Here is a 144,179-nt window from a genome sequence, read left to right as displayed (position 1 = left end):
GAGAGATGGCGGGTGGGGAGAGATGACAGGGGGAGAGATGGCGGGCGGGGGAGAGATGACAGGGGGGGACAGATGGCGGGTGGGGGAGAAATGTCGGGGGGGTGATGATGAGGGCGGGAGAATGGTGGGGATAGAGACAGCGTGAGCGAAATACAACACAGAGCCTGAGTGCTGTGGTGAGTGTGACTGCATGCATACCAATTCGTTTGGCTGCTCTTGCTCCAATGTGAAGTGAGCAAAAACAAGAGCATGACAAGGTCGAGCCAGCAGGGTCGCCATAGTGGTATAGGGAGCATGGGTGGTACACTAGGATGGCAAAAAAAGGGAGCAAAATCAAAATGCAGAACCAAATCAGATGGCTATAAAGATGGCCTTTCTAACAATAATGCTTGCTTTTCTGTGATGATCTTTTTGAAGGGCAAGCATGTGGCATTGTTGTTCTAAAATGTCCACTTCCCAAAACACTTGGTGAAAACAAACATTTTCATTTGATCCGTTATGCTCCTTTTCCATTACACTCTTTGTCCCCCATCCAGCATCACAAATCCAAACACATCACATGACATCTCACCTGCTCATGCTCCATTGGAAACTCCTCATCTTCTGCAGCCATAATTGACTGTCGATCAACCTAAATCATGAGGACATGGAAGGAGGAAGCCAAAGCCAAAAGCAATGAACAACAACAAAAACAGAAAGATATTTTATCAAGGGTCATGTGATGGCAAGCATGAAAAGGAGGACCTTGGTAATGTCATAATGGCAGGAGCGGAACGAGGATATGAATAAAACCATCTGCCTTTCAATACCTCAGGTTCTTGAGTGCCGAAAGGAGTCGTCTCCAATGATCCTTCACCATCCGCTTGACTTTGAGGTTCGCCCAAATCTAAAAAGGCCTGAGTGCAAAATTGGCAGATGAGCACAAACCTTGCTCAAAATATCTTTTGTGCAACTTGTATCATACTTATTTCATTATTACTATTTAATGTTTCCACTGTTGGCTGAGTTTACATGCCAGCAAGTTATATTCTGACCTTTTCCTTTGACTTCGAGGAGTCTGCCTCACTTTCCAGAGTCGACTGTGTCACAGAACCTTCCCCACACACAGTCAGGGCCACATGTGAACCAGCTGGTGAATGGATGTGGGGGTGGAGGGGAATGAATGAATTAAAAGAAATAAATGGAGGTTAAAAACAAGTCATGGGAGAGAGAGGAATAAGTGAGAAAAATCTGTTAATTGGGTACAAAAAGATTCTTATTGCACAAAGAAATGAAAATTAAGAACGAAAATTTTGGGGAAGTGCATGCAACACAGAAGCACCACCCTAAGCAAAGGTGCCAAAAGCACTTTCATGAAGAGTTTGTTTGTGAAATGATATACAGAGATGAGCACAACACTCACCTTTGATAAGATCAACAACCTCAGTGTGGCTTTTATCAGTAGCATCGACGCTGTTCACCTGAAACAGAAAATGCCTTTGAGTTCCGAGTGCGTCTAATATCCTCCACCCTTTTCAAATGCCAACCCCCCCCCAAAAAAAAAATCACTGCTCATGACGATCAATATTGTGATAAATCGTGTCAAAAATAGGATTCATAAAAACATCATGCCTCTGACGACTTCGTCTGACCAGTTTGTGATTTCATCGACCTCCTTTCGCCTTTGTGACATCCTGCCACACAAGTCTTTGACTAGTTTGTGATTTGTTCAAGATTTAAAGAGAGGGAAGATGCTGCTGCCTATCTTTCTGAAAGATGAGGAATGTCGTGGCAGAGGGTGGGGTAATCAGCAAAGAGATAAAGAGGATTTTCCAGAGAGTCAGAGTGATCATTGAGGAAGATCAGGAATAGGATGGGACCGAGAACACTGCCTTGGGGCACTCCAGCCTTGACAAGGAGAGGAGATGAAAGGATTCCGTTGAGAGCCACACGTTGGCTATGAGAGTGCAGGAAGTCAACAATCCAAAAGTGGAGTTGGCCTTGGATGCCATAAGGCATGAGCAGAAAGTTTGCAGAGCAAGGCAGGATACCAGACTGGATTGCGAAAGCTTGAGATATGTCGAGAGAGACAGCCCCGATCTCATGTCTGACACTGAGGGCCTCCATCCATTGCTGGGAGAGTAGAAGAAGCATGTGCAAGGTAAGCCTTGTGTTGTCTTAACGGTCCGGGTGACTGGCTTAAAATGTTAGGGTCTCGAGTTCAAGCCCCGTTCCATTGAATCAACACCAGGTGGGCCGACTCATCCTGTCATCCTTCCGAGGTCGGCAAAATGAGTACCAGCTTACTGGTAACGGGAGCGTTGCACTAGCGGCACAGGCACACCCTCAGAAAAAATGATGCAGCCAAGCTGAACGAGGAAGGGATGATCACGAGATTGACGGTTGGAGGTCACGTGCAGCGATGTGCCAATGGGCAAGGTGGATTTGGCTGAAGTCTGCTTGAGGCTCTGCCCACACTGATCGCCAATAAAAAGGACGGGAGGACCGCTTTCCAGTCATTTGGTGACAGTTCGTGACAGCTGGTGACGGTTCCTTACAGCTCCTGACCATTGGTGACAGTTCGTGACAGCTGGTGACGGTTCCTTACAGCTTCTGACCATTAGTGACAGCTGCTGGTGACGTTTCCTTACAGATTCTGACCATTGGTGATATCTGGTGATGGTTCCTGGCAGCTGGTGATGGTTCTTTACAGTTCCAGACCATTGCTGACAGCTCCTTATGGTTCCAGCCTATTGCTCACAGGTCCTTACGGTTCCAGACTGTTGGTGACAGCGACTTACAGTTCCTGACCGTTGCTGACAGCTCCTGACGGTTCTGTTCAGATTCATTGTTAAGTAAGGTACAGTGATACGTTTCTGCTCTTCATCTATTTTTCTATCAATGCCTATTTAATTCTTTATTTGTTTGAGATTATTTTGATTGATTTGAATTCATCTACACCACAAGGAAATAAAAACTTTTCCAGTTTATTATATTTTTCTGAATAATAAATTCCTTGTTGACATTTCAACCTGTCCATGCTTATCCTTTTCTTCATTTGATCCAGCATTGTCCAAACCTAGATAGACTGAGAGGAAATTCCCAAACGAATTAACCCGTCATCGTCAGCGTGCACCAGCAGTAAATGCTCGGCTGCCCTAATTAAGCTCGAATCAAGATAAGATTGGTGCATCACCGAAGGCACGTACCCTGGCCAGGAAGCCATGTGACCTTCAGTTAAATGGCAAATTAGATGGTGGACACTGGAACTCGAGGTTAGCTGATTGGCGTTCGTGGTTGCAATGCAACCCACCAGACCACGAAGTTAATTGTGAGCGGTGGCCCCAGGTCCTGATCTTCCGAGGAGAAATGAGGATTAACCCTCCATAATACTCTCGGTACCTGTGGCCGTAACAATATATTTATCTCATAAGGAACGGTTCACCTCGTGTTTCTGCAACAGGTTCATTTGGAATTCCTGGAGGGATAAATTTAAAGCAACCCAATTTCATAACTGGAGTGGTAATACTGTTTGTTGTGGGCCGGGGCTTGGTGGCGATAAACGACCACTAGGTGGAGCAGTGGAGTCGTCTCCCACCGAACACCCGGAATTTAGGTCGTGACTCTCGGATAAGTCCGAGAGTTCACGGGTCCCTTAGCGGACCGTGGTCGCCAATATTTTGACGGCGTGAGATAGGGTCCACTTATCTAATTCCAATTTACCTAAGTACTCACGCCGTCCAACTACCGAGGGAACCACACCCTCGGCAGACTTTGTCCGAATCGAGTCGCTATCATCGACTCAGATCTGGCGTAACCGAGCGGAAGTTACGATTGCCGCGCCGGACCAAATGAACAATTTACGGCACGAACGGCTTTCCTATTTCTCAATATGCACCTTGCTAGGCCAATGAGAGAAAGCACAGAAAACGAGCTGGTACATTTAACAGGGGTTTTATTTTACACTAATTGGGAGACACAGAGCAGAGTTATCACGAATAAAGAAAATTTAACTTACAAGGAAAGGAAAACACTTATACAATTCTACTAACAGACGGGGCACACGGACACGGACACGGACACGGACACGCGCACACACACACACACACACACACACACACACACACACACACACACACACACACACACACACACACACACACACACACACACACACACACACACACACGAAATTGGACCACGTGGGTCTATTCGGTAGAGCCGGGCCAGGGTACCTGTCCCATCTCGTGCGGTCACACCTACCCCGAACCACCACGGTGGGACTCAAACCCACGACCTTGGCGTTGTCAGCACCAAGACGGCAGACCGCTCAACAATGACCACAGACCGTGCCACAAAAACCACCAGGACTGCAGACCGCTCAACAACGATCACAGACCACGCCGCAATCACCACGAACACTCCTGTCTGCCGTACTCTCGTCTCTTTTTCTCTCTTGAGGTGGGAGGGGTTTCTTTTCTCGCCACTCGCCTCCTGATTGGACGAGGGGCTGTCAGACGACTCGTGGTCAGCCTCCCGATTGGCTGGGGCACGCGTGTGGTGCTCGCCCTTCACTCATTAGCTGGAGGAAACGGTCCATGCCCTTCCTTGGAGCGGAGCCTCGATCCGAAGCGACGGAGGCTCCGCCCACACCCTCAGCCAAAAACACGTGGGCAATGGCGACTGGGTCGAGTGAGGGAGGGTGAGTGACTAACATTACACTGACCCCGGGGTCCCTTGGGTGGGATTCACTCCTCCCCCCAATCATTCATTCGCACCATGCATTCCCAATTCACTCCAGTCCCACACTCGGGCCTGCTGACCCATATGCATTCATTGGATCTTTCACTTTTTTTCTTCCAATTCACTCACACTCAACACAGCCATTCTGCAAACTAAATTCCCCTAACTAACTCGTGCTCCCCGTCATTCCTTACACTAATGCACATTCCATTTAACTCTACGTAGCTCATCTAAGTCCCCACTACACATTCCATGTCGGTCCGTGTCTCCCAAAATCCATTTTCCATTCTAAATCTAACCTAACATTCTCACTATTTCATTCCACGGGCCCCCTGGAGAATTACTCATACCCCATGAGGCCGGTCTATCGACGCTAACCCCATCCCACGAACTAGTGCTCCTATGCCCAAGCAGGATGTTTACCACATCCTGGCCGGGGCCGTGTATTTGGAGTAGGCCTTTTTTTTTCCTTGCACCGCCAGGACGGCGGTCTACGGCAGGCCCGTTCGTCCCTTCCGTCGGACGATACCTGGGGCCATGTCGTTGCCCTGCGCATCAAAACAAGCGCTCACCTTCGCAGGGTCTGCCATGCGAGCCAACGCGGGCCGCTCGCACGAAACACGCCGCGAGGTCCCCAGTGACGTCACCCACGCACCGAACCTGCGCAGTTTCCCGTGCAGGCCCGCACGAGCGCATCGTCCCGGGAACCCGTTCTGCATGTCTCGCAAACGCCTCTCACGCCGTGAGGTCCCCAGTGACATCACTCGCACACTAAACCTGCGCGGTTTCCCGTGCAGGCCAGCCGGAACGTATCGTCCCGTGGACCTGCTCCGAGCGTTCCGCGAACAGAACACGCGGCATGCAGCACGTGATGCCCCGCACACGCGCCCACATGGGAACCCGCGTGTTCCAAATTCATCCAACCTTCCTTTTAACCATGCACGTGCCGGTTTTGTACCATGCACGAGACGTTCTGGCGCCGGCTTCCGATCGCGCAAACGTGCGCGCTTGGGCCGTTCGCAAAACACGGAAGGGACCTCGCACGCAGCGTCTGGTGGAGCCGGCGCGGTCATCCAAACAACTTTGTGCGGCCTACCAGGATCGCCATTCAAGTCTCCCATCTGGATCGGTCCGAGTACCAATTCCATGCACGCACTCGCGCATGCCATGTTACTCACACCACTCATACACTTTACCACACACACTGGGACATTTACATCGGGGATTCGTGTTAACTCAAGCGGTTCCGGGATCTCTACCCCCCACAAACTCCGCGTGCACTCATTCGCACCATACACCGGGTCTACCTCGCACGGCTCGACCGGACCTACCTGGTCGCAATCTGCTTCGAGGGAGCCTACCATCTCCCTCTGTTCCTGAGGGAGGCTATCCTGATGCTCGCACCGGGCCCGATACATTCCACCAGCTCAACCCCATTGTCCCTCGCTAACTCTACTTGTGTGTGTCCTGCTCAGTTTCATGCAATTCATCCCCCTCTTTTGATTTCTGCGTCTCCGTCACCTCATTTATTATTTCCATTAATTCCTGGCTTTTCGTCTTTTATTTTCTGCGTCTCCGTCATCTCCTTTAATTCTTCCGTCGTCCCCTCGTGTACGAGTTTTTTTAGTTTCCCCGATAATTGTGGTGGCGTCTCTCATCATCCCGACCTCACCCGTCTCAATTGCGGGCCGAACACATTCCACACTCCTCCTCGGTTCGGTCGTTCCACCACGTACCGTGCCGATCTCATCTGCCATTTTGCCTTTCACCTCTTTCATACTCGCCTGCAGGTTCAACCCCATACTCTGCATTTCACCCCGCTGTGTTTGCATATCATCCCTCATTCGGTTTTCCATGCTTTCCATGCTTGCATCCCATCTTTGCATACTCGCCTCCATTCTTCGCGCATCCGCATCCATCATTTGTATCATTCTTTGCATGAGCTCCATAACCTGCTGCACTGTCACCTGCCCTGGCTGCTCCCACTGACTACATTTAGTGGTGCGGTTATGATAATAAAAAGAACCAGATGAACGGCATTGCCACTTTTCACAACCCTGGGGTAAGGGTGCTTATTCCTCACAGACTGTTTTCCTGAGCCACGGATTCCTTTAACATTACCTCTAAACACACCTGCTCCAGCTCCAGCTCCAGCTCCAGCTCATTTTGACCCGCCATGGTGCATATTTGAGAACAATTTTGATGCTCGTAATTTGGAGGGAACAGGGGTTTTTGCTCCGTACACCCCTGATCCAAATCCCGTGAATTTCTCTATGGAGACGGAAGGTCCGAATCGCACTCCTGATCACCAATTTGTATGGATTCGAACCCCACAAATTTTCTATGGAGATGGAGGGGTTCGTACCCCACTCCGGACACCAATTTGTTGTGGGCCAGGGTTCGGTGGCAATAAACAACCAGGGGATGGAGCAGTGGAGTCGTCTCCCACCGAACACCTGGAATTTAGGTCGTGACTCTCGGATAAGTCCGAGAGTTCACGGGTCCCTTAGCGGACCGTGGTCGCCAATATTTCGACGTGTGAAGTAGGGTCCCGTTTGTCTAATTCCAATTTACCTAAGTACTGACGCCGTCCAACTACCAGGAAAACCACACCCTTGGCCGACTTTGTCCGAATCGAGTCGCTATCACCGACTCGGATCCGGCGTAACCAAGCGGAAGTTACCAAAGCCGCGCCGGACCAAATGAACAATTTACGGCACGAACGGCTTTACTATTTCTCAATACGCACCTTGCTAGGCCAATGAGAGAAAGCACAGAAAACAAGCTGGTACATTTAACAGGGATTTTATTTGACATTAATCGGGAGGGAGACACAGAGCAGAGTTATCACGAATAAAGAAAATGTAATTTACAAGGAAAGGAAAACACTTATACAATTCTACTTACAGACGGGGCCCATGGAGAGACACACACACACACACACACACACACACACACACACACACACACACACACACACACACACACACACACACACACACACACACACACACACACACACACACACGAAACTTGACCCCATGGGTCTATTCGGTAGAGCCAGGCCAGTGTACTGTCCTGCCTCGTGCGGTCACAACGACCCTGAACCACTACGGTGGGACGACAAACCAAGACCTTGGCGTTGTCAACACCAAGACTGCAGACCGCTCAACAACGACCACAGACCGAGCCACAATCACCACCAGGACTGCAGACCGCTGAAGAACGACCACAGACCGCTCCGCAATCGCCACGAACACTCCTGTCAGCCGTCCTCTCGTCTCTTTTTCTCTCTTGAGGTGGGAGGGGTTTCTTTTCTCTCCACTCGCCTCCTGATTGGACGGGGGGCTGTCAGATGACCTGTGGTCAGCCTCCCGATTGGCTGGGGCACGCGTGTGGTTCTCACCCTTCACTCATTGGCTAGAGGAAACGGTCCATGCCCTTCCTTGGAGCGGAGCCTCGATCCAAAGCGACGGAGGCTCCGCCCACGCCCTCAGCCAAAAACACGTGGGCAATGGCGACTGGGTCGATTGAGGGACGGTGACGTTGTTGTTGTTGTTGTCAAAACCTAACTAAAAATAACTCTCAGCACACACACGAAATTCCCATTAGACAGAAGGAGGGATTCTAACTATAAACACATACTTATAGAAATAATTGAACTACGGGGACTCTGGCTGTTTGTATGCACAAGGTTTCCAAATCCGTAACAATACATCCCGCAGGATCACAGGTGGCAACGACTACTCAGTTTATGCATAACAGCCATAGTATGGCTATCCTGAAGTCTCGACTTCAGCATTCAATGCTAACCACCTCAGGTGTGGTTGCATCTTGTCAGTAGGTTGCAGTCTGGTCAACAATACTCAGTTGTAGTGGGGCAACTTAGCTAAATATAGCATAACAATTGCGCATTTTGTGAGGAAAGCACCAAATTTGGCACACTAGTAGCCTACCATATTATGAACAGATTTGGATATTGGGCCATCTCAAATTTTTGATGGCAGTGGAAAATGGCTGTCACAGCCATCAGCAGCTGAATTTGAGATGGCCCAATATCCAAATCTGTTCATAATGTTGTTACGAATTTGGAATTCGATTGCACACAACATACAGGTTCCTTTAGTCAGCTATGTCGATAAGTGCTTGTTCCCTAGATATCTCACCTTCCATTGTTTAAATGTTCAGAAATCGATTAGATGCACTGTGGATCGATTTAATAGTTTGGAACGAACAATGGAGACATCCCTCCCCCTCTTCTGCGAAGAGCAAGAAGAACCCTGTCGTCCCGTGACTCATGATGTCAACAACTCCCTCCCACCTATGGCTGAGCGGGGGATGGAGCACGAGGGCATGAGCCATGAGTCACGCTGGGGAGGGGGGGGCGGAGAAGGATAAGGACGAGATCTTTTCTTTTGTTCGTGGGCAGAGTTGGAGAAGGGAGTTGAGAGTAGTCGATCAGCAAACCGTCGGGTCCTGCTTGGCTTGCGTTAGGGTTGAGGCCTTCGGAAGCTTTTTGCTTCGGCTGGCTCAGTGAGTTTCGGCTGAGGCCTGGCTCGGGAGGAGGCTTCTTGGAGGCTCTTTGCTTTGATGGTTCCGTGAGCTTCGGGAGAGCTTTTTGCTTCAAGCTGCCCTGTTTGGAAGGAAGTTAAGCCGGTCGCTCGGCTCGAGCTGCGAGTGGTGGCTTCTTGTTCTTGGTTCGTGGAGCTCTTTGTTCTCCATTTTGGTTCCCGGCTTGGTGCGACTCATCGACCTCTTCGTGGAGGTGGTTCCTCGGGGAAGCGACGCATCGAAGGAAGGATCGGCGCCTCGTCTCACCATACCAGCACGTGTTGAGAAGCGCGGGAGGATTCGCGGGAGCTCGGGAAGGATCGCGGCTCTTGGCGATTGGATCCAGCTCGCTCTCGCTGGAGCCCGGGTCCGAACAACTTGAAGACCACACGAGGTGGAGAGGTTTGAGATAGGTTCTGGTTTTCAGCTCACCTGTCCTCCGAGCTGGAGCTCGTTATTAAAGGCCTCTGCCACCATTTATTGGGTCTGTGTGTGTGTGTGTGTGTGCGTACGTGTGTCCGTGGGCCCGTCTAATAAGTAGGAACTGCTGTTAAGTGCAAGTGACTGTACATAATAAGTAGACGGTTGTAGTTCTTTTTTCGTGCTTTTGTTGCTTGTATAATTGCATATGTGTTTTGCCTTGTTTAATTGCATACGTGCTTTATTATAATAAATGTCCTTGTGTGAATGTAAACCTGTTCGTTGCGTCCATTCCCTCATTGAACTGCCCCATCTTGCACTCGGAATATAGTTGGTTTTTAAATAGCCGGTAAAGTGATCGGGTCCAACGGGACTGCGCGATAATACCTTGCTCGATTATCCCAAAAGGAAGTGAGCTGCTTAAGCGGCTCGTTTCCAAGCGGTCCCGTTGAGGTACAATCTCTTGGTAACCTTCCCGCGCGAATAATTAGGTAAATCGAAGATTTGGCGATCGGACACTGCAGCGCGGGTAGAGTGCGGACAAGGTTGTGGTGTGGTTAAAAACACACCCGTGGCTGGTTTCTGGCGTTGATCCGGAAAGCCGCGACTGGATTGTCCGTTCGATGGGTGAAGCGACCGCTATTGGTTCGACGCGTTCGTTCGCACGCCGGCGGGCGGAAATCTACAACAATATGTTAGGCTACTAGTGTGCCAAATTTGGTGCTTTCATCACAAAATGCACAATTGTTATGCTATATCTAGCTAAGTTGCCCCACTAGTGGGGCAACTTAGCTAAATATAGCATAACAATTGTGCATTTTGTGAGGAAAGCACCAAATGTGGCACACTAGTAGCCTAACATATTATGAACAGATTTGGATATTGGGCCATCTCAAATTCAGCCGCTGATGGCTGTGGCAGCCATTTTCCACTGCCATCAAAAATTTGAGATGGCCCAATATCCAAATCTGTTCATAATATGATATGCTACTAGTGTGCCAAATTTGGTGCTTTCCTCACAAAATGCACAATTGTTATGCTAAGTTGCCCCACTATAGGTATTATGATTATGTAAAAAAAAAATAGTTGCAATGATGGTGGTCAAGTGGTCAGTACACAAGTTGTGCCGATTCAAATTGCACTTTATAAAAATTAGTCCTCAATATTACACAAGTTCCAATATTATTCCAGCGAAAACATTTTAGAAGCGGGGAATGACATTTCACACATCGATTTTACCTTCAGAATACGATCTCCTTGACGAATTCCAGCTCTCATTGCAGCACCATCTATAACACAAAGGAAAATGTTCATCTGGTTACAGTCTGCACAAGGAGACAGTTGGATTACAATCCGCACAGTTGAATCACAATCTGCACAAGGTGGTTACAGCCTGCACGAGGCATCGCAACCCGACCCGAAGCCTGCACGAGGTGTCGCAACCCTCACCGCAGCCTGTATGAGGCATCGCAACACTAACCGCAGCCTGTACACGAGGCGGCACAACCCTAACCGCAGCCTGTACACGAGGCGGTACAACCCTAACCGCAGCCTGTACACGAGACGTCGCAACCCGAACTGCAGCCTGTACACAAGGCGTTGCAACCCTAATCACAGCCTGTACACGAGGCATTGCAACCCTTTCCGCAGCCTGTACACGAGGCATCGCAACACAACCACAGCCTGTACGAGGGATCGCAACACAACCGCAGCCTGTACGACGCAACGTTACTGCAGCCTGTACGAGACATCGCAACCCTAACCACAGCCTGTACGAGGCGTCACAACACAACCGCAGCCTGTATGAGGAATCGCAACACAACCGCAGCCTGTACGAGGCGTCACAACACAACCGCAGCCTGTATGAGGCATCGCAACACAACCGCAGCCTGTACGAGGTGACGCAAACCAAACGCAGCCTGAACGAGGTGTTGCAGCCCAGCCACAGCTGCAGCCTGCACAAGGCATCGCAGCCCAGCCATAGCCGCAGCCTGCATGAGGCGTCACAGCCCAGTCTCAGCCTGCATGAGGAATTGCAGCCCAGCCTCAAACGCAGCCTGCGTGAAGCATCGCGGCTCAGTTGCGGCCCGTGCGGGGCATCGCCAGCCCAGTTGCACCCTGCACTGGGGCATCGCCGGCCCAGTTGCAGCCCTCGCGGGGGTGTCACCGGCCCAGGCGCGGCTCACATGGGGTGTTGCCAAAGAGGCCGCGGCCCGAGCTGGGCGGTGCCAGGCCTCTGTAGCCCGCGCTGGGCGCCACCGGCCTCCGCGGCCCACTCTGGGCACTGTCGGCCCTCCGTGGCCCGCTCTGGGCACTGTCGGTCCTCCGTGGCCCGCGCTGGGCACTGTCGGTCCTCCGTGGCCCGCGCTGGGCACTGTCGGTCCTCCGTGGCCCGCGCTGGGCACTGTCGGTCCTCCGTGGCCCGCGCTGGGCACTGTCGGTCCTCCGTGGCCCGCGCTGGGCACTGTCGGTCCTCCGTGGCCCGCGCTGGGCACTGTCGGTCCTCCGTGGCCCGCGCTGGGCACTGTCGGTCCTCCGTGGCCCGCGCTGGGCACTGTCGGTCCTCCGTGGCCTGTGTCTGCCTTCGCCGAGACTCCGCGGCCCACCGCAGCCTACACAATGGCATCGTTGTCTCGTTGCAGTGCACACTTGTAAGAGCATCACGGTCTCATTGGAGTAGGATAAGGTGCGGCAGTAAAAACAAGTTGTTAGTTTGAAGAACGCATAATATTTCTTCTCATAAGTCAGAAACATGAAGCAAAACAGTTTTAAAGCTCTGGATTTGATTTCAAGTTTCGGTAAATGCTGTAGATTGCACAAGTGTATTTTGGAGCTTTGACTTCTATTCTAAGTGTTTCATTCTGGGTTTTGTTCTTGCGCAAATTTCAATCATATGGGCAATGTACCGGGGCGCACAGACAGGATGAAGGAAGGGCCATCTCCACTGACAGTGAACCCAAATCCTGCACCATCTCTTGGTACCACCAGACAACGACAAAATGAACCTGGAATACACAGGCAAAAATGCAATCACAACCTTTGGCCACTCTTCGAAAAAGGGTTAGATACAAGATAGCATGTTATTATTATAATCATTGTCATTATCAAAGTGCATTATCAATGCAGCACCTTCTAATGACGCAATGTCGTTGTATCATAATATTCTCATCCAAATCCTGCCGTCACTGATTAAAGTAAACGTGGATGTTTAATAAGGCATTGATACTATAATAAATAAGGCACAGCGGAAGATTATCTTATGTGGACCTGGTTTGTGATGCAATTACTCATTTTCCAGGATCCAGTAAGCAATCGAGCTTACACCTTCAGCCAATATAATTGAATACAACTCAACAGATGGCTTGCATGGTGAGTATACTACTGGAACTACAAAACATGATTGTGTATTTGCAGCTTATATTTCAAACTGTTTCATGTATCAGATGTGTGCATGTGCACACACATGCACAGATTTATTGCTTGCATTGCGATGTTTTATTTCATTTAAACATGTAATTTAAGAAAAGCCAACATTTTCCTACCAGCATCTTGATCAATTTCTTTCCTTTCCTCCTTTGCAGAAAGCCTGTTGAGAGGGTTAAAGAACAGGAAGTTAAAAAAACAAGGACGAATGTGTCCAAGAGCCGCGTCCTAAAGGCAATAACAACAACTACTTCCAATATTTCGTCACGTGCCTTGATGGAGCCAATAGCGAGACCAGTCATGGAGGCTCCTGTTCATGACGAGAAAATCGTGTGTTTACGAAATTACAACACATTAAATGGAATAATCTTTAAATAGTAACGTGAACTTTTCGAAACTTTAAAGCAAATGTCCGAATATATTTAAAAGTTCATGATAGACGCTCTCAAAAGGCACCCTCAATGTGAGGATGTGTACAAGTGTTTAGTATTTAAGGAGATCCGGATCCTGTATATAAAAGAGCCGAGTCCTAAAGGTTTTGTCTTCACAAGAAGAGGAAGAAGAACAACAAGAAGAACAAGAACAAGAAGAAGAAGAACAACGCGGTGGCTCTCTTCGAGCCAGCATTCGCTACGTGAGACGCGGCTAAAAATTGAACAGGCTTAAACTAGAACGACACTTGGTATAGCGCATACCTCCAACAGGCTGGACAGTTTACGCTTTGTATCCCACTGACGGGCCACATCAGCATCCGGGCCTGAACCAAAATCGAATCGGCTTGTTCTTCTCAACTACCCAACACATCCACCACGTTTTGTCATCATCTGTGCACAACTTTTTGAGATATTGTGCTACATACATACATATCGTTTTTACCCGCATCTCTCAATTGTGAAAATCACTTTGAACATTCTAGCTCCTAGATCTCCCCCAAAATCTTATGAGCTCTTCCTTCTCACACACCCAACATCTCCACCAAGTTTCATCCAAATCCATCTATAAATTTTTGAGATATCCAGCACAGACAGACAGACAGACAGACAGACAGACAGACGTGAAAACATAACTTCCATCCACCTTTGGTGGCAGAGGTAATAAGGGGGGGGTGGGGGTGGAAGCACTGGGAGAAGTCGACAAAGGACGAGAGAGAAAGTAAAAGGAGAGGTTCTACAGATAGTAAAAAAGGGGGGAAGGGAGAAAGGGTAAATAAATAATAGCACTTAGGAGGGAAAATGAAAGATCCTATCCTTAAAATTAAGAAAACCAACCACCTCAAAAAGGAAGTGTGCGAGTCAGCATTTTCGCTATAATCTTATACGTGAACGGTTCTGCTGAAAAACTTCATCAACTTGACAAATTCAACATAGAATGTAGGACGAAGCAGAATGAGAAGAGAAGATGGAAAGAAGGAAGGTTGAGGGATTATGAGAGCTTCGGGGTTACTTGCCTTGCATCAAAAAGGCAGAAAGAAAGGCAGTTTGGGATGAGACTTCAAAGAGAAATCAAAGTAATAATTGTTATGAAAACACCAACGTACTCAAAACAACCAGGCATTCTTAAGAAACACATTTAACGGATGCTGCCTTAAAATATACAGTGCAGCCCGATGCGTTTTAGTGGCTGCCAAGCGAGGTGTCTGGTGGCATTGCGCTGACAGGAAGTCAGATAAGACTATTTTCGAAACCTAATTGAAAATATCCAAACACCAAGAGTCAAGCTTGGAGAACGGCAGTTTCCCACTGCAGAGCGAAAGGCAGACGGTCAAGAATGCAGTTGCTAATTTCACGAACGATACCTTGAATGTGACTCGCACAATGAAAGATTTGACGGCACGATGTTTCAAGGAAATACAAGCATCTTCAAAGGAAGAATGACAGGGAAAAAATAATCATAATAAAGCGATAAAAGAGGAAGTTCAGCAAAGTGGTGCCATTGCGATGCAGGACAATAACCTTGAGGAAAACCAAAGTACAGTGCTGTACATCTGTGTGGGGGGTGGGGGGGGGCTCAACACGGCAACTGCAGGAAACTATCAACACAAGTTAGTTACAGAGCAAAAGGGATATTAATATCTCTGTTTGCATCCTACCAGCCTCGGTGGCGGCATGGTTAGAGTGTCTGATCTGAATCTTGGATGTCAGTGGTTCATACTCCGACTACTTGACTCTCAGCATTTTCAAAGGATCAAGCATTGACAACCAACCATAAGTTGCTCATAATAGTGCAGGCTTTAATGGTTCTAATGGCCTTCCACTGTGTCGAAGTTCTCTGCAAGGAAACTCATATTATTATCACCTCCACTACCGAAGGTGAAGGAGGTTATGTTTTCACCCCTTTCTGCCTGTTTGTCTGTGCGCACGATATCTCAAAACGTTGTGGACAAGTTGGGTGTGGGACAAGGACGAACTAATTCGATTTTGGTGAAGATCTGGATCTGGATCCGACTTCTAGAATTTTTAAAGTAATTCTTCACCATTGTGAGATACAGCCAAAAAACAATATTTTTACACGATATCTCAAAAACGTGTTCAGATTCAGATGAAACTTGGTGGACATGTTGGGTGTGTTGCAAGGATGAATTGATTCGGTTTTGGTGATCTCAATCCGGATCCAGATACGAGGATTATTTAATTTTAAAAGTGATTATTTACCATTGAAAGGGCCAAAAACGATAAAGTACTGTATCGCATGATATTTCAAAAATGTATTGGTCCCGATATGTTGTCGTGGATCAGGCATTATGTGGCGGATGTATGCGCTCTACCGAGTGCTCTTCTCATTATTAATGTTATTATTAAAAATAAGTTGTAGAAAACATGACTGGGTCTGAGTATTTGCATTATGAGGCTCTGACCCAAGGTTTAAATCCCATGTAGGAGTTGAAGTTAAAAGGTTTTTCAATCAAAATGTTTTATCTCTGACCGTGTAACACAACATGCCACAGTACATTTTCTATATACGAGGGTAGTTCAAGGATAAAGTGGATTTTTTTTTTTACTGTGGAAAGAAATCAAAATGTTCAGGGTGATTGATGAAGCCACCTATTTCTCAAGGTATCCCCCTGCTACGAACAAACTTTATTGAATCAATGTTGTCATGCCTTGATGCCATCTGCGTGGAAATATTTGGGACAAGTACATGGAAGTTTCAGGCTGCGATTCGGCATCTTCATCATCATTCGTAAACTTAATAGAGTTTAATGCCACCGAGATCTTGTCTTTGAGTTTGAGTGGACTCGGAATATGACAAGCACAAGGTGACAAGTCTGGACTACATTTGGGGGATTACTCCGCATTCTAAAGTCCAACAGAAAGAAAAATGTTTGTCGATTCGATGTCATGCAAATACGGAGGTTGAACATCATATGCTCCTTGTTCCTTCTTCCTTGTTCCTTGCTTTTTCAAACAAAACAACCAAAAACACAAGGAGCAACGAGACATTATTTTCAAACTCGATAGGCTTGTACCAAATGGAACAGTGTATTTTCGTCCTTTAATATCGACTTCATGTTTTTTTTTTCCTCGTCTTTTCTCTGTCTCCACCTTTTGTTTATCTTTTCCTTCCATTCAGTCGTCTTTCCTTCCCTTTTTAATCCTCAAATTGCATACTGTCCTTTTATCTCATTCGTTCCTTTCCCCAAGCTTTTCCTTTTCTCTATTTCCATTTTATTTTTATGGGATATTTCAGTTCGTTTGCAACTTTCAATTATAAGAATAATTTTCAAAAAAATTATTTTCTGGTGATTTTTTTTTTTTTTAATGCTGCTGGCACTTGACCCTTGATCTCATTCTCCAAACGTTTGATCCTCCCCCCCCCCTCCTGCCTCTACAAGAATGAGTCATGAAAGAGCCTCTGACATCCTCACCATTCCATCAACTACTGCATCATTACCCTCTCCCTTTGACCCATGAACCTGGACATCCCCACCACTCCCTCTCCCACCATCCATCCATCCCTGTTAATCCCAAGCCCTTACCCTCCATCTACAAGTACCTTCTCTCAATCCTCAGTTCTCCATCTTGTTTTGAAGAAGGGCTCACACCCAAGCATCACTTCACTCATCTTTCCCACATTGGTTAGCATACCTCTCTCTGTCTCTCAACATTTGGTTGAGAAAATTAATTGTTTAAGCAGTCTCCTATGAATAGCAGTTTCCTACAACTGTCTACACTTTCCCACAGCAGTGGGTGATTCTCCTAATGCCGTTACAATTGAAATCAGGTTATTGGATCAGAAAAATCTTCATGGGGAAAACTTTTTGACTCCCCTTTCAAATGTGATCCAACTCTTATGGAGAGAAGCTTGTACATTTATAAACACCGAGAACAAAGACATGATTATACAAGTGTGCTTTGACATGAATTTAACAATTAGGACATTAACATACAATCAAGTGAAAATTTAACGTGGAAACACAGTATCATGAGCGCCAAACAGGCCACTGCTAATGAATACATCGTGTTGAAATACTGACTACAAGCGAGGCTTTTATAAAATAAAATAAGAAATAAAAATTATCCGTGAGTTGAAAGTAAAGCAAGTCAAAAAATAAGTAAGTTCAAGAAATAAGCAAGATCAGATGTGATTACAAAGAGCAATTATATGTATTGCAATACCTCCGGAGTCGGAGGATGCAATACGTACCAAAAGGCAGCTGAGCAGCATAAACCACAGCCAAAAGGTGGGGTTCAGAAATGTGAAGCAAACATTGCAAGCTAGCCACAGCCAGACGCAGTGCCTCACATTGCTTAGAGAAACTAATTCCAGAGGTAAAAATTAAATATATATATATACAAATAAATATTTATATATAAATAAATATATATATATATATATATATATATATATATATATATATATATATATATATATATATAATTGCATGACTACATGCACACAATGAAGAGGAAATCTAACCGAGGCACAAAATAAAACTACCACCGTTGGCATAGCATCACTCATAGCAACATAAGTAGGAATTTGGAGTTTTCAGACACACAACAAGCAGCACACAATGAACATCTTTACAGGCTCACGCATTATCTCTTCGAGCTCTGTCGTTCTGCGTTCCATTGCATGCAAGAGATTACGAATGGACATGAAGTTGAACTCCATCTGGTCGTGGGTAAAGCCATTTTTAACATCTTTGGAGAAGAGAAAAAAAAAAAAAAAGAACTGGCCAATTTTTGTTTTGGTTTTTTTAATGTACAAATAGTTGCCGCACACGAAGAAAGAAAGAGAAAAACGAAAAACAATCTTTGGATTTAATATACAGAACACTGCTGAAGACCAGAAAAATGATGCAACTGTCCTGCTTTTTCCTGCCTCGTGATTACTTTGTTGTTCGTTTCAAGAAAAGGAAAAAAAGGATCTGCAGAAGTTCCTGAAGTACGTGAGTAAGGAAAGGAAATTTTGCAGTCATAATCTTAACAGACAACATGTGCAGTCAGCATAACAGTTGATGATACACAAATGTCGTCCTCGGTGATGGACGGATTAAGAAACACTGGGTTGGAGCAACGTTTTGTTTTGTTTTTTCCCACCAAGACGAATCAAGGAGGAATTTCAAAGGTAAATGACATTGACAGTTGTTGACTCCATGGTGAAACACACGCCGAGCATGAGAAGGAATAACGAGTAAAACCACTTCTGGAAAGAGTAATCTCGATCGGGATCCTTGACTTCTGCACAAGACATCACCATGATGACACTGACAATACTTCCATCGGGCACTCAAAGTCAAACCCAGATTGAACATAATCCCTCGGTCCAGGACTTTTCCTCAATGCTCAACATCGCAATCGTAGTTCACAAAGCATTTGTGGACACTGCAATGGAGTGTTACGGTTCTTTTGTAACTGTGGACAAGGGCTCATGCCTGTATCCAACCTTGTGAATCTTGGAAGTGGTGGAAGCGAAAGTTCCGTACATCATTGGCCTTACCGGTACAAAATGCACGGCCTGATCCAAATCCACCGAAAGCGTGTCAGTGGTTTTTCGGTCAAACAACGCATACAAGTCTCCCCAAGCCAAACAGGCCACAAGTGTCAACAAATCCATTATCTGTCAAATTAACCAACACCAAGAATCTTGCTCAACGCCATTTGTTTTGCTCTATCCAGTCCCCATCAAACTAGATGCTAATCAACATCTCAAGGCATCTCCATTCCCACCAATGATCTTCATCCTCTTAAAATTACATGAGATCCATAAATGAATCTCATGTCAAAATTTCCCACCTGTCCACATCCACTGGTATGTTAACCGGTTCAATACCCTCATTTTGCTTTGATATAAACAAAGAAAAAGTCGAATTTCACAACAAATCTCGTGTACTAATTTCTAGAATACTTCGACGACATACAGCAAAGTAAATAAAATACACGAGCACAAGAATCGTCACGTAGTTGAGGATGTTGCCCCACAAACTATTAATCCATCCATCCATCCATCCATCCATTGTGACCATTCTCTGTGCAGAGCGTTGGTGCTGCCTAAGCAGTGTCCTTGGCTGTTGGACACAATCCTGGACAGGTCACCACTCCAACACAGGATACCAGCATGCTGACCTCAGAAGGATGACAGGCAGAGTCAACCCCACCTGGTATGAATTCAATGGAAGTTGGATTTTAACTCAGGACCCTAGGATCCCAAGCCCACCAGCCTAACCATGAAGCCAACACCAGGCATACAAACTATTCGTGCAAGAAGAGTATTCAGTCGAGGGTGGCGTGGGGATCTAAAAGGTGGATGTATGTACAGGTGGTAAGACTTCTTTTGATCACATTTTGAATGTATATTTAAAGACTCATAATATAAATAATTATTCTTTCTTCCCATAAACTATCTCCTCCCTTTTCTTCCTCCTACCATATGTGCCTTGTTACTTTTCGTTTGGCAAACATTTTGCAAGAACATCTGCATATATCACTGTACAAGGTTGAGCAATATGCCAATATCCTTATCATGTTTGGGAATTTTTTTTTTTAAAGAACTCTTACTGACTTTGAGAGATACCACCGCAACCAAAAGTTTGAAAGCTTTCAAAATTGGTTGAAGCTGTGTTGCTATGAGCACAGTTTTTGGCATGTCTGAGCAGGACACAGAAAACAAAATTGATATGGGAAGAGAATCGATGCGTTTCCAAGACCACAATCGTATAATCATGTAAATACACCCGTTCCCTTGTTTGCTTCACGTAGTGATCTTGGATCCGTGCAGGAGCTCATAACAATACAAGTGGAATAGGTAAACTGTTACATGGATTACAACACCACACTGGATCTCGCTGATCATCTTGGTCGAACTGGTCGTCATCGTTCTCTGGACCGTTAATTGTCCATTCCAGTCTTGCAACGAATCCGTTCCAGTCTTGTCCGCATTTACTTGACAGTCTTGTTTAGAGTTTGTATTTGTCGAGGCCACGGCTCTGCCGCCTGCTTCTGAGTCTCAAGCTTTACATGTTACCTCTTTCCTTCTTTCTTGCAATTTCTTCTCTCAGTTATCCTTTATCGTCTTTGTCCCATTTTCAAACTCATAAATGGAAAATAAAATACTCCACAAATGGATTCAATCATTCTACACTCTTACTCTATCCATCGCTCATTCTTTATTATCCTTTCACTCACAACTTTCCTTCTTCTCCCTCTCCTCTCCCCACTACTTAGACTTGTTTCTTCCTCTTCTTTAACAGCCACAATTATTCCCATGTTCTTGTGGGGTTGGAAGCTTGGCCAAAGTCTTTTATGAACCGGCTGGCCAGGCCTGACGCTCAACGAAGATTAGGGCACAAATCTGGAATTTGGTCATGGTGCTGGCGATGACTCGCCTAATCTTCACGAAAGGCACTGTAAGATCATTAACGTCCACCGACTAATGCAGGCAGGTGGGTCACCCAGTTAAACGTCCATCTGAGGGACAGCACTCCTACTGATAAATCACCCTGCCTTTGAAACACCGATGTGACAGTTTATAGCTGGTTCGGGATTATCACATAGTTGAGGATAGTTCCCAGGCTAGACAGGCCTAGAGGCGAGTGTGCATACCTCGAGGTCGAGGCCATCCTTCCAGCCCACTGAGACTCCTTTCTTACTTTATACTGTTGAAATATTTGACATTATAATGATTCATATCCCTTTATAATCCTTCTCAAGAACCTCCCTCAAAGACGATTTATTTTTCTTCCCACCCTTTCCGTTTCCTTCCTTGTTCATTATCAGCCACTCTTCATGCTATCAGCCACTCTTCCAATCACCCTGGTCATCGTGTCTTCATTTTGCTGAAATTGGAATTAAATAAATAAACACAGTTTGCAAGTGCAGGCTCAAGGCCATTAACTGTTTCATGTCCCATATCTTCTCCCCCACCCCCAACCTCCAACCCTCATTCTGCCTTTCCTGCCCCCACCCCAACAGGTTCTATACCCTCCACCTCCCAAACAGTGTGGACCACCAATATGTGAGGTCTCTGTTTTAATGAATTGTTACTAATCTCTTCATTCTGAGAAAAACTTTCGGTCACTCCGTCAAGCTCGCAACAAGTGCATGTCGATCCTTGGGAATGTCAGAAAACATCTCGTCTCAAAACTGAACTCATGAAAACGGTCTCCTTCTTCAAAACCGTTGTGGCACCGTGTCACTCTTGTATATGCTTTCCCTCCATCCCCTCAGTCACCTCAAACAGCCTCCAAGTAAACTGTGCTTGAGACAAGGCAGAATGCCTCAACGCAGCATTTGGTTCCAAATATCTTGTACGCAAGTCATCCCACTCAGTCCTCATCTTATCCCATCATACCAACTGCGTACTGGACTTTGTCTTTCTCACACGAGAAGGTAAAGAAAGTTCTGTCCAGCCTCAACCCTTCCTTGTTGGCACGCTGTCAGTTTTGATTGCCCGGGTCACTTAACTATGGATGTGCAACTGCTTCTCTCTCAGCAATGGTTAGGGGCCCCAAATCTCAAACAAAAGGTCATGGCCATCTCCCGGGCCATGACTCAGGCATTCAACGCAGTCTACCACACCTGCCCTGCCTATAAAGTTCGCCGCTTATGACATATGACTTCCTCCACTCACTCAGACACAATGTGTTGCGATCAATGTAATCTTCTCCTCTCCAGTGGAGGCTGGAATGCCCCAAGACAATGTCTTGTGTCCACTCTGGTTCCTCATGAACATACACAACTCTCCGAGGGTCATGAAATCATCTATTCTTTTTTGCAGAGGACTCCACATAATACCATCCAGTCCGCCATCCCACTAACAGGAAGAAAGCAGATGAAACGAGTTCTGCTGATCTAGAATTATCTGCTGGTCTGACAAATAGAACAGGTCTTTCAATGCTGACACATGTCAGTCTCATCATGTTGCTGTAGAAAGTTCATCAACTGAATCCAGCAACCTATTTCCATAATCATCGTTCAGGAACTGGTGGTTTCAGTTTCTTTAACTTCGAAGCCTCACCATCAGCCATAACCTCTCCTGTGATGAACATAAAGCAAAGTTGCCCTCCAATGTCACGCGTAGACTCGACATCCTCCACCGTTACAAATGATTCCTTGAAGAAGAAGAAAATAAAAATCAGTACTCGCAGCCTACAAGGTCTTTATCCATGGCTCAACGGAATACTTTTGCTGTCCCATCTGGAATGGGGACCCCACTTCACATCCAACTCTCTTGTGAACCGAAAGCTCTCAACATTATCTCCTGCAAGAGGCGAGAAGGACAAAGCACGATTGCTCTCACATTGCAGAAAGATCAGTGGTTTCTCTTTTCACTCTCCACCCTCCACTATGAATCCTTCAGCTGATTATGGGATTTTCACGTGCAATCTTACGAGCTGAGGCGACACCAAAAATAAAAATAAAATAAACAAGAGCTCAAGTGAGCACAATATTACGCCCGAACGAGAAGGTATATACAGAATTGTGCTACTACATGGAAAAACAGCATCCTGGTTGCCATGGCAACCACTTTAGATGACGAACGTATGTCGCGACACACCGGCTCCACAGTCTGTACCTATGTACCAAATATGAAATGTGAAAGTTGAAAACTTTGGGAGTTAGAGTACTGACAAGAACAGACGTACGGACGGAGAGGACAGACAGAGACAGACAGACGGACGGACGGACGGACGGACGGACGACCAGTATCACATAATACGCCCCGATATATACATATCAGGCATATAAAAATGACAAGCACACAACCCCGATGTTAAACTAACTCTCCGATAAAATGACTAAATTACATAGATGTAGTTAATAAGAAAAATGAAATCACTATTCGTTAATGACGCTTCATTAATGACAAGTAAAAAAAAATGGCACACGCGCACAACACCGATTTAAAACTGACTTCGATAAACTGACTAAATTACATAAAACTGGTGAATAAGAAAAATAAAATAACACTTCGTAAATGACACAATAAAATATTCGTTCATAAAAATAACTTCATTAATAAAAATAATAATAATAATGGCACACGCGCACAACACCGATTTCAAAGTGATTCTTCGATAAAGTGACTATTACATAAAACTGGTTAATAAGAAAAATAAAATAACACTTCGTTAATGACACTTTGTTAATGACACAATAAATATTCGTTCATAAAAATAACTTCATTAATAACAAAACAAACAAAAAAAATAATGGCACACGCACACAACACCGATTTAAAACTGACTCTTCGATAAACTGACTAAATTACATAAAACTGGTTAATAAGAAAAATAAAAAAACTATTCATCAATGACACTTAGTTAATGACACAATAAATATCTTCATTAATGACAAAAATAAAATAATAATAATGGCACACGCGAACACCGATTTAAAAGTGACTATTACATAAAACTGGTTAATAAGAAAAATAAAACAAGCCGGTAGGTGACGAGGGATTCGCTAGGTTTGAAGCGCTGGATACGATGCTTTTCATTCTGACTGATCCACTGACGAAGATTCATTGCCAAGACGTATTGGTTCACATACAATTGTTCCTCTGCCTGGCAAGATTTTTCCTATTGCGTATTTTGCCAACTGGCACTCCTCATAAAAAATGACGGTAAATAGACACCCTATTTTTGAAAGACTACCATTTGAAAAATAATCGGTTTGCTGGTTTGTGCTGTGGAGCCTCGCGTTGCGTTGCGCGCGCGCGCACGCACGCACGCACGCATGGAAAACCCGATAAACTTCTCTCAATGCTCTTGTTTGACCACACCTCCTGAGCCACACAATATTTTTCATAAGCCACACCCACTTTCCTACACCACTCCCACTTTAAATAATAAATAATTGGAGGTGGTGTGTGGATCGTGGAATCGTTTTCGGTAAATAAATAAATAACTAGAGTTGGTGTGTGGGACTTAATCGTTTTCGGTAAATAAATAAATAATTGAAGGTGGTGTGTGGATCGTGGAATCGTTTACTGTAAATAAATAAATAAATAAGGTGGTGTGTGGGTGGGGAATCTTTTTTGGTAAATAAATAATTAAAGGTGGTGTGTGGATCGTGGAATCGTTTTCGGTAAATAAGTAAATAATTGAAGGTGGGTGTGGATCGTGGAATCGTTTTCGGTAAATAAATAAATAAATAATTGAAGGCGGTGTGTGGATCGTGGAATCGTTTTCGGTAAATAAATAAATAACTAGAGTTGGTGTGTGGGACTTAATCGTTTTCGGTAAATAAATAAATAAGGTGGTGTGTGGGTAGTGGAATCGTTTTCGGGAAATAAATAAATAATTGAAGGCGGTGTGTGGATCGTGGAATCGTTTTCGGTAAATAAATAAATAGTTGGAGGTGTTGTGTGGGTCGTGGAATCGTTTTTGGTAAATAAATAAATAAGGTGGTGTGTAGGTCATGGAATCGTTTACGGTAAATAAATAAGTAATTGAAGGTGGTGTGTGGGTTGTGGAATCGTTTTCGGTAAATAAATAAATAATTGGAGGCAGAGTGTGGATCGTGGAATCGTTTTTCGGTAAATAAATAAATAAGGTGGTGTGTGGGTCGTGGAATCGTTTTCGGTAAATAAATAAATAATTGGAGGTGGTGTGTGGGTGGGGAATCGTTTGCGGTAAATAAATAAATAATTGAAGGCGGTGTGTGGATCGTGGAATCGTTTTCGGTAAATAAATAAATAAGGTGGTGTGTGGGTCGTGGAATCGTTTTCGGTAAATAAATAAATAATTGAAGGTGGTGTGTGGATCGTGGAATAGTTTTCGGGAAATAAATAAATAATTGGAGGTGGTGTGTGGGTGGGGAATCGTTTGCGGTAAATAAATAAATAATTGAACGTGGTGTGTGGATCGTGGTACGTTTTCAGTAAATAAATAAATAATTGAAGGTGGTGTGTGGATCGTGGAATTGTTTTCGGTAAATAAATAAAAAAAACATACACTCTAATTAGAAATCCACCAAGACAGAAATGCCGGTGATTCCATTTATTTTGGATCCTTTTCACTTTGGTCAATAACGTTTGGATCGAGGAGATCGAAGGTGGAACGACGGTGTAGTTCCTTACAAACACTGTATACACACCTTAAATGACGGTAAATAGACACCCGATTTTTGAAGGACTACCATTTGAAAAATAAAACCTCAATCAAAAATCGGCTCGAGTAAAATTTTCTAAATATCTCGAAGTGTTTAATTCCGAAGTCTCATTTCTCTACATTCAAAACTGAAGGACAAGTATTGAAAATACTGTACGTGGTTTTTCGGCCGCTGCACAGCAACGGGTGGTTGCTAGGCAACGAAATTCAAACGTGCACATTCCCAGTACATATTCCACATGTTGGCAAAGTTTCATCGAAATCGGTTTGCTGGTTCGTGCTGTGGAGCCTCGCGTTGCAGACACACACACACACACACACACACACACACACACACACACACACACACACACAAAACCCGACAATAAGGGATATCTCATATATAGCGAATCAAACAACTATTCGTTAATGACACAATAAATATTCGTTCATAAAAAAAACTTCATCAATAACAAAACAAAAAAAAATAATGGCACACGCGCACAACACCGATTTAAAACTGACTAAATTACATAAAACTGGTCAATCAGAAAAATAAAATAACTATTCATCAATGACACAATAAATATTCGTTCATAAAAATAACTTCATTAATAACAAAAAATAATAATAATAATAATGGCACACGCACACAACACCGATTGAAAACTGACTAAATTACATAAAACTGGTTAATAAGAAAAATAAAATAACTAAACCAAAGTTACAACACAGATAATAGCCTTCGTTACAACACTGTATAAACAACGCGTTACTGCGGGCGACACCCAGGCTGTCCACACAGTATCGAAGAACCGAAGAAGCCAAACAGTCTTCCAGCGAACAGTCCGTAAAGTTTCCAGTCGTGCAGACAAACATGTAACCAGGCAGACAGGTCCACGACAAACTGGATCATTTCAAGTCGAACAACCACTTACTCTCGCCGCCGCATGTCCGACTCTAACGTCCCCGGGATGCTCTCATGACACTGAAACCCGAGCACACCGTCTCGGTGGACACCATACCGCTCGCAGTTCGCTCGCTCCCTCCCACCGGTCTAACTCGATCGCGTTCCGTCACGTTTGCTATGTTCCTTTTTCTCTCTCCGACTCACTCTCCCATGTTTTTTTCTTTCCCAATCGAGAGTGAGAGGAAGTGCAGTTGAAACGGGTAAAGCCGCTGAATACGTGCAAAAGTGCTGAAACGTGTTTTCTAAGGTACTTAGGAAACATAATGACGGTTAAAAAAAATTTATGTGAAAAGCTTTTTCATTTTTATCAAACTTCCGGTTTATTCGGAATCTTATTACTTTTCTTCAGTCCCCGTGGCACTCTCGTCGCAATCTATCTGTACGAATCGATCCTTACGCAACGCGTAATCACATTTTAATACTCGCATGACGTGTTATAATTGGAGAGACAACATAATGTGAGGTTTTAAAGTTTATTTAAAAAAAATATTCGCCGTTGGATTTGCCACCCGCCAACAATTTTTTCAATGGAGAATCTTCTTCTTCCTCTTCTTCTTCTTCATTTCCTGCTTCCGATGACGTCCAGTCGTGGACAAACATATTGGCACCTTTGCACTTTTTTCAAATAACTCACAACTTTCTCCAAAAATAAGTTGAAATTGACAAAAGTATTCGGTCTCCACAATTCTTTATTTTGCTGTTAACATGACAGAACCTTTGTTTTTCCTTCAGGACTTAATATATATCCTCATAAAATACAATAAATTCAGAAAAAATAAAAAGAAATGGCATTGACAAAATTATTGACACCCTCGACTTGATATTTGGTAGCACAGCCTTTGGACAAAATAACTGCAGTCCAACACTTCATATAGCCATGAATGAGATTCCCACACCACCCCCCCCCCCCCCTACTGGCAGTTTGACCCACTCTTCTTGTGCAAACTGTTCCAGTTCTCCCAGGTTGGAAGGGTCCCTTCTCTCAACTGATGTTTTCAGATCTCCCCCAGGTGTAGATCTGGACTCATTGCTGGCCATTTCAGAAGAGTCCACCATTTTGTCTTTAACCATTCCTGGGTGTTTTTGGAAGTGTGTTTGGGGTCATTGTCCTGCTGCAAGACCCATGAACTTTGACGGAGACCCAACTTTCTGACACTGGGTTCACCAAATTGTGCTCCAAAATGCCTTGGTAATCTCATGATTTAATGATGCCATGCACACATTCAAGGCACCCAGTGCCAGAGCCAGCACATCAACCCCAAAACATCGCTGAACCTCCTCCATGTTTGACTGTAGGGAAGCTGTTAATTTCTGTAAACATGGAGATGATGTGCTTTCCCAAAAAAATCTCTAGTGTGGTGTCATCTGTCCACAGGACATTCTCCCAGGATGATTTTGGCTTATTCAGGTGTGTTTTCGCAAACTCCAGTCAGGCTTTCTCATGTCTCTCTCTCAGCAGTGAGGTCCTCCTGGGTCTCCCACTATAGAACCCCCTTTCAATGAGTTTGCAACAGATGGTGTGACTTGAAACTGTCGTACCTTGTGTCTGAAGGTCAGCTTGAATCTGTTTGGTGGTTGATCAAGGTGCTTTCTCTACCATTCGAACAATCCTTCACTGCAATCTTCGATCAAGTTTTTTTTCTTGCGGCCACGTCCAGGGAGGTTGGCAACAGTGCCATGGGTCTCAAACTTCCTGATAACATTGCGTACAGTAGACACAGGAACATCAAGGTCTCTGGAAATGGGCCTGTAGCCTTGAGATTGTCCATGCTTGGCAACAATCTTCTGTCTAACCTCCTCAGACAATTCTCTGGTTTTCTTTCTTTTCTCCATGCTCATTGCGGTAAACACAGTGACACAAAACAGCAGAATGACTCCTTTTCTCTATTCAAACTGGTTGAACGAGTGATTTTTATATTGCAGACACCTGCAACTCACCACAGGTTAGTTCAGTTCCAAAGTGAAGGAGAATTACCTGTTTGAAATGTAATTATTTCTAACAACTTCGTAAAGGTGCTAATAATATTGTCCTGGCCATTTTAGGATTTCTGTGTGGAATAAGCTGAGATTTAATAATTTTTCAGCTTTTTTTGTTTTGTTCCACTGCAAACCAAATAAATACATATGTGGATACCAAAAGATTTTTTAATTTCAACAATATTCTGGAAGAAATGGTGCATTATTTGAAAAAAGTGCAAGGGTGCCAATATTTTTGGCCACTAGTACGGGCCCGTAGGTGCGTGCCAGTATCTGCAGCCCTCTCTCGCCCCCTCTCTCTCGCTCCCCTCTCTCACCCTCCTTCTCTCGCCCCTCTCTTTCTCGCCCTCCTCTCTCGCCACCCCACTCTCATCCCCCCTCTCTCGCCCCTCTCTCTCACCCCCTCTCTCGCCCCTCCTTTCTCCCCCTCTCTTGAATTGTGATGCCCCCTCTCTCACCCCCTCTCTCCCCCTCTCTCCCTCTCCTCTCTTGCCCCCCTCTCTTGCCCCCCTCTCTCCCCCCTCTTTCCTCCTCCTCTCTCCCCCCTCCTCTCTCAACCCTCTCTCTGTAAATGTATTCACAAATGTATTCACAAAAAAAACAAATAAATAAATAAATAAACATTAATTGTGACGTCATTGGTGATGTCATAGCACCGTGTCTTGTCATTGGTTGACAGATAAATGGCCGTAACTTGGGAACCGCTTATCCGATTAATATCAAACCTTGAAAAGGCACATCCGCGGGTCCCCAGCAATATTCCTGGCAAGTGTCAATCAGATCGGACCGTCAATCGTGCAAAAATAAATAAATAAATAAATAAATAAACATTAATTGTGACGTCATTGGTGATGTCATAGCACCGTGTCTTGTCATTGGTTGACAGATAAATGGCCGTAACTTGGGAACCGCTCGTCCGATTGACATCAAACCTCGAAAAGGCACATCTGCAGGGCCCCGGCAATATTCCTGGCAAGTTTCAATCCGATCGGACCGGCGGTCGTCGAGAAACGGCGGGCGCAGACAAACAGACAGACACACACACACACAGACACACACACACCGACACACACACACACACACACACACACACACACACACACACACACATACATAGATTGCTGGAATTATAGATAGATGCTGTTATCATTATTCTGAGAAAAAATGGCATGATAAGGTGATAAGGTGGAACAACACTTCAGCTGTCATATATACACCAAGAAAAAAAAAGGAAGCATTGTGACATCATTCGTGATGTCATAGCACCGCATCCTGTCTGGTTGACAGACAATATATAGGTCGTTATTGGTTGACAGACAATATATAGGTCGTTATTGGTTGACAGACATTGGTCATTGTATCACGTTATTCTTTTTATTACTGCCAATTATTGTGCTATTATTATTATTAATATGCTGTTATCATTATTCTGAGAAAAAATGGCATGATAAGGTGATAAGGTGGAACGACACTTCAGCTGCCATATATACACGAAGAAAAAAAAAAGAGGAAGCATTGTGACGTCATTCATGTATCATAGCACCGTGTCCTGTCTGGTTGACAGACAATAAATATATAGGTCGTTATTGGTTGACAGACATTGGTCATTGTATCACGTTATTCTTTTTATTCAATTATTGTGCTATTATTGTGTACTGCCCATTATTGTGCTATTATTATTATCATTATTAATATGCTGTTATCATTATTCTGAGAAAAAAATGGCATGATAAGGTGATAAGGTGGAAGGACACTTCAGCTGCCATATATACACCTTGTCAACACTGAAAAAAGCAATAAAATGGCCGTAACTTGGGAACCGCTCGTCCGATTGACATCAAACTCGAAAAGGCACATCTGCGGGGCCCCGGCAATATTCCTGGGCAGTTTCAATCAGATCGGACTGGCGGTCGTCGAGAAACGGCGGTCGCAGACAAACAGACACACACACACACACACACACACACACACACACACACACACACACACGCACGCACGCACGCACACACACACACACACACACACACACACACACACACACAGATTGCTGGAATTATAGAGACATGACAGTACTGAAATGAGGACGAGAGAAGAACCTTCAGAGTTTAGGCTTTATTCCATTTGATTGAAGCCGCTTCTACGGGCACACATGGAAATACAAACGCAGAATGGAGTACAAGCAGTAAGGTACACACGCGCAACTAATCACCGCAAAATAAATCAGTATTATATATCAATCAGTATTCTCACCATTCAATGAGCACCAAGTGAGCCGCCGACATAAAACGACAATGCCCCAGGGACAATCCGCGCGGTCGAGCCGAACCTCAGCTTTATCTCTTCTGTGCTCGAGCCGGGCAACATGTGATCTCACGTCACGACCTTCAATTCACCACAAGTACTTCACAATCCTTCAAAACTCAAGAATGAAATTACAGCACAACTAAAACGTGTGTGTGTGTGTGTGTGTGTGTGTGTGTGTGTGTGTGTGTGTGTGTGTGTGTGTGTGTGTGTGTGTGTGTGTGTGTGTGTGTGTGTGTGTGTGTGTGTGTGTGTGTGTGTGTGTGTGTGTGTGTGTGTCCTCCATAACTCCAACACCATGAAACCTAGCGGCCTGAAACTTTGCATGCATACTAAGGGAAATCCAAGGAAGTGCACGAGTGAAAATTGGTGTTTGGGTTAATTAAAACACCCTTCTGAAGATAATTAAAGACCTTATTTAATTATATCCTTGATCCAGGGTCAGCCTTGGTCAGCTCTATCAGCTTGCAGTAGTCTTAATTCACCTTTCTGTTCCTATTCAAACATGCCTTGATTTGGAAACACAATCTACTCTCACAGACTAATCTCAATATATCGTCGAATTTTTGTGTGTGATTTGAGAATCGGATCTGGTGGACAAGATAAGTGTTGAAATCTGAAGTGAAATCTGAATTTTTTTTTTACAAATTAGTGATTTTAATAACTAAGTGTATAAATTTATGCAAAGCATAAAGCTTAATTTTTTTTCCTACTGTTCGAACAATTACATCTAGTGAATAAAATATAAAGAAATGTGCAGAAATTGGAACTTCATTTGGAGCAATGCCATGCTCTTATAATCCATGACGGCAGTCGACAGTGGTCCTTTTTTTTCAACAATTACGTACGCATTCTGCCTTTTACCATTTTGTGCGATCTGCTTTCATGACAAAATATTAATATAAATATACTAATAATTCCTGTAATATATCAATAGTCGGCAGTGGCTGAAAATGAAGAGGAACAGTATGAAGACAGCACAGACGGAGGTTGGACATCGTGGGATTTGTGCGTGCCTGCATGGGAGCAGGTTGGAGCATTGCATATGGGTTGGGACATGCATGTAGGCAGGTCTTTGCTGGGTAGATAATACGGGTTTTCATTTTTAAATGGTCCCGCCCAGTTTACATCGGGAGGAACACAGTAGTTAAAAATAAAACGTTGCTGTTGGGCGCATTTTATTGCCCTGGCAATGCCCTGCTATGCTGCCTTCCATTCCCTTCTCCTCCACTCCCACTGCTTTCCCTTCTCCTCCACTCACGTTGCTTTCCCTTCTCCTCCCCTAAAGCTGCTTTCCCTTCTCCTCCCCTCACGCTGCTTTCCCTTCTCCTCCACTCACGCTACTTTCCCTTCTCCTCCCCTCACGCTGCTTTCCCTTCTCCTCCACTCACGCTGCTTTCCCTTCTCCTCCCCTCACGCTGCTTTCCCTTCTCCTCCCCTCACGCTGCTTTCCCTTCTCCTCCACTCACGCTGCTTTCCCTTCTGCTCCCCTCAGGCTGCTTTCCCTTCTCCTCCACTCACGCTGCTTTGCCTTCTCCTCCCCTCACGCTGCTTTCCCTTCTCCTCCACTCACGCTACTTTCCCTTCTGCTCAGCTCACGCTGCGTTCCCTTCTCCTCCACTCACGCTGCTTTCCCTTCTCCTCCCCTAACGCTGCTTTCCCTTCTCCTCCCCTCACGCTGCTTTCCCTTCTCCTCCACTCATGCTGCTTTCCCTTCTCCTCCCCTCACTCTGCTTTCCCTTCTCCTCCACTCACGCTGCTTTCCCTTCTCCTCCACTCACGCTGCTTTCCCTTCTCCTCCACTCACGCTACTTTCCCTTCTCCTCCCCTCACGCTGCTTTCCCTTCTCCTCCACTCACGCTGCTTTCCCTTCTCCTCCCCTCACGCTGCTTTCCCTTCTCCTCCCCTCACGCTGCTTTCCCTTCTCCTCCACTCACGCTGCTTTCCCTTCTCCTCCCCTCACGCTGCTTTCCCTTCTCCTCCACTCACGCTACGTTCCCTTCTCCTCCCCTCACGCTGCTTTCCCTTCTCCTCCACTCACGCTGCTTTCCCTTCTCCTCCACTCACGCTGCTTTCCCTTCTCCTCCACTCACGCTGCTTTCCCTTCTCCTCCCCTAACGCTGCTTTCCCTTCTCCTCCCCTCACGCTGCTTTACCTTCTCCTCCACTCACGCTGCTTTCCCTTCTCCTCCCCTCACGCTGCTTTACCTTCTCCTCCACTCACGCTGCTTTCCCTTCTCCTCCACTCGCGCTGCTTTCCTTTTTCCTCCCCTAACGCTGCTTTCCCTTCTCCTCCACTCACGCTGTTTTCCCTTCTCCTCCATTCGCGCTGCTTTCCCTTCTCCCCTAACGCTGCTTTCCCTTCTCCTCCACTCACGCTGCTTTCCCTTCTCCTCCACTCACGCTGCTTTCCCTTCTCCTCCACTCGCACTGCTTTCCCTTCTCCTCCCCTAACGCTGCTTTCCCTTCTCCTCCACTTACGTTGTTTTCCCTTCTCCTCCACTCACGCTGCTTTCCCTTCTCCTGCACTCGTGCTGCTTTCCCTTCTCCGGCCCTAACGCTGCTTTCCCTTCTCCTCCCCTCGCGCTGCTTTCCCTTCTCCTCCCCTCGCGCTGCTTTCCCTTCTCCTCCACTCACCCTGCCTTCCATTCCCTTCTCCTCCCCTCACGCTGCTTTCCCTTCTCCTCCACTCATGCTGCTTTCCCTTCTCCTCCACTCACGCTGCTTTCCCTTCTCCACTCGCGCTGCTTTCCCTTCTCCTCCACTCACGCTGCTTTCCCTTCTCCTCCACTCGCGCTGCTTTCCCTTCTCCTCCACTCGCGCTGCTTTCCCTTCTCCTCCACTCGCACTGCTTTCCCTTCTCCTCCACTCACGCTGCTTTCCTTTCTCCTCCCCTCACGCTGCTTTCCCTTCTCCTCCCCTCACACTGCCTTCCCCCTTTCGGCCCACCTTTCTCACCATTCTCCTGTGGTGTGCAATATCAAGTTTCGTTCAAATCGGGCAACAAAAATATTATTTTAAAAATCAATTCCCGATTCAGTCAAGTTCTCTTCGGGAGAATTTGATCAAAGCAAACAACCTCAGCGGTCTTGCTGGTGCTATCTTTTTTTTTTTCTTGAAATGATTTTTTTTTTTTTTAATCTCAAATATTTAGTCTCGAAAAAGAATGATTTATTTTAAGCATATAATAAACATCGCCATTTTGATGTCATACTTCCGTTTTTATTAATAAATAAAATTGTGTTTTGACGCGTGCTTCGTTGAACAATGACTCCTGAGGTAAATGATCAAATTTTCTTCAACTTAAAGTTTGACCACTAAATAATATTAAAATTTTGTGGATTTTTTTTTTCATCGACCGCTGTCATAACGGAACCCACTGGGTTCACGGGTCATCCAGTACATGATTTAAAAAAAAAACTCCTCGGACACAAATTATGTCAGACAAATGGTGTTGATCTCTTTGTGAACTGCTTCAAAAAAGACATGTGCCCTGTGTTTGTTTCAGCAAATTGTGAAATTTTCTGCCAAGCGCTTGGTGATCAGGTGCTTAAATTTGCTGAACATTGATCATTCCCATCCTGGGGTTCATCAAATGGTGGACATCTTTGGTCTCACCACAAGAAGAACTCACAAGACATTTGCAAGGGCTCCAGTTGAGAATCAATGCAGATGTTGCATCCCAAGTCGTGGGTCTACTGATTCAGAATTTGTGATGACAAGACCAGAGCAAAAGCGCCCTTAAAACTTCACACAAGGACCGACATCGAAGAAGTTTTTTGCTGATAGAATGGCAGTGACAGTTATGTGGAAATGCTGCAGAAAAAGTAGCTTTTCATCGGGTTGAGGCTGTCGTTTTGAAGTTAAAGAGGGATCTGTGGAGAGGTGTGCCATTCCTGACCTAGCAAGTCAACATGAAGAGGCTGACACATGCGTTGTCTGGCATCTTCGTCATATTTGTGAGTCACAAGACAATTCAAATGCTAATATTATTGTAAGATCATCTGACATGAGCATCATGATGACAATACTGTATCATGTGAGTAACATTCTGCAAACGTTTGGATGGATCTGCGATCCGGCGTGAACAATACTTGGAGGTACGTACTGTATGTCCATATTTCTACCTTTGCTGATTCTCTGGGACCTAAACTGTGTTCTGCCCTTCTAGCCATACATGCTTTTTCAAGGTGTGATTACACTGCATATTTTGCTTGAAAATTAAAAATACCTGCCCTGGAAGCACTGGAAGCCACATTTCTTGGAAGTACAGCTCTGTCACTGATGCTGTGCCCCTATACCAGTGCACTGGTACTCATTTCGCCGACCTCGGAAGGATGTCAGGCTGAGTCAACCCCACCTAGTGTTAATTCAGCGGCCGATAGGGCACAAACTCAGGACCCTAGGATCCTAAGCCAGCCACCGAAGCCTCAAAGCCAACACCAGGTTTAAGAATTAAAGTACTTAGAATAAGTGTTTTAAATACCTTCTCATGATTTAATGACCATAACGTGTGAAAAAAAACACATGAAAATATTTAAGATATTTAAATGATTACTTAATAAATATTATCTACGAGCAACTACAACCCGTTGCTTCACTGATGGGAATATTAGGGGGAGGGGAGGGGGAGAAACATGGAGAGAGGAGGGAGGGGAAGGATAGGGGAGGGATGGAAGGGAGGGAGAGTAGACTGAGAAGAGAAAAAGAGGGGTGGGAGGCAGCGTGAGGGGGAGGGAATGGGATGGAAGTGTGAGGGAAAGGGAAGGCAGCTTGAGGGCAGGAAATGGGAAAGCAGCATACCAGGGCATGACCGGGGTGATAAAATGTGCCCAAACAGCAGCCTTTCCTTTATAACCACCGTGTTCTATATAAAACCGGGCAGGGGCATTTAAAATTCAAAACTACTGATATCTATTCGGTAAAGGCCTGCCTGAATGCAGTCCCCCCGCCTCCCATCCCAATCCTCCACGCATTCATCCAACCTCCTCGCGGTCCTTGCTGAACGTGCACGCGCACCGGCGATATACTCAACCTTTCACTCACACACATACGCACGGATTTCCCCATACCCACACTGCAAGGTGGCATGCCCTGCATGGCTTCGATGCCGCAGCATGTCCGCTCCCCACGAGGCTTCGGCACTGCAGAAGCACATTGTTCACGAGACGGCCGCATAACCTCCTCCACAGCAGCAAGCACCATGGGCCAAGTTTGAGTTCAGATCGCGCGCTCGCGAAACCCACGCACCACACACACGTTACCAAGAACAGGCACGCACACACCCCACAGAGAGTCATTTGTTCCCATATCTACCACTTCCATGTGTGCTGTCTACGTACCTCTCCGCTTGCAGAAACTACCGATTATTAATACATTGCAGTAAATGTTAGTGTATTTATATTAATATTTTGTCATGAAAGCTCGCACATCAAAGGTCAACTCAAGGTCAAACGTGTAAAATCATCAATTTTCATCCTATTAACTTGAAAAATTAAACAGCAACTGTATCGTACATCACTGAATTGGACAAAAACAACTGTTTTTGAGTTCAAAAGGTCAAAGGTCAACTCAAGGTCAATCTTCTAAAATCATCAAATTTTATCTGAACAAATCGTCAACTTTCATCCGATTAACCTGAAAATTGAGCAGCAATTCCATAGTACATCACTGAATTTGGAAACCAACTATTTTTGAGGTTCCAGGTCAACTCAAGGTCAAACTTGTAAAATCATCAATTTCAATCTGACAAACTAATCAATTTTCATCCGATTAACCTGAGCTTTGATTAAGATTGTCAATTTTTATCTTAAATGAAATGGACAATTTGATGTATCCATGACAACCTTTGGAGAGGGGGGTAGATTTTGCAAGTATCGTGTTCTGGACGACGTCTTTTTCTTGTTTAAAATTTGATGACAAAAGCTCAAATGGTAAAAAAGTTATGGCCTGGACAAACATACACACACACACACACACACACACACACACACACACACACACACACACACACACACACACACACACACACACCTGAAAAACCCCATCTCCGGCTTTGTGGTGGATGGGCTAGTAATGAATGAATCCTGTCCCTCGATGTTGAGGATGATATTGGCTATCAATGACGTTGGTTGTGTGTCCTCGAGTGGGTCCACAGTCCAATGTGAGCCTGAAACCGTCTGTCACAATGAGGACATCACCAGTCGGCATGCTTCCTCCAGGTGTTCTCTCATCCTTTTCAAACTTCCTTACACAACTTCTGATCAAGTGTCACCATGTAGATTGTTCATTTGCATCAGTCTAAAAGGATTCAACACATATGTTTGTCTTTTGAGATTGTCCTTCAGAGTATCCTTGTAGCACTTCATTTGGCCTCCTCGTTTGCATTTGCCAGATGAAAGCTCACGATACAATACCTTCTTAGGTGTGCATTCATCTGGCATTCGGATAACGTGTCCAACCTATCTTAGCAGGGCTCGGAACAGAGGTGATTCAATGCTTTCACAGACGTTGCTCTTTCAAGGTGCCATCTCACATGTATAAGTTGTCCTTTCTCGGTGTTGATGAAACTTTTCTAGTTTTGTAATTTGTCTTTGGTAGCAGATTCGCATTTCACAGCCATAGTGAAGTATTGTTAGCACAGGATATCATGGTGTTTCCAGAACCATTGGTAGAGTGGGCCATATGCAGCACAAGCTTCTTTGTTGTCGCATCCACCTCCTGATCAATTGTTGCTGCATTGTTGATGATGCTACCAAGGTAAGTGAATTGCTTGGCAGATTAAAGAGGTAACCGTCAAAAGTTATTGAATGCTCCTTATCAGGTTGGTATGGAGTTGGTTAACAAGGGGCCTCTATTTTACCATGGCTGACAACAAGGCAAAAATTTATTGCAGCTCTGGTAAAATTGTCAAAAAGCTTTTGGAACTTTGCTTTCAAATGGGCCATCAGTACACAACAGGTCCTGAATACATGCTTCTGCTATTTTTGGTGTTTGCTCACAGCCATGCAAGTTTATCTGTCCAGAATTGAATGGAAACTCCTTCAATGCAGTCTTGCAAGGCCTCTTGTAGCATGACTGTGAATAACAGTCCAAACAGGCTTTGTGTCAGTACACAGCCTTGCTTCACCCCACCCATCTGTAATAGGGAAGGCCTTTGATGGTTCTCCAACCATGCTAACTCTTCTAACTGTGCCATCATGGAACTGGCATACTATACTATATTGTATAGTACTGACAACTCTTTCAGGACAGCCAAATTTGCTGAGGACTTTCCAGGGTGCAGACCAGTTGACAGTGATAAATGCTTTGGTTAAGTCAACAAATGCTGTGTGCAATGGCTGATGATGTTCCCTGAATTTTTACCACCATCACTGAAGGTGGATGGAGGTCATGTTTTCACCTCTGTCTGTCTGTTTGTTTGTCTGTCTGTCTGCCTGTGAGCAAGATATCTCAAAATGTTATGGATGGATTCGGACGAAATTTGCTCGACAGGTTGGGTGGGCGATAAGGACAAACTCATTCGATTTTGATTAAGTTCTGGACATGGATACTATATTTTTTCAGTGATTATTCGCAATTGAGAGATAGGGCCAAAAACTATATGTAACACGATATCTCAAAAAGTTGTGGACAGATTCGGACGAAACTTGGTGGATGAGTTGGGTAGGTAATAAAAACAAGCTAATTAGATTGTGTTTCAGGTCCGAATGCAGGTCTGGCCTATCATTACCATTGGGATAGAAAACGTAAACTGTTCAGCTTGACGGCGGTGAATAATAGTAGTATTAGTAGTAGTAGTAGTAGTAGTAGTAGTAGTAGTAGTAGTAGTAGTAGTAGTAGTAGTAGTAGTCGTCATAGTAGTTGTTGTTGTTGTATAGCTCCAGACAGTTTTCTCAAACAAGCCCACAGCATGGAGACAGCCGATCTATCTCCAAGGAGTGACCCAGAGGTCCCCGACATCCAGGATGGTGTACCCCCACCTTCACAAAGTCAGGACCACAACAGAGTTAGCGAGAGAAGAGACAATAGGGAAAGGGCCGGTCCATGGGGACCAGTCGGCACTCTGACTCTGACCACGCTGCCCTGACAAATTCGGGCAGCAGAGAAGAATGGGGAAGGTTTGGCCCCCGACTTGCATTGTAGGGTACAACCACCACGAAGAGGCACGTCCTGGATAGTTGCTCGTTGTAGTAATTATTGTATTTAATGAGCAACGATTATCATGTCTGTACTTCTCTGAGGATGAAAACCACACTGTGCTGCAAGAAGTACATTATCCCTAATTTGAGAAAGAAGTCTGGTTATGAGGATTTGGGCAAGGATCTTCCCGGTGATTGAGAGCAGACTAAATCCTTGGCAACCGCCACAGTCACTCCTCGATTCTTTCCATTTGTAGATCTTGGCATCTTTGAGCTGCTGCTTGATTGTCTCCTGTGCCCAGATGTGTTGAAATAGCAGGTTCAAGTTATTAATAAGGAGCATTTCCACCACTTCTTTAATAACCTCAGCAGGTATCTCATATGGACCAAATGATTTGTTCTTTTTCATATAATCAACTGCTTTAAAAAATATTGTTGCGGGCCGGGGTCCGGTGGCGAGAATGACCACTAGGTGGGGGAATTTACGTCGTCTCCCACCAGACTCCCGGAATTGTAGGCCGTCGCTCACAGATAATTCCGTGACGCGGTGGGTCGCTTAACCGACCGTGGCCGCCAATACCTCAACCGTATAGCGTAGGGTCTTCCTGCCAGGTGTAATCAGTTTACTTAATTAACCATGCGGTTTCGATGACCGGGGAACCACGCCCTCGGTACGCCTTGCCCGATCCGGATCACTCTACTAACTACGGAAGAGTACCAACTACCAACTCCGGATCAGATGCAGCCGAGCGGAACTGCCAAGAACGTACCGGCTAGAATGAACAGATTATCGGGGATAAAGACCCGGCTAAACTCAGATCCGAACCATGCTGGACCAATGAAGAAAAAGACAAGAACGAACTGGGAACATTTCTACCATCATTTATTTCATCCTATTAACTTGAAAAATTATCTTGCTGGTACCTATCTATAAAGGGTGCGGCACTAAGTCATCGGTGCGTCTGTCTTAACTCTTTATGGGAATGGGATGGAAGTGTGAGGGAAAGGGAAGGCAGCTTGAGGGCAGGAAATGGGAAAGCAGCGTACCAGGGCATGACCGGGGTGATAAAATGTGCGCAAACAGCAGCCTTTTCTTTCTAACCACCGTGTTCTATATAAAACCGGGCAGGGGCATTTAAAATTCAAAACTACTGATATCTATTCGGTAAAGGCCTGCCTGAATGCAGTCCCCCCCCCCTCCCATCCCAATCCTCCACGCATTCATCCAACCTCCTCGCGGTCCATGCTGAACGTGCACGCGCACCGGCGATATACTCAACCTTTTACTCACACACATACGCACGGATTTCCCCACACCCACACTGCAAGGTGGCATGCCCTGCATGGCTTCGATGCCGCAGCATGTCCGCTCCCCACGAGGCTTCGGCACTGCAGAAGCACATTGTTCACGAGACGGCCGCATAAGCTCCTCCACAGCAGCAAGCACCACGGGCCAAGTTTGAGTTCAGATCGCGCGCTCGCGAAACCCATGCACCGCACACACGTTACCAAGAACAGGCACGCACACACCCCACAGAGAGTCATTTGTTCCCATATCTACCACTTCCATGTGTGCTGTCTACGTCCCTCTCCGCTTGCAGAAACTACCGACTATTAATATATTGCAGTAAATGTTAGTGTATTTATATTAATATTTTGTAATGAAAGCTCGCACATCAAAGGTCAACTCAAGGTCAAACGTGTAAAATCATCAATTTTCATCCTATTAACTTGAAAAATTAAACAGCAACTGTATCGTACATCACTGAATTGGACAAAAACAACTGTTTTTGAGTTCAAAAGGTCAAAGGTCAACTCAAGGTCAATCTTCTAAAATCATCAAATTTTATCTGAACAAATCGTCAACTTTCATCCGATTAACCTGAAAATTGAGCAGCAATTCCATAGTACATCACTGAATTTGGAAACCAACTATTTTTGAGGTTCCAGGTCAACTCAAGGTCAAACTTGTAAAATCATCAATTTCAATCTGACAAACTAATCAATTTTCATCCGATTAACCTGAGCTTTGATTAAGATTGTCAATTTTTATCTTAAATGAAATGGACAATTTGATGTATCCATGACAACCTTTGGAGAGGGGGGTAGATTTTGCAAGTATCGTGTTCTGGACGACGTCTTTTTCTTGTTTAAAATTTGATGACAAAAGCTCAAATGGTAAAAAAGTTATGGCCTGGACAAACATACACACACACACACACACACACACACACACACACACACACACACACACACACACACACACACACACACACACACACACACCTGAAAAACCCCATCTCCGGCTTTGTGGTGGATGGGCTAGTAATGAATGAATCCTGTCCCTCGATGTTGAGGATGATATTGGCTATCAATGACGTTGGTTGTGTGTCCTCGAGTGGGTCCACAGTCCAATGTGAGCCTGAAACCGTCTGTCACAATGAGGACATCACCAGTCGGCATGCTTCCTCCAGGTGTTCTCTCATCCTTTTCAAACTTCCTTACACAACTTCTGATCAAGTGTCACCATGTAGATTGTTCATTTGCATCAGTCTAAAAGGATTCAACACATATGTTTGTCTTTTGAGATTGTCCTTCAGAGTATCCTTGTAGCACTTCATTTGGCCTCCTCGTTTGCATTTGCCAGATGAAAGCTCACGATACAATACCTTCTTAGGTGTGCATTCATCTGGCATTCGGATAACGTGTCCAACCTATCTTAGCAGGGCTCGGAACAGAGGTGATTCAATGCTTTCACAGACGTTGCTCTTTCAAGGTGCCATCTCACATGTATAAGTTGTCCTTTCTCGGTGTTGATGAAACTTTTCTAGTTTTGTAATTTGTCTTTGGTAGCAGATTCGCATTTCACAGCCATAGTGAAGTATTGTTAGCACAGGATATCATGGTGTTTCCAGAACCATTGGTAGAGTGGGCCATATGCAGCACAAGCTTCTTTGTTGTCGCATCCACCTCCTGATCAATTGTTGCTGCATTGTTGATGATGCTACCAAGGTAAGTGAATTGCTTGGCAGATTAAAGAGGTAACCGTCAAAAGTTATTGAATGCTCCTTATCAGGTTGGTATGGAGTTGGTTAACAAGGGGCCTCTATTTTACCATGGCTGACAACAAGGCAAAAATTTATTGCAGCTCTGGTAAAATTGTCAAAAAGCTTTTGGAACTTTGCTTTCAAATGGGCCATCAGTACACAACAGGTCCTGAATACATGCTTCTGCTATTTTTGGTGTTTGCTCACAGCCATGCAAGTTTATCTGTCCAGAATCGAATGGAAACTCCTTCAATGCAGTCTTGCAAGGCCTCTTGTAGCATGACTGTGAATAACAGTCCAAACAGGCTTTGTGTCAGTACACAGCCTTGCTTCACCCCACCCATCTGTAATAGGGAAGGCCTTTGATGGTTCTCCAACCATGCTAACTCTTCTAACTGTGCCATCATGGAACTGGCATACTATACTATATTGTATAGTACTGACAACTCTTTCAGGACAGCCAAATTTGCTGAGGACTTTCCAGGGTGCAGACCAGTTGACAGTGATAAATGCTTTGGTTAAGTCAACAAATGCTGTGTGCAATGGCTGATGATGTTCCCTGAATTTTTACCACCATCACTGAAGGTGGATGGAGGTCATGTTTTCACCTCTGTCTGTCTGTTTGTTTGTCTGTCTGTCTGCCTGTGAGCAAGATATCTCAAAAAGTTATGGATGGATTCGGACGAAATTTGCTCGACAGGTTGGGTGGGCGATAAGGACAAACTCATTCGATTTGGATTAAGTTCTGGACACGGATACTATATTTTTTCAGTGATTATTCGCAATTGAGAGATAGGGCCAAAAACTATATGTAACACGATATCTCAAAAAGTTGTGGACAGATTCGGACGAAACTTGGTGGTTGAGTTGGGTAGGTAATAAAAACAAGCTAATTAGATTGTGTTTCAGGTCCGAATGCAGGTCTGGCCTATCATTACCATTGGGATAGAAAACGTAAACTGTTCAGCCTGACAGCGGTGAATAATAGTAGTAGTAGTAGTAGTAGTAGTAGTAGTAGTAGTAGTAGTAGTTGTTGTTGTTGTATAGCTCCAGACAGTTTTCTCAAACAAGCCCACAGCATGGAGACAGCCGATCTATCTCCAAGGAGTGACCCAGAGGTCCCCGACATCCAGGATGGTGTACCCCCGCCTTCACAAAGTCAGGACCACAACAGAGTTAGCGAGAGAAGAGACAATAGGGAAAGGGCCGGTCCATGGGGACCAGTCGGCACTCTGACTCTGACCACGCTGCCCTGACAAATTCGGGCAGCAGAGAAGAATGGTGAACGTTTGGCCCCCGACTTGCATTGTAGGGTACAACCACCACGAAGAGGCACGTCCTGGATAGTTGCTCGTTGTAGTAATTATTGTATTTAATGAGCAACGATTATCATGTCTGTACTTCTCTGAGGATGAAAACCACACTGTGCTTCAAGAAGTACATTATCCCTAATTTGAGAAAGAAGTCTGGTTATGAGGATTTGGGCAAGGATCTTCCCAGTGATTGAGAGCAGATTAAATCCTTGGCAACCGCCACAGTCACTCCTCGATTCTTTCCATTTGTAGATCTTGGCATCTTTGAGCTGCTGCTTGATTGTCTCCTGTGCCCAGATGTGTTGAAATAGCAGGTTCAAGTTATTAATAAGGAGCATTTCCACCACTTCTTTAATAACCTCAGCAGGTATCTCATATGGACCAAATGATTTGTTCTTTTTCATATAATCAACTGCTTTAAAAAATATTGTTGCGGGCCGGGATCCGGTGGCGAGAATGACCACTAGGTGGGGGAATTTACGTCGTCTCCCACCAGACTCCCGGAATTGTAGGCCGTCGCTCACAGATAATTCCGTGATGCGGTGGGTCGCTTAACCGACCGTGGCCGCCAATACCTCAACCGTATAGCGTAGGGTCTTCCTGCCAGGTGTAATCAGTTTACTTAATTAACCACGCGGTTTCGATGACCGGGGAACCACGCCCTCGGTACGCCTTGCCCGATCCGGATCACTCTACTAACTACGGTAGAGTACCAACTACCAACTCCGGATCAGATGCAGCCGAGCGGAACTGCCAAGGACGTACCGGCTAGAATGAACAGATTATCGGGTATAAAGACCCGGCTAAACTCATATCCGAACCATGCTGGACCAATGAAGGAAAAGACAAGAATGAACTGGGAACATTTCTACCATCATTTATTTACACTAAGGCGAGGAAGGTCATGTGGCACAGGAACAAGTTTATTGGTGTATTATGCAGGGGAAAGGAGAGAGAGATGTAGTGTGACAATTTTTACAGCAACTTACAAAAGTGGACACAGAGCAGACTTAACGTGAGAATAATAAAAGAAAGAATTCCAATAATCGAAGAACTTATACAGTTTACTTATAAGACAGGCACCACACACTCAGACACACACTCAGACAAAATAAACCCAATTAAAAGAAAAGGGGACCTTTTGCAGCCAGGAAAGGTGGGAGCTGAGCTCGCAGTTCTCGGTACCTGAGAGTTTCGGGGGAAGGGATGCTCCGTGGTGTGGCACCTGACAAAGGTTGAGTTGTTCAGCCACAACAGTACGTGTGGAGTTCGTGTCCGTGAAGGAGCTTGAGTGGAGAGCACAGGCCGCCGAGGCGAGACGTGGGTAGATACTTCGCAACAATGCCAACGAACCCACCGAACTCTCCGACCACCAAAGAACCAACGACCTTCCTTCTTTCTTACTCAAGACCATTCCACCAACTCAACCATCCAACTACTCTCTGAGGATCGCTTCGCACTTTATAGATTTCCCTGGGCGGGGAGGGGCCTTGGCGAAGCTGACGTCATCGTCCATCCCGATTGGACAGGGCCTTCATGGGGTCCGCCCTTTCTGGGCGGGATTTCAGCCAGGACTGCAAGCCCGCCCACTCCACACGTGTCTGGACCCACCAAGAAGGAACTACTGCAAGATTTTGCCTCTAAAAACGAGTCCCCGGTTCGGTGAGTCGGCGGTGAAGCGCTTGTCCAGCCCAAACGAGAGTAGCAAGCGAGAGGAAGGAACTGCGGCTCCAACAACAGGGGAAATAAAATAAAAGGGGAGAAAATTATTTATTAATCTCACTAAAAAAAGATTGCAATGCACCCCTTTTGCTTTCCCCCTACACACAAGGGGGGGGGGGTGATCTATCTGCACATTTACTAATGGAATAACTAACTTTGGGACAACTGTATGTTTTTATTCATACGGTTCCTAGAACCGCAACAATATTTTTGAGTGCGAGGATCACTAAAGTCACAGAGAGGAACTTAACTGGGGTATCTGGGCGAGTGATGCTTCAGGAAGAGGAGATGGTCTGTTCAGTAGATGAAAGAAGTGTTCCTTCCATAGGTTGTGGATTGCTACTTCTCTGAGATGAGAATGCTTCCATCTTCACCACTTACAGGTATGGCTGTACATCATGTTGGACTGTAAAATGCTCTTGTCGCTTCATGGTAGAAGCACTCGGTGTCTTGCTGGTCAGCTAACGCCTGCAATTCATCTTATTTTTGAGAAAACCAGTCATTTTTCATTTGACAAATTATCTGCTGAACCTCATGACACTGCTTTATAGTTAACCCTCTTCGAGAGACAAATGGAGTTAGCCAGATAAATATTCCATGTTTATTGTTTGATCCCTTGGAAGTTTGAGGTTTTTGTGTCATTTTCATCAAACCTTTCTGTGTGTCATTGTATTGTGTTGTCTGTGCATTAAACTGGAGTTGTAGATCACATCATGAAGTGATTTACACTCTGCAGGGACATCACCTGTCATGTTAAAGAGTGTCTGAAGTTGGACTGACAGATGAGTGGAGAACTGTTCTGCGATCTTTTTGATTTTCCAGATCTCCAACATTAAGTCGCAACGAGATTTGTATTTTGTGCATCTTTAGTTGAACAATAAGGTGTATCTTTGATCTTTTCAGCAATCAGCTCCATGAAGAACACGTGCTTTATGAACATCTTGCAAGTCTCTCCGATGAACCAGTACATAATCAATCATGTACAAGTGGCGATAAAATAGATGCATCCACATGGTCTTGTGCTTGTCTGGAACACAAGACTGTGTTGGTGATTAATGGTTGACTTTCCACACACATAGAAGTAACTAAAGTCCATTTGACTTCATCTTTACAATGCCATGTTTTCTGATTATACCATGCCAAGTGGTGCAATCCTGGCCGATACACTGAAGTCTCTTCGGATGATCAACTTGTCCTCTCTTGAAGTTTGTTGCATCAAGCTACCGAGCTCTGAGTAGAACATTTCCTTCTCCTCCTCTGAATTCGTCATGGTTTGAGAATAAGCACTTATCAGAGTAAAATATTTGTTGTCACAAAGTGGAAAGCATAGCTTCATCAACCTGTCCGCTGATAGCTGCAGGAAGGCTTTCAAGGTAAGAGGCAAATTATTTCTTGATCGCGAATCTAGTGCTGAAAACGAGTGGATCTTTTTGGGGTCGACCTTTCCAGAAGAAAGTATAGTCTGATTTTGCCTCTGTCAGCTGACCCTTGATTGCAAAACTTGTCTCACCCAGAGCTGCTGCATCAATATTGTATCACCTCAACTCATGAGCTACTAATGCTGGTCACCTTTCTGGACAGTTACTTCAGTTTGGTCTGCTTGTAAAGTGTGAGCTTTCCATGTTGCAATGTCTACAGTGGTCTTCTTCTGTGGCTTCTTTGTGTTTCATTCATACGTGGGACAGTTGCCAGCCGCGGACTGCTGTTGAGGCTGCAGGTCGGATAAACTTTGTTTTGGGTGACCTTTTCTAGCCCTCCGCAGATTTAGGGTTGCTGTGCTATCCCTAAAAATGGCAGCTGAGTCAATAGAAGATGCTACCGAACTGTGATGTCATCTATCATCAGTTCAGAGCGACCAATATATTGATCCTCCTGTGTGTAGATTCATGTCTGTGATTCCTCACGGTCCAATGACTGTTACTTCACCCATTTCTCATCGCCACAAGGCTTCTGGTGGTGCATACAGTATATCATTGCTGCCACATCATATAAATTGGTAGTCAGATGGAGAGACTGGAGTATCTGATTTATAAAGGCTGTGCTGGACTTCATTTTAAGGGGACGAGAAGATGCACTGCACTGGCACCTCCTTCGGCCAAACAGGCCAGGTTTCCAATGGAGGGTGTGCGTGTGTGACTACCACATTTGCATCCGCCATCTTGGAGTACAAGCAAACAAAGTGAAACGGTATGTTTCGAAACTACATGAAACTACACATCATTGTGCTTACATTTGTTAAAATAGCAGTTAAAACAGTGAATTTTTGCGCTATATTTTGTTGTGGCAATTATGCCGATAGGGAGGATTGGTTGCATATAGACTGCCTACAAGTCGTACAAGCAACAATATAAGGATTTTGATATGGATGCTTATAGTTTGACTTTGACTGATGAGGGGCATTCAAGGGGGATTCGGAATGAGATTCTCACAGTCGGCCAAGAAATGGCAAACTTGTCTTTTATTTCTCAATATCTCATTATGTACATTAAGAAAGGGTGTTATTCACCTTCTGTGTGGACAAACACAAAGACAAATCGACAAACAAACGAACCCAAATGCAATCCCCTCAACTCCTCTGGCGAGGGTACAGCCACATCGCTGATCACATCAACTGGTTGTCGGCATCCAAACTTTCCCATGTCTTCCAGGCTGTAAAAGCCTTTAATAATATGAGATAATTCACTTTATCTGGATATTACGGTGTTGGAAAGTTTGTCTCACTTTTGGACCATGCTGTATTGGTTAAGTCATCCGGGCTGTGTTGCATATATATATATATATATATATATATATATATATATATATATATATATATATATATATATAGACACATATATATATATATACATACATATATACATATATACATATATACATATATACATATATACATATATATATATATACATATATATATATATATACATATATATATATATACATATATACATATATACATATATAGATATATATATATATATATATATATATATATATATATATATATATATATATATATATATATATATATATTGTTGCAAATTCGCGCCCACCGGCGTGCGAGCGGCCACGTAACTCGAATCGCGGCACGTCGCCCACCGGACGGACAATTCTGTCATGACCCTCTCGGACTAACGCCGGGAACAAGTCACGGGTGGGCCTTTCGGCCTCACCACGATCGTGCCAATCGGCCCCCCACGTGGGATAGGGTTGTTTGCCAAATTCGACCGACCTAAGTACCCACACGGAGGGTAGACCGGGCGATCGCACCTCGCCGCAGGTCGACTCCGGACACGGGCCACTTAAGCGACCCGTTCCGTACGTTCCGTATCGGGATAACCGAGCGGTGTTATCATCGACCTTGATGGTTCCGATTAATTATCGGGCGTATTAAGCCCACTACCAACCCTTTCCGTGAAGCAAGATGGAGATTCAATTAAAGAAAAGACGAAGCGAAACGGGAAAAACAGTTCAACATAATTCACATTTATTCCGCGGCACACGGAAAGCACACATATACAATTACAACAATTATGCACCAAAAGCAGATGTTACAAAAGAAACACAACAATGCAGATCTACTCCCGACTACGCGAGCACACGGCAACACTTACACAGTTTTACTTTACAGACGGCGCCGACAACACATATACTCAAAAGCAAAAGAAAAGGGCCACCCTCAAAGACAAGGGGGCAGACGGGGCCTGTGGGCCGCGAGACCAGGTGGAGCCTACCCGTGTTTTGTGATGAGCCGCAAATGTGGCGGCGGTGCCCCGACTCCGCGCTCCTTCGCGGGTTTCGTTGGCACTGCTTGGAGTGGGGTGGGAATGGGGCCCCCTTTTCACACTATCTCAGCGCGGGGGGGGGGGAGGGGGGGAATTGTTGATGCTCTGGGGAAAGAGGATAGCTGGCTTGCTTGGGTCCCGCGACGAGCGACTCCGCTGCGACCTCGTCGCCGACCGCCGTCTTCCTTGCCTCGGACTCGAGGTATTCGGTCCCCTCGGCAATTCTCCTCAGCCGATTGCCTCCAACCCTTCTCCAACTCAAACTCCAACTCCTCTCCAACTCCGACTGCCTCCAACTGCTTCCGACCCAAAACTCTCAACTCTTCTCCAATTCACCTTGACTGAAAAACCTGCTAAATTCGCCCTGCGCTCGGCGCTTTATAGTACGGCAGGAGAACCCATATGCAAATTTCTGGATCAGAACGAGCTCGGGGGTGGAGCCACGCTCGCCCATTGGATGGAGAAAAAGGGGCGTGAATCTCACCTGATCCTCGAATTTGCATATATCGATTCTACTCCGGCACGCCTGGAGGCGGGGCCAAATCGCCCCACGCTTGCTGATTGGACGGATCAGAAGTGGGCGTGTATCATTCCTGATCCGACTTCTCCTCGGAAAGGCCGCACTTTGTACCCGCGGCTCGGCGCGCGCCCTGTACGAGTCCAGGACAGCCTGACGCTCGGTGCCCACAAGCGGTGCGGGAATGGCCGCAGAAGGAGAGGCGAAGGTGGTGGAGGGTTTAAAGTGGTGGTCCATGGCCATGGTGACGTTTGGAATGGCAGTGATGCGATGTTTGCGGGAGCGAGTTGTGAAGGTAAAGGTCATGGCTGTTGGCGTTGTTGTTGTGAAGCGGCGTTGTGGTTGGTGGTTGAGACGTGGTTGGTTCAAAATAAATATAGAACAGAAAAACGGCTATCTTAAAGGATCGCAGCCCGAATGAATCACATTTATTCCCTCTAAACAACGGGTTTGGGGCTAACTACACATGTACTTACAGAGATATCTCACCTACGGGACCTGAATGGTGGTTTGCGAATTTCCTCAACCGCAACAATATTATAAACCTGCATTTTGTTAGTACATCCCTCCCTAAACAAAGTGGTCAACGTATCGACACACCCAAGCTTCGGGACAAGCTTTGATCCTGACAATTCCTTTGTGCTCCACTTGTTCTCCAATATGGCCGCGGGGTTACGTGCGCGCACAAATCGCTGACATCACTCAACAACATTCATGGCAAGGCAGTGCCGAGTGACGACTGGATTGCTTGGAGGCAACTTCAAAATGTGGATGCCATTGATTAAGTATGTCTTGAGTTCTGATGGCATTTCCTCCATGAAGGATTCCACTCCACCACTCCACTCTATTCTCTCCTCTTCTCCTCTCTCCTGGGGTACTCATCCATTAGAAACCTTGGAAGGAGGGGGGTGCAGAGTAATTTAAGCACCGCTCAACACTCGGTGGTGCTTTGGTAAGATGAGATGAGAAGAAGCAGGATCACCACGAGCAGGTTTCAGAGCACCAATCCCGAGGTCAGGTAAAGTCAGGTCAGGTATGGGAGCATGCGCCAGAGCAGTGTGTCGCTGCGTCCACTTTTCGCCGGTACTCCAGGGTCCTCCGTCTGGCCATCTCCCAGGCAGATGCCTCGCCCGTCCCCATCTCCTTGAGATGCCGATCAACCTGCTGCAACCACGAGGCACGTGGTCGGCCCACTGGCCTCCTTCACTCACGAGACTCCCTCGCTGAGAGAATCTGGTGAGCAGGATCAGCGTCAGGAAAACGAGCCACATGTCCATACAGCCGCAGCTGACGCTCACGGACCATGCAGGTAACAAATCTCATCCGAGTCTCTCTCAGCAACCGCTCGTTGGACACAAAATCCGACCAGCGATAGCCAAGGATTCTCCGAAGAGACCTGGTACCAAAGGAATTAAATCTCCATCTCAGTTCCTTGGTCAGAGTCCAAGTCTCGCATCCATTGAGCAAGACTGGAAGTACCAAGGACCTGAAGACTCGGACTTTCGTCTTCCCGCACAGGTACCGGCAGCGCCACACCCCATGATCCAGTGAATCCATGACTCCCCAGGCCTCACCCAGACGTCTATTGACCTCTGACTCACAGCCAGCAGAGACATGAATATCACTGCCAAGGTAAGTGAATCTCTCCACGACCTCAACATCCTCACCACAAACAGGCACAGACAGGACAGCAGCATCCAAGATGTCAATGAAAGCCTGGACCTTAGTTTTGACCCAGGAAACCCGTAATCCCAGCAGCTCCGACTCCTCATTCAGCACCTCGAGGGCCCCCAAAAGGATATCTAAAGTCTCCGCAAAGATGACTGCATCATCTGCAAAATCAAGGTCCGAGATCTTGACATTCCCAAACGATGCACCGCAGCTTGATCTTTCCGACATCCTCCCCAGAATATAGTCCATACAATTATTGAAAAGTGTGGGGTCCAGTACACACCCCCGACGAACTCCAGTAACAACTGGAAATAAGTCAGAGATGGTACCACCACATCTCACAGCACTCTCAGTACCAGAGTGTCCATATCCAAACACCCTACTCACCAAAAAAACCTGCTAGGGGAGACGGTTCAGTCGCCGACAACCCGACCATGGAACAGGTTAGTACAGGTTTACATGATACCTGTAGCAGGTCACAGATCTAATCTGGCTTGACCTGACATTAAATCCCGAGGACGAGCATGAAAAGTCATATTTTGAAGTGGTTTTTTTTCTGCGCTATTTGTCGGCCCACGCAGTGTTGTTTGGAGCAGCTCCAATCACGATTTTTTTTCGTTTCGTCACTTCCCACATTTTTTTTTTTATTCCTTCAAAAATTATTACGAGGCGTATTATTCACATTTGTAATTATTATTGAGCATATATACACAGATTGTTGATCAGAGCAGGTTTAATTTTTATAATAATTTTAATTTGTTTATTTTCTTCTTCCGAGAAACAATAATCTGGTGTTCGGTGTTGTTATAAATGGTGGAAGTTTGCTTGCGGTCTTTGCGCAACTTTAACAAGCAATTGATGTGCATGATGGTTACCAGTCGAGGTTGATGCAAGAAATTATATTTTGATTGTGAGCGTACATGGTCGGCTCGGCTTGCTTGGCTGGTGAAGTCGGATTCCTTTGCTCCTGAGTTGGTGAGACCGGTGATTCATCCCCATATTTTGACAACCCCCTCCCTCCCTCAGAGACCTTCTTTGGACCTCGAATTTTTTTAATGTCGTGAACAAACTTTGGTACATCATGGCCATGGGCGATGAAGGTTGTGGTCAAGTTTCATCAAAATTGTGTGTGTAGTTTCGGAGAAGAAAGCCAATACATATTGTGGGGGGCAACCCCCCCCTACACCCCCTTAGACCCCGATTTTTCTAATGTCATGAAGGAGCTTTGTAACAACACGGATGATGAAGGTGGTGGTGAAGTGTCATCAAAATTGTGTGTGTAGTTTCTGAGGAAAAAAGGAAATTCCTCTTTTGGGGGGCAACCCCCTCCCCCACCGACACCCTTAGACCCCGATTTTTTTTTTTTTTTTTTTTTTTTTTTGTCATGGTGTGAACAATCTTTGGTACATCACGGATGATGAAGGTCTTGATGAAGTTTCATTTGAATTGCGTGTGTAGTTTCTGAGAAGAAAGGAAATTCCTCTTTTGTGGGGCAATCGCCCCCCCCCGACACCCTTGGACCCCGATTTTTGTTGTTTTGTTTTTTTTGTCTTGGTGTGAACAATCTTTGGTACATCATGGATGATTAAGGTCTTGGTGAAGTTTCATTTGAATTGGGTGTGTAGTTTCTGAGAAGAAAGGAAATTCCTCTTTTGGGGTGCAATCCCCCCGACCCCCAACACCCTTAGACCCTGATTTATGTATTTTTTTGTCATGGTGTGAACAATCTTTGGTACATCACGGATGATGCAGGTTGTGGCGAAGTTTCATCGGTATTGCACATGTAGTTTCTGAGAAGAAAGCAAATACCTATTTTGGAAGGCAACCCCCGGAGACCCCCATAGGGCACGATTTTACATATATATTTATATTATATATATATATATATATGTATATGTATATGTATATGTATATGTATATGTATATATGTATATGTATATATATATATATATGTATATATATATATGTATATATATATGTATATATATATATATATATATATATGTGTTTTTTTTTTTCATGCCATGAACAAATTTTGGGACATACTCTGTGAGGAATGTTATGATAAAGTTTCATCGAAATCCTTTGTGGTTTCAGAGAAGAAGTTGAAAGTATTTGTGGACAGACGACACGCCATCCCATAAGCTCCCTGGAGCTATGTTCCAGGTGAGATAAAAATCGCAGACAAAGTGGAGTGCATGGGGTGGGGGGGGGGGTTGCGCTCTAAAATATGTATTTGTTTTTTTTCTCCGAAACTAAAACTCACAATTTTGATAAAACTTCACCACAACCTTCATCACCCATAATGTATGAAAATTTGTTCACGCCATTTAAATAAATTGGGGTCGAAGGGGATTTACAGACCGGTGGGTGGTTGTCCCCCCAAAATCGGTATTTGTTATAACATAGGTTCACTGGTACATTTTTTCTGATTCTATCCCATGTTGATTTCCTCCTCAGTATCCTTATTGTACCAGGTGAGCACCCAGGCGTATTGCCACTATTTTTCCCTTCCTCTTCTTCTTTTTTTCTGTTTTTCTTATTCTTTTCCTTTTTTTTTATTTATTTTTTCTCCTTCTTTTACTTCGCAGAGATCTCCAAGGAGTATTATTGCACTGAGGGATTGCATGAATGCAAGCAGGACGGAAAAGGGATCTGTCCTCTTGTTGGACGACGTGCACCTTAGCTGGCACTGATTTGCACCAGCTTTAAACTTCTTGCTGGTAGATAAACAACTGCTTACACACAGTCATGACACAATGTCGCATGACCTGCTTTTTCTCTCGTCAACTGAATATGACTTGCTGCGTGATATTGACTTATCTGACTTGATTTGTGACTTTGCTAGTCTCAAGGCTTGAAAGGAGGTACCTATCCATGTTTAATCGGTCTGTCTGCCTACATGTGTCTATCATAATCAGATTGTGCACCATGACATGTAAGTGTCTGATTGTTGTTGCAAATTGTATGATACAAGCTGAGGTACCTGGCGTTGCCTGGGATGAATTTCACATTATTTCCGCAGATTAAATAAAATAAAGTTTAAGACATAAGGCTGAATTTGATTTAAAAAAAAAAAAAAATTTTCTGAGGAGATGTTGCTCTGGTCGTTTACGGTCAGCTTCAAGTCATGATTGTCTTTCTTGTGAGCTTTCCTGCTTCCGGGCTTCTTGTGTTTTTTTTTTTCTTTCTGGCAGCTCATGTAGATCTGCCCAAACTTGCCCGTTTCTTTGGTGGCATGGTAAAGTTGTTGATTTTTTTTTAAAATCATTAAACAAAAAAAAAAAACATTGCCACATTAACTTCCTGTTAAAACCATTACGCACATGACGGGACCTGATGCGGCAGAAAATGACGGGACCGATTTTCGGGGAAAATGCACCAAAATGTGGAATTTCACCAAATTGAACGCTTGTTCACGTTGCAGGTCCAGTCAAATGCAGTGTTGTTGCAGATCCCGTGTGCTACACACTCCTTTCTTGGTAGCTCTAGGGCGAATGGTTTGTGCTTGTTTCAAGGACAGACAAACGAACAAGCCAAAATATATATTGGATTAAGCAGTGCAGCAAATTTGCTCCAAAAATTTGCCATTCAATGGGTATTTGACAAGTATAGTTGGAAATTGTTTCTCTAATATAGTCCCATTCATTTTTTTTCGAGGGTTTTTTTACTTTCTTTGTTGGCAGAATTCGATACCAGGAACATATAAAGCAATGCTTCTCGTTTCGTTGCTTATCGTTCCATGAATCAAATGTAGCTTGAAAGTTGCAACTCTTATCATATTTTTTTGACAGGCTAATTGCACGCTTTGCCAATCTTCATTTACAACAACACAAGACCCGTCGCTTCGCTGATGGAAATGCCAATCTTTGCTGTGATAGCTAATCAATAGGGCAAGAAGAAAAAGGATTCCTGAGAGTGCGGGGATAACCAGCGTTGCTCATTGGCGTTTGCAGTTTTGCCACATGTGCCCTGTGTACCCATGAAGATTTTTTTTTTTTTTTTTTTTTTTAGATCACAAACCTTCCCGAGAGTTCCATGAATCCGCCGTAGTTCGATTTATTGAAATCCGTTAATCCGTTCTCAAGTTTTAACACGACAAACAAACACAGCCAGACAGACACTGCTCCTTTTACAATATAGATCTGGAATCCATTGGTGGTAATAAAATCCTGATAAAACACTCCTGAAATTATTATTTTATCCAATAATTTAATTTGTGGAGCTTGCAATGGTTGAAAGCAAACAGAAAATTGAATAGGGGTGCTGCAGAATAAGATAAGAGTTTTGGGTGCCATTTGTGAAAAAGGTTGAAAAACCACTGCTTCGTTTCATCATTGGTGGCAGAAAGGGCCACCACCACCCATGTGTGCCCTGGGGCCCCCACCACTATAAATCTGGCACTGCTGGTATTGTCAACCACAGTCTGATGAGCCCAACAGAGATGGATGGTGTCTGGGAGGAATGATCTCAAAGTGTTGGTCCTTGCTTGGGGGATGATGAAGCGTTTGTCGTTGCTCTGTAGGATGTGGGATTTTTGGGTTATAGGCACGAAGAAGCAATCTGACAGATGCATCACCAGGAAATTTACAGAAATAAAATCACGTCCTGCTCAAAACCGCCCCTATTCCTTCCCTCGACAATCGAAGCTCAGGGATGGCATTTATAACGAAACACCAGTCATGGTTATGTCACAAAGAAAGAATGTCGTCGATCTGGTTTCCAAGTTGTGCATTTGATTATCTTGGAATCGTTTTTTTTTAGGGCTAGGCTATGTTCATTCAAATGAAGTTCACCACTCTGTTGCAGTACTCTAGTAAAGCGTAGTCTCGTGTGCTTTGTTAATGTAGAGTTTCGACAATATATTTGTTTCATTGATATGGAATGGGTTCAAGTTACCTTTCCATCATATACAGGAAAATGCATTGTGAAAGCATGCTGCTGCAGTTGTAGGATGGTGTAAGCTTATACCCTGGGTTTAGGACAGTTGAAAGAAGAAATCAAATCGTAAAAAGTGTTGGGTTCCCTCCATATAATTATAATAATAATGAATCCTCAATATCATTCACGGACCGGTTTTTCTGTGTTTGTCAGGCTACTCCTCCTACAGTTCTGAGCCAATTACATCCAGACTTGCTACAGAGGATCAGCATGACTCCCATTAATATACAAGGGTGTGTTTATCTTTTCCGTTGGTCTTGGGTGTGTGGGGGAGGGGGGGGGGTGCAAATTTTTTTTTTAATGTAAATGTGTATCGTGTAGCGTTGCTTCCATGCGGGAGAGGGCATTACAAGTCTCCACCATTTATAGTACACTATTCCTGTCCCCATGTTTTCCAGTTCAGTAATGTGTTTTCAATTATAAGCAGTAGGTATGTTTTTGCTTCATGCGTGTAACCTGGGTTTTTGGCAGTTTTTTTGTGGAGAGATGTCAGTTGCTTATGCACTGCCCAAATAAATGGTATGTTGCATGCTTGGAAGAAGATCGCCCATTGGGTGGGTACTCTGCTGGTAACAACAATGTATACATTGTATATGTTCCTTATAAAGAACATATACAATATATATATATATATATATATATATATATATATATATATATATATATATATATATATATATACATATGTGTTCCTTATAAGGAGAACAGGAGGAGGAGAAGGCTATTAGGCCCATCAAAGCCTGCATTAGCATTGCCAACCTGTTGAGAATTGAGGGATCATTGATCCATATAAGTGAATGTAACTGTGTATATTTATGACCCCACATGTCAGGTCAGCTATGGGAGCATGCGCCGGAGCAGCATGTCTCTGCCTCCACTTTCCGCTGGTACTCCATGCGCCTCCGTCTGGTCATCCCCCAGGCAGATACCTGGTCCATCCCCATCTCCTTGAGATGCTGATCAATCTGCTGTAACCACGAGGCACATAGTCGGCCCATTGGCCTCCTCCACTCACGAGGCTCGTTGCTGAGAGAATCTGGTGAGCAAGATCAGCGTCAGGAAAACGAGCCACATGTCCATACAGCCGCAGCTGGCGCTCACATACGATGCAGGTAACAAATCTCATTTGAGTCTTTCTCAGCAACCGCTCATTGGACACAAAATCCGACCAGCGATAGCCAAGGATTCTCCGAAGAGACCTGGTACCAAAGGAATTAAGTCTCCATCTCAGATCTCTGGTCAGAGTCCAAGTCTCACATCTGTAGAGCAACACTGGAAGCACCAATGACATGAAGACTCAGACTTTCATCCTCCTGCTCAGTTAACGACAGTGCCACACCCCATGATACAGTGAATACAAGACTCCCCAGGCCTGACCCAGACAGTTATTGACTTCTGGCTCACAGCTAGCAGAGGCATGAATATCACCTCAACATCCTCACCATAAACGGGTACAGACAAGATCGGGTAAACGGGTACAGACGGGCCCTTCTCAAGACTGTGTGGTGCGAGATATTCTATGAATTCTCTACTTCCGTATGTAACTGGAACGGCACTCAATAGAGGGCATATCTTCGCCATGCTGAACAGCTTACCTTTTGCATCCCACTGATAAGCCAGATCTGGATCCGGACCTGCACCAAAATGTAATTGGCTTGTTCTTGTCATTTACCCAACTCATCCACAAAGTTTTTCGTCTGAATCCGTCCACAACTTTTTGAGATATTGTGCTATATATCATTTTTGCTCCCCATCTCTCAATGGTGAAGAATCACAAAAAATTATCTGATCCAGAATCCGGATCTTCACCAACATCGAATCGATCCATCCTTGTCACACACTCGTGTTTCGTTTGAATCTGTCCATAACTTTTTGAGATGTCCAGTTCACAGACAGACAAGCAGGGGGTGAAAACATAACCTCTCTCTCCACCTTCGGTGGTAGCAGTCATCATTGCTATTAGCCTTTTGTTAAATATTTGGGAAACTTGTTTTTTTTATTTTGAACCGCTATTGATGTAATTCTTCTTTTGGCTCATTTTTGATTGTTCATTTTTGTATGGAAGCAAATGCAAAAAAAACTTGGGCATGTATGATTTATAGTCTGAAAGAAGAAAAATTTATAGAAGTATGATTTGTAGTCTGCCACCTCCCCCATTGCCTCCTCAAGCTTTTAACCCCTTGTTCAGTCAAATTGAACTATAATTGAATGGCCTACCCTATGGGACAATGCATTCAACATAAAGTTTAATAATGCTTGTTTAAGCAATTTTACCACTCCTTTTGCATGCAGCACATTGCTACAGTTGGCATCATTTTCTGGTAGCCCAACTGTGCCGTTGATGCAGTGTCCTCTGCTGGTTAGGGCAGGAATTTGGAATCTGGCCATGATGCTGGCGACAGCTCACCTTCTCTTCATGAAAGAAACCGTGGGGTAGTTAACGTCCAGCAACTAATACCAGCAGACGGTGCACCCAGTTTAACGTCCATCGGAGGGTCGGCACGCACACTGATGAATCGCCCAGCCTGTGAAACACCGGGATGACAATTTCCAGTGAGCTCAGGTTCAGACTCTGGCGAGGCAGCTCAAAGTTGAGTGTGCTTGCATATAAGCTATCCTGCCAGCCCATTTTATTCATTGAAATGGGCTGGGGGTTGGAGCAACTCATCAAGTCGATGGTGTTTTGTGCTGGTACCTATCTATAAAGGATGGGGCACTAAGTCATCGGTGCGTCTGTCTTAACCCTATATCCAGGCTGGGAGTTGGGGTGGAGGGAGGTGCAATCACTAATTCCGAGCACAACAGCCGAACCCGAAAAAACCCAGCCCGAATAGCATTAATCAGCAAACTTGAAAATATTTTACAAAAGCCTCTCTTATCTCTGGTGGTTTGTCATTAGCACTTTGTTAGGGAGTTGTCTCCACAAATGTTATTGTATCCTAAATGTAAAATCGAGGTGTGTGTGTGTGTGTGTGTGTGTGTGTGTGTGTGTGTGTGTGTGTGTGTGTGTGTGTGTGTGTGTGTGTGTGTGTGTGTGTGTGTGTGTGTGTGTGTGTGTGTGTGTGTGTGTGTTGTCCAAATCCTGCTAGACATGTGGTTTGATGTTTTCCTCATTGTAAGCTTGAGATAAGGTCACAAAGATTATTATTGCTGTGGATCACCAATTCCGAGCACGCATACGGCGGTAAGCCTAGTCTCAACAACATCTGTAGTTATTTAAAAAAAATTTATCATGGGATCTTCCACATTCACAATGAAGTTTCCTCCCGTTTCCTTTTCTCACCTTTTCCTGTTGCTCAATTCCCTTGCGTCTTATATCCGCCTGTCTCTCCATTACTTTGGTGTCGGTATGTTTCCCGATGGAATAGCGAGGTGAAAGATAGCAAAAAGGCAAGATTTTTGTACAAAAGAAGTGAAGACGAGATCGCTGGTAACCCTGTTCAGAATTACTACATGAATCAAACCTACCTATCTCAAAAAATAGCAAATCTTTATTTTCTTATTTATTTCGCAACTGGCAGGGTGACCGGGCGTTTGCCCAGGTGGGGGTCGAGAGGGGGTACCGAAGTGGGAGAAACAGTCGCCGGCAGGGCTGAGAATGGGGTCGGAGAACCAAAGTTGGGGGGGGGGGACTGTGTAGGGGGCAGGAGAGCCAGAACACCAGTGAGTAAAGGGGTCTTGGGGTCTTCAAGAGTCTTTGGGGGTCCAAAGGTTCTTTGGGGTAGTCGGGGTTTTAAAGTGTCTTAATTCTGGTTGTGGAATTCAGTGGTCTTAAGGGGTCTTGTCTCTCAAGCATGTAAAAAAAAAAAAGTCTTATGGTTCTTGGGGGTCTTTGAAAGGCTGAGGTTGGGGATGAAAATACCCTTAGGACAATCCCTGGGTTGGACTTGGGCTGTGTGCCAAATGTGATGGTTGTCAGCCCAGCGGTCCTTGAAAAAAGAGACAGACATCCGATCAATGTTATTTATTTGATAGCAAGTTGAGGCGATGCCGGTTTGTGTTTATTTAAGGGTCTTGAGGGTCTTTGGGGTCTAAAGTGAATTTGGGGTATTTCGGGTCTTCAAAAGATTTGAGTATCTTGGGGATCTTTGGGATCTTGATGATATTTGGGGTTTTAAGGCGTCTGGTGGTTGGGGAATTCAATGGTCTTGAGGGTCTTCATCCGAGACATCTGATAAATAAATTCAGACAGACATCCGATAAATCTTATTTATTAGATAAAACATGAAGAGGTGAGTGAATAAACTGCGTCTGACTTTTAGTTTGTTTAAAAAAAAAAAGGTCATGGTCCCTTTTACCATATTTTGGAGCCTCACCTGTTGAGTTTTCTTGATGACTAATAGATTTGTATTGATGTATCGGCAACAAACCACCTGACCTTCCCCGACTTCTAAAATTTCATTCAAGTGCGAGTCGGATTTTTCTAGTTTAGTTTTACTTTCTCCATGACAGCTTATAGGGTTGAACGAGTTGCACTCATCGCATCATTATTGACGAGTCCATTAGGGTTGGCAGGATGGCCAAGGCTGGAGGTACGCACACTCTCCTCTTCGCTGTCGAGCCTGGGTTTGAATCCCGACCCAGCTATGAACTGTTATTCTTCAATATGTGTGCCATCCCTTGGATGGATGTTCAACGGGCATCCCATATGCCAGCATTTATTGGTAACGTTAAAGATCCTGCAGTGTCCTTCGCAATGAGTTGGTGAGCTATCGCTGGCACCCTGAACAAATTCTAAATTCCTGCCCTAACCAGCATAGGTCATTGCATCAGTGGCCTGGCTATGCCTTCAGCCAATGATGCTACCTCATTGCCTTGTGTTGAACACAAAAGAAGAAGATGATTAGTCTATTTAATTGCCCTGCCCCCTCCCATTTTCTCCGAATTAAAATTATTTTGTAAATTAATTAAGCATTATTATATACATCTTCTTCTTCTTCTTCTTCTTCTTCTTTTTCTTTTTCTTTTTCTTTTTCTTCTTCTTTTTCTTCTTCTTTTTCTTTTTCTTTTTCTTCTTCTTTTTCTTTTTCTTTTTCTTTTTCTTTTTCTTTTTCTTTTTCTTTTTCTTTTTCTTTTTCTTTTTCTTTTTCTTTTTCTTTTTCTTCTTCTTTTTCTTCTTCTTTTTCTTCTTCTTTTTCTTCTTCTTTTTCTTCTTCTTTTTCTTCTTTTTCTTCTTCTTTTTCTTCTTCTTTTTCTTCTTTTTCTTCTTCTTTTTCTTCTTCTTTTTCTTCTTCTTTTCTTCTTCTTTTCTTCTTCTTCTTCTTCTTTTTCTTCTTCTTTTTCTTCTTCTTTTTCTTCTTCTTTTTCTTCTTCTTTTTCTTCTTCTTTTTTTCTTCTTCTTTTTCTTTTTCTTCTTTTTCTTCTTTTTCTTCTTCTTCTTTTTCTTTTCTTCTTCTTCTTTTTCTTCTTCTTCTTTTTCTTCTTATTCTTTTTCTTCTTCTTCTTTTTCTTCTTCTTTTTCTTCTTCTTTTTCTTCTGTCTTTTTCTTCTTCTTTTCTTCTTCTTTTTCTTCTTCTTTTTCTTCTTCTTTTTCTTCTTCTTTTTCTTCTTCTTTTTCTTCTTCTTTTTCTTCTTCTTTTCTTCTTCTTTTTCTTCTTCTTTTTCTTCTTCTTTTTCTTCTTCTTTTTCTTCTTCTTTTTCTTCTTCTTTTCTTCTTCTTTTTCTTCTTCTTTTTCTTCTTCTTTTTCTTCTTCTTTTCTTCTTGTTTTTCTTCTTCTTTTTCTTCTTCTTTTTCTTCTTCTTTTTCTTCTTCTTTTTCTTCTTATTTTTCTTCTTCTTTTTCTTCTTCTTTTTCTTCTTCTTTTTCTTCTTATTTTTCTTCTTCTTTTTATTCTTCTTTTTATTCTTCTTTTTCTTCTTCTTTTTCTTCTTCTTTTTCTTCTTCTTTTTCTTCTTCTTTTTCTTCTTCTTCTTTTTCTTCTTCTTCTTTTCTTCTTCTTCTTTTTCTTCTTCTTTTTCTTCTTTTTCTTTCTTCTTTTTCTTCTTCCAGCTGCTCCTGTTAGGGGTCGCCACAGCAGATCAACCGTCTCCATTTCGCTCTATCCTCCACATCTTCCATTGACACTCCAACCGCCCGCATGTCCGCCCTCACCGCATCCATGAACCTCTTCTTTGGCCTACTCTAATAATATACTCTAATATACGCCGCCTCCAAACCATACAACATAGCTGGTCTCACTACCGTCTTAAAAACTTTCCCCTTCACTCTTGCAGCTACCCTTCTGTCACAAATCACTCCTGCAAGTCTGTTCCACTTGAGACAACACAGTACTTCATTTCAGCCGTGCCTAGCCACTCAGCTTTGGGGAAGTAAGGCAACTTCCCACAGCACTCTGGGTTCTGGGATGACAGCTTTATGACATCACTTTTGTGTCTTGGTACCTTGAGCAGTAACTTCCTCCAAATGAATGCCAAGTTATGGTGTTTGTCCGTGCTCTATCCTTTAAAATGCCAAGCAAGAAGCAGCACTTACCAATTTAGTCTTTGATATGACTTGCGCAGTGTTGGAATCGAACCACCAACTTCCCAGACTCAGTGCGGATGACCATTATTTCACAGAATCTGGTTAAATTATTTCGAGTTAAAATTTTATATCGTGCGTATAATTGTTCCCGGTGTGTGCCCCAGTTTAGAATCGGTACAAAGTATCCCTGCGTGTCATAAGAGGCAACGAAGGCCTAAGTCACATTTGCTTTACGGCGAGGATATGGCGGCCGTACGCCCTCTGAATTGACAGAAACGTGCGGTGGCCTCAGGGTGGCCCTACGCCGTTTGGCTATATTTTACAGGTCGTAAGGTCACCGTGGAATTGTAGCGCGGAGTTGTAACTTTTTTCATTTCTACGTTCGCCGTAGCAATTCGACAAGCCGAAAAAAAAAAAAAAAAAAATTAACCCATTCGTTACCCTCCGTCTGGCCGCACGTTTGCCTTAGGGCCCCCTGCGGGCACCTTGAGGCGACCTTGCGTCTGCCTTGAAAATTATATGGCCGCCGCAGGGCCCCCTTAAGGTCACCGTGCGACATCAAATCAAAGACCGTACGGCAACCCCACGTTATCGGTCTCCACAATTTATAAATGCGCCGTGCGGCTCCCCGAAAAATAAAAATATATGTGACTGCTACATTGTGTGACTGTGGAAATGCTGCGGCTGCCATATAATTGCTAATGGCCATAGATTTTGGAGACCCCACGGCCGCCGTGGCAAATGTGACTTCGGTCTAAATACGCCGTGCGGCTCCCCGAAAAATAAAAATATATGTGACTGCTACATTGTGTGACTGGAAATGCTGCGGCTGCCGTATAATTGCTCGTGGCCGTAGATTTTGGAGACCTCACGGCCGCCGTGGCAAATGTGACCTAGGCCTAAAGGGTTGGCATCAGGAAGGGCATCTGACCATAACAGCATTGCCTCAAAAAGGCAACCTTTATAGAAGATTGTCATGGGACCTGTAAGGCTAACCCCTCCTCTGGCAGGGAAAGATTGTGTGCGTGTGTGCGTGCGTGCGTGCGTTTGTGTGCATGCGCCAGTCCTGACTTGTATAATTTAAAACTAAAATACATTGTTGTCAACCAAAGGTACTCTGCATGGCTTGCATTTTGACGGGGCCGATCGACCCGGTGGTCGATTTTCAGGGGGGTCTTTTTATCGGCCCCGTAAAATTAAGCTGTGAAAAAAAAGAGCTAAGATTTCCTGTATGGCAAAACAAAACACCTTTGTTCAACACCATTGGTCTCCTTTTGGACGTGAGAAACGGACAATGACATGGTTGAAGCCATCTCCACAGATGATGAGAATCCTGTTGTGTTGGACTTATCTTCAGGTAGCTCAAGGGATGAATCTCTTTCACAATTATCTGATGAGTCTGATGATAGTGACTTTTGGGGGTTTCTGCCTGAAGATTTACATCAATACTAAAGTTGATTAGTATTTGGCAGAATGTACTGAACACATGTATCTGTTATGTTATTGGACTGGAGAGAGAGATACTTGCAGATAAATTAGTTTTTTTGAGACAGAAATGCATCAATAAACTCATTAAATTTGCGACTGTTCAGATTTTTTTTTTTTTTTGGTCATTCAGCTTTGCAGCGAATAAAGTTTTTTAAATTTGTTACGAGAATAAATCTTTTGATATTATTACTATGTTACTGGTGGATCCAGGTGTGGACATTCAACTACAACCTACATGACAAGGTAATGGCAGTGAAAAGTCAAGATTTATCCCCATGTATATGTTGAACGCAGTGGGCTAGTCCAGGGGTAGAAATGGGTTGGACTTGTGTACGCAATACTTGAATGGTCCCAGTTCAATGGCATACATGTAATGTATTGTACCGGCACATCAATCATGCAAATTGTCAGAACATTTTGAAATTACATAGTTAGGTTTAGGCTCAGTTTATTCAGATTCTTCGGCAGTTCAGTTTGTACAGACATTGGTCAATTTGGACCATCTGTTAAAACAATTTACAAAAACGAATTCACAAGATTTTGAAGCAATTTTAAAATCAGCCCCCTCACCCCACACGACGAGGCCTATTTATCAGCTCCGTCCGATTTTGAAAATGCAAGGCCTGCTCTGCTGGTGGTCAAGCCACTTGGATAGTTCTCATAATTATAAACATTTTGTTTTTGCAACTTATTGTCTTCAATTTTTTTTAAAATAAAATAAGCCTCACTGATGAAACTGTGTGTGTGTGCTTTTCAGCCTTCATGGTTTCTGCCCTCCCTCTCATCTCGTGCATCCAGAAGCTGGTCCTGTATGAAACCAAAGCTGTACGTTGTCTGCTAAAACTAAAACTTGTTTGGAATTTGAAGTTGAGAAAGATTACACATTCTTGGCTTCGATGGTACCTTTGTCAACACCATGCAAAGCAGATATTGGGGTCATGTGACAAGCTAAAACATCAATGAGCTGCCATACTGATCGAGTTGATTAATTTAATGGGACGGGTGAGGTGGAGGGAGTCTCTTACTCCCCCACTCCTCACTTCCTCACCCCTCACTCCCCCACCCACCCCTGAGATTATTTTAATTCTTTGGAAAATTTACAATAAATTCATCTTGCAACGACATTTGGACAGCTGCATGTATTTGCTTCTTTAAACCATGCCCAGGGCTGAGATGGGCTCTTAGCTGTCCAGCCTGGGTTCGAATCCTGACTCGGCTATAAACTGTCATCCTGGTGTTTCACATGCAGGCGAGGCATCAACGTGTGTGCCGTCCTTTGGATGGAAGTTGGACAGATGTCCCGTCTCCCGGCATGTGTTGTTTGGATGTTTAAATATCCCACTGTCCTTCGCAAAAAGTAGGTGAACTATCACCGGCACCCTGAACAAGTTTCAAATTCCTCCCCTGAATTTCTGTGTCAGAATGCCGACCTGTCTAGGATTGCAACCCTGGCAACAAAAACTTATTCGGCAGCACAGACCCTTCCGAATCTAACCATGTCCACTAGAATTTGTTTTTGACAGCTAGAATTTGTCATTTTGTTAAATTTTAATTAACTCCAATCAATTGGGTGCATTTATTATGGGAACAGGATTGGTCTCTGTATCCAGCATGTAATATAAATCCCTGGACATGAGGCCTTGGTTATTTTATAACTTGGTTTACGGATCCGCCGACGGTATATTTGCCGAAATGAAATATAAATATAAAACACATTTTTAGCCTTTTATATTAATACATTTTCTGCCGAATGTGCAAAAGTTTCAAAACCCAAAATGTAAACGTCGGCAATTTTTTTCAATATATAATTTTGTGCGTGCGCACCAAAATGCCGAGTCACCTTTAACTGAGCTGCGCAGTCGTCTTCGGTCATGGCATCTGACCAGTGGCCTGCGTGGTTCAGATTGACTGTTTCTGGGGCTAAAGTGATTGCTTGTTGTTGTTTTTTTTTTTTTTTTTTTTTTTTTTCTATACCTTCTCGAGGCTCGTATGAGCGCTAACACACAACGCACATCATGGGGGACATGAGACGAGAGGAGGGAGTGGGAAGGACAAAACAGTGGGGAACAGAGACATTAGGAGATCTGTGGAAGGGAGAGGGATGGGACGGGGAACATGGGCATAGAAGATTGACATTACAGGGACTTTCAGGAAGGAAAGCAGGAAATTTGAAGGAGGTGGGCTTGGGTGGATTGTCGGGGGTAGAAAAGATCGAGGGTTTGGATGGGGGATGATGAGAGGTGGTGGTGAACAGCTGTTTTGAAGGCCTGGTTGGAATAATGGGAATGAATAGAGTGAGGGAGTTTATTCCAAAGGTGGGAAAAAAGAGGAATGAAAGAGTGAAGGTGAGCAGTGATTCGTGATTTTGGTAGTTTTACCAGAAGGGGTTGTTGGCGGACCTTGACCACCCTGCGGAAATGTGGTGGGGACAAATCACACAGAGCTGGGGGGAGGGGGGGCGATGCTGGAGAGGAGACTGAAGAAGGCAGAAAGACAACCGACCAACCTGCTGTGAATGAGTGAGAGGCCCAAAGACTCAGCCTCATTGCGGGAGATGCCAATGATCCGAAATGCCTTGGTTTCTACAGCATGAAGCCGAGAAAGGTGGGAGGCAGGAGCACCACCCCGGAGTGGAGAGCAGTACTCCATCAGGCTGCGGGCAAAAGCTTTGCAAGTGGTCAGGAGCTCAGGTGGGCCAAGGAAGGACATTGCACGACGGAGGATTCCCAATCGGAGTCGAGGTTTGAAATGTGGCTTTCCCACCAAAGGTCATGGCAGATAGTGAGACCCAGAAGCTTGAAAGAAAGGACTTCTTCCAGAGGATTGTTAAGAAAGTGGATGGGGGGGGGGATTTTCTAAACGGTCCTTTCGAAGAGACATAGTGAGAGTGTGAGATTTGTCCGGATTGAAAGACGTGTTCCACGTGTTGGACCAGTTTGTGATTTTATCCAGATCTGCAGTGAGCGAAGAAACTGCTGCTTGCCGGTCTGAGGGATGACCGATGGTACGACAAAGGGTGGAGTCATCAGCAAACAGATATAGAGGATGTTCCGGAGAGTTGGAGAGATCATTGATGAAAACCAGAAAAGAACAGGGCCCAGAACGCTACCTTGAGGAACTCCAGCCGGGACAGGAAGAGGGGATGAAAGAACTCCATTTAAGACCTCACGGTGACTGCGACAGGAGAGGAAGTCTGAGTTGTTAAGAATGTCAGCGGTATAAATTTGAGTGACTGTTTTGGTGATTTAATCACGCAACATCTTGACGACGAATATTCTGGCCAAACTATTGCATCAATTCAGTGCAGTTGCAGGGATGATTCGCATGCTACTCTCGATTGTGTCGATTTTGATTCCATCAAAAGTTGTACACCGCTGTTCATATTGAAAGATTTCGGTGCCAAGTACGTCAAATTTCCCTGCGAGATGCTGATATTTAGCCTTAAACGGACCAGAAATCAGCCTTTGATGTGCTCATGGCGATGGGGAGATGGTACGATCAGATGCCCACTGAAAACTAAGCTGGTTATGGCTCTGATTGACCGTTTTGAGCGTGTTGACTCCGAGTGGACACTTTTTTTTATCATATCCAGCACTATGCACTGGTGTGCATGCACACATCTATGACTTGGACAGTAATTTTCTCAGCATTGTTTCCATTTGTTTGATGATCCAACAGGTTCCTATAAGAAAAACATGCCAGACTATATTGTAAAAACAAGTTTTAATCCTTCTTTATTGTTTTTCACATCAGATGATACAGTGAACAATGGCATCCTGCATTTGAATGGTTTTCCATCTTTAATGTTTTCTTAGATCCTCCTGGTCCGGGATTTATATTTATCCCCCCCCCCCACCTCCCCTTGTCTTTTCCATGGAACATCCGAAAAAAAAGTATATAATTTGTAAAAATTGAAATTATATTTATATTTATATTTCGACCTACCGACCCTACATTTTAGTTGAAGAACTGCGTAAACCAAGTTATAAAATAACTAAGGCCTTAGTTGCATATTTATTATATTTGTAGTGTAGTATTTGTTTTTAACCTGTCTAGTCTGGGTTGTATTTTCTAATACCCAACACGACTAAACTTTTTATTTTCATTTTTAATTGGATGCTAATCTTCAGGCCTGTCTTGCCGGTATTGGTTTCTAGTGGATGTTAACGATCCCAAGGTGTCTTTTGACGAAGAGTAGGCGAGTTAGCGCCAACACTCTAGCCAAAAACCTGCCCTCACCTGCATCCAGTGGCAAGTCCACACCTCAACAATGATGCAACAAGCAGGCCCACTTCGTAATTTAATCCCAGTGCTTTCAATAAAGAGGAGATTTGTAACCATAAAACCAAGAGGAATGTTCTTGCACTGCAATGCAAAATTTAACAAAGCAAAATGTTTTTCTTTGAGATTGTAACCATTGATCATTTATTCTGGTTTTAGAAAAAAACACTTCTGCTTGTTTCGTAAATGTTGATAGCTTGAGATTGAAGACCTGAACTGACTTGGTGATTTGATGTCCATTGTAAATCTAATTGACCAACCAGCCTAAGTTGCAATTTCATTTGTATTCTCCCTTCACTATCTAGTGAGATGGGTTTTCTCTCTTTCAGAGATTTTATCTGGTCGGCTCCAACAATGCAGGAACCAAATTTCGAATTTTGAAGATTGACCGCACTGAACCCCAAGATCTTGTAATCACTGACGATCAGGTGCTGAGATTTATTATTTATTCACGTCTTCTCACTTTTATTCCTTTACACAATGTGGCTTGTGATCTTGGTGTTGAATAAAGATCATATGCATATATATTATTCACACACATACTTGCATGAAAATTGTGGTGAAGCCGTGTGTCCATGAAGGTTATATGCCTATCAATTATGTTCTGTTTGAATGTTAAGACCATTTAGACCTTAACACTTTTGACAGATTTGACCGAGACCACTTGGACCTTCTTGGATCACAAATAAACATATCACCACTTGGACCAGAGAATTGTCTGAGGTCAGACAAAATATTGTAGCCAAGCATGGACAACCTCAAGGCTAAAAGTCCATCTCCAGAGACCTTGATGTTCCTGTGTCCACCGTACGCAATGGTATCAGGAAGTTTAAGGCCCAAGACACTGTAGCCAACCTCCCTGGACGTGACCGCAAGAGAAAACTTGATCGAAGATTGCAGCGAAGGATTGTTCGAGTGGTGGGGAAAACGCCTCGATCAACTGCCAAACAGATTCAAGCTGACCTTCAGACACAGGGTACGACCGCTTCAACTCACACCATCCATCGCAAACTCAATGGAAGGGGGTTCTATGGGAGGAGACCCAGTAGGACCTCACTGCTGAGAGAGAGACATTAGAAAGTCTGACTGGAGTTTGCCAAAACACACTTGAACAAGCCAAAATCATCCTGGGAGAATGTCCTGTGGACAGATGAGACCAAATTAGAGATTTTTTTGGAAAAGCACATCATCTCCATGTATACAGAAAACAAAATGAAGCTTTCAAAGAAAAGAACACCTTCCCTACAGTCAAATATGGAGGAGGTTTAGTGATGTTTTGGGGTTGATGTGTTGACTCTGGCACTGGGTGCCTTGAATGTGTGCATGGCATCATGAAATCATGAGATTACTAAGGCATTTTGGAGCGCAATGTTCAACCCAGTGTCAAAGCTGGGTCTCTGTTGAAGGTCATGGGTCTTACAACAGGACAATGACCCCAAACACACCTCAAAAAGCACCTTGGAATGGTTCAACACAAAATGCTGGACTGTTTTGAAGTGGCCAGTAACAAGTCAGATCTAAATCCCATTGAACACCTGTGGGGAAATCGGAAAATAGCAGTTGAGAGAAGGCACCCTTCAAATCTGGGAGAACTGGAGCAGTTTGCACAAGAAGAGTGGGTCAAACTGCCAGTAGAGAGGTGTAGGAATCTCATTCATGGCTAGAGGAAGCACTTGACTGCAGTTGGAAACCAAAAATTAAGTCAAGGGTGTCAATAATTTTGTCAATGCCATAAATTTTTCTTTTCTTTTTTGAAACAAAAACAGGTTCTGTAATATTGTTACGAATCTGGAAACCATTCGCATTCACACATACAGTTGACCCAAAGTTTAGTTATTTCGTTAAGTATATGTGGATAGTTGGAATTCCTCCCTTATGTCTAATGGGAATTTCATGTGTGTGCTGTGGGTTTCTTTTATAGTCAGGTTTCTTACATCCTGAAATCGCACAATGCCAACAAAACCCTTGCTTCACTCCTCATCCCACTCTGCGGGCGAACAAGCGCTTCACCTGCCCAGCTTTCACTCCACACCACGGCGCCATAACCCACGTGTTCAAGGCTACGGGAATCGGCGGAGCCCTCTCGCCTCAGGGCCGACTCCACCCCAGCCAGATGGGATGTTCGCCTTGTCCAATGAGGGGAGAACTCCGATTGCCTGACGTCCCCCCCCCGACCAATCCGGAGGGGAGTTACCTCAGAGCGGATCCCTCCACCTGCGTGTGTGTGTGGGGGGGGGGGGAGGATAAGAAAGGTGGTCGTGTCGGGGGTCTGGGATCTTTGCTTTTTTGCTCTTGGCTCTTTAGTCGTCGTTGTCTGTGCTCTTTGGTCTTCGGTCTGCAGTCGTCATCTGCTCTTTGCTCTTTGGTCTGCGGTCTTTCTCCGGGGTTCCTCGTGGTGGTGGTGGTGGTGGTGGTGGTGGTGGTGGTCGTGGCAGCTAGGACCATGGTGCTCGTATCGTCGTTCGTGGCAGCCAGGATCTGGGGCTCGTTTGATTCCAGATCGTGGGTTCGAGTCCCACCGTGGTGGGTTGGAGTCGGTGAAACCGCATGAGGCGGCCAGGTACCCGGCCAGATTCTGACCCCCAGCTGAACTATCCTCCTCGGCTGAAGGGCCGAATAAAGACCCACGAGGTCCATTACTTTTTGGGTGTGTGTGTCTGTCTGTGGCCAGTCTTTAAGTAAAAACCGTATAAGTACCTTGCATCTTTGTACATTTTCCTGCCTATTTGTGATTAAGTCTGCTCTGAGTCTCCCTTCCCGATTACTGTAAAATGAATCCCCTGTTAAATTTTCCAGTTCGTTGTCCTCGTTTTCTTTCATTGGCCTAGCATGGTTCGGGTTTGAGTTGTAGTGAGGCCGTTTGTGCCGTAAATTGTTCATTTGGTCCAGTAGGCTTTGGTAATCCCCGCTCGGTTACGCCGGATCCGAGTCGATAACAGCGACTCAGTTCGGACAAAGTCGGCCGAGGGTGTGGTTTCCCCGGTAGTTAGACAGCGTGGGTACTTAGGTAAATCGGAATTGGACAATTAACCCTACCCCACGCCGTCAAAATATTGGCGTCCACGGTCCACTAAGGGACCCTTGACCTTCGGAGTTATCCGAAGGTTACTACCTTTCAATTCCGGTGTTCGGTGAGAGACGGCTCAACTGCTCCATCTATCGGTGGTCCTCGCCATCGAACCCGGCACCACAACAATATTAACAGTGAAATAAAGAATTGTGGAGACCAAATACTTTTGTCAATTTCAACTTGTTTTTGGAGAAAATTGTGAATTTTTTTTGAAAAAAGTGCAAGAGTGCCAATATTTTTGGCCACGACTGTGTGTGTGTGTGTGTGTGTGTGTGTGTGTGTGTGTGTGTGTGTGTGTGTGTGTGTGTGTGTGTGTGTGTGTGTGTGTGTGTGTGTGTGTGTGTGTGTGTGTGTGTATGTATGTATGTATATATACTCCAGCAATGAAGTGTCAGTATTTGCAATGTATTGTGTGCTTTGATGTTATATTTGTGGATTTGCAGAAGAAGTTCGATAGTGTTCTTCTGGAAGTGTTGCAATGGCCCATGAGAAAGTTATGTGTGGAGGATTGGCTACATTGTGGCGATGTATGATGGCTCAACAACTTTCATTAGGGGTCAGTCTTGAGCCCAATCCTGTTCATCATAGTTCTTGAGGCTTTATCACAGGAGTGTAGAGGAGGCCTACCTTGGGAACTCTTATGTGCTGATAGCCAACAGGGTGGAATTGGTAATGGGTAAATATACAGTATGGAAGGAGGATATGAAGGCTAGACGACTGTAAATGAATACAGGGAAAATGAAAGTACTTATTGGTGGTGTGGGAGAAGGAAGAGTGGAAAAAGGGGTGAGGTGGCCTTGTGCTCTCTGTTTGTTTAAAATAAATAAATAAAGGTGTAGGTAGCAATTCAATATTGTGTAAATCCTGCAACTGTTTGGTGTACAAGAGGTGTTGTGGCTTTCAGGGTAGACTGCAGGTGGTTCCTGACTTCAAATGTGCTGTTTGCACAGGTAAACAAGTGACTCCATTTCGAGTGGAAAGGTTAGTTTATCGGGATATATCTCTGGAATGTGTAGATAAATTCTGTTACCTTGGTGATATGATTGGTGCAGGTGGTGGTGTGGAGGCAGCAGTGATTGCAAAAATTAGAAGTGGTTGGAGCAAGTTTTGGGAGTTGTTACCCCTATTGACATCACAAAGGACCCCTCTCCAATTAAAGGGAAAACTTTATGTAGCTCGTGTTGGAAGCGTGATATATGGCAGTGAAACATGGGTGATCACACCTGTTCATCCTCCTTTTTGAATGAAATGATATGAGAATGTTGAGGTGGATGTGTGATGTGACACTGAAGGATATGAAACCAAATGTGGAATGAAGAGATGGGTGAGGTATAGAAAGCATTTGTAAGGTTATGCATAGGGGTAGGTTGAGATGGTTCAGACATGTGGAAAGCATGGTGAGTGGGCAGCTGTGTGATGAGGTGTGTAAATATGAATGTGAATAGAAGGAGAGCTGGAGACCATCTGTGGAAAACATGGGATGTGTTGCTGAGACTATCTCAGAGTTTAAGGCCTAACAAAAGGGCTAGCAAGGGATCGTGCAGCTGAGAAAGCAGCCATTAGGTGAACCACGACTTGCACATGTAAGCATGGAAACGGCCGTCAGATGATGATGATGAGGAGGAGGATGACAGCATCTCCTTGTAGGAAAAAAAATTTCTTCCCAGTTGTTTTTCAGAATTGTGTCAGCCACTATAGTGACAGGGTCCCCTTTCTCACCTGGTGCAATTTTTATTACTCCTTTATTTATTACAGGAAGAACCCTTTAAAATAATGCTTTACACATGTGCATGCATGACTCCTTTTATAGGATAGAAGATATAATAGCAAGGACTTGTAAATGCCCGACGTGAGAGAATGTCACATAGTAGTTTGGGCAGTGTACGTATAAACAGACTGCTGCTTCAAATGATCAGGCCTATCTTCACAAGGCCTGTGATTCCTCTTACCTCAAAATGCTTTTAACTGTCGATTTGGTCATTTTACACTGAAAGGAAAACTTGTAGGGAGGGCATGGCAGTTGTGAATACGACAGCTCCAAAGATGTCTTTTGACTTCACATTGCAGTAAGGGCAAACATGGTGGCCATAGCATAGAAATTGTGGCGTGGAGTCGGGCGAACTGTCCAATGAATGGGAACTCAGACGTACGCATGCATGGACGTGTGGCTCATTTTATAGTCTCAATGACCATTTATTTGGTAACCTCTGAACTTGTTTAACCCTTGCGTGTGACCTCTTTGCATTGGAATAAAGAGTCTCAGATGCAAGCAGCCACCTCACCAATAAACACGCATTGTCAGCATGTGTACAGCAATCTGGAGATTCAAGATTTGCTGGGGCGACTGGACGGTGGGAACCGAGCCCGCAATTCCCAGAAAACTGTACCTGGCCTTTCTCCATCTCTTTCTGCCTACGGAATACTAGGTAAGAGTGGGATTTTCAGCCCAAGAGCTAGGTTCGTTGTCAAAAGCAATCGTTTCAAATCAATTATTTTAAAATTGGTTTTTAATAGTTATTCCTAAATGTCCTTATTTTTTTTATTTTTTTTTTTTTTTTTTTTTTTGAAATCGCAATCTAAATTTATTTGATCACATTTTTGCATTCCGCAAACAAAAGTGTTTCTTTGGTACTTGTCCAGCTCAAAAAATAAAAAGTATTCAACCTGAGTCCAAACATTAGACATCTCATTCCCTGTACTGTCTAGCCATTTGTCACCAGGTAAATTGCTACAAAGTAAAGTGACTCCTTGTTACTCGTGCTGCAACCGTAGGTTGAGTGTGAGTGTTACGATGATCCCATCTGTGTTTGTTTATCAGTTTGTTGGCAGAATAATTTCTCAGACGCGAGTTCAGTTTTGAGCTTATAAGGAGAAATGTAAAGTTAAATCAGGTACGAGACTATATTTCATGAGCACCGCTCAGTTTTGCTCGAATAGCATTCAAACCTGTCTTGTCTGGAGTTATCCGATCGATCTTCCTGGAGTGATCCAGAGATCCCTTGCATCTAAGATACTATATTCTTGCCTTTGTGGAGTCATGACCCTGCAGCATTCCATAATATAATGTGTTTGATGGTAAATGGGGTGGCCTGGCAGGGGTTGAACGTGTATCAGTAGTGTCATTGAGTTTATTGTGTTTGTACTATAAAAGCTATGGGTGGTGTCCACAGTGGAAGCGTGAAAGGTGAACACGATCAGACCTGGAGAGTAATTTCTCTGTCGTCCATGGGTGGGGGAGGGGTTAGTGCCCAGGATTCTGTTTGGGCCCATGTTGTTGATTGTCTTTTATGGTGATGTGGGTTTTTTGTGGCTATTGTTGATCTGGGTGCAGATGTTTTGAAGCATGTCTTTGTGGTGTCGTCTTGATGTGTAATGGCACGGGTCTTCAGGGTTGGCACTTGCAGCTGCAAGGCATTTCTCATCTCCAAGACTATTCTTTGCTTTTTAACTTGTTTGTTGATGAATGTAGGTGCTTGATGAGTGTTGATGTGCAACTTTTGATGACAAAGGCTTTGTTTTGTATGGTCTGTAACATGTTGAGATGTATGTTTGATCGGTTGGAGTCCCAGGATGAGCTGGCATAGTTATTGACCGATTTAATGTACTGTTTGTATCTCAGTGATGTTTTTTGTGGTGCCTGTGAGTCCCCCAAGTGTGTTCAGCCTGGGTGTGCATTTTTCTTTTTTAAATGTTTTTTTTGATGTGATCTGAGAATGGTGTGTATGTGTATTTGAGATGTTGTTCAGTGTGATGAGTGGTGCAGCAAGCACTATGTTCCTTGGTGTAATTTGTTAAAAGAGTGACTGTTGACTTTTGAGGGAGCTACTTTTAGTCTGTTGGTGGTGAGCCAGGTTTGTAGGGTGCTGAGGAAGGCTTGAAATTGTGTTGATGTTGCTATGGGTAGAGGTAGAGGTAATAGTTATGTCATCTGCATCTGAGGCTAGTTGTGGAATGTCGTACAAGTGCTTTCGACTTTTATCTCGTGTTAATTATGTGTAGAGATGGCCCATGACCAATCATTAATGTTTACATAGCTGAGAATTTACCCCTTGGTTGAGTTGTACCTTCATGCAAGAGTTGTCAAAGCAGCCTTTTGTCAGGACAGGAAGTGAGATTTGGCCTACTCACTGGTGTGCAACAGTCTGCTTTTTCATTTTAAAAGATAATGCGGAATCTAATGCCAACAAAAATGTTCATACCCTGCCTACGAAGCACCAGTTTGATTGAATGTCAAACTCAAATGAGACAGCTCAAAGCTTCTCATGTCGAAAATATCCTTTCAGCCTCTTTATGGAATTGAGAAATACAATTTTATTTTGCTTCTAGCATATTGTTGCGAATTCGCGCCCGCCGGCATGCGGACGGCCACGTAACTCGAATCGCGGCACATCGTCCACCGGACGGACTATTCAGTCGTGACCCTCTCGGAACAATGCCGGGAGCTAGTCACGGGTGGGGGTTTAACCCCACCACAACCATGCCAATTGCCCACCCGCGCAGGATAGGGTTGCTCGCCAAATTCGATCCACCTAAGTACCTGCGCGGATGGTCGACCAGGTGATCGTACCACGCCACAGGCCGACTCCGGACACGAACCGCTTAAGCAGTCCGTTCCGTGCTACAGTGATAACCGAGCGGTGTTATCGTCGGCCTCGACGGTTCCGATTAATTACCGGGCGTATTAAGCCCACTACGAACCCTTTACGTGAAGCAGGATGGAGGGTCAATAAAGAAAAGACGAAGCGAAACGGGAAAACAGTTCACACAATGCACATTTATTTCCCGGCACATGGAAAGCACGTATATACCGCCATAGTCAAAATGCACATATAGCAACCAAAACAAAAACGACGCAGAGTTAATACCAACTATGCGCACACATGGCAACACTTATGCAGTTCTACTTCGCAGACGGCGCCAACACACATTTACACAAAAGCAAAGGAAAGAAGCCACCCTCATAGATAAGGGGGCAGACAGGCCTGTAGGCCAAATGTACGCGTGACCTGGAGGAGCGGCCAGATCCGCGAGACCGGGGGGGGGGGGGGCACCAATCGCCGAACGGGCCCGAGACAGCCCGACGCTCAGTGTTCACAGGTGGTGCGGGAACGGCCGTAGAAGGAGAGAGGTGAAGGTGGTGGAGGGTTTTCGGTGGTGGTTTGATGGTTATGCTGCTGTTTGGGAATGGCGGTGATGCGACGATGTGGGAGCGTAGATGGTGGCGGTGGCGTGGTTGTTGTGTGATGGCGGTTGAGACGTGGTTGGTTCAAAATAAAGATAGAACAGAAAAACGCCTAAACTCAAAGGATCGCAGCCCAGATGAATCACATAAATTTCCTCTATACAACGGGTTTGGGCTAACTACACATGTACTTAGAGATATCTCACCTGCGGGCCCTTCATGGTGCAATGCGAATTTCCACAGCCGCAACAATATAATTGGTGTCACATATTCCAGTACCATCTTTTTACTTTTTTTTTTCTCAACATGTCCCAGGGTTTGTGCGGTTCTTGGAGGGTTACTATGCAGTGCTGGTAACACGAAGAAGGCGTGTGGCTGAATTGGGAGGCCATGCTGTGTACCGTGTGGAGGATACATCAATGGTGTACCTTCCTTCAGATACCACACGAGTACAACATCCGGAAGAACACAGGTACAATATATTGCTGCTGTTGATTGTCTGCTCCTCTTGCATGCACAAGAATTAACCAGCCTCTGTGGTGTCTCTGGTTGGAGCGTCCACTCTTGAGTTTGGGTCGTCGGTGGTTCGAACCTGGGCCGAGTCATACCAAAGACTTTTAAAATGGGACGTGCTGCTTCACGCGCAAAAAGGGTAGAGCACGGGAAAACGACCATATGTTGGTAGTAATAGCGTAAGCAAACCACATTTCAAAGTTGGCCTCCAAAATACATCACCGATTGGGCATCTTCCGTTGTACAAAGTCCTTCCTTGGCACACCTGAACTCCTATGCACTGACAAGGACTTCATCCACAGCTCGATGGAGTACTGCTCGTCCATCTAGGCTGGTATCGTGCCTCACATCTTGCTCATTTTGACATTGTGGAAATCACGGCCTTTAAGATTATTGGAATCTCCCATGATGAAGCTGAGTTTATGGCCCTCACCTCACTGAGATCACTTCGTTATCGAAGGCAGGTCGGTGGTCTCTCTGTCTTTGACCACCTCCATTCTGGTCTTGCACCCTCTGCTCTTTCTGTTCTTTGTCCCCACTCCTTCCCCCCAAGTTTCTCCAGGGCCCACACGGTCCACAATCAACGCCTTTCTGGTCTAAACTACCTCAATCCAGGATCACTGCTCGCTTCCACTCATTTGTTCCTCTTTTAAACCTGCCTGTGGAATGATCTTCCACATCATCTTCAATCTCATTCTTCCCTACAGGTCCTCACTACAGCTGTTGACCATCATCTCAGATCATCCCCAATCCAAAACCATATTTTCTACCCTCGTTAACCCGCCCCAATCCCCTCCTTCCAAATTTCCAGTTTTCCCTCCTTGGAGCTTCATTATGTATCGCCCTGCCTGGAAACCGGGGCTGCCAGTTTATAACTGCGTCGGGATTCAAACCCAGAATAGACAGCTTAGAGGCGAGTGCGCGTACCTCTAGGCCTTCCTCCCAGCAATTAATAATATGAATTAATTGGCATGTACATAGCCATATTGGCAGGCTGTTCCTCACTCGATAGGCACACTCCCACAGGCCACACCCTCTCATTGCTAATTACATATCGATATTTGCCTGGTTTTTGGAAGTATGTTGCAGGCAATTTATAGCATAGTCTTTAAGTATGTAATTCAATATAAATAGAGATTTAGAGGTATAAGGTGTATAAATAAATGAATTTCGCGTTTTCTCCAGCAGCTATAACACCACCCTGACACGTTACATAAGTTATTCGTGCCTGTTGTACGTGTCCATTATAACGTCCTTTAAAACAGCAAGTTTCCAGTTTGAAATGATTTTCAATTTTGCTTCCAGGCAGGCAGAGTAAAAATATTATCTTGCTCCTCTCTTCTCATGTTCAATTGGGATGAATTCAGAGCCAATATACAGTAAAACGGCGGACTTGTCTTCCTATTCATCTTCTGATTCGTGTTAAAAATATAACATTCAATTTAAATACGCTGTTTTTTGATCATAGACTGATTGGATGGATGGACGGACAGACACATGAACCATTTGCTTAACCCCTCTTTTCACTTCATGTGCATGGGGTAACTGAGTAGAAAAGTCATATTGCCCGAGTTGGGTTGCGAGCCTCTATCCACTTTAAAGAGGGTGCACACCAACATACTTCCAAAAACCAGGCAAAATATCGGTATGAAGGTGGACAGAGGCTCGCTGCACAACCAACACTTGTCTGTCCTGACATTCCCTTGAACTTTTAGGATAACGAGAAATGATGCATCTTGCTGCAGGTGAACAGTAATTTTTTTGCAATTTTCTGATTTAAAATTAATTAATCAATTAAGTTGCAGCACTTTTGCACGATTATGTTTGTAGCTGTTGTCTCTTGTTTTCATCTGAAATAGCCATCCAAGATGAGTGCTTGTATTGTTATGGACTTGGGGTTCGCGGTTCGCCACGAGGGGGAACTTCTCGTACTGTACTTCTCGGATAGTCTGTACATCTGCTTTAATGTTGAAATGGTGGTTCTTGCTGGTGGTGTCCCAAATTGTAGTGAGGTATCTCCGTGGTTAACTGGCAATTGGATTTTGGCAGACAGATTCAAATGTGTTTTTGCAGGATATTTAAATGAGTTTCTTGCCTGCCAATGAGGCTTCACTGTGGCACCTTTGTGATTGTGACCCACTCACTCACGATGTTTTCTTTTTAATCAGATGAAATGAGAAAAAGCAGGGAAAAAAAACCGATCTAACCCTTCACGACGCATATTCCCTTCATAACCCATGAGACACAATGGGAGGCCTCTATCTGGAACATGGAATAACTTCCTTGGGAATCTCTATATGTTGTGCCATTGCCTTGGGGTCTCAGTTCCGAGAATCATCACAATATAAAAACTTTGTTACCAAATGACCATTGTATACTGATGCTTTTGGGTGATTGTGGTTGTTAATACCTTATGGATTTCCCTGTCTCATGTTGTTGGGTGACAAATTTCTTGGGAACCTTGTGCTTTCACATATTGTGGAGTTTCCTTTTGTCTTGGTATTGGAGACCTATTTTACATTTAATGTTTATTCTCTTAACCTCGTATTATAATATTTTCCAAGTCACTTCAGCTTTGAAGAGTGATTCTATAATGTACTTTTTTTAAAGTTGGACTGTCTTTGCCTCTGTTGGCACAATTGTTGGCACAATTCTGCGACTCATTGGGACTGACTCAATCGCTCAATTTCCCGACCTGAATCTCAACCAGTGGTGCTCTATCTCTTCTGGATCTGATTTTGACAAATTGCCCTGAAAATGTCTGCTGCTCTTCCTCCGCTCCAATCGGTTCTTCTGACAACGTGCTTGTTAAAGTGGACATCTCTCTGGTTATTATCAGAGAACCACCTCACCGCCAACGAGTCTGACATTTCACTCAGGCCAACTGGCAGGTCTCCAAACAGTCATCAAACTTCTAGACTGGTCTCCCATCGCTACTTTCTCCAACATCAATTCATCATGGGAATTCTTTCAAAGAAACTTGTTCTCCCTCATGCACAGATTTATCCCCTCTCGCCTTCAGTTGTCCTACCCTTCCTCCCGCCAATGGTTCACTGAAGCTTGTGGCGAGGCAGTTGTCCTGAAACAACTTGCCTTTGCCTCATGGAAAGCAAACCCAACTGAGGGTAATCTCAGTTCCTTCCATAAAGCTCGGCACAAGTGTGTATCTCCCCTCAGGAGAGCCAGAAAAACATCTTTCTCATCTCAAGTCTGAGCTTTCAAACCTCTCTCCCTCCTCCAAATCCTGGTGGTGTCTAATCAAATCTGTTTCTGGTGTATGTTCCCCCTCCATCCCCTCCCTTGCCTCAAATGGCCGCACAGCTGATAAAGCACGTGAAAAGGCTGAATGCCTAAACTCGGTGTTTGCGTCAATCTTGTGCCCGAAACCCATCGCTTTCTGTACCCATCTTACCCAGTCGCATCCAACTGTCCCTTGACTCTGTGTCCTTTTCTTCTGACAAGGTGGAGAGCTTGCTGTCAAATCTCGACTCAGATTCTGCAACCGGTCCAGACGGCATCAGCCCACGTGTCCTAAAAACCTGCTCCTCTGCTCTTGCTCACCCTCTCTCTGTTCTATTCACCCTCTCATTTGCTCAAGGTCATCTGCCATCTGCTTGGAAATCAGCAAACATTACTGCCCTGCATAAAAAGGTGCAAAAACAGATCCCTGCAATTGCAGACCAATCGGCATTCTCCCAATCATCAGCAAGGTTATGGAACCCATCATCGCTTCAGACATTAAATCCTTCCTCTTCTCCAATGGCCTGATTTCTGATCATCAGTTTGGTTCCAGACTAGGTCACTCTACCCTGGATATGCTGCTTCTGCTTTCCCAACAATGGATGGAGGTCCTCGATGCTGGACATGAAATCAGAGTCATATCCTGAGACATATCGCGAGCTTTTGACATGGTCTGGCACCCTGCCATGCTCACCAAACTCTCTTCCTATGATATCCAAGGCCATCTCCACTCATGGCTCGCAGACTTCCTCTCCTGTCGCAGTCAACGTGTGGCCCTAAATGGAGTTCTTCCATCCCCTCTTCCTGTCCAGGCTGGAGTTCCTCAAGGTAGCATTCTGGGCCCTGTTCTTTTTCTGGTTTTCATCAATGATCTCTCCGACTCTCTGGAAAATCCTCTTTATCTCTTTACTGATGATGCCACCCTCTGCCGTACCATTTGTCATCCCTCAGACCGGCAAGCAGCAGCTTCTTCGCTCACTGCAGATCGGAATAAAATCGCAAACTGGTCCAACACGTGGAACATGTCTTTCAATCCGGACAAACCTCGCACTCTCACTATGTCTCTCCGAAAGGACCATTGAGAACCCCCCCCGCCGCCCCCCCCCCCATCCACTTTCTCGACAATCCTCTGGAAGAAGTCTTTTCTTTCAAGCTTCTGGGTCTCACGATCTGCCACAATCTTTCCTGGGAAAGCCACATTTCAAACCTGGCCTCCAAAGCCAGTCGCCGACTGAGAATCCTCCGTCGTGCAAAGTCCTTCCTTGGCCCACCTGAGCTTCTGACCACTTAAAAGCTTTTGTCCGCAGCCTGATTGAGTACTGCTCTCTCCTCTGGGCTGGTACTCCTGCCTCCCACCTTTCTCACCTTCACGCTGTGGAAACCAAGGCATTTCGGATCATTGGCATCTCCCACGATGAGGCTGAGTCTGGACCTCTCACTCTCTCACCGCAGGCAGGTCGGTGGTCTTTTTGTCTTCCACCGTCTCCTCTCCAGTTTCACCCCCCCCTGCTTTCTCTGTGATTTGTCCCCACCACATTTCCGCAGGGCGCTCAAGGTCCGCCAACAACCCCCTTCTGGTAAAACTAACAAAATCACTGCTCATCTTCACTCTTTCATGCTCTTTTTTTTCCCCGCCTTTGGAATAAGCTCCCTCACTCTATTCAATCCCATTCTTGCCTCCAGGCCTTCAAAACAGCTATTTACCACCACCCCCATCCAAATCCTCGATCTTTTCTACCCCCGTTAATCCACCCCAAGCCCACCTCCTTAGAATTCCCTGCTTTCCTTCCTGAAAGTCCCTGTAATGTCCACCTTGTATTCACCATGTGCTGTATTTATCCCCAATCCCTCTCCCTTCTACAGAACTCCTAATGTCTCTGTTCCCCACTGTTTTGTCCTTCCTACTCCCACCCCTCTTGTCTCATGCCCCCCTTGCTGTGTGTTGTGTGTTAGCTCTCATTCGAGCCTCAACAAGGTATACAATATATATTGTTACGGTTGAGCAAATTCGCAAACCACCATTCAGGTCCCGTAGGTGAGATATCTCTGTAAGTACATGTGTAGTTAGCCCCAAACCCGTTGTTTAGAGGGAATAAATGTGATTCATTCGGGCTGCGACCCTTTAAGATAGCTGTTTTTCTGTTCTATCTTTATTTTGAACCAACCACGTCTCAACCGCCATCACACAATAACCACCAACCGCAACACCGCTTCACAACAACAACGCCAGCAGCCACGACCTTTACCTTCACAGCTCGCTCCCGCAAGCATCGCATCACCGCCATTCCAAGCGTCACCGTGGCCATGGACCAGCACTTTGGACCCTCCACCACCTTCGCCTCTCCTTCTGCGGCCATTCCCGCACCGCTTGTGGGCACCGAGCGTCAGGCTGTCCTGGACTCGTACAGGGCGCGCTCCGAGCCGCGGGTACAGGGCGCGCTCCGAGCCGCGGGTACAAAGTGCGGCCTTTCCGAGGAGAAGTCGGATCAGGAATGATACACGCCCACTTCTGATCCGTCCAATCAGCAAGCGCGGGGTGATTTGGCCCCGCCTCCAGGCGCGTCGGAGTAGAATCGATATATGCAAATTCGAGGATCAGGGGAGATTCACGCCCCTTTTTGTCCGTCCAATGGGCGAGCGTGGCTCCACCCCCGAGCTCGTTCTGATCCAGAAATTTGCATAAGGGTTCTCCTGCCGTACTATAAAGCGCCGAGCGTGGGGCGAATTTAGCAGTTTTCGGTCAAGGGAGTTTGAGAAGAGTCAAGGCGAGTTGGAGAAGTGTGGCAGCAGCAGTCAAGTCGGGTCTGGAGGAGAGTCAGTCTGTCGGGGTTCGGAGTCTGTCGGGGAGCTGCAGAGAGGGGAAGCCGGGAGCGCGGTCGAGGTCGCAGTGGAGTCGCTCATCGCGGGACCCAAGCAAGCCAGCTATCCTCTTTCCCCAGAGCATCAACAATTCCCCCCTTTTTCCCCCCCGCGCTGAGATAGTGCGAAAAGGGGGCCCCGTTCCCACCCCACTCCAAGCAGTGCCAACGAAACCCGCGAAGGAGCACGGAGTCGGGGCACCGCCGCCACACTTGCAGCTCATCACAAGACACGGGTAGGCTCCACCCGGTCTCGCGGCCCACAGGCCCCGTCTGCCCCCTTGTCTTTGAGGGTGGCCCTTTTCTTTTGCTTTTGAGTATATGTGTTGTCGGCGCCGTCTGTAAAGTAAAACTGTAAATGTTGCCGTCTGCTCGCGTAGTCGGTAGTAGATCTGCATTGTTGTGTTTCTTTGTAACATCTGCTTTTGGTGCATAATTGTATCTGTCTGCTTTCCATGTGCCGCGGAATAAATGTGAATTATGTTAAACTGTTTTTCCCGTTTCGCTTTGTCTTTTCTTTAATTGAATCTCCATCTTGCTTCACGTAAAGGGTTGGTAGTGGGCTTAATACGCCCGATAATTAATCGGAACCGTCAAGGTCGACGATAACACCGCTCGGTTATCCCGATAGTACGGAACGGGTCGCTTAAAGTGGCCCGTGTCCGGAGTCGACCTGCGGCGAGGTGCGATCGCCCGGTCTACTCTTCGTGTGGGTACTTAGGTCGGTCGAATTTGGCGAACAACCCTATCCCACGCGGGGGGCCGATTGGCACGATCGTGGTGAGGCCGAAAGGCCCACCCGTGACTAGTTCCCGGCGTTCGTCCGAGAGGGTCACGACAGAATTGTCCGTCCGGTGGGCGACGTGCCGCGATTCGAGTTACGTGGCCGCTCGCACGCCGGCGGGCGCGAATTCGCAACAATATATTTTTAACGTGCTGAACAATGAACAGAAAAGGGAGGAAACACAATGACCTCAGATGGTGAAGCCCTTGATCGAAGGGTGCGACTTGATCTCCTCCAGAATGCAATGCCACAAACAAGAGAAGAGTGGAGCTGGCAAGCCTTGAATTTGAAAGTTTTAACAGGAGGGGGTTGGCAGAAGAGCTCATGTCCTGGAGTAGTTGTGGATGGTTTGAGGGCGAAGAGTGCAAAGGATGAGAGAGACTCGGTTGTGGTGGTTTGGACATGTGATGAGGCAAAAAGATGAAGAGCCAATGAGAGTGGAAAATCTAAAAAGGACAGATTAAAGTGGAGGGAGGTTGTGGAAAGAGATTTGAAGAGCGTGGATTTGAGGGAGAGGAAGGTGTGGAGGACAGAGGAGAACTGAGAAGGCATATTTGAGTTACCGACCCCGAACTGTTGGGATTAAGGCGCAGAGAAACAGAAGAAGAGCAAAGGACACGATACCAGACCAGGAGTTACAGTAAGGATATACTGTACATGCACACCGTGCTTTGTCTTCATCGTGGGATCATCCACAGAATCCAAGAGTCCCCAGCCCACAGGGGAGAGCAGTGTTTCATTGAGATATAAATGAAGGCTTTGAATAGTTCCAATTTTTCAAGTAATAACTTGGACTTTTGTTTACAAAAGGTAGTTTGTGGTTTTTGAGATTTTTATTCAATGCGTTTATAACCAATACCTTGATGCGTTTATGTTTGTTTTTTGTTTTTGTTTTTTTTATGCCTCCGGCGACTTTGTCGGCGGAGGCATTATGTTTTCATGTTGTCCGAACGTCCATACATCTGTCCGTGCTAATTTTCTCTTTTCTCTGCAACCCTTTATCCAATTGACACACAATTTTTTACCATCGGTGCAACTACTCATGTAGAACATTTCAATGATAATTATGATGTCATAGGTCATGTGGTGTGGCAGCCATGTGGAAACAGAAAAACTTTGGACCTCTGTATCTCAAACTGTTCCATGAAAAAAATATAAATTTGGCAAATGATAAGTGCTCGTCATGGGGAATGTGGGGATTTTTTTTTTTTAAATGATGTCATCACAAAGCCACTTATGACATCATAAATGCATGCGTTAAATGCTTTATTGGATCAGTATGATAAGGGTTATCTCGGGCTAAATTTTATGGGAGAAAAAAAATTGATGACTTCATCGGTCATGTAGTTTGGCAGCCATATTGTTTTTTATCATAAAAATCTTCTTCTCTAAAATGGCTGAATAGATTGAGGCGAAACTTTCCAGGTATGATCGCCAATCCATGAGGAACAAAAAGTTCTCCACTTTTGTCGTCATAGGTCGCATGGTTTGGCAGCTAAGATATTTTTTAAAGAATACGCCCTTAAAAGTCTTCTTCTCCAGAATTGTTTAACAGATCGTGGGGAAACTTCACCCACTTTTCCCAAGCCTTGGGGATACCTGGGTGTTCACAAATATTTAAAAGGTCACATGATCTGGCAGCCATATTGGATTGAATTAAAATCTTTTTTTGAAAATTCTTTCTCTTAAACTACTTCATCAATCAACGTGAAACATCACAATTGTGATCCAGTCATCATGGGGAATATAGGTTTTAAATTTCAACCTGATCAGACACATGGTCTGGCAGCCAGAATTATTTAATACTCAAAAATACCACCTGTCGCTTCGCTGACAGGAATACGAGAGGGGGGAAGAGGGAAAGAGGAGGGGGGAGGGGAGCGAGGAGGTTTGGAGGGAAGGGAAGGCAGACGTGCGGTGGAGCATTAATTGCTGCCCGGACGTGTCCTGAGACGCACACCATGCAGACATAACCACCGTCCGGATATGAAGAGAGAGAGGTGTGGGAGGAGGGTGCTGCACTGTATTGGGAGGGGGTACAGAAAGACAGACAGATGCTTTATGAAACACACACACACACACACACACACACACACACACACACACACACACACACACACACACACACACACACACACACACACACACACACACACACACACACACACACACACACACACACGCTTGGATGATATCGGCAACAACCCAAAAACCATGGGTATCTTTCACCGAAAAACAACGTTGCATTTATATAGACGTTTCAGACATGTTCACAAACATTAATCTTTATTTCCAGCTGCATGTGACAGGTAGAAGAAAAAAAATTGGCTCAGTAATTTAGAAAACATGTTAATATGGAAAATGGCTCTGAAATCGGGTGTTTCACAACAACTCGCTCAGGGTGGCGGAGCATGAGCCACTCGCTCTGAATGACGTGGCGGGTAAAAGCGTCCACAGTCTGAACCACTCGCTCTGGGCAGTGGAGCACGAACCACTCGCTCTGAATGATATGGCGGGCAAAAGCGTCCGCAGTGGGTGAACGATTCGTTCAGAAGGACGTAGCGTGCAACTTCTACCGACTGTGAGACGTTCGGCAAGTAGCTTAAGCACTCGTGCAAAAACTCTAATTAAATGGTTGATAAGGAACGGTTGGTCAGGCTGTCACTGCATATCATGTAGGATCCCTGTAACTTTAAAGCCCATTGCGCACGCAGCAGTTAATGAAATGCATTCGTTCAAATGATGACTTTATCCACAAAAGAGTTGCAGTTTAATGCAGAACAACCCTGGAGACATCGCAAAGTTCAAGCACCCGTGAAAGAGACATTGCAGATAATCCACCATCTTGCCTGCTTGTCTGTGCACGCGTCACATGGTTTTTGGTTTGCGCAAACATTATAATTTTTTTTTTGAAATGCTCATTTTTCACCAGATTTGCTTTGATTTCCTGTAGTGCACCTCACAAAACCTCCAAAAATAAACACAGATCTGGCAGACGCTATGGATAGGCAGTCCCTCTGGGCGATAGGGCGTGAGGTCCAGCAGTGAATGCATTAAATCGTACAGCTCGATGAAGCTGGTTAATTTTGTTACGTTCCTAAATTTTTTGTTTGTTCAATGTAATTCTCCAAACAGGAGAAAAAGATAAGTTTAATGTTTTGGAAATTACATATTCTCTTCTATATCTATGGAGGAGGAAGGAACATAGCCGAGCTTGCTTAAAGTAAATAGGTATATTGGCTTCGTTAGAAGACTCTTTTTTTAATTATTAGATGTCACAACAGATTTCGACATTTTAGTCCGGATGTTATCCGATCCTCAAAAGCAAAAATAATATTTCGATGATGTACTTTAATTAGTCCGTGGAGAGTGCATCATGGAAAATCATGTTGTTGCGGGCCGGGGGTCGGTGGCGAGAACGACCACAAGGTGGGGAAAGCTACGTCGTCTCCACCAGACTCCCCGGAATTGTAGGCCGTCGCTCCGGATAATTCCGTGACGCGGTGGGTCGCTGAACCGACCGTGGTCGCCAATAGTTCAACTGCGTAGCGTAGGGTCTATTTGTCTATAACCTCTTCTTCTTCTTCTTTCAGCTGCTCCCGTTGGGGATCGCCACAGCAGATCATCCGTTATGATCCGCATAATGATTTGGCACAGCTTTTACGCCGGATGCCCTTCCTGACGCAACCCTGGTCACCTCTTACGACACAGGGATATGGTACACCTATTCTCACCGGGGCATACACCGGGCCCAGTACACTGGTACTCACTTCACCGACCTCGGAAGGATGACAGGCTGAGTCAACCCCCTGGTGTATTAATTCAGTGGCCCAACGGGGCTTGAACTCAGGACCTTTTGGATCCCAAGCCATCACCAGGCTCGTCTATTTGTCTATCTTAACTGCGCAATTTCGACTACCGGAGTAACCACGCCCTTGGCACGTCTTGCTCGAACCGTGTCACTCTACCGACTGTGGTAGAGTTCCAACTACCGACTACCAACTCCAGTTCGGGTGCAGCTGAGCGGAAACTGCCAAAGCCGTGCCGGCTGGAATGAATGGATTATCGGGTATAAAAACCCGGCTAAACTCAGATCCGAACCATGCTGGACCAATGCAAGAAGGGACAGAAACCGACTGGGAACATTTCTAACAGTTTTATTTACAGTAAAAGACAAAGGCAAGACTTAACGCGGATATGCAAGCAAGGAATATTTACAATGATCCAAAAACACTTATTCAGTTCCACTTTAAGACGGGCCCACACGCAGACACACAAATGAAAATAAACCCAGAGTTCTTTATTAGACCCTCGCAGCTGAGGAGAGAGACAAGCTGGGGGTCAGAGTTCGGTTGGGTACCTGGCCGTCAGAGAAAGGGGGTACTCCATGCTGCGGCACCTGACAATGGTCGCTGGTTTGGTCCCCAGTCGCACGTGTGGACTCGAGGTTCGTTGCGGAGCTTGGGTGGTGAGTAGCAGGGTCCACGGAGGGGGTCGGGGTCGCTCGAGGCGTTTGCCGCCTCGACGACCTTCGTAACAGCAAAAACCCCTTTCGTGACAGCAAAAACCCTCCAAAATTCTCCAAAAAGACCCACCAAAAACTCTCCAAGACCCCTGCCTCAGAGAGTGCTTGGGAATTTTTGGACCTCCCTCAGCGGGGACGGGCCTTGGTAAACACACCTCGCTGTCCGCCTTTGATTGGACAGGGTCCCACAGCATACCTTTCCGGGGTGGGGCCTTGGCCTCTGCCGGGAAACCCCAGCCACTCTTCCACGCGGGTTCATACTTGACGAGTAACAGTATCAACGTTGCAAAAAGGTCGTCGTAAAAGAGTTAGAGGGCTTGTTGGAGGGTTCATTGGATGTAAAGATTTAATAACCGAACTAAAAAGAAATCGTAACGCATGCCTTTGATTCTCCCACTAGACAAACGGAAAGGGATCTGTCTACACACATACTTAACGACATAACTGACTTTTGGGACATCTGTATGTTGAATTCATATGGTTTCCAGATCCGCAACAGTATCTAATGCATGAAATTGCTCCAAGCTCCGAATTTAAAAAGTATTGTACTTACAAAAGCGATGTATCCAGTGATTCGTAGCGATGATGAATAGGCATTTGATATGAGTGAGGAAAGTGGGTAAAAAAGAACAATATAACTTTATCGTTAAGAAATCATTGCGGCCTGTTCCAAGTCAAAACGTGGTTGAGCAGGCCAAAAAAATGGCAGCTTCAGACCCCAGCGAGGTGAGATCTCAGCATGAGTGACCTAAATCTCCTGATTTGATGCACGAGCTGTAGATTTTATCATAAATTACAATGACAAAATTGCATATTGTTTCGTCATAGTAGGGAAAGAATACTGGTTCTGGCTCACTTTTCCCCATGTAAATGAATGGGGGATTTTCAGCCATGAAATTTTTCTTTTTTTTCCCCTGAAAAAATAAATCTCCTTTTTAGCCCAAGGTATATTTATTTGTCTCCCCTTTTAACCTGGAGCCTGGTGTTGGCTTGGTGGTTAGGGTGGCGGCTTGGGATCCCAGGGTCCTGAGTTCAAATCCCATTGGCTGCTGAATTAACACCAGGGGGTTGACTCAGCCTGCCATCCTTCCGAGGTCGGCGAAATGAGTGCCAGTGTACTGGTCCCGGTGTATGCCCCGGTTAGAATAGGTGTACCATATCCCTGTGTGTCGTAAGAGGCGACCAGGGTTGGTGTCAGGAAGGGCATCCGGCCATAAAACATTGCCTCAAGAAAAAGCCAAACCCCTGCACAGCAGGGAAAACTGGCTGTAAAAACGGTCATTTTTTTATTTCCCCTTTTAACCGAGGGGCTCTCTATTCAAATAGCCCATACAACAAGATAAAGATTTGTTAAAGGTGATTCTAAAGAAATATCTGAAACGTCGAAGCCTCGGGGCACTCTCTATTCAAATAACCCATACAACAAGATAAAGATTTGTTAAAGGTGATTCTAAAGAAATATCTGAAACGTCTAAGCCCCGGGACACTCTTTATCAAATAACCAATGCATATTGTTTAGCTCACTCATTGAACCTATAAAGATTTGTTCATTCTCAAATTCCTTCAATAGTTTAATTTTCTTTGCACAATAATCCCCATCTAAAATATTGAAAAACAAAACATTTGAATCTTTATATTTTTTAAGATACCCCTTTTGTGCCATTACGAAATGATAAACTTCTCTTAATGATCTCATCTGACCACCTCCTGAGTTGCATATCATTTTGATATTGTAGTAAATTATTTTTCCATTGTTCAATTGATAACCATCAAATTTTTCAGTCCATTCAAACATATTATTTATTTTCTTTACATCCTCTAACTTATTGGTTTTTAAATTGATTCGCATATTTGTTTTATTTACCTTTGTTTTAGATATTTTTTCAATAAGACTTATTTGATATTTTTCACATTCATTATGTTTTCCATTTATATACCAAGACTGAGATTTTCTCCACTCTTTAGTTTGACTAATACTTGGTTCGACCATTTATATATTGTGAAAAACGCGGCGGTAGCCCTTAAAAACCCTAACCCATCTTCCCATCGTTAAAACTTGTGTCCATATGGAACACAATCTATTCTATACACTCTATCATACAATATCCATATGGAACACAATCTATTCTATTCACTCTATCATACAATACCCATATGGAACACAATCTATTTTATACACTCTATCATACAATATCCATATGGAACACAATCTATTCCATTATCTAAAATAAATCTCTTATCATCAAAGGCCCCTAATGCCTTTTTATTTACTTCTTCACTATATATCTTATGTTTATAACTTCTTATTGTATTCATTTTCCTATATTTTTCTTTCTTATTCATCAAACAATTATAATAATTTCTAAAAGTTATTGATTTCTTTATTACATATTTCTTTATTCCCTTTAACCTTTTATCAATCTGATCACCATACTTATAAGCATATGCCTTTGCTCTCAATCCAATAAACTCACTCATTACTTTTCCACCCAACTCATCCTTAAACTTACCAATAACCTTTTCATTCTTTTTTGAAAATAACTCACTCTTCTTACTAAAATTACTTGTATCATATACTCCAATGTTTTTCTTCATATCTTTATAAACATCATCAGTTTTTATATCTAGAATAAAACTATCAGTGTCCATATACAACAATGAAACATTTTCACCATACTCTTTCTTTAAATCATTATACAAATAATCATACATCAATATCTTTGATAAATCAAGAACTGCTGTTCCAATATAAATTGGTTTATCCATGACAATACTTTCCTTTTTCATATGAATAGCAGAAAAGTTCTCTGAAAAAACCTCTTCTCTCTCAAAACTTGGTTTATTTATCAATCTAGAAGCTTCTTTCCAAGATGTTGCAAATCTAATGTTTTGCCTGTTTCTAACATTCTCCATTGTCTTTCCAAAGACAGCATTATTCATCAATTTATAGAATTCCCCTTCAAATTTTACTTTTGTATTTGTTCTCATATCTGTATTGAATTTAATATACTTTTTCATCCAAGGACTTTGTTTAAATTTTAAAACTCTATGAATTTTAGCTACTCTCAACCCAGCAGATAAATATTGTCTCAAGTTCCTTTGATGCAAAACATATCCCTCTTTATCATAGAATGTTGTTAATAACTTTTCTGTTGATTTGCCTTTAATATTAAAACTTTTATGATAATCACTGAACCATTCTTTCTTTGGGGTTTCTTTCTCACATGCAAAAGGAAGGTCTTTATGCTTATTATGAAGATCACTCGGGTACTTCAAATCAACTTCAAAATAATAACCTTCTTCTTTGTCATTCAATTTCTCTTGAGAAGAAATAACAATATTCATCAAAGCCTTTTCATAATCCTTTTCTTCCACCCACTCTAATTTACCATAAGGCAGAGATTGAGACATTGCCCATCCATACAAATTATTAGCATCAAAGTACATCAAATAATTACTATCTTTTTCACTCTCATAATTTGGAAGATATTTATTATTTGCTTTAGCATATCTTTTTGAACATACTTGTGATATTCCACCTCTCTTAGACTTCTCAATCATCAAAAGCATATCTACATCACTGACTAAATCTATATCTTGTTTTGTCATTTTCAACATTGCACTCCAAGCTAAACCAGAAGCTGTGAAATAGTGGGCAGGATCTAATCCATAACAATTTTTATTATGGCAGAGTGATCTAAAAGCTTCAAACACATCAGCTAACAATAAAACATCTGTTTTTAGATACAAATCATGATATTCTCCAAGGTTCTTTATCTTAAATATTTTCCAAATTTCTTGTGCGTGTTTATATTCCTTATCACTTATCTCTTCTTCATAAAGGTTATTATAGAAACTTTCTTTTGAAGGAAGTTGTGTTTCTTTAAATCTCATAAATGAATCCATATAACCATAAGGATAAATTCCCTTACTTGTAAGAATTTTCTCTTTACTTTGAATTTCATTCCTTGTTTCAATTTCCTCTCTAGTTAGAATTCCCTCTTTAATCAGAATTTCATCTATAATCAGAATTTCCTCTTTAGTTAGAATTTCATTCTTTGTTCGAATTTTCTGTAAAATTAGAATTTCATCTTCAGTAAGAATTTCTTCATTCATTTCCTCATTAATTAGAATTTCCTCTTTACTTTGAATTCTCTCTTTAATCTGAATTTCCTCTTTAGTTAGAATTTCCTCTTTTGGAAAGAATGAATTAAGATTTGGAAAAGAGCCCGTGGAGCTTAGATTTGATGCGAGGTTGGCTAGTGGTGTTCCCATAAACTTGTAAGAATCAAGAAACCGAATACGAGTTATAGGTTTTGTGAATATCATTTTTGTAAATGAAATATACTTTTGACTTGTGTTTGTTATGGCAGAAACATTCCCTGGTGTTTTTGAAAGTTCATTTATAAATAGATGTGTATCATAGTTGGCGCTGTTGTGAAGAAAGACTGGAATAAAAGAAGGTAATTTATAATTAAGATTACAACAGGAATGAGCGGGGCCTCTATATTTACCAGTAAGATGGCAATGATCCCTAACTTTAGACTCCTCAATTTCCTCCTCACAAATATGACAGATATTGTTCTTTCTAAATTCTAATTTTTCTTCTATGGTTAATTTCATCGGTTCATTTGTTTCTTTCATTAATTTACTTAGTCTTATACAATCCTTTTCTAATCGTTTTACAAACTCTTGTGAAGCATTTTTTCCATGATACTGTTCAAGTTTATTATACTTTTCTCCAACAGATGATTTGATATAATAACAGAAACCACAAGGAATATGTTTTTGATATTTATTTGTATATGGTTCTTTTGGATTAGGAGAAGCAGTATTTATCTTTTTAAGGATACATTCAAAATCAGCGTATATCACAAATGGGTGCATGATAGATTTTTTATAATCTTCAAAAGAAATCTTTTCACCAGGTTTAGGCATTGTAATTACAGCTGATTTATGATTACTACAATATTTTGAATGTTGTTCTAATCGTTCTTTTGTTTGAAATGAATTAAGACATCGCTTACAAGTATATATTTTGTTTGCTGTTCTGAATACCTGAGAAGAGATTAATCTTGATAAATTATTGATGTATGTGTAATGTGAATTATTTCCAACACTAAAATATAAAAGATCAATGTGTGTTTCTTCATTTTTATAGTTGTTTGAAATTTTTAATATTTGAACTTTGTTTGTATCCGTTAATCCATATACATTAATAGAAAGATTATTCTTTTTCTCAAATTTAGGAATATCTGTTAGTGGCATTGGGAAATTAAAATCTTTAATGTCCAAGGTATTCTCATATTTCATATATTGTTTTACTCTTTCTGAATTACATTTTGGTGGATGTAAGTGAGCAAGAACAGACCAGAGAAAACATTTATTATCATTATTCTTAATATTAACAACTGCCTTCTTTCGTTTTATTTCTTTTGGTAATTCAATATAAGAAGAAGCTTTAAGAGGGTTTGATTTTAGAATGTGTACATCTAAAAAGATGATTTTTTTAATATTGAATCCACTTCCTACCACTGTATTATCAACATCCTCCTCTTGTCTTGATAGTTCTTCATAAACCCCACTATTCAAAAAATCTTGAAATGATGTTATAAAATGAAGATCTGTCCTCATATAAGGAGTTTGTTCTTCATCTTGTCTTTTCATATTCATTTTCACTCCCATATAAAACTTTAAAGTTTTCATTTCTTTTAATGTTTTTTTAATAAATTTTTCAACATCAGGTTTCACTATTTCAATTGATTCAACTATTGATGATGGACCGGGTTCTCCAAATTGAAAAATCCTTATTTTTATATGCCCTTTAAATGCCCCATCAGTGTTTTCAATATAATAGTCTCCCTTTACTTTAAACTCATTTTTCTTGTGTTTTTGTGATTGAAGATGCCTATTATAACTACTCTTCAAAACATCCTTTGAGCAGGTATCACAATGTTTTCTTTCCAACTCAAGAGGGGATATTTTGTGAAATAGATTAAATGTGTGTTTGTTGGTTCGGAGGTGTTTTCTATAATGTTTATATTCGTGATTACAAACATCGCAGTATGTTGTATTCACCATATTTATATAATAAAACTTTGCTTAAACTAAAATTTTCTTGATGAAAATTTCGTTTATTTTACAGGTGAATCTGTGCTTAAACTAAAATTTTCTTGATGAAAATTTCGTTTATTTTACAGGTGAATCTGTGCTTAAACTAAAATTTTCTTGGTGAAAATTTCGTTTATTTTACAGGTGAATCTGTGCTTAAACTAAAATTTTCTTGATGAAAATTTCGTTTATTTTACAGGTGAATCTGTGCTTAAACTAAAATTTTCTTGATGAAAATTTCGTTTATTTTACAGGTGAATCTGTGCTTAAAACCATTTTATCCTCCAACTTTTTCACTTAATAAATACAATGTTTCAAGACACAAAAGACAAGTTTCAATCAATCTCTTCTTTTGTTAAAGATGCTGAGAAATATGTCAAGGATGTAAAATTGAACAAAGATAAATATAACAACTATTGGATAAAAACAATTATGGTGGATATGATGAGTTCTTCAATTACTTCAGTGGAAGGGCTTTTAGTATCCCTGGAAGAACATCAATTAAGGTATCTCTAACAAAAGTTTCTCCTCTCCTTCTGGCAATATATTCAAAACTAGAAAAAAGCAATGAAACAAGAAAAGGTATCAAAAAATAAAAACCTTATGGATGAAGCTTTAGAAAGAAAAGATAAGACCATCTGTAATATGCAAGGAGAAATTTGTATTTTTTTCAACAACCCTAAAGATATAAATCCTGATGAAATAAAGGATGTTAATATATCAGGTGAAATGACATTTCGTTCAATTGTAATTGAGGATCATTTTAAAATTACCTTTAATATAAAAAATGTAGCAGTTGAATCTGTTAATGAAAAAATGTATATCGATATCGATGGTAATGTTTTTTTCTACTAATTAAATGAGCCAATATTCAACTGAAGATTTTGAAGATTATGAGAGTGATTATGATACCGAGAGTTTGCATTCAAACGATAGTTATGACACCGAGAGTTTGTGTTCAAATGATAGTTATGAAAGTATAGATGATTCTGAAAGTATCGAAGATGATATCGAAGATGAATTTCAGTTTAAGTAAAGTTTTACTTTATAAATATGAATAGTTTACTCGATTTTGAGCCTCTTGAATTCCATGATTCTCCATATGACAAATTTGAGAATTGTCCTGCGTGTGAAAGACGGGGATTAAACACAGAGTCAAAAGCCTATAAACAATGTATATTCTGTGATTATCTTCTAATTAATGATAATCCAAAATATAAAAAGGAAAATAATTCTTTTAGATTTACACCAAAAATGAATTACTTTACAAGATTGATTAGAGAAATGAATGTAAAGTACGAGGGTGAGAACACACCTTTCCTTACAAGGGAAGAAACTGAACGTATTAGAGAAATGTTCAAAGGATTGTTGTTATATATTATTCATGGATGTGATTTTCAGGGAAATATCAACACAAGATATTGCATAAATAAAATAATGGATTATCTTGAAATTAAACCTGAACTTAGGATAAAATATAGAATTTTGAAAAAAGCCAATAATAAATTAAATAACCTGTTTTCCAAATATATAAATGAATGATTTTTTTACCCATTTGGGAAAATAAGATAAAATTTGACAACCATAAAAATCTCCCAAATTCATTAAGATGCCTCATAGTTGGTTCAAGTGGATGTGGAAAAACCTGCTTACTTTTAAAGATGCTCCTCACTCCCAACTTTTTAGATTATGATAATTTAATAATTTTCACAAAGTCGAGTTTTCAACCAGAGTATCAACTACTCTCACAAGGTTTTAATGCTGGTCTTCAAAAAGAAGATATAATCGGTTTATTTAAACTTCAAAAAAACCTAAATGATTTTAACATTGAAGATATAATACAACTATTTTGTGATACACAGAGATGTAAAAAGAAATCAAAACCGATAACTTGTATTCTGAGTGATAATACGGATGATATACCGTCTCCCCAAGATTTGGATAAATCCAAAAAGAACCTCATTATCTTTGATGATTGTGTTAATGAGAGAAACCAAACGGTAATGGACAGCTACTACACAAGAGGGAGACATTCTTCTTGTAATTGTATTTATCTTAGTCAATCGTACTTTCAGCTTCCTCGTCGTTCCATCAGAAACGATGCTAATACTTTTATTTTATTCAAGTTAAATTCAATAGATATAAACAATTTTTGGAGAGACAATTGTTCTACATTATGTAGTAAAAAGGAATTTGGGGATTACATGAAACACAAGACTGAAAAATATAAATATATTGTTGTGAAACAAGATGAGATATTAAATGATATTTTTCAATAAATAAATGGATGCGAAAGAAAGAGCAAGAAGATTTAGGGAACATCAAGAGTTGGTTTCAAAAGTTGTAAAACAGCAGGAAGACATAAAGAAGAAACGCAGACAGAAACTAACGGGCGAAGAAGCATTTGAAAGAAAACAAGAGAAATTTTTTAAACCACTTTTAAAAACTTCCCAAGGAAAAATGAAAGATGTTTCCACAGTTCCCACGGTAGAATATACTCCTAAAAAACTTCAAATGTTAAAAGATTTCAGTCAAATGACGGAGGAAGAATTAGAGCATTTAGGAGAATTAGAATATGATGATGAAGGTTTATTTCAACAACTGGAAGAGATTAATCGACCCCCTGATTATATTGTGAATGCTCTTCAAAACAATGAATATTCAGCGGATTCAAAAACCAAAGCAGGACTCATTCCAACAGAACAATCAGCAATATTTCATCTTGTTCAAGAAAAGGTATTGATATTTAATGATGAATTAAGGTTCTTGGGTTCTGCTCAACCCCCTGTTAAACTAACTCCGAGATTAATGTTTCTTCTCACAAAAGATGGAAGACAAGGTTCAACTGTGAGGGATGAATCAAAGGATATTGATAAACCATTGGATATGGAAAATAATGATGATAGAGTATATATTGATCTGCTGAACACTCCTAAATTATAAGGTTATTCTTTCTGGTAAAAGTAGGAAGAATGAGAAGGAGAAACACATTATTCAGGCTTTAAGTATCCTTGGTTCAGGTGTTAGTTTTCTTCCAAATGACCCATCGCAATTAGTTAATAGACTGTTATTGTTGTTAGGCAGTAAGAAGGCTGGAAATAACAATTGTTTTAATGAAGCATCAGCCATTTTAGACCAGTTGATGAACATGAAAATAATTAATAAATATCAATATAAAGACATTTTATCTCATATTAAATAAGATGAGAAGCACAATCCTTAGTTTCAATTTCACAACAAGCGACCACACATCTTCATTCCCATACCCACTACAACTTGACACAACAAAAGAATATGAGGCATCTTTATTGTCCATGGAAACTTATAATACCTTATTTAATATAACCGAGAAAAATGACAAGTTTAGTTATAATCCAGGAAGTGGATACAAAACGATAACAGTCTCACCCGGAGCATATGAGATTTCTCAAATATCTTCCGAAATTGCTCGTCTTATGAAAGAACAGGGTGATGAACCAAAAAATATTGTTATAAACATTCAAAAACATACTTCAAAATCAACGATTAAAGTTAAAAATAACTACAAGGTTGATTTCACAATTGATAATTCATTTAGAGAGTTATTGGGTTTCTCCTCAAAAAAGATTGAAACTAATGGGACGTTTTACAGTGATAATGTCATTCAAATATCCTCAGGAATAAATTCAGTGTTAATTCACTGTGATTTGATTGATGGTGCTTATAATGATGGAAAAAAAACAAATACAATATTTTCATTCAGCGCATACTCAACCCCAATTGGTTATAAATTCAATATGGAACCTAAAAATTTGGTTTATCTCCCTGTGTCAGGAAAAACCATACACAGAGTAAATTTTAGGATAACCGACCAAGATAATCGTGTGATTTCTTTTAATGGAGAAGTTATATCTATCAGAATTCACCTGAAACGTGAAGTTTTCCAATAAATAAATACGATGGTTATTGTGAGGAAACACGAGTTGGGAAAATATAAAATAATTACAGGGGATGGGATGTTCCTTTCCCCATACTACAAGGGTGAAGGTATGTATCTTGGTAGAGGATACTATAAACCTAAGAGACAAAGGGGTGTTGGGCATCAATTTAGAGGAGATGGGATAATTGATACTCTCATGGGTATTGGTTCAACTATTCTTAAACATAAAGATCTAATTGGTTCAACTGCTTCTGCTGTGGGAAATGTAGCAGGTGCTGTAAAGAGTATAAAAGATGCCCAGAAGGAATCTCATAAATTACAAGCAATAAAAGAAATTAAGAAAGGCAAAACTCAGTTGTCCCCCCAAGAACGACAGAAAATAATTCAAATACTTGGATCACGGTTTCAAAAGTTTTAACATCTTTTTTTCCTAAATAAATACAAGTATGGAAGCAATTGATAGTATCTATGATTTGGATGATACTATTATTATCTCAAACTCCACTAAAAAAGAAGATTACTTCAAGGTAAATGCAATAACTGGAACAGACTGGAATACGAATGGTACAAAAAGTTTTGAAATAAATAATCAACAAACCTATTTGAATCTCTCCGAAAGTTTCTTGTTGTGTAAATTTAAATTCACTAAGGCTGGGAATAACACAAACGCTACACTTGTAAATGATTTCTTCTGGAAAATGTTTGATAGTGTGCGTTTGTATATTGGAACACAAGAAGTTGAAGCGGTTGATTATGTCTCTGCTGTATCTGAAATGATAAAATTTACACTCTATACATTCAGTGATAGAATGGGAAAGGGGTCTGTCGAAGGTTTTATTCCTGATATGTCAACGGGAACAAACACAGACCCTGGGTATACTCAAAGGAAAGGAATGTATAATGATGATACAAAAGCAGAAAATAGTTTTACTGTGGCAGTTCCTCTTAAAGGTATATTTGGATTTTGTGATCATGATAAAGTTCTGTATGGCCTTAAAATTAGGTTTCAACTACAAAGGAATGATAATGAAAATCGATTGCTTTTTGGTGTTAGTAGTGCTTTTGGTGATCAGAATAAATTTGTAATTGAGGAAATGAGTTGGTATATCAGTGAATATACTCCTAATCTTAAAACAGAAGAGATGTTGAATCGAAGACTTAACTCAAAGAAACCACTCAGTGTATCATACCTCAAAAGAAGATGTCAACACGTTAAACTCAATCAAACAACTTACACGTGGAATTTGGGTGTTCTGGAAGGAAAGCCACGATATCTGTGGATCATTTTTAAAAAGCCAGATGGTGATACTGCGACTGATAAGAATAATGCATTGAGTGATAATGCTAAGGTGAAACAACTTCGCGTTTCTCTAGATGGAACATTTTACCCACGAGATAGATTGGAAATTAATTGGGAAAAAAATGATTTTGCTGAAGCATACAAGTCTTACCAAAAGGTGTGTGAAAGTAATGGAAATAAAGAACCTATTTTGGATATGACAGCATTTAAAAGTTTGTATACAATCTATGCGTTTGACCTGAGCGCTCAAAAGGAAACTATAAAGTCTAATCGAGTGGATACTTCCCTATACATTGAAAGAGGAGAGAGTGAAGAAGTTGATACATATTGTTTGCTTTTGGAAGAAACAGAATTGCAGATTAATACAGATAATGGTGTGATGATTAGTCTCACATAATTTTTTGTTCAATAAATGAGTGGCAAAGTACCAACTGGGGTATATGTTAATCAAATCAATCTTCATAAACTATCATCTTGTGTTCAAAATCAAAAGCCTTGTACGATTAACGTTAATACAATGCAGAGAAAAGGAGCAGTAAGAATTGATGTTTTTCTCACAAGAGAACAGGTTAAAATCTTGAATGACACTGGCTCACTTAAAATTAAAATGACAAAACCAATGTTGAAAAATATTCAATAAGAGAGACGAGTGGAGGATTTCTCCCATTTCTAATTCCTTTATTTGCTGGTTTAAGTGCGGTTGGAGCATTGACGGGTGGTATTTCAACAGCGGTGAAAACTGCCAACGAAAGGAAGGCTCAACTCCAGGCTCAAAAAGAATTGGAAAGACATAACAAAGAGTTGGAGAAACAAATTAGTGGAAGTGGTGTAATTGTAGATTTTGCTGAAAAACTTGAAGGTCTGCCTGATAAAGCGAGATTGCTAGTTGGAGATATGCTTTCTTCTATAGCACAAGCAGGTGTAAAATTAACGAAAAGAGGTAATGGATTATATCTTTCTAATAAATAAATGAGCATTGATGAGTGGTTGAAAGAATTTGGAAAGAATACAACATCAAATTTACAACTTGTCAAATATTGTAAGAAATTAAAAATTCATAATGTGGTTATTTGTATGAGAGATGAATTAACAAATGTGCCGAAACATACAAAGAATATTATTATGAACTTAGAAGATAATAATGGGAACGGTTCTCATTGGGTTTGTATTTTTAATAGTCAAGACAAATATTATTTTGATAGTTTTGGTCTTCCACCACCTGTTGAAGTCATAAAATTCTTACAGAATGGTGTTTATCAAACATTTCAAGTCCAAGAATTAAATTCCAAGTGTTGTGGCCAATTATGCCTATATGTGTTATTTCAACTCAACAAAAATAAAAAATTTTATGATATTATTTTTAATCTAATATAAATGACTTATGTTGGTAAAGATGGTTCTATCTTTGGTGTATCTCAAGAACTGGATATTGATTTATCAAATTATTACACAAAGGCACAGGCTGAACGACATAAATATAATATAACCAAAAATATTAACATGAAAAATGCTTATAAATTAAAAAATTATCCAAGCCCGACTGACGCGAATGACTTGGTGAGATTAAGCGATTTATCACAATATATATCCTTAAATAAAACAGCCGTGTATTCCAAAGATACAGAAGTGTTGATATTATCTCCAGGTCATACAGAATTCACAGTTCGAATTAAAATAAATTTTTATAAAGAAGGGCGTATCGTTTGTATGAGAATAGAACAATGGGGGTATGATATGAATGATTTAGGGTATAATTGGTCATTTAAAATTAACCTCGAAGACCTGGAACATTTAAATCAGTCTCGTAAGGAAGAATATTATCCACTTGGTATCGAGAATGAGTTTTGTGGGGCCACGATTAGTAAACAACAAATAAAAGAATTTAATAAGGGTAAATATAATAATGGTTTTGCCCTTGTTTATCTCATGAAAACAGAAAAAACAGGATTATATATAATAAGTAAGGAAATACAAAATGATTTAACTATGGGAAGATGGGGAGGTGTTTCGTGCCATAATATTATTCTAACATATATTTCTAATACATAAATGACAGCAAGAAGGCTTCAAGAAAATTATCATTTCTGTGTCCAAGCATACCTTCAAGAAAAGGGTATTCGGTATTTTAATAAATATGTTCTACAACATAAGAATGAGGTATTTTCAATAAAAGATTGGCATTATGCTGATGTTGATAAACCGACAACTTTAGATTTAATTAGAATGTTAAATAATGAAAAAATTATAAAGTTAAGAAAAGGTAAGGCTCTTTTAGAAATTCAAAAGAAATTTTATTGGTTTCCTGTTGTAAAAAAAATTATTTTGGATGCAGGAATAACAAGAAATCCTGATGAATATATGTATAATATTCTATGGGGTGTAAGCGATTCAAGGATAGTAAGGGATGAGGAAGGAGTTGAAGAAGAGAGGGAAGAGGAGGAAAAGGAGAAGAGGGAGAAGAAAGAGAAGGAGGAAAAAGAGAAGAGAGAGAAGGAGGAGAGGGAGAAGAGAGAGAGGGAGGAAAGAGGGAGGAGAGAGAGGGAGGAGAGGGAGAAGAAAGAGAAGGAGAGGGAGAAGAAAGAGAAGGAGGAAAAAGAGAAGAGAGAGAAGGAGGAGAGGGAGGAAAGAGCGAGACAAAATAAATATCAAAATATGGAAACCAGTGAGATTAAAAAAAGATTAGGGGTATTACAAAAAATAACTCAACCCACCGAGGAGGAAAACAAAGAATTGATAAGTCTATTTACAATACTTTCGACAAGACTATTGACATCGAGAAGACATGTATTTTAATTCAAGTTTTTCATTTTTTTTTTTCTTAAATAAATGGGGGAGAGAGTGAAGGCATTTCTAAGGATTCTTTATGTTTTAAAAATCAAGATTCAAATGTGCATGTTGGAAACTAAAAAGGTTTTTGCACTCTGCAGGAATTTTTCTCATAAATAAATGAGTTATTGTCTCAAATGTAAAAAGAAAACTAATACTAAAAATATTTCATATATTAAAAGTAAAAATAACAGGGTTATACAAAAAGGTATATGTTCGGTGTGTGGTTCAAAAAAATATCAATTTATCTCCCAACACAAACTCGGAGGAGATATCCAAAAGTTTTTATCAGGAAGTAAATTTACAACTACTGGAATACCAGGGGAATTACATCTTCCAGGGTATTCTTTCTGTGGCCCAGGCACAAATTTGGATAAAAGATTAGATGAGGCAGACAATCCTAAATCCTGGAGTAAGCCTATCAATAGAGTTGATGAAGTGTGCATGAGACACGATATTGATTATGGGAATACCACAACGTTGCAAGAAAAGCATGAAGCCGATAGAGAAATGTTGTATAATTTGTCTCTGATACAAAATCCAACCTTGAGAGAAAAAGTTGATCGGTTCATTGTGAAGAAGATGATCAGTGCTAAATTGAAACTTGGTCTTGGAAATTCAAAAAACTTATAGGCTCTAATGATGTTATTAAGACTGAAGAGCAATTAGCTGATGAATTACATAAACCAATATTCACAAAGTTTCAGAGAAGGAAAGTTTATTCCAAGGAAGTTGATTATATCTGGTCTGCTGATTTGATTGAACTCAATAATGATAAGAGGTACAAGTATGCTTTAACCGTTATTGATTTGAGGAGTAGATATGCGTGGGTTGTACCATTAAAAAACAAAACAGGTAATACTCTTATGTTAGCCTTCCAAAAGATATTTAATAAAAGTAAGAGAAAACCTAAAAGATTGTGGACTGATGAGGGTAGGGAGTTTTATAACAAGACATTTATGAATTTTCTAAAAAATAACAGTATTACATTATACAGTACCTTTAATGAAGGGAAGGCAGTTGTTGTTGAACGTTTTAATCGTACCATAAAAGAGAGACTATATAAAAAATTCACACAACTCGGTTCACAACAATGGTCATCTTTTATTCAGGATATTGTGGATAAGTATAATGACACGATTCACACGTCAACAAATATGAAGCCATCAGAAACATTTACAAAATTAAAATATGAAAAAGAGATTAATGTCAGAAAACCTAAGTTCAAAGTTGGTGATATCGTAAGAATATATAGGTGGAAATCTCATTTTGAAAAGGGTTTTACTAAACGATGGACGAAAGAACTTTTTAAAATTGTTGATGTCATAGATACGGTTCCTTGGACTTATAAGATATATGATTTGGAAGGGGAAGAGATTTTAGGTTCATTTTATTCACAGGAATTACAAAAGACAAAACTAAGCAGATAATACCCATGGGAGCAATGGGTTGTCCCTTCACTCCCTCCTACTATACACCTTTGTGGACACTAGAGGGCCAAGTCCGAGGTGTATAACAGTATATAATGTGTGTCAAGGGGTGGACGTTCTTAGATCTGTGAACCCCAAATGCAGAATCCTCAACTGAATAGTCAAGGCTTAACTTTTGTGTGTGTGTGTGTGTGTGTGTGTGTGTGTGTGTGTGTGTGTGTGTGTGTGTGTGTGTGTGTGTGTGTGTGTGTGTGTGTGTGTGTGCAATGGGAGCAATGGGTTGGCGCTTCACTCCCTCCTACTATACACCGTTGTGGACACTCGAGGGCCAAGTCCGAGGTGTATAACAGTATATAATGTGTGTGCAATGGGAGCAATGGGTTGGCGCTTCACTCCCTCCTACTATACACCGTTGTGGACACTCGAGGGCCAAGTCCGAGGTGTATAACAGTATATAATGGGTTGGCGCTTCACTCCCTCCTACTATACACCATTGTGGACACTCGAGGGCCAAGTCCGAGGTGTATAACAGTATATAATGTGTGTCAAGGGGTGGACGTTCTTAGATCTGTGAACCCCAAACACAGAATCCTCAACTGAAGTCAAGGCTTAACTTTGTTTGTTGGTGTGTGTGTGTGTGTGTGTGTGTGTGTGTGTGTGTGTGTGTGTGTGTGTGTGTGTGTGTGTGTGTGTGTGTGTGTGTGTGTGTGTGTGTGTGTGTGTGTGTGTGTGTGTGTGTGTGTGTGTGTGTGTGTGTGTGTGTGTGTGTGTGTGTCCCAACCCTCACATTCAAAATCTCAACCCCAACCCTCACATTCAAAATCTCAACCCCAACTCAATCCTCGCCCAACACAATGTCTTTTTCAAAATGAGATTTCCACCTATATATATATATTTTTACGTTTTTTTTTTCTTCTTCCAATTCTGTCTTTTAAGGCTTTCAGGTTTGATGACGTAGAAAGGGGGAGTAAGCCTGCACTTTCTTCCCAGAACGAACAATGTATATTTTTTGTTTTTTTTCTCTTCTTCCAATTCTGTCTTTTAAGGCTTTCAGGTTTGATGACGTAAAAAGGGGGAGTAAGCCTGCACTTTCTTCCCAGAACTTTCTTGATCTTGCTCCCATCAAGCACCATCCGACAAAGAACTACATCGATAGGTTTAGATCCCAAAGAGTGATAGCAACTCCAAAAGTCTCCAAAATATAAATAAATAAAATTATAATAATAATAAATAAATAAATAAAAGCCCCCAAAAAAGTTTCAAGTGTCCAACATAAACCCAACTTTCCAAGTCTTCAAGGTATAACCACATTCCCGTTGAGTTTCCAAGATATGTATCACATTGTGAGTTATCAATCCAGAACCCACATTTCAAGTATTCAAAGTAAAACCAACTTACAAAGTCTCTTAAGGATAACTCATTTACTGATTTTTTTCAAAATTTGTGAGTCTCCAAGGTAGGACCCATATTTAGAACCATCTTGGCAGAACCCTTTTCCTGAGTCTCCAAGGTAGTTATTTAAACCATCAAGGCAGAACTCATTTACTGATTTTTTTCAAAATTTGTGAGTCTCCAAGGTAGGCCCCATATTTAGAACCATCTTGGCAGAACCCTTTTCCTGAGTCTCCAAGGTAGTTATTTAAACCATCAAGGCAGAACTCATTTACTGATTTTTTTTTTTCAAAATTTGTGAGTCTCCAAGGTAGGCCCCATATTTAGAACCATCTTGGCAGAACCCTTTTCCTGAGTCTCCAAGGTAGTTATTTAAACCATCAAGGCAGAACTCATTTACTGATTTTTTTTCAAAATTTGTGAGTCTCCAAGGTAAAACTTGTATTCTGGCTCATCAAGGTATAACTTGTTCAGTGGGTATTGTCTTGATAACTCACAATGAGTACTATTGCTGTAAAACTCTTTTTCAGGATTTTGCTGGTCTCCAAGGTATAACTCTTTGGTTGGGTCATCAAGGACAAACTCGTTCTGTAGGTCTTGGTCGCTCATAAGGTCTTCAACCAAGCCAACAATTTCCCCCCAAGTTGTAGCAAAAGCAGTATTTTCATTTCGTATTTCAGACACAATTTCCTGTGAGAGAAAATAATAATGTATTAATTCAGTTATTTAATTATTAAACGAGTCGATGTTTAAAAGGAACTAAAAATAGGAAAATAAAATCTTACCTCAATGGATAAGAGGTTTGAATCCAGTTCATCAACTTGAAGGTTTAGTTCCATACAAGTCAGAGAGTTCCAAGGGACCCCAAAGTCATCCCACTCAAGGTCTTGCTCGTTCTGTCGGTCTTGGTCGCTCATAAGGTCTTCAACCAAGCCAACAATTTCACCCCAAGTTGTGGCAAAATCGGTATTTTCATATTGCATTTCAGATACAATTTCCTGTGAGAGAAAATAATAATGTATTAATTAAGTTATTTAATTATTAAACGAGTCGATGTTTAAAAGGAACTAAAAATAGGAAAATAAAAATCTTACCTCAACAGATAAGAGGTTTGAATCCAGTTCATCAACTTGAAGGTTTAGTTCCATACAAGTCTGAGAGTTCCAGGCAAGCACACAGCACACCATTGCCAGCAAAAACAAATGTTTAAAATGGAGCCTGGGCATGAGGCTTTTACAGGGAAAGAGTGTTGGGTGTGGTTTCCTGTGGAAATTCCCTGGACAAGCTCACGCAGGCCTTCTTTGGGCAATTTTTTCAAGACCATAACATGCTGGAATTTTCTTGTGATTTCTTTGTGAGTCAGAGATGAACTGGAAATGATGTAAGAGTAGGTGGGGCTTAGCAAAAGTAGGTGGGGCTTAGGAAAAGTGGGCGTGGCTTAGAAAAACACCCCATGAAAAGTGGGCGGGGCTTATAAAAATCCACAGAAAAGTGGGCGGGGCTTATGAAAAGTGGGCGGGGCTTAAGAAAAATAACCTGTGGCTCAGGAGGTGGTCAGATGAGATCATTAAGTGAAGTTTATCATTTCGTAATGGCACAAAAGGGGTATCTTAAAAAATATAAAGATTCAAATGTTTTGTTTTTCAATATTTTAGATGGGGATTATTGTGCAAAGAAAATTAAACTATTGAAGGAATTTGAGAATGAACAAATGTTTATAGGTTCAATGAGTGAGCTAAACAATATGCATTGGTTATTTGATAAAGAGTGCCCCGAGGCTTAGACGTTTCAGATATTTCTTTAGAATCACCTTTAACAAATCTTTATCTTGTTGTATGGGTTATTTGATAAAGAGTGTCCCGGGGCTTAGACGTTTCAGATATTTCTTTAGAATCACCTTTAACAAATCTTTATCTTGTTGTATGGGTTATTTGAATAGAGAGTGCCCCGAGGCTTCGACGTTTCAGATATTTCTTTAGAATCACCTTTAACAAATCTTTATCTTGTTGTATGGGCTATTTGAATAGAGAGCCCCTCGGTTAAAAGGGGAAATAAAAAAATGACCGTTTTTACAGCCATTTTTCCCTGCTGTGCAGGGGTTTGGCTTTTTCTTGAGGCAATGTTTTATGGCCGGATGCCCTTCCTGACACCAACCCTGGTCACCTCTTACGACACACAGGGATATGGTACACCTATTCTAACCGGGGCATACACCGGGACCAGTACACTGGCACTCATTTCGCCGACCTCGGAAGGATGGCAGGCTGAGTCAACCCCCTGGTGTTAATTCAGCAGCCAATGGGATTTGAACTCAGGACCCTGGGATCCCAAGCCGCCACCCTAACCACTAAGCCAACACCAGGCTCCAGGTTAAAAGGGGAGACAAATAAATATACCTTGGGCTAAAAAGGGGATTTATTTTTTCAGGGGAAAAAAAAGAAAAATTTCATGGCTGAAAATCCCCCATTCATTTACATGGGGAAAAGTGAGCCAGAACCAGTATTCTTTCCCTACTCATCATCATTCATTTTGCCTTTTTTAAGCAAATGATGCATTTTGCTCTACTGGGATGCCATGCAATGCATACAATCCACTTGAGTTTCTGCACATCCCTGTTGCGTCATAAAATTTTCTTCAGGGTTGGTGACTGGAGTTGCAAAATTTTGGCATTTGCGACTTGATTTGGACTTCACAAAATTGACTTGAGATTCAGACTGAGGACTTGTAATTCACTTGCCTCTTGAGTTTATAGTGACTTGTTCACAATGTTTGCAAAATAATCGTTCAATAAATGTTGAAATACTTTAAACGAGATTTAACGTACATCGTAAATGATTTTCAGTCACGGACATGCACGCTTCGGTCAATGACGACATTCCATGTACATGTGCAGCGCGCTTGCGCTTACGGCCGCCGGGTCGCATACCATTCAGCACTAAGGTTAAAGGGAGTGTCCATTCTCCATGCAGCACATCACAACCAAGCGGAAAACCTCAGTCTTATCAACATCAGAAACCACTGCTCGGTGTGCTCTGGCTTTCAAAAGGAATTAGCCACTGTGGCTAATCCAGGTTTAGAATGATTAGCCACAGGAGAAAGGAAATAGCTGCATATTTTATTGAAAAGTTTATTTATTTTTTATTTTATTTTATTTTTAGCAATATGAAATAAGTTAATTTTCAGGTGGATGTGTGAGTTTGGGTGAGGTTGGTTGGATTGTTCAGATTGGTTGGATGAGCGAGTTTGACATGTGACTGAGATTGGTTGAATTAACGACCATCAGGGGGAGGTGGTGATTGAGGGATGGTGGTGGTGATGGTGTGTGTGTGTGTGTGTGTGTGTGTGTGTGTGTGTGTGTGTGTGTGTGTGTGTGTGTGTGTGTGTGTGTGTGTGTGTGTGTGTGTGTGTGTGTGTGTGTGTGTGTGGTTGTTGTGCCTTTAGTAGGTGGTAGTGGGGGATGGGGGTGGTTGTGGACCAGGATTGGACCAACCTCATGCCAGTCAAACCCACTCATCCAACCAATCTCACACATCAAACTCACTCATCCAACCAATCTCACACATCAAACTCGCACTTCCAACCAATGTCACACATCAAACTCACTCATACAACCAATCTCACCCATCAACTTCACTCATCCAATCAACCAAAGTCACCCATCAAACTCACTCATCCAAACAAACTCGTACTACTACTGATTGTGTCAAAACTCACCTGGCAACCACTGACCCAACGAAGCATGTAGCGCCGAGTCGTGCCGAATTATGCCGAATCATTCGGGAAAAAAAATGAAAATTTTTGAGACGACAATCATGGGAGTCGTGCGTAATTTCGGCCGATTTGTTTATTTATTTATTTTTATTTTTTTTATTTTAATAGACACTAGTTTAAAACTACTAAAGTTAGTGTGTGTGTGTGTATGTGTGTATATATATATATATATATATATATATATATATATATATGTATATATATGTATATATATATATATATATATATATATATATATATATATATATATATATATATATATATATATATATATATATATATATATATATGCTTGTATGAAATCACGTGTGATTCCCGTAATCAAAACATACAAAATGGCGGCCGTCTCAACAAAGGTTGAATTCTGTGTTAAAATCACCCAAAATTCATCTAAAACTGGGAAAAAAAACAACCCACTAAAACATGGATTAGCCACAGTGACTAATGGGTGGTTTAAAATATTAGCCACAGGTAAGGGGGATTCGCCCTGTGGCGAGCCGCAGCGCACATCCAGCACTGCTCAAACCATGAACATTCGTGCCGCGTCACTGCGAGGGAACTTGGCCCCTCATCAGTGGACCCCACGCACGTCTCACCCCGATAAAAAGGCTTTTGGTTAATTGAAATATGTCAGTTGATTTAAATCGTCAATTATTGTATATTGTATCAAGACTTGCCTTTTTAAAAGGAAAACATAAAAAAAACTGTGGAGTCATAAAAGACAACAATTTAAATCGATGTTATCCGTTTAATTGTAACGTACTGTACAGAAATAATAAATATCCAAGTAAATTATTAAATCTCCTGAACCGTTCCACGTGTAAACCATTTAAATACAAGCTGAAGTTACTGATTAGTCTCATGTATATATTGTTGTGGTTCTGCTCGTTGGGGTTGTCATGCATCTCTCATATTATGATAGTTACTTCTAAGTAACTGTTGAGTTAAGCATATCGTCATACGTGTGGATCGATATGTATCAGATAGATGGTGTTTTTTTATATCTCTTTCTATTTCATTCTTCTTATTTCCCCTCACTTTCTTCTTTCTTTTGGAGCTGGCTAATTACCTCTTGTCACTGCTTTAATCTTCCTTTCTCATTTCCCCTTGAACTGGTTAAAACCAGATGAGTCACATCTTGCCACATTTTTGCCACCATATCTCTCTCCCTGAACCAGTTTGAACCGGCCGATCAACATACCACGACGGGAGAGGAATTTGGATCAGAAGTGATGCATGCCCAATTAAAGCAGGACCATTCCGTGGGTGATGTCTTGGAAACATCCCCCCAGTGAGTGGTGGTCATTTGCAAATTAGCGGACAAAGGGGAATAAAAGGCAGGCAAGCATGAATTTTCAGTGTCTTTTCTTGGAGTCTGAGAGCAGAGAACAGTCTGGTCTTATTGACTCGCTCACTGGCTCGCTTGCTGATGCTTTCAATGTCATCTTCATCTTATCTTTGAGTCGGACACAGATTGCACTCGTTCGCTGTCTCACTCGCTGTCTGCCGTCATCTCCCTGTGATTTGCAACAAGCTGCACTGCGAACCAGAGAGAAGAGTGCAGGACAGCTAAACCTCGTTCTTTCTTTCTCTCTCTTTCTTTCTCTCTTTCTTTCTTTTTCTCTCTTTCTTTCTTTTTCTTTCTTTCTTTTTCTCTCTTTCTTTCTTTTTCTTTCTTTCTTTTTCTCTGTTTCTTTTTTTTTCTCTCTCTCTTTCTTTTTCTCTCTCTCTTTTTTTTTCTCTCTCTCTTTCTTTTTCTCTTTCTTTCTTTTTCTCTCTTTCTTTCTTTTTCTCTCTTTCTTTCTTTTTCTCTTCCTTTCTTTTTCTCTCTTTCTTTCTTTTTCTATCTCTCTTTCTTTTTCTCTCTCTCTCTTTCTTTTTCTCTCTCTCTTTCTTTTTCTCTCTCTCTTTCTTTTTCTCTCTCTCTCTTTCTTTTTCTCTCTCTCTCTTTCTTTTTCTCTCTCTCTTTCTTTTTCTTTTTCTCTCTCTCTTTCTTTTTCTTTTTCTCTCTCTCTCTCTCTTTCTTTTTCTCTCTCTCTCTTTCTTTTTCTCTCTCTCTTTCTTTTTCTCTCTCTCTTTCTTTTTCTCTCTCTCTCTCTTTCTTTTTCTCTCTCTCTTTCTTTTTCTGTCGGATGTCTGTGAGCCATATTGCACTGGCTGTCGGCGCTTCGAGACTCACCAAACCCATCTGGAGTTATCCGTTATCTGGGGCGAAGGACGTCAATTTGCTGAAATCAGTACACAAGATATGAGAAGTAAATTTAACATTGCTGGGAACAAAACGATAATTGCCCACTGTTTGAAGTTGACATAAAAACTTGAGTTAAACAGCTTTTCAGAACATACATTGCGATAAATGAAGTCCTGTGTCTTCCTTCATTGCTTATATTCCAACGAGGTTAATAAGTAAATTTGCGACTTGACCCAAGTTGAAGTCATACGACGGTGACTTGAGACTTTGCTGAAGTGACTTATTGACATCTCTGGAGTACAAGAAAACTGTGACGTCCAAATCTGGCTGTATACCAATTTCATTGTTTTTTTGTTGTTGGTGTTGTTTTTTTTAATATCTCGATATTGAAACCCTCTGTTTAATGGTATTCATCGGATTTCTTGCAGATATGTGAAAATATTTCAAAATGTGGATCTCTCAAGCAATTTTTATTTTAGGTGAGTGCTGTTTGGGGGGGGGGGTGTTTTGTTTTGTTTTATATTTCTTTTGTTGTTTTGGCTTGAGGAATGGGAAGTTCTCTGATCCAAGATTGTTGATGCCAATCATTCAAACCACTCTTGCTCCACCACTTCTGTGTCCTTCTGCCCATCAGCAACTGCAGTGTCATTGTTGATTTATTGTACCATTCCAAATTCTGGTTGAGCTTTTAAAACTATTGCTCTACTTAACTACGCTACTTTATCTTTCTGCAGCTACAGTTACGATTTAACTCACTCGCTGCAGCACAACTTGCGGCGGCTAGCTGCCCTTGGAAAAACCTTCACTGAGCAGGTGTGCCTTTCTGGGAATCAGGATGCAGGTACTGGAGGTAGGTCAGCCCAACTTGCTCAAGTGATGGGCCAAGAACACTTAATTCACTGTCATGGTCATCTTTTTGACATCACAACCAGATTTGTAGTGAACCATGCATTGGGTGGGGGGGGGGAAGGAATTGGTGATATGAGAGCTTTTCGGTATCCCATTTTCATACGTCCCTCCTAACCTGAAGGAGTTGCTCTGATTTTAAAGGAGGTTGTGAAAGGCTATGAAGAATTTTCAGAAATAGGCTCATATAATTGTGTTTGTCAGAAGAGAACATCGATTTTTTTTTTTATTTGTTTTTAAAAAAAATATTCCACGAAGCCTTTCTATGACCTTGGAAAACCAGTTAATCTTTTTCATCTTGGGATCAGTGGGCCACATTAAATGCAATGACAAAAAGCTTTGCCATCACTAATATCTTCTCCTCCACTATGTGGTTCAGCACAGATATTGCTGCAATGTAAAAGGGCAAAAATGCAATTATCATGTCTCAAGTTTGATAAATTTGATTTTTGAAGATTGTTTAATCCTCATGCTTTTTGACATGTTGAGAGTTCATTTCTCAAATCGAAAGGCAATCATGTACATCTTGCCTTATATATGCCTGTTGTAGTTGGGGGGCCATTTCCAGAATGTGTATGCAAAATCTCTCCCCACTCATTACCCCCACCCGAGAAATATTTCCCCTTTTCCCTCTCCTTATGTTTTCCAAATTATTTTTTTTCCTCAATCGACTAGCCTTCCTCGTGCTCTCTTGCTTGCTGCATGTGTTACTACATTGTCCCTTTTCATTTCTTGGCGGGTTTCTTCACTACATCACATCACCCATTTTGGGGATCGTTCTTAACTTTGATTGGGTACAGTTGATAGCTCAAATGTTGCATCATTTTATTGTAATGTGTCTGTTCTTGCATTATTGGGCAGTATTTTGATCTTGACTCATCTTATTCCTTAACCTGGCAGGTCATTGCGGTTCTACGCTGGTATTTGGTTATCATGATGTTTGCAATTTGCTCCATATGAATTTGCTCCTCATTTGCTCCATATGAAACTTTATACTTGCTTGCTCTGTTGTATATCAGTATCATTGGACTTTTTCCTCCCTTTTGTTTCCAGTTGATTCTGTGGTCATTGGGGCTCGAGGTTCTCCCTGCTGGAAATTTGTGTGGAATGAACAGATGTTGACACATTGCAGTTATCTGCACTATGACTGGTGTCTGCATATCATTCATGGATTTTGTGCACAGTCTAGTATCCTTCAAATACATTTTGCTCTCAGGGTATCAAGGATAAATTTGGCTATTTATTTCTCAGTATGGTGTGGGTGTATTTCCTGAAGAGCTGCTAAATTGTTGCAGGATTGCTATTTTTCTCGTGAGCATTTCAAATTGTTTCTAGTCTTGTGGTTGCTCAATGTGAGCTTGCTGAATTTTTGATTCAAATTACTGCAAGCTTTGATTAATTATCGAGCTGGTGGTAGTGATGATATAAATAAGTAGAACAGCACTCTTCGACGTCATGACATCAACAGATATGCCTCTGCCCACATTTTAATTGAAGGCTTGTATGTTAAAATATATGGCTGCTGAACCACGTGACTGACGTCGTCAATCCCCCCCCCCCCACCAATGCAATTTAGCCCAAGATGACCCTCAAAAATTTTCATGCTGATCGGATATAGCATTTGACGTATGTGATTATGACGTCATAATGAAGCCATCTATGACGTCAAAAAACAATCACACTTTCCCATGGGGAGTACTTGACGTGTCAAGTATTAATTTTTTTTCCATGGAGTGATTTTGGAGTTATAGAGGTCCAAAGTTTTTCCTTTTATTTCCAACATTGCTGCCACACCACATGACCAATGATGTCATTATCATAAAAACATTCTCCGTGAGTAGTTGCACGTATAGTGAAAATTTTGTTGATCGGATAAGCGGTTGCAGAGAAAACAGAAAATTAGCATGGACAGGCGTACAGACGTACGGATGGATGGAAAACCCAAAAACATAATCCCTCTGACTTCATCAGCGGAGGTATAAAAACTAGAAAGGCACCCGGTCGAGCTCATAACTCCGCTAGGCTGAACAGTTTGTTTTGTATCCCACTTGATGGGCCGCAAAATCTAATCTGTATCCGGACCAAAATCTAATTGGCTTGTTCTTGTCACCTACTCACTGAACTCATCCACCAAGTTTCGTCCCAATCCGTGCACAACTTTTTGAAATAGTGTTGTGTTTAATATAATTTTTGGCCCAATCTTTCAATTGTGCAGAATCACTTTAAAAATTATAGTATATGGATATGGATATCTATCTTCACCAAAATCTAATCGATTTGGCCTTGCCACGCATCCAACCTGTCCACCAACTTTTGTCTGTCTGTAAGCACAATATCTCAAAAGGTTATGGACTGACTCGAACACACACGGGTGAAACCGTAAGCTCCACCCAGCTTCAGTGGTAGAGGTAATTAACTTGTAGCACTGTTTCAGTAAATTTATTTTCTTAAAATTGCTGTCTTGTAAACATTATGAAGTTGAAAGAGGAATGTTTGATGTCTCTCTAATAATTCCACATAAAGTCATTGCTTTCTGATGACTGGTTTGGGTAAAATTCTGAAATGGCTTGTTGAAGTTTTGAAGAGATTGTGTTGGAATTGTCCATTTGGCTGTTTCAATTTTGGAATCTTCTGCTCCCCTTAAATATTGGATTTTTTTTTGTTGTTGTTGTTGATGCAAGATTGAGGCTCATATAAGAGTGAGATTTTGGTGCTTAAGATGCTGTGTCCGGAACTGAAAGTGCTGTTTCCTGAGCTGTGTCCCAGAACTGGTGATTTACGGACGACCTGTTTACGTCACATTGCTTGCCCGTCGCTCCTGTTACTTTGCCGGCACGCGCTTCCTCAAGCGGGGTGCAAATTCCCAGGTGTTCAACTTGTGCTTTCGTATCTATGACAATGTTCATCATTTTGTCGTCTCCATTAAAATTGTCGATGTAGTTTTACTTTTTACCTTCATACGAGCAAAATGCAACTGTTCAGGTGGGTATGAAGTCTCATGGAGCGAGGAAGAGGGATGCATATGCTGGTGTACTTTATGGTGTGACTATTCTCCAAAATAAGGTTGACCTAACAGTGCCACACCATTTTTGTCCTTTGTCAACATTGCCATTTCCACAGTTTTGTACCTTTTGCCAGTATTAAAAGCTTACTGGCATACATTTGATGCATACAATCAGTGTTGTTTAATGTAAATGCTACACAGTCATTTCTACAACTCCATGCATGACTTCCTTGTGAACTGCACCAACATATGGCCTGTACTGTCTTCCTACAAACCCCTGGCTCATGGCATAGAAAACCCAGGCTCAAATCCCATGCATTTCGTTTGAATATTGTCTTCTATATATCCTTGTAATTCATGTTGATGTATATTCACGTCTAAATGGCATCAACAGAACATTGAGTGAGGTATGATTGCAATGTGAAGCAAGGACAAGCTGATGTAACCCTTTGGAGCAAAGAGGGTTAATGTCAGCTTGCACTTTGGGTTAATGCCTGAAACAAAATGTCAGCAAACTTCTGAATTATCGTCTGACATGACAATTGGATTATTGAAACTGATTGCAGATAAAGGCCCAGTCACACCTTGACGTTTTAGCCAGCAATGGCAACGTATTAAAATGTATGTATAACGCTGGCTTACGTTGAACTTTTGATGTTTTTTTTTTTTTTTAAGATTCGGACGTATTCATAACGACTTGGTCTAATGCACAACGTATTAGTAACGGACTTTGAACGTTTCGTTGTATTATAGATAACTTATACCAACAAATGCTGAACCTGTTGTCGGCCTTCACAACCTATGCCCAACGATAGTCGAACTTAAGCATAGCGTGCTGCACGCATCGCCGACGATGACGTGGCCTCGGTTATGGAAAGGCTGCCGCACAACGATTCAAATCATAACCGCCGCAGAAATGGAAGTGTCAACATCGCAGTCACCTTGGCGATCTTGCCAGAGTATGCCGACCTCTGAAAAATGCGTCTAAAACGCTGGCGCACGTCGAATACGGTATGGGTAAGTTTGGTATGCGTGAATAGAACGCTATCATACGTCGTATTAAATGGAGTACGTCTTGTCATTTTATCAATGTTGAAAATTTTACGACGTACTTGCCGTATGACACACGTTCCACATGCGATGGGAATAAGTTGTATGCACGATATGCGATCGTTGACACACATCGACACACGTTACTTGAAAGGTGCTCATAAGTCGAAACACGTCAAGGTAATGGTTAGCGTCAGTGTTCCAGACTCCCGGTTTTTTTTTTTCCTTCGGTATGACGGTGTTCAGTGTACAGTGCGGTTATGATTTAAATCGTTGAGCGGCAGCCTATTAATTATATTATAACCGCACTAGAAATCGAAGTGTCAAAATCACCATCATACCGAAGGAAGGAAAAAAATAAAAAAATAATAAAAACAAAACCAGGGAGTCTGGAACACTGACGCTAACCATTACCTTGATGTGTTTCGACTTATGAGCACCTTACAAGTAACGTGTGTCGATGTGTGTCACCGATCGCATAACGTGAGTACAACACGTTACTCATAGGTTAGAAATAAGTTTCGCGTACGCCAAACATTACCTCGACGTGTTTCGACTTATGAGTAACTTACAAGTAACGTGTGTCAACGATCGCATGACGTGCCTACAACTTATGGCCAGCGTTATGCGGAACGTGTGAGTCATACGCTGGCATAAGTCTTAAAATTTCAAGCATGGAAAAGTTGAGGACAACCGAAAAGTACAACGTTTAAAGCCAGCGTACAACGACGTATGGCAGTGTTTTTCAGCGTGCTCTCAATGTAATCAAAACTTACCCATAACGTATTCGACGTGTACAAGCGTTTTAGACAAATTTTCCAAAAATCGGTATAAACTGGCTAAAACGTCAAGGTGTGACTGGGCCTTAATTAATGACCACACATGGAAATTTATAATGAGCAATATTAAAAATAAAAAGCCTCGAATGTCAACTAATACCGCTTTCCTCTGACTATTTTTGAACCCCATTCGTCCTGGAGATTCATCGATTTTCATATTTATAACTATGTCCACAATCTCTCTTGCAAGTATTGTCAGGTCAGGCCAGATCAGATCTGTGACTTGCTCCAGGTATCATGTAAACCTGTACTCACCTGCTCCATGGTCAGGTTGTCGGTGACTAAACAGTCTCCCCCACCAGGTTTTCTGGTGAGGAGGGTGTTTGGATATGGACACCCAGCAGGGTTAAAAACAAAACCTGTCGAAGGGCGGAGGAGCTCCTTGTGAGCCAACGGCCATCCATATCTAGTGCCCAACTGTGTCTGTGGACATCGTCCTGCAGTTGGGTTACTTCTTATTAGGAGGTTGGTGGCAGGATTTGCACTCCGGCCGCCGTAAAACCCTTCATTCCGCAAAACATTCCAGAAGCAAAAAAAAAATCTGAAAACTCACTCCGTAGGAGTACTACCTGTGTAGCTTCCCTTCGCAGGACAGCTCACCGGATGACAGGATAGGGGCAAAGCCTTCGGGACCCCCAATCTTTGATAGGAGGGAAACCACGGGGTAACATTCCCGGGTCAGATTGCAGTCGTGTGTGTCGGGGTGGTGCTCAGGTGTCGTCCACCAGACAGCGGTCTCCTTGGATTAACCTGAGGCAGTCCCTTCGGGTGGTTACCTGGAATGTCCTATTCCTAAGAGAGGATGATCGCCTGTCTGTTATCATCTGAGCTCAAGCGTTTGGACATCCGTATTGCAGCACTCTCTGAGGTTCGCAGACCAGATTGCGGTGAGATCATGGCGGGTGGTTACACCTACTATTGGTCTGGTCGCTCTGATGGTTACCACGCCAAAGGAGTTGCTGTAGCTGACTCCAATGACAATTGAGGTAACACCGGTCAACGAGCGGATGATGAGCCAAAGGATTCGTCACTCCTGGGTGTCATTTCCTTGGTCTCCATATTCTCCGACTGAGGAGAGTGATCTCACCATGAATGACGCATTCTATTCCACACTCGAGTCTGTGGTTGATCATTGCCCCAAACGAGATACACTTCTAGTATTGGGGGATTTCAATGCATCGACTGAAACTGATAGGGATGGTTATGAGACGTGTGTTGGTCCCCATGGGTTGAGAACTGTGAACCAGAATAGTACTAAGTTCCTTGACTTTGCAAGAAGTCATGGACTTAGGGTGGCTGGTTCATGGTTTCAGCACCAACAAGCTCATCGCTGGACTTGGTATTCCAACGCTGGCGGTGTGGCAAAGGAGATTGACCATGTGCTCGTTGATGGTCGCTGGAGGAAGATCCAGAACTGCAGGGTCTAATGGAGTGCACAGTTCCTCAATACTGACCACAGCCTTGTTGTAGCAACTCTTACTTTGCACCTTAAATCCAGGAGAATGGCACCATCCCATCCTCGGCTGGATGTTGGCAAGCTCAAGGAAGAGAGGGTATCTGAGGAGTTTGTAAACAGGCTGAGTGGAAATTTTGGGGGTCTGAGTGCTTTGGAAGATCCTGAAGAGTTGTGGAGTGCCTTCAACACCACCGTCCTTGTTGCCAGAAGATGTCTTGGAACTCACCGGAGGGCGAAGAAGAATTTTGTCTCTGGAGGGACACTGGACACCATTGTCCAGAGTCGCAGGGCCAGGCTGAATGGCAGAGCTGAGCTGTTCAGGGAGCTGAGGCGTAAAACTGTACGTGCACTAAGGGTGGACAAGGACGCATATGTGCGAGGAATCTGTGAGGGGGTAGAGCATCACCTGTAGTCAAGTGATTCTCGTCCTGCTTCCAGGGGAATTTGCGCATTGCGTTCGTCCAAGCCCATCCCTCGCTGAACAGCAGTTAGAGCAGAGGGTGGTAGATTCTTGACAGAGGAGTCCGAAGTGAAGGCCCGCTGGGCCGGATACTTTGAGCGGTTGCACCAGGTTGATCCACCAGCTGATGAGTTGGACGTCAGGGGTGTCCCAAATCCATGTTGCTGACCCTCAAATCAACTGTGATGCACCTTTGTTTGTGGAAACACAGGCTGCGGTGAACCGGTTGAAATGGGGTCAAGCTCCAGGGATCTGTGACATCCATGCTGAACGTCTCAAGGCTGGTGGAAATACTGTACTCGTGTCATTGCATGCAGTTCTGTGCTCTGCCTGGAACACGGGCATCATCCCAACTGACTGGAAGAGGGGCCTTGTTGTCCTTCTCTGGAAAGAGAAGGGTGATCGCCAAGACTGCAACAACTACCGAGGGGTGACGCTGCTCTCAGTGCCGGGCAAAGTCTTTGCTCGGATAATTCTTCATGGGGTTCACCACCATTTGCTTGAGCACCAGCGTTCAGAGCAGTCGGGCTTTACACCAAAGAGGTCAATGATTGACCGTATCCTTGCTCTTCGGGTCCTCACCGAACGCAGCCAAGAGTTTCAGCAGAGGCTGCAAGCAGCCTATGTTGATCTCTGTAAAGCATTTGATTTAGTGAATTAGGATGCCCTCTGGAGGACTCTTTGTCTTTGTGGGGTGCTACCAAAACTGATCGATCTGATGTCTAGACTCTGCTCTGTTACTGAGAGTGCTGTGAGATATGGTGATACCATCCCTGACTTATTTCCAGTTGTTACTGGAGTTCGTCAGTGGTGTGTACTGGCCCCCACACTTTTCAGCGCTTGTATGGACTGTATTCTGGGGAGGATGTCATCGAGATCAAGCTGAAGTGCATCGTTTGGGAATGTCGAGATCTCTGACCTTAATTTCGCAAATGATGCAGCCATCTTTGCGGAGAGTTTAGATATACTTTTGTGGGCCCTCGAGGTGCTGAACGAGTAGTCAGGGCTGCTGGCATTACGGGTTTCCTGGGTCAAAACTAAGATCCAGGCTTTCATTGACATCTTGGATGCTGCTGTCCTGTCTGCCAAGGTAAGCGAACCTCTCCACGACCTCAACATCCTCACCACAAACAGGCACAGTGATATTCATGTCTCTGCTGGCTGTGAGCCAGAGGTCGACAGATGTCTGGGTCGGGCCTGGGGAGTCATGGATTCACTGGATCATGGGGTGTGGTGCTACCGGTACCTGTGCGGGAGGATGAAAGTTCGAGTCTTTGGGTTCTTGGTGCTCCCAGTCTTGCTCTGGGTGTGAGAGTTGGACTCTGACCAGGGATCTGAGATGGAGACTTTATTCCTTTGGTACCAGGTCTCTTCGGAGAATCCTTGGCTATCGCTAGTCGGACTTTGTGTCCAACGAGCGGTTGCTGAGAGAGACTCAAATGAGATTTGTTACCTGCATAGCGTCTGATCTGAGCGTCAGTTGCAGCTGTGTGGACATGTCTCATTTTCCTGACGCTGATCCTGCTCATCAGATTCTCTCGGCAAGAGAGCCTCGTGAGTGGATAGCCCAATGGGCCGACCACGTGCCTCGCGGTTACAGCAGGTTAATCAGCATCTCGAGGAGATGGGAATGGGCCAGGACTCTGCCTAGGGGATGGCCATACAGAGGCCCCTGGAGTACCGGCGGAAAGTGGAAGCAGCGACGTGCTGCTCTGGCACATGCTTCCATACCTGACCTGACCTCACCAACAATGTCTGTACTGGTGTTGTTTTGTCATTCCTTTGCTTAACTCACATGCTATAAGATCTTGCAGAAAGGATTGTATGCCAGTGGTTTGCTACTGTCTGTTCTGCATTTTCTTTTTAAGTAAAACAAAGCTAGTTTTGACATTCCCTCTTCTACATCCACAGGGTGAAGTTGCAAATGAGGTGGAGACTGAGCAGCTCGTTCATGATGCTTCAGTCTCTTCACTTTCACACGGCATGTGCTCTTCATTTGTGCAACACCGTGGGTCTCTGCCTTTGCACTGGTCTCAGGACACTTCAAGCATGATTCCAAAGCCCCCCATCACATGCAAGTCCTATCTTTATTTTTTGGTCATGCTCTGCCATATCAAGATGAAAGTAGACTGAAAGTCTGTTTGCAGCACGTTGACCTCTTATCTCTGTTGTTTCCCCAGTGGACCAGGCAGATCCTTTTGCCTACATCCCTGGCCTGCATTTCAGTCACATGCTTCAAAGATTCGGCTCTCCACTCATTATCCTTAATCTTGTTAAGGTATGCTGCTTAGCATTCCTGAGCAGATTAAATATTGGGTGACAAAAACTGTCAACACAAGGAAAGATAGAAGCTTCTGGAGACTATTTTCAAAGCGGAGAGGAATCCAGAGATTTAATGAAGCAGATATTCAAGTTTTCATCTTGGGATTACGTTACATGCACCTTTGCTTCAACATCACCACCCACACACCAGAAGATCATTGATTCACTTTGTCATTGTCAAGGGCAGTTATTATTTCAATATCTGTGCACATGTACTTAAAGACCTATTATTAGATAGCTTTTGTTAATGCTGACCTGATACAGATTGCATATTGACATAGTGGGATGAATATGAGGAGAATACAGTCTGTTTGTGCAAATAGTGTTCAGATCATTCGACTATTGTAGCCCATCCTCCTCCTTTGTGCTGCTTAATTATTTGTTTTGAAGATCCATTCCCCTAATATCTCAAGTTGCAATAGTTCGTGTTTCCAAAAATTGTATCTTTTGTCACTCTTAAGATATTTAAAAAAAAAAAAAAAATGTTTTGCAGCGTCATGAGTGTCGGCGCCACGAGAGCTTGCTTAGCGGTGAGCTGGGGACAGCGGTTTCATTTTTGAACCAGTTTCTGCCTCCAGAGCATCGGATAGTGGTAATTTCTTGGGACATGGCAAGACACAGCAAAAGGTCAGTAACACTCATTGCAAAAGCTGCTAAAGTGATGAGGCAGGCATTAAAATGCAAGATACTGGACTCCCCCTTCTGCCTCCAGGAAGCAGTGCAATGTTCTCGACAAGTTACATGAAATCGCTGAGCGTGTGGTGAGGAAGACAGGATTCTTTGTGAACCGACCAGACTTGGACCACTCTTGCCTTCATGTCGATGAGAGGTCTTGCACTACACATCCCACCTTCTATCATTTCCTTCCCATAATATACACAAATGTATCTCGAATATTCCAATCGACACATGCGATCCACCCAAGTGAAAATTTCATGCTAACGACGGTATCTAACATACTGCCAGGTGGACAGAGATCGGTGGAGTCATTACTGAAACCAGCCGGTTGCAGGTCAGTTGCTCATGCGGCATCGGCCTTTGTGCTATTTAACTCGATGTAATATCTTATGAGCTTGTGAACTTTGCCAGCTCTTAGGACAGAAAATGTCACTATCTTTAATGAGGCATTCATTTTCTTGGAATTCATAGGAGTGCTTGTAACCAAATGCAACAATTCCTGCAATGCTTTGCCTTTTGAGGAGTGCTGGGTGAGTCACCGATTGTGGTTTGCAGACGGGTGTGGTTCGAACTAACTGCGTTGACTGCTTGGATCGGACAAACACGGCTCAGTTTGTGGTGGGAAAATGTGCATTGGCATACCAATTGTACGCTCTTGGCCTGCTGCATGCACCTACATTTGAACTTGACACCGACGCCGCTCGGTGTGGATCATTTATGCACTTGCTCATTCTGTTATTTGTAATAATAATTTTTTGAATATGTTCACACTATTTTGTTTTGTATGCTGATGGTTTCTATTTATTAATCTTCCTGTGTACATAGTGGTAAAGGATTTACAAACCATTTTGGGATTTTTTGCAGGAATAGATGAAGGGAAGGAAGGGAGTTGTTAAAAAAAAAAAATAGAAATAAGAAAAAAACCATTAAAAATAAAATTTCCAAAAAGTACCCTCGGGGTTTGTAAATACAGATGTCTGATAGTCCGGTGCTTCCGAAGAATATACATATTTATTTTGCAATTTATTGACCTCCGAGGTCCTTCTTTAAGATCGTTGTTATAGAGCTGAAACATTACAATTTCTGAAAAACCTTAAACGGTTCATGCATCCATTCAGCATGTGTTAGGCGACCCTTTATTCTGAACATTATTGTCTTGATGCACTCGTGAACTTATTTTAACTTGAGCAGTCGCCTACTTCGTGTTTTTTGGGGTGGTAAGGAGGTTGAGCATAATGATGAATTGCATATTTTGTATTCATTAGTTAAAACCAAGCTTGTACAATGAAAGGCATTTCAAACATGACAGGCTTTTCATTTCAAAGATTGCTTTCACCATTTCATGCTTCTTGGAGTTTGAGCACTGTTTTTTTTTTATTTTTATTTTTACGTTTTGAGTCCAAATCAAACACTCAATAACCAGAAGATCTTTTTTTCTACTCCCTGTAGACGCTTTTAGGGATTGGGAAGATTGGCTTCTTTATTTTATTTTTTACCTATTTTTATTTCCAATATAATCATACTAAAATACACAATTTGGTGTGTCTGTCTGTGTCTCTTTTTGACCGTGATACATTTGGCCGTAACTTATTCATTCTCAACCAAACTTTGCAAGAGGATTAAGGGTCACACGATGGAGGTTGTATTGACTTCATTTGCCCCTCCTCCCCAAGGGGGTTTTCCACCTCACTGTGTTGAGGTGTATAGATAGCTTATTGTGTAGTTCTTCAAAGAGCACCTCTAATAACAACAGTTATAAGTCATGATAATGTAATAATATTAATGTTATTACTAAACTATTAATACTACAATAATCCACCTCCTTGGGCAAATGCTGTGTTAACATGTAAAATAGGTTATCGTTTCTTGGGGAAAGCCTCCTAGAAGTAAAAAAAAAATAAAAAAAAAATTGCCGTGTCCAGTGGGTTAGCCCCTATCTGGATGGCAGTGGCGTACCTAAGGTATGGTAGGTATGGCACATGCCCTGGGCGCCACTTGAAGGGGGGTGGGGGGGCGGCACTGAGCAGGACTCGGTCTCTGTCAAGAATGGAATATTGAAGTTGAAAGACGTCACAGACGAAATAAACAATTGACTGATTAGAACGCGAGAGATGCTGGGTTAACAGCCAAGAAGGAAATGGAAAGGGCGATGAAGAACACTCGACCATCTTCACAAAGAAATGGACGAAAGGTTCACTCGTTTGCACGACACTGACGCCAAGTTTGGGTTCCTTCTTGATGTCGAGGGACTGTGTTACGGCGCCGACAGTAATGACCTAAAGAAGAAGTGTGAAAATTTGGGCGAATTGTACAGCTCTGATGTTGATGGATAGCAGCTATATGAAGAAATTATGGATTGCAGAATATTGCTATCAAGTCGGGCCAACATGAAAATATCAAAAGCTGAAGAGCTTCTCAAATTTATTGTTCAGTATGGAGATGAAAGCGTCTTTGCCAGCTGTGAGAGATCATTCAGCAAGTTAAAACTAATACTTTTGTATTTGAGAGCCTCCATGGGTCAAAGCAGACTCTGTGATCTTGCTCTGCTGAGTGCAGAAAGAGAATAAACTGAAATAACGGACTTTGAGCACATCATAAGTCAATTTGCATCAGTGAAAGCAAGGAAGGTGCCATTGTAATTTTCATGTTGTGCCATAATTTGTTAATTCAAAGATTAACGATCTTGGGTTGTATTTTTGAGCTGATATTATGGTAAAGTTATCTAAAAGATGGGTGTCAGATGGGGCACAATTTCAGTGCTTGCTATAGGTGCTATTTTCCGTAGATACGCCCCTGCTGGACGAATAGCCAAACAGTTCTCCCTTGGAGGTCGACGGGTGTCCCTCAGAGATTATGGTGCACGCAAAAAATGGCGCTAAAGAAAAGAGGCACACTGGTTGTACTTGACCCACAGCACACACATGGACACAAGCAAATAGAATCAATAATGATTTAATAACCAGAAAAATCAACAGTTGTAATGGGACGAATCAAGACATGAGGTAATCTAAATCTAATTGAGGTGCCTCCACACTCAGACACAAAAACGGAAAAGGGGAAAAGAGTAAATAAAAGAAAAATCCTGCATTTCTCCCGGCATTTAGCTTTGGGTCCAAAAGTAATCTTTTAGGACTTGACGATTGAAGCGCGTCGTCGGCGTGTGGGAAGCTGCACCAAAAATGATGCCAAGCTGCAATCTCGCGGTGGGAAATGCGCAGGAGGCAATTCGGAGACTGCACTCGACGTCAGGGCTCATGAACCATAGTGTAGCTTATTCTCAAGAGCGAATATGCTGACCGTTCCTCTCTTGCACTCGGTCTGTTCACAACGATGAAACGATTTCTGAGACCCCATGATCAGGCCACGAGGCACACTCTTATTCCCTCCTCAGAAACGTATATACATTTCACAGCTCAGCCAAACAGTCAATGGCTAGCATCTTGCTCAGCATGCTGCAAAGTCACACTGCATGAACATGAGAATCGTGCAGCCTTCGTCGTGCCGAGAGGAGAGCAAAGCGAGATCCTCTGTCCTAGCCACATTCTGCTCACCCCCGTTTCTTCTGACTCACATCACCTCTCTTTCGCTCTTCTTCCTCCGACTTGCATCATGCCCATCAATCAGCCTCGGGGGCATGACTTTGCTCGCTGTCACCCTTGGAGGCGGGGCTTCTTGCCTGCTTGGTTATGCAGCTCGGTTATAATGGTTGTTGTGGTTGTAAAAACGTAATTCTTTCTTTGCTGGTTTGTAATACAAAAACATCGGAGGAAAAGTCACGGGGGTAACTACATACTGGGGGAAATTATTCTTGATTCCTATCTAACACCGCACCACCCCCCCCCCCCTTTGGTGACAAGTCACACTTAAGCTCGCAGTTTCCCTACTTGGTTTACATTGAGATGTCTCCTACACTTCTACAGGCCAAGCAACTCTACAATCCTATCTCTCCTATGAAATCCCTTCATAGACCACACAAACATAACAATATAAACCACAAACACAAATTACCTTTAACAGTCACTACTGTTGCTTAGCACTAAACTGTGAAATTTGGAGGAATCCCGACATCCATGAGGCATTCTATGCTTATCGCGTCCACCAGACTAACGGACCTGAGTGTAGATCTACTGTTGTCTCTTTATACCCCAGAGAGGATAATAACATGACCCTTCCTGCCACTCCCGTAGGGAGTGTGTGTATTAATTTACCCAAAACACCAGTACAAGGGTTTCATCTGGATACTGTCTCTTCTCAAACAATGAGGCTGTGGTTAACTTCAACAAACTTTTGTACTTTATAAAGGAGCCGAGAAGAGGGTTTAGATCTCTTTTGGCAATGCAGAGCTGGAAAGGTATACTTGAGAACAGATGATATAAAGCCTGTGACCCCGTAATTTTTTTTCTCTTTCTTTGTGTTTTAAAGTGGTTGCTGTCATTACTTCTTGCAAAGTAATGACATTCTTGGATTATTAGCAAAGTTTGCTCATTTCAACCCACAGGTTGTTGGAAGAGCTGTACGAAGACCATGGAGACACCCTGGCCTTGCAGTATGGAGGGTCTCATTTGGTGCACAGAGTTCGCACTTACCGCAAGATCGCACCATGGACCTCACATTCTCGTGATATTCTTCAAACATTGTCCCGCTACTACAACAATACCTTCTCTGGTACCTTTCTTTTTTGGCTCATTGGATTAGGTTTCTCCATCGTTCTTTCTCACTAAGCTGTCCCTCGTCATTGTTTGCCCCTTTTTTGTGTCTACATGATCGAGGGTCATGGAAGGGAACAAAATGGAAAGGGGGAACACCAACAGCAGAGTAGAAGTGAGAGTGAGATCAAGGGGAGGGAGCGACACATGGGGGTGAACAAGCTGCACAGAAGTTGAATGAAACACACACAATGGATGCAGTTGCAAGCTTTTATGGGATTATTGTTGCATCTTGGGTCATCTTATCCTCCACTGCCCTTAGCTGAGCTATCCCTTTTTACTATTGCTGCAATTGTCAGTGGGATTGCTTCAAACTGACTGGAAAATTTCAAAGAAAAGGTAATGGTATGGTAAATGACTGATGTAAATTTATGATGTCCTCAGATGCAGAAAAGCAGGATGCTATCAACTTGTTCCTGGGTGTTTTCCGGCCATCATCCACTGGGTTGCAACTGTGGGATCTTACCACAGATTATTACCTACATCATCCACCACATCACACATATTCTACACACAGGTAATTACCATGCAGCTTCCTTTGCAACTTGGAAGCAACAACAATGTTGGTGGCAACAAGCGCTTTGCTAAAGCTCTGATGTCCCTTGCTTTGTGTCAGTTTCACATGCTGGTGGTCTCCTCAAGTTCTGAGTTCCCTGCCATTGCCATATGATGAAGGTAAAGACAGGCTGATGTCATGCTTCTTAATACATGGAAACAGCACATTGGGAAGGCTGATGCAGGAGTTTTATGAACCACAGTTTTAAGAAATGTGATTTGTCGATTTATTAACTGATGACTGCACAATGTGATTAGCCAGGTCACGAATCTGGTTCACTTGGTTGTGACCTTGGAGAGCAATTTTATCTTCGTTATTTGTGTTGCAGAGGAGATGGACAAGAAAGCTATAACGAAGATAATTGTCAAAGGAGAGGAACATGGTGAAGACATTGACCTATATTCTGAATTTGTGAAGCCGCATCAACTCACTTCCTTTGACATGGCCTTTCCTTTGGTGATGACCAGCTCCAGCAAGTAAGTTAGAGGGGTTTTAAGTGTGAAAATTGCAAGAATTTGTGATATGGGTGTGATGAATTAAACGGATCTATGAAAGTGAAATTGCAACCATGAGACGCCTTCTGTTCCAGGGACTTCACGCCCAAGACTCCCGGGGTGAATGCCAGCCCATTTGTTGTTCGGAAGTTTGAAGACTCACCAAAGCAAGTTACAATTTCAAGGTAAGCATCCTGATTTTTATGCCTCCAATTGAAGTCGTCATTCATGTGTTTCAGCAGCTTTTTTATTTATTTATTGGTTTTCAATAAAAGCCTTCAATAATCTTCTCAAACAGCTGAACAGATTGAGACAAAACTTTACAGGTGTGATCACCTATTCATGAGAATCAAAAAATTCTCCACGTATGACATCATAAGTCGCATGGTTTGGCACCTATGATTTTTTTTTTTGAATAATAAACCTTAAAAATCTTCTTCTCCAGAACAGCTTGACAGATCGAGCAGAAACTTCACCCACATGTTCCCCAATCCTTGAGTATACCAAGGTGTTCACAAATAATTAATAGGTCACATGGTCTGGCAGCCTTATTGGATTGAACAAAAAATTGAAAAAAAATTCTTTCTCTTTAACCGCTTCATCAATCGATGTGAAACTTCACAATGATGATCTCGTAGTCATGGGAAATGTATTTTTTTTTAATTTAAACCTTATCAGACGCATGATCTGGCAGCCAAAATGATTTAATATTTTGAATCTGGATTCAGCGATTTAAATTCAACTTGGTACACGTATGTATCATGATATAATAATGTGGGCGGAGGCATATCTGTCAACATCAAAGAGTGCCCTAGTTGAATACATCTTCTAAACAATGTAGTAATGCTCTCAGGATCAAGGAAGCAGAAAAGCCTTTGTTCGAATTTTTATGCTTCTGCACTAATGGTAATATTGTCGAAGTGATTGACATGACAGTGGAGACATTTAATGCTTCCTGTTTTGAAATTACATTTAATTAGGATTAAAGATAAAACTGCAATGACTGTGTGACAGCCGTTCCACAGACGAGGCCTGCGTGCATCGCAAGACTGCGGCAAGTGCTCCACCCTGCCCTGCTGAAGAAGGGGACAGCAGCAGTGATGACGAGGGCTCAGGGTCGGAGGGAGAGGATGAGAGCAGCGTTTCACTACGTTGTTCCCCAGCACGTGCACCCGCTATTCACCAAGTACCACCACCAACAATTAAGGTCAGTTGGAGAGTTGTATGCAGTCTCTTCCCCATACATGATCGTTTGGAACCACATTGCAGCTCATTTTATTTGGAAAGCTTCACCAGAAGTCTTTCTGATCTTAAAACAATTAAAAATTCACTTTTTTTTCTCTTCTCTAAAGCCTAATTTTGCTTGACTGGCATCCTGTTTAGGGGCCAGATTTGCCCTCCCGACATCCATATGGTGTGGATCTATCTTTGCCCCTGGACCTTGATGACCAAGTTACGTACACCAGGTACATTTCACTGACCACAACTTGACATCATTATTTCCATTTGTTGTGTTCGTGTAGTTTTCATTTTGATGTTTTTTTTTTTTTTTTTGTTTAACTTTGGCAGCTTAAAACCTTTTCCATTGCTCAATATTGTGTTGAGATATTTAGTTTGTCAAAAGTATTGAAAGGTTATCAATTAAACAATTGGGAATATCTTCCTTTCAGCAAGTTCCTCACTTATTTGTCTTCCTGGAGTTGTAATAGCGAGGTGTTCACATCTTTGGTTATTTTATATTTATATATATAAGTTTGCAGGTTTGTGCGTGTATTTGTTTTTTCTCTCTATGAAAAGTAAGACATAAAGATTAATACATAAATTGAGTTGGACTAACCTGCCAACGAATCACAACAATCAAACTGGGTATTCAAATTTTATCTCTGATCCATCATCATACTTCCTCCTAAGTATCTTCTCCAATCCTGCTCTTTTTCAGTTCTTCAATCTATCATGCGATCCATGATCTCATGTCACATGATCTCATATTTATGGTACTAGTACACCTGCTCCCTACAGGAGTGGCAGGAAGGGCCATGTTATTATCCTCTTTGGGGTATATGGATTATAGTTGATGAAGGCTTGGGTCCTTTAGTCTGTGGGGGATGCAATAAGCATATAATACCTCAAGAATGTCGAGTTTCCTCTCTCTCTCTGTTTTGTGTTGAACAGCAGTAATGACTGTTAAAAAAAAATATATATATATATATATATATATATATATATATATATATATATATATATATATATATATATATATATATATATATATATCGTATATGTTTGTGGTTTATGATATCCTCGAAAGCTTTACTATTAATACTACTAAAGCCAAAACAATACTAATACTACTATTGGTATTAATATTGTTTTGTAATAACATCAATATTATGCGAATATCATAATTTTTACCTTTGTATTAAAAGCGCCTATGGAAAAACACCACGATTAGCTATCTTAACATGGACATACACCTTTACACTGATTTTGCTTAAGGTGGAAAACCCCCTTGGGGAAGGGGGGAAATGAAGTCTCCACAACCTCCAGCGTGTGACCCTTTGTCCTCCTGTCAAGTTTGGTTGAGTTTGCATAAGTAACGGCCGAATGTATCACTGTTAGACAGGCAAACACCAAATTGCATATTTTAGTATGATTACATTGTTAAAATAGAAATATTTCTTAAAATGCTGAAAATTTTGCAAAAACAGTGCCTGGTAGCACCACAATAGACATGCTTTGGCTTTTAGATATGAATCGCAGCTTGGTTTGGTGGATGTCCTGCTTGCAATCTGTGTGGGCAGTTACAAATGAACCTTAAGAAATGTTTATTTAATGCTAAGAATAGAAACAATAAATGTGAAGGGATACAAGGAATTTGTCCATCCATCTAACACTCGTTGCAATAACACCATCGTTGGCAAACGAAGTCTGGTGAACGAGGGGGGCGGGGCCTATTGGGGTCAGGAAAAGTCTCGTTGAGCCATTCGCAGACCTGGAGACCCCAGTGGGCACTTACGATTTCTTCTTGTGGGGCTTTCTTAAGGGCAAGTTTTAGGCAACTTAACCAGCGATCATTGAAGACCCGAAAAAGCGGATTCGAGCAGCTTTTGGAGAAATTACGGTTTGAATGCGACAGACAATGATCTTGGAGTATCGCAAAAAGGATGCACACACTGCTTCAAAATGATGGAAAGTGTGTCAAAATTCATAACTAACCCTTCTGAATTGAATTTTTAAAAATTAACCATAAAAACTTGAAATATGCACCTATATCCTGTAAATATTTTATACCGGGCGTAGTGGCGTGCACCTGTAATCCGGCTACTCGGAAGCTTTGGTTGGAGGATCGCTTGAGGACGGGAGCTCTGCACTGGGCTGTGCTATGAGAGGGTGTAGGGCAGCCCAGAATCATGGCGAAACCCAATCCTTATCCCTGTGTCGTAAGAGGCGACCAGGGTTGCGTCAGGAATGGTATCCGGCGTAAAACCTATGCCAAATCAGTATACGGATCATAACGGATGATCCGCTGTGGCGACCCCCAACGGGAGCAGCCGAAAGACGAACAACAACATCCTCTAAATATTTTGTTTGATTTAATATGTTAACAGAATTACAGGGGTTCAAAACCAGGAACAGATGCATGGCCCATCCTGTTGGATTCCAATTGAATGGAGGTAGTTTTAACAAAAATACGAACCAAGTTTACAATTCGTTTCAAAAAAAAAAAAAAATCCAAACAAAAGCTAAAATCCCTTTTTATTTTTTTTACTTTGTAAAACAGTCAGCATTGCGCTTTTCCACAGGCATCAGGAGATCACTGGCCACAGGTTTTAATGAAGAACTTTGTAATGACAGCATAACACAAGTTATGAATTGGGACAATGTGGTTACTGTGATGTCAAAGATATTTATACCAGAATGACTTAACTCTTTCTCAAGATTGGACTGGTCTGTTAATGATTTTTATTTTTATCTTCGAGTTGAATTTGGCAAAGCAAACTTTTTTGTTGTGCCATTAAATAAATAAATAATGACGTTTGTGTGAAAGTGCTTTTTTTTTAAAGTATGCCTGTATTCAGACGATAGGTTGTTAATGCCTTGATCCATGTTTCTTTGCTCCTTCTGCATGTTCTTCTATTGCCTCTGTAATTTTCTTTTTTGCGGATAACATTGGGGAAATCGATTTGTAATAGCAGCTGTGTTGAGAGGTGTTTCAAAATACAGAAGTAGGAAAGAATGCTCAACTTAGATGCAACTTTGCAGGGCATGTTTCCTCGATCTCCAACCTCTGTCCTTTTAACAGATACAGTGTGCTTGGCAGACAGAAGGCCAGGATGGAACAGCAAGACGTACTGGGTAATTTGAAACCTGATTTTGTTCTGTAAGTTGCACAGTAATTGTTGTACTACAACTGCCAGAAATAACATGCAGTCATTTTTGTATGACATTGTAATGCTTGTATTAAAAGTGTTTTTTTTTTTTCTGAAATGTTGGCTTTGATGGAAAATAAAATGTTTTGCTTCAATGTTGTTGTTTTTTTGTGTTTGTTTTTCTTCTCCAGATATCCTGTGTCCAACTTCTCCCAAGACAGTGTGTTTGAGGCACAGTGTCTGTTTGTGCCGTCGTTATCGAACAGCATCTACCAGGCCCATGTGGAAGCTGCCATGGGAAACCTGCAGCCTCTGAGCTCTGCCGATCTGTTTTCATTTCGTCAACACACAGAGCAATTATGCCCTTGAAAGCTAGACTGTTTCCTAGCTGTAGTGATAGTTCTTACCTGGACACCTCCTATGATACCCTAAAAACCAAGCAAAAGCATCGATTTAAACTTTTGTCACTGATTATGTAAACAGCACTTCAGGTATGCATATTATTTTGGTGTTTCATTTGTTTGTCTAATTTTGGCAATAAATAATAAAATAACACAACTGCCAGAGCAGGTTTGGATCATTACTTGAAGAGTAGTTGTGGAACCACTTTTTCAAAACTTACTTTGTTTACAATGCATGCACTGCAAGTATTTGGTTCATTGTTAGTTTTTTGGAGCTCCCACATTAGTAACCACTGCTGGGGAGGGAGGTTAATTGTCCAAGACTTGTTTTTCAACCTTGGTGTGCCTCTGACATTCTTTCAAATTCTGATGTGTTTGCACGTGTTTCGCAGACTGCAGGCCACAGGTGGAGTCGTATTTTAACTGCCGGTGTCTTATTTCCTGTCAACAATTTGAAATCCTCATTAACTGTGTCGTGAATACGCATCCATTCCCAATTGGTGCTCCCTGCTGGTCATTACCCTTGCAGTAAGTGCATGTGTGACACTTTGGGTCACAGTCACCATTCTAGTGAAGAGGTTCTATTGGAGATGCAATCTGCATGAGTGGGCTTTTACAAGTGCTGACAGATATGTTTTCTTTTCTTTTCTTTTGAAACTTATTTACCCCCTTATGGACTGATGCTCCTAATTCACACTTATTTCTCCAAGTTGCTGTTGAATCCAAAATTCTCAACTTCAGCCTCTCCCACAAAGAAGCAGCGGCACTGTAAGGTGTTTATTACCCCTCTTGTCTTGTGCCCTCTGTTCTTTCTCTCCAACCCTCTCTATTCCCTCCAGTGTGCACAATCTCATCTAGCCACCCCAACCATGTGAACTTCTAAAATCGAGATTGACTGCTCACCTCAAATTTTTTTTGTTGTTGCTCTTTTCTGCTTGTGAAACTGCCTTCCTGATTCAGTTCAATCTCATCCCTCCCTCTTCATTTTTGCAGTTCACCACTGCCTCAAGTCAGCTTCCATCACTACCTGTGATGTTGACTCCACATTTGACTTAACCTCTTCAAGTCACAAGTGTTGCCTTCTTCCCTTCGTCACCTAAATTTTCCATAAGCCTGGACAAAGAACAATATGTAGAACCTCAATCACATCTACGACAAAGGCTTCAGAAAATGTCAGTGTACTTTAATATGAATTACAAGGACGTTAGTGGTCATTAACAAATCTACTCTCTGCCATTAAAAAAACGAACATGTAGAATTATTAATGCAGTTGTTGGACTAGTCCAGCATTCATTCCAAGTGCCTTTTTGGCACAAGGGATACACAGAACACCTTACTGCAAGCTTCCACATAAACTAATTTCTTCATCCAATAATCGTTTAACATGTGCAACTCGTACACTTTTAGGTATTTAGAAGTGACAAGGCTGTCTGAGGTGCGCATACCCTGTATTGAGATTGTTACTTCCTTATTATGAAAACATTAGCTACAATGCAGCATAAAGTGATGAAGTCACAAATGGACATGTAATTATTCAACATTTATCTCTGTCAGATTATTTCCCTTGATCTTTAAAAAAAAATAAAGGACAAACTTTGAGAGTTGTGAAAATACAGCATGGTCGTCGTCAGCAGCTGCATTCAATCTGATGTACCATACTCTGTCAGAGTTTCTTGGCCAGGGGTTAAATTGGGTGATTTGCCATCCCTCTCCTTGCAGTTGTTAGGGCAGGAATTTGGAAGTTGTTCATGGTGCGGCGATAGCTTACCTACTCTTTGCAAAGGACGATGTGGGATCTTTAGCATCCACAAACTAATGCCAGCAGATGGAATGTCCAGTTTAATGTCCATCCGAGAGAGTCAAGCATTACAATGTCATTGTACACATCGATGAATCACCCTACCTTGTGCATACATCTAGGCCATCCTATTAGCCCTGAGCTCTGCATATTGGATTATGAATTTGGACTGCTGGTTGCACGATTGGAAAGGTGTGGCTATATCGATTAGGATTCAGGTATGATCTTTGTGGTGCTTTTGCAAATTGGATCACCTGCACATTCGGACAGAAATTTGGCCAAGGCACCAAAACAATGGATTACTCCATAAACAACATGGTGGGATCATTAACAATGCATGATCTGCTGGCAGACGTGTAATCAGTGTAACATCCATCTGAGGACTGCGTCCTTGTTGCAACATCGTGCCTACAAAACACCAGGATGACAGTTTAGTCTGGCCTGGAATCTATCTTGACTTGGCTTCAAGGTGAGTTCATTACATCTGAGCTATTCTGCCAGTCTATACTTAGAATAACCATCTCAAGTGAGTATCAACAATATTTTGATCAATGTTTTAATTTTATAACGATAGTACATTCATACAACATTCCTTGGGGGGGGGGGGGAGGTCGTTTTTAAAGCCATTGTGGCTAAAGAAAAGTCTACTTTGAATGGATCTCGGATGAAATATATTTGGGTTAGTATTCATTATTTCTTCTGCTGCCGAAGGTGGATGGAGGTGATGTTTTCACCTCTGTCTTTGTTTGCTACTTGCAGAATTGAAAATTTGCAAGTATATTCATTTATCTGGTCTGTTATTTTTATTAGTCGTTTGTCTTTGTTTCTTTGTATGTCAATCGCCAGCAAGTCGTTTTTTTTTTTACCCCGATCTTCATGAAACGTAACCACCTGGCAGAGGTAGTCACCAGCAAGAAGCCTGTTTTTAAGGTCACAGATCGTCAATTTTCATCCAATTCACTTGATATATGTATACACAGTACTATGGGAAAAGCCCGTTAAAATGATGGGCGCACAAAACACACCACAGAGGATTACCATATACACAACGTTGTGAAGTATGTCACATGAATTATTTGCAATATTTAATATAGTCCAAGAAATGAAACTTCCTGGGGATGATTAGCGATGAGGGGAGCAATTTGTGAACTACCTAGTTTACATTGTACAAAGTTGCACTCGCTTTACCTCAACAGATACCATCTTCAAAATAACAACAAACAAGCTCAAATGAGCTAAGATCCTCGTCCTCTTAATGATGACGTCATAAAAACGAATATGATGTCATTGTGATGTATCAGGTTTGCGATAAATTACACAGGTCTGCGACCAGAAAATTGTTTCATATTTATTGGGTGAATTTGATCAATTTTTACCTGCTGATTTCAACCAGAGTTGGTGTCAAAGCCACCCAATGCTCGCCTGTTTATACATTTATCGTTTTTAAAAGATGTCTAATAATATTTTTTATAATATAAAGCATTGCAGTGAAGTCTGATCCAAATAATTCTAAAGCAATATATGTATTTTTAGGTCATCTCCACCGAGATGACCTAATAAGGCCGGACCAAATGTCCGTCCGTACGTCCGTCAACAATTTTTCTTTCCGATCTTGATGAAACTTAGTATGTGGGTAGAGGTCGATGAGTTGCACAATGATATAACTTTTGTCCGGGTTCAAGGTCAGGGACGAGGTCACGTAAGTTATAAAAATCGCCATTTTCAAAACCTATCTAGTCTGCCATTCTTCAAGATATTCGGCAACTGTTTATTGATTATGATAGTAAAAAATATTATCTTGTATCTAACCAGACAGATTTTTGAATTTCCGTCCCGTTTGGCCGCCACGTAACCTGGAAGATGGGCAAAAACACCTCCCGATACAAAGAAAACTTTTTACTTCCGATCTTGATGAAATTTAGTATGTGGGTAGAGGTCGTTGAGTGATACCCAACGACATATTTTTTCCCGGATTCGAGGTCAGGGTCAAGGTCACGAGGTCACGAAAGTTGTGAAAGTCGCCATTTTCAAAACCTATCTGGTCTGTCATTTCAGGAGATATCTGGCAACGGTTCATAGATTATGATCGTAAAAAACATTATAGAGATGACCGTCACCCCCACACGGTAATTTTTGTATATTGTAATCAGTAAAAAATAGTGGTAGATAAAAACAAAGGAAAAAATATAAGGGTATGTTCTTTTGAACATATGAGTTCCCTTGGACCATGAAGCTTTCGTTCTTGTTAAAGGCCGTAATGGGAACACAGAAATAAGGGTATGTTTAGCAGCGTCATCATGGTTGGCGTCTCGCAATATTATATATTAACGCGATTAAAAATACCGTTTTTTTCCTCGCATCTTCATGTCTGTCAAAAAACCAGTGTCAAGGTGCACAACTACAGCTCATAACCTATCCATTTAGGTGTTTTTCCCCCCCCCCTGCTTTCCCGTTTTCATGCCACTGTCCACACAAAATTCATCAACCAATCATGATTGGTTCAACTCATCATCACGTGTTCAACTCATCATGATAATATTGAAATAAATATTGACTCATGTTTACCATTTAAAGATAAATCATCATCATCATCATCCTCATCATCATTAAAATGTTTTATATATATATATATATATATATATATATATATATATATATATATATATATATGTATACACACATCATCAGTTCCAGTTATTGAATACAACCCCCTCTTTCATCATCAAAAGTTCCACAGTTTATGCATCATCATTCCAGTTATAAAATGCATCACAACTTAATTACTATGACATTGTGACATGGCAGTTCGCACAATAGTTTTAAGAGAAAGTACATTTAACTCTCGTGCTAAGCAGGCAACACATCAGTTTACCAAATCTGATGTGACAAAAAGCACAACCTCCTTCACAGTTTCACAGATGAACATAATAAACATAATAAGTTCCAATTATAGAAACATGCACCCCTCTTCATCAAAAATTCCACAGATCATCATTATTCATTAAGTTCAGTAATACAACCCCATAGAGGTTTATGGTCTGAGAAGTACGACTCAAACACCCCCCATTCACTTCTTGAATTTGGAATATCGCTGTAAACATGGTCGATCAATGATCCATAATCTGTAGTTGGTAAACTGATTTTTTTTTTTTTATCACAAGAATCCAAAATATCAAGAATTGGATTATTCTTCCTTTTCAGCAAATCCACATTTAAATCTCCAAGAAGGATTATTTTCGTTGGTTTCCGATGATTAATCCTAGATGTTATATCTTGTAGAACTGTTTGCAGCCTTTCCATAGTTGTGCTGGGAGATGCATACAGTGCAACAACAACCAGCATTGTCATGTCGAAAATGTTGTGCAGAACCATGATGGTGAATTCAATCCCTGGTTGTAGTTGGACATTCTGAATGTGTTTACTTAACAATAGAGAACGTGAATAGACTGCAGTACCATAGACTGAACGTCTGTTATCCACTGTGAGAGTCGAGGGATACATGTACAAATAGAATCCTGGAATTCAATAAGCTTCTATTTCATCTGAAGGTGATATGTTTGCTCCTACAAACATCAGGAGATCTGCAGCAGTATAAAACTGACAAGACTTAATGTCACTGATATGCTTATGTTGAGACGTGACATTGTGGAATACCACATTGAAAGTGTTTTCAGATGTTGAAGACGTATCAGGTAATGGTAGAGCCAGTTCCAATTTCTTTTCACCTTGTAACCTTGTCATTTCTGCAGTGACCTTTCGGCTGACACAAATTGATGTTTCTTTGAAGTTGCTGATGAAGAGTTTGTCTAAAAATTTGATTCTACTCAGGGCTACATATTGTACATGTGGGAATCCACGTCCCTGGAAACTTATAACAGCCAAATCCATTTTCTCCTTGGCAACGATGAGCAGTTTTGGCAGATGCAGGTCTTAAAGGAAATTGGCATCTCAGAACTTCAGCCATTTTGTATCTGCCAACTTTGAATTGCCTTTTTACTTGCTAAATTGGAATCCATGATTGGTCTACATTCTTTTGGTAAAGGTGTTTGCTGTTGCTTTTCAAGTTTTGAGCAATGGTTTTATAATCAAACTTGACCCAAACTTGCATCGGTTTTAATGTTCTTGCATCTACCCAAACAGACATGACAATGCATGAAGCACCATTTGCTCGTCCATCCTCTACATCCACATTTGTTGATAATTCAACACGCAACCCGACAGCTGTTTGCAAGGTTTTCAGCAATCCCATGGTTTTGGTGCAGTCATTTGGAATACTGGCTTTAATTTTCAACTTTACATCTTCTGACACATCTCCAAGCACTGTATCAAATGCATTTATAGAGATCTGTGCTGAAATTGGTGCCTGAAGGAAAACGTTGTTGTTATGCATGTCCACAAGTTCATTTTTCAGGAAAATATGGGGAGTGAATAATGGATATGCTAAATCTTTGTTGTTTTCCACTGTCCCTGTTTTGAGAATGTCAATGTCCTTGGAGGTATGTGTCCCAGTTCTTAATCTGTTCAGTAACAATGCATATTGTTGGTCATCTTTCTGCCACATGATTTCTGTCAGCTCGTATACATAGAAGTATTCTTTCCACAGATTTACAGCCAATGGTCCATAGCAATGTGTGAGATCATCAAATACCCATCCATCAAAGACTGGTTTAAGCTGATATAAATCACCAACAGCAATGACAGACAACCCTCCAAATGGTAGCGATGTTTCCATTATCTGTTGAAGTCTCTTGTGAATGAAATTGAACTGAACATTTGGTTTCCAACCATTGAAATTTCGTCAATTATCAAAACTCTCACTGCACTAAATTTACACCTGAGGCTATTGAGTTTGTTGGATGTCAGAGCCTTGTCTGAAAATCCTTGAGAGGCAGGAATATGGAACAAGCTGTGTAAAGTATATCCATGTACAAGAAATGCTGCCTTCCCTGTTGGGGCTCCAAGCAACACTTTCACTTCATCTGGATTTTCCCCTTTCTCTTTGTTAAAATATCTAATCAGCATCTGATATACTGCAGTGACTACAGCAATCTTCCCTACTCCAGCACCTCCAGTCAAAAATATGTGGAAAGGCTCCAGATCAGTTTTGACACATTTTATCACATGGTAAAAGAAATCCTTCTGTTTTTAGGTCATCTCTATCATCTCAGTATAGATGACCTAATAACCCCAGTCTCGAAGTCTGTCTGTCCGTCCGTCCGTAGGTCCGTCCGTCCACAATAAAACCGAGTGGAGACAAATAACCAATAGTGGAATGGATAGAGGTCGATGAGACATGCACAACGATATAACTTTCAAGGTTGACAGCCTCGTGACCTTGACCTCGACCTTGGACAAAGTTGCGAAAATCGTCAATTTCAAATCGTATCTCCTCCCTCAATTATCAAGAGAGATCAAATGTTATTAGTGATTCAGATACTATGGACTATTATCTAGAACAACACGAGCCATTTTTTTGAAATTTGCTCTTGTTCCGATTTTATAGCCCTTCAAACTTCGTTCTGATTCCCCATATGGGCCGTTCATAAAGTACGTACATACAAAAATAAAAGTATTAAAAAATTAAGAACCGGAACTCTCTGAGACAAATATTACATTTGAAGCTTTTGACAGATTTAACTAAAACAATGGAACACAAGTTTATATGCCCACTTACTTTCATTTATTACATTAACATTGTTTTGATGTCAATTTGTACTTTTATTTTTATAAATGACATGTGCTGTGATATTAAAATAAAAAGGTAAATTACACCGCTAGGGACTGCATTGGCATGGCTTACAAACATCGGTTCATAAGGAACTGCTGGCTTTGCAAGCGATTAGCGATGTATGAGGGGGTGGGTGGGTGGTCACGAGCCTGCATACAGAGGGGGGTGGGTGGTTTTGAAATCCGGAAGTAGAGCGTACGTACTTTATGAACTGCCCCTATTCCAGTATGGCACAGAGTTTCTTTCGACCTCTGGCAGAGATCACCGGCACTCCCTCTCGGGGGTGTTTTTTTTGTTGAGTGATCTAACCAATTCTCGGTATTCATCATCTTTCATCATGTTGCATATGACATCCAATGTATCAACATTTCCTGTAATGCCAAGGTTGTGTGCCAAATCTGAATGATCTCGATCTGCTTCATTCACAGGTGCAAAGGAAGGATAAAGATCTGAAGGTTTAGTGCCAGTTTCCTCATCTTCTCTTTCCGTACACTGTGCATTTGGTGCCACTTTATCCCATTGATCTTCCAGATCAGATTCTTCTAAAACCTCAATATCTTTCATAGCTTTATCTAAACTTGCTGATGAGTGGTTGTATTCCTGCATTTTCATTTCGAAGTCTGTGGTAGTTTCTAGTAGGTGTTGATATTTCTCCTGGTATGTCGTATAGCCACCCATTAATTCAGATTCTTCTCTCCATGGATGAAACAACAACAATGCCTCTCTACAATGATTCTCCTTGTCCTTTTCATATGTATAACCTACATATCGAAGCGCAACTTGAGTGGATCTTCTCTTTAATACACAGCCACCATCATGTTGATATTGTTGATTTTCTTCTGAGTTCTCGTCAACTGATAGCTGTTCATCTACATCTTTATCACTGTCACCACCAACACAATGTACAACCTTTGTATTCGATGTTTTTGATGGAATTCGTCTGTACCATGAAACATTGGCTGCAATCATCAAGAATGATTGGTCTCGCTGAATCATCAATCTCGCTGCTCGCTTGGTCTCGCTGCAATCATCAAGAAGACATCATCAAGAATGCTTGGTCTCGCTGAATAATGATCCAATACACTTTAGAAGTTCACATCATCGGAGTCATCTGGCAGAGTCTTAAGGATCATGAAATTCTTGATCATGATAGTCCTTTCATCTGGTGGAGAAGTGTTAACAAATATGACATCTCTTGACGCTTTATGATGTGGTATTTGTAAAGTCAAGTGCACAGCCTCTTGAGCGGATATTTTGACATTTGTCAAAAACTTGTGTCCAATCATGCGAACTTGCTGTTTTAAATCTGGATTTCTTTTCCTGGCTTCCTGACAGGCATGATATAGCGGGTTACTCATTCCTCTTTGTGATTTTGCAATATAAGACACAATATACATAGCACATGCATATGCGTCCAGAATGAATTGCAGGTCCATGTTTGCCCTCCAAGATTTCAAAAGAGTTGTATTGTAATTGTTGATTGTGTCTCATCCATATCTCTCTTCAAAAATACCTTCTTCCTGTTAATTGATGAACAGATGGCACTCAGATATTCCTCTTCACTGACATTAAGGTAACTAAGAAAATCCTCATATGTTTTAATGGTTGTGCATTCATTTAGTTCCTTTTGTACACGCTTCCACAACTCCTTGTACCACTTCCGATCATCATTTGGAGTGTCTGGTGGAAGAGGCTCAAGAATCTTGGTTGCTGGTAAAGGAGATAGTGGAAAGCCAAATCTGCATTCACATTTATTTTTATTTTTACAAGTTCGCAAGTGGGCAAGTATCTGTCGACTGATCAGCTCATCAATGTTGTTGTTCTTGGAACATGTAACATGTTTATCAATAAAACTGATGACATCCTCCATTTTGTGTGTGTCTATATATGGAGAGTCCTGTGTCCATATCAACATGTGGATGTGTGGTGATCCCCTCATCTGAAATTCTACTTTATAGAAGTAATCAGTAACATGTCCAACTGGATTGTGTTCACTTTTAAGTAATTTGGAAATGAGTTTTTGAACTTGAAAGTCAAAATGCCTGGCACGGGTCACAGGGTCTTTCTGTACAAGATCTTTCTTCTTTTGCCAAGTGTATGCTGCAATTTCCTCCTTGCTATACACTTTGTGATCAACAGCTTTTCCCAAAATATGAAGAAGATGTTCCCATTTGGTCTCTGCTGAGGAATAGGACGTAAACCATGTTGGGATTTCGAGCTGTCGAATTAGAGCAAATTGGTCTTTCTTCACCTTTTTCCAATATGGAGGCGATCCTCGGAGGTCTTTAAAGACCTTGTAGCCTTCATCTCTATGAATGAGATAATCAACATTCTCTTGAGACTTCAACTCTCCAGCTGTTATAGGTTGTTTTCCTTTAGTTTTCCTCAAGCACAAATTTGCTTTATCGAGGATATGTTTTATCTGTAACTTCTTCACCTTATAGAACAGATTTGGTATATGGGAAGCAACTCTTCTATCCTTCCTCCTTAACTCTGATTTACACATGTCACTGTATGATACTTTGACGTCTCTGTCTTTGTTGTCAGTCCTTGCTTTTCCACAGTACAATGTAGGAAAAGATAGCTCCTCTGAGTTTTTATCCAGAAATATACTCAGTGGTTTCCCCCCTTCACCAAATGCCAGTGATATGATCTGTCTTGTATCCTCCATAATGTTCTGCATCATGGTATCCATATTTCCTACAAGTATATTGTGTTCATTCGTCTCGTCCCAATTATCTTTATCTTTTTCTTTGTCATTGGATTGTTGTGGTTGTTCTGTACCTGTATTTGGTTCTTCGACATCTCCTGTGTAGTCTGTAGATACCCAGTCCTTGTTTACTTGAATGCCCTCGTCTCTATATAGCTTTCTGTTTTCAACTAACCAGTGAACTGCAGCAACAACTCTGTTTGGTCTTATGTTTTGGAACTGGAAGTGATGCTTGTATGAAAGCCTTCGTTTCAGTTTTAGTGGTATGGTAGCTGTGTCATCTGGCTTTTGTGGAAGTATACTGACAGTAGTGTTGACATTTATTGGGACATTTACAACATTCCCATGCAAACTTATTTGTCCTCTTGGCAGCTCATGTAATTGCATGAAAGGTATATGGGGAGCTACTCGTCTCTCTTCTTAGTTGGTAAGATCTAAAAGCTCAGGTTTAACTGGAAACTCAGTCTTATTTGCCTTTGCGAATGTTGGTAACTTTCTAGACTGCAGAGATCTGTAGCATGTATTGCATATCCATTCCATCCCATCATAACTTGTTACACCAGTTATACATTTTTCCTGAATCATCTTATTGGTAGACATATGAGAATTGTCTAGCCTTACGCTATGACGATACTAGATCTGGTCGCAACAGATGCATACATACTTAGGCCCAGCGGAAACATCTTTGTGGAAGGTTGTAATTAGGTCATTGATGCTCTGCACTTTCTGTTTTACTGCCCCTTCAGTTTTGTTGTACTGAATGTCAAGTCGTTTTTCTTGCATGTGGATCTTGTGTGTTGTCTTGTTGATCATTTGCTTTTTAAGTTCCTTTTCCTGTAACCTATACACATGAGACTTGCGCTTTTCTTGTTTGTGAATTTTCTGCGCTTCCTTGTTGACTGTTTGCTTTTTAAGTTCCTTTTCCTGTAACCTATACACATGAGACTTGCGCTTTTCTTGTTTGTGAATTTTCTGCGCTTCCTTGTTGACTGTTTGCTTTTTAAGTTCCTTTTCCTGTAACCTATACACATGAGACTTGCGCTTTTCTTGTTTGTGAATTTTCTGCACTTCCTTGTTGACTGTTTGCTTTTTAAGTTCCTTTTCCTGTAAGTTATATACATGAGACTTGCGCTTTTCTTGCATGTGAATTTTATGCACTTCCTTGTTGACTGTTTGCTTTTTAAGTTCCTTTTCCTGTAACCTATAGGCATGAGACTTGCGCTTTTCCTGCATATATAGCCTATGTGCTTCTTTTTTTCTTTGATTTTGAAGCTCGTTATCTTTTGACATAGATATGCCAGACTTTTGATCTTGCTGGTTTA

General features: G+C 42.3%; 2 protein-coding genes and 1 long non-coding RNA gene across 13 annotated transcripts in view; 1 reads left to right on the top strand and 2 right to left on the bottom strand.

Annotated features, from left to right (window-relative positions):
- LOC147030134 (uncharacterized) overlaps positions 1–19,156 on the bottom strand; it is a 137,467-nt gene extending 118,311 nt beyond the window's left edge. The window contains exons 1-9 of the mRNA XM_085872165.1: positions 19,060–19,156; positions 13,236–13,279; positions 12,600–12,698; positions 10,933–10,982; positions 1,403–1,460; positions 1,035–1,129; positions 810–896; positions 572–631; positions 199–306 (exon numbers count right to left, since the gene is read on the bottom strand). Coding sequence (XP_085728291.1) covers positions 199–306; positions 572–631; positions 810–896; positions 1,035–1,129; positions 1,403–1,460; positions 10,933–10,982; positions 12,600–12,698; positions 13,236–13,279; positions 19,060–19,130 — 672 coding nt within the window. The 5' untranslated portion in view covers positions 19,131–19,156. The remainder of the gene's footprint in view (positions 1–198; positions 307–571; positions 632–809; positions 897–1,034; positions 1,130–1,402; positions 1,461–10,932; positions 10,983–12,599; positions 12,699–13,235; positions 13,280–19,059) is intronic.
- Positions 19,157–51,819: 32,663 nt separating this feature from the next.
- Positions 51,820–142,014, top strand: FIG4 (FIG4 phosphoinositide 5-phosphatase). Of its 11 annotated transcripts, none has more exons than XM_085873864.1 (30): positions 51,824–52,069; positions 53,192–53,260; positions 53,686–53,817; positions 56,189–56,268; positions 64,744–64,811; positions 68,597–68,695; positions 73,640–73,763; positions 76,835–76,991; positions 111,808–111,858; positions 112,114–112,229; positions 113,339–113,473; positions 115,052–115,152; positions 121,006–121,168; positions 121,275–121,372; positions 121,910–122,043; positions 122,129–122,245; positions 122,383–122,428; positions 122,650–122,798; positions 126,593–126,759; positions 127,185–127,317; positions 127,417–127,475; positions 127,685–127,832; positions 127,946–128,035; positions 128,865–129,057; positions 129,234–129,316; positions 132,154–132,231; positions 132,412–133,149; positions 133,332–133,394; positions 133,615–134,888; positions 138,169–142,014. In XM_085873864.1, exons 5-27 carry the CDS (start codon positions 64,749–64,751, stop codon positions 132,587–132,589), a joined length of 2,682 nt encoding a protein of 893 aa, XP_085729990.1. In that variant the 5' UTR covers positions 51,824–52,069; positions 53,192–53,260; positions 53,686–53,817; positions 56,189–56,268; positions 64,744–64,748; the 3' UTR covers positions 132,590–133,149; positions 133,332–133,394; positions 133,615–134,888; positions 138,169–142,014. The 11 variants fall into 11 exon arrangements, with proteins under 11 accessions (XP_085729991.1, XP_085729992.1, XP_085729990.1 ...); XM_085873857.1 differs by lacking the exon at positions 56,189–56,268 and having other exon boundaries at positions 51,825–52,069; positions 138,169–138,455; positions 138,560–142,014; XM_085873860.1 differs by lacking the exon at positions 56,189–56,268 and adding an exon at positions 53,555–53,571 and having other exon boundaries at positions 51,825–52,069.
- On the bottom strand, positions 104,692–106,646 carry LOC147030133 (uncharacterized). Its single transcript, XR_015056237.1, has 2 exons — positions 106,203–106,646; positions 104,692–106,107 (listed from the first exon to the last, which is right to left on the bottom strand). It is a non-coding gene; the product is annotated as an uncharacterized LOC147030133 (long non-coding RNA).
- Positions 142,015–144,179: the final 2,165 nt, after the last annotated feature.

This window comes from Eptatretus burgeri, chromosome 3, assembly GCF_056783735.1.
Source record: "Eptatretus burgeri isolate ZD-2024b chromosome 3, Ebu_testis_v1, whole genome shotgun sequence".
Taxonomy (NCBI): Eukaryota; Metazoa; Chordata; class Myxini; order Myxiniformes; family Myxinidae; genus Eptatretus; species Eptatretus burgeri.
Note: the sequence above shows the minus strand (reverse complement) of the source record. Positions and strands in the feature narration are given on the sequence as shown.

Coding starts and splice junctions, on each gene's coding strand:
- FIG4 (XM_085873864.1), top strand. CDS start 64,749: ATGGTTTCTGCCCTCCCTCTCATCTCGTGCATCCAGAAGCTGGTCCTG. Junction 64,812..68,596: donor TCCTGTATGAAACCAAAGCT/GTACGTTGTCTG, acceptor TCTCTCTTTCAG/AGATTTTATCTGGTCGGCTC. Junction 128,036..128,864: donor AAGCAAGTTACAATTTCAAG/GTAAGCATCCTG, acceptor ACTGTGTGACAG/CCGTTCCACAGACGAGGCCT.